The 144,179-nt window shown below is 36.1% G+C and overlaps 1 long non-coding RNA gene across 2 annotated transcripts; it reads right to left on the reverse strand.

The window, feature by feature from the left end:
* Positions 1-99,122: 99,122 nt before the first annotated feature.
* Positions 99,123-100,745, reverse strand: LOC141711193 (uncharacterized). Of its 2 annotated transcripts, none has more exons than XR_012571262.1 (3): positions 100,618-100,745; positions 100,302-100,448; positions 99,123-99,244 (listed from the first exon to the last, which is right to left on the reverse strand). It is a non-coding gene; the product is annotated as an uncharacterized LOC141711193 (long non-coding RNA). The 2 variants fall into 2 exon arrangements; XR_012571261.1 differs by having other exon boundaries at positions 100,645-100,736.
* Positions 100,746-144,179: the final 43,434 nt, after the last annotated feature.

Here is a 144,179-nt window from a genome sequence, read left to right on the forward strand (position 1 = left end):
ATTTGAAAATGAAGATTTAAATTCTGATTCTGTAAATTCTGATGACTTAAACTCTGATCCTGTAAGTTTTGATGTCATTGAAACTGTGGTAACAACTCCGAAGGAAAATGTACCTGTCCACGGGGAGCAAGCTGAAGATCCTACCACAACTCAAGACTCTCAAGAAGCATCAGAACTTGTCACTGGCTCTTTAAGTTCTGATTTATCAAGTACTGATGAGCCAAATTCTGATAATTCTGGAAACTCTGATTCTTCAAATCCTGAAGGATCCAACTCAAAATATGAAGTCTCAGAGAGCATAACTACAGGGGGAGCATCAGAAAATGCTGATGGAGACAACATGGATCATGGGGGAGGATCCAGTTCTAGAAATCAACTTCCATCTGCAAGGAAGTGGACCAAATCACATACACCTGACTTAATAATTGGATATCCTGAAGCAGGTGTCAGAACTAGAACTGCAACATCAAATGAATGTCTCTATCATTCTTTTCTATCTCAGACTGAACCAAAGAAAGTGGAAGAAGCTCTTCAAGATGCTAATTGGGTACAAGCAATGCATGAAGAGTTAAATGAATTTGAAAGAAATAAAGTCTGGACCCTAGTGCCAAGACCAAAGAACATATCCATTATTGGCACAAAATTGGTGTTCAGAAATAAAACTGACAGTGTTGGCATAATTACAAGGAACAAGGCAAGGCTGGTTGCTAAAGGCTACTCTCAACAGGAGGGTATTGATTATGATGAAACATTTGCACCAGTTGCTAGATTGGAAGCCATAAGAATCTTTTTGGCTTATGCTACTCAAAAAATGTTTAAAGTCTTTCAAATAGATGTGAAAAGTGCTTTTCTCAATGGAGAATTGGAAGAAGAGGTATATGTTGAACAACCTCCAGTATTTGTAGATTCAAAATTTCCAAATCATGTCTACAGGCTTAACAAAGCACTTTATGGCCTTAAGCAAGCTCCAAGAGCATGGTATGAGACTTTAGCTCAATTCCTTCTGGAAAGTGGATTTCATAGAGTTACAATTGATAAAACACTGTTCTACCTCAACCATGAAAAGGACTTATTTTTGGTACACATATATGTTGATGATATGATATTTGGTTCTATAAATGCCAAACTCTGTGAAAGATTTACAAAGCTAATGCATTCAAGATATCAAATGAGTATGATGGGAGAACTTAGCTATTTTCTGGGACTTCAAGTCAAGCAAAATGAAGAAGGTACTTTCATAAATCAATCAAAGTACACCAGAAATCTACTCAAGAAATTTGGAATGCAAGACAGTTCTACTGCATCAACTCCCATGGCCACTGCAACCAAGTTAGATAAAGATACTGGTTCATCAGTAGATATTACTAACTACAGAGGTATGATTGGCTCTTTACTCTATTTAACTGCAAGTAGACCAGATATCATGTATGCTACCTGTCTTTGTGCCAGATTGCAGGCTGATCCAAGAGAACCTCATCTAATAGCTGTGAAAAGAATTTTCAAGTACCTCAAGGGTACAGCTGATCTAGGATTGTGGTATCCTAGAGAATCAGATTTTAAGCTAATAGGTTACTCAGCAAAATCGACAGGAAAAGCACAAGTGGAAGCTGCCAATTTCTTGGAGGCAGATTTGGTTTCTTTGTTTAGCAAGAAACAGAAATCAATTTCCACATCAACTACAGAAGTAGAATATATTTCTGCAGGAAGCTGTTGTGCACAGATTCTTTGGATGAAGAATCAATTACTGTATTATGGGTTAGAATTTTCTAAAATACCTATTTACTGTGATAATCAAAGTGCTATTGCTATGACAGGTAATCCAGTTCAACACTCAATGACCAAACACATCAGCATTAGGTACCATTTCATAAGGAAACATGTGATGGAAGGTACATTGGAATTGCATTTTGTTCCAACAGATCAACAACTAGAAGATATCTTCACAAAACCACTATGTGAAGCTACTTTTACAAAATCTGCCTAGTTTTCGTTCTCATGCATCGGACTTTATGATCTGTGTTTACATATTGTCTTATCTTCATGTAAGCTATGCTTAAATTGTAATATATTAAATACTGATTGTTATCTGATGTGGATTTATATACTCTGATAGTGTTTTGAATGTTCCGTGACTATTCAATCTAATGAGGATTACTATGCTAGATGCTGACCTAGTAGTCTTTAACATACTAAAAATCCCATGTTTGAATTAGTTGTTTATGTGGAAATTCATTAGCAAATTCTGATGTGGAGCTTAGTCAAATTTACTTTGTGTATCTTATTACTAAGTCACAAACTAGATTCTTGCTTCTTATCTGTCAAATTCTGATGTCAGTAAATCTTAAGGATGAACCACATGCTTGATAAGCCTCACTTATCTAAAGAAAAGAAAAGAAAAGAAAATTAAAGTCATGTAATCCTTTGAGATCTAGAGTAAAAATGTGGAAGGGAAGACCCAAGTGCATTACTGGTATTAAGTTATATGCATTAGAAAAGTAAATAAATTTTTCTTGGTGACTTTTCACATTCTCTGATTACTGGAGAAATATTCTGATAATAGCATACATTCTGATAGCAGTTGTGACTCACTTATACTGAGAAGCCACTGTAAAAAGGAATTTTAAAAGATGCATAAAATAAGCACAAACAGTTGAGGTGGACTTTTACATAAATTCATTCTATAGTAGACTTCATTATTAATGACATATTTTAAGCACTTTTCTTAGTTATGCCTTATTTCTAAGATATACTGAAGTTTATCAGACTTTAATCTTTATCTGATATTCTGCTAATGCACACACTATCACTCCATATGAATGATGAAAATTAATGTGGTGATTAAGTTGTTTTAGGTAAACAGTTAAGTGTCATATGCATAAATTCTGAGGACAAGTTCTGATGGAAGTTCTGATGATTAAAATCTGAAGAAACAAGTCAGTATTTGTATGAAGAATCACAGTAACAAATATTCATTTTTTGAGTACAGAAGCCATGTTCTGATGACTGTTAAAATCTGATAATAGTCAAGTTCTGATATTAAATTCTGATGGAAACTCTGATGCTTACGTGGCATTATTTATTTACTTGACTTATTTGTGGTAATTACTGTAACGGTCATATATTATCAGAATATAATTAGGTGAGATAAAAACATTCATAATCATTTAGTTAGTAGGAAACGTGTTTTACTTGACACACTGCATGTGCACATTTATTATTGCTTAATACCCGTGCCCACTAATACTGTTTTGACTAATGATATGCTGCCAGGTGTCTAAAGTCTATTTTGCTTCAATCATAACAGTTGTCAAAAAGAGAGTATATATATGGGAGCTAAAAGATTTTATAATCTTTTACCTACTTTTCTTTCTCTAATCTCTCTTATTCTCTCTCTCTCTCTAATATTCTCTGAAGCTTTTTCTTACTGGACTTTTATCAAACACCTTGTGCACACTCTATTTTCTCACTTATTTCTTACAGAAATGGCGCCAAAAGACATTGTTTTCAATGGAGCTAAGTTTGTTCCCAACAACTACTTGGCTATTCTTAGCAAGGGTGAAGCTTCATCAGAACTTCACTTCATTCAGGACTTCCTTGCTAACTCTGAGATTGGGTATGCTTTGACCCAACGAGAAGCAATCTCTGGAACTTAAGTTCTGGAGTTTTGGAGAAGTGGCATGTATGATGATGGTGGTGCTCATGGGTCCCAAAGTATTATCTTTTCAACAGGGGAGGATGAGCATGTAGTGACTTTGGCTACAGTTCAACAGGCTTTACATTTGCCAGAAAACTGTGTCTACAGTTCAACAGTTGAGGAGGTAGCTCTTCAACAGATGATGGCCAGTCTGGGGTATGAAAAGACTTTGGTAAAGCTGGGTCAATTGAAGAGACCTCACATAAGGAGGGAATTGAGTTTCTTCTTTGACTGCATCACAAAGGCCTTTGTCAACAAATGTTCTAATTTTTATGGAATCCCAATTCTCAGTCAACAAATTGGGTATGCTCTCATTAATCAAACTCATTTTAATTATGCAAGTGCTATTTTAGGATTTATTGGGGATAGGATGACAGAAGATAGAAATACAGTTTACTTTGCTAGATTCTGTCAGCTTATTTGTAGTTTTTGTTGCTCTGATGCACCCCAACTAGAAAGTGAGTTAATTGAACCATTTCAACTTGCTAAGAGAGCCTTTACTGACTTATTATCTACCGAAAATAAGAAGACTATTTTGAGACCCCTCCAAATTCCTACATCTGTCAAACAAGTCTTGGTAAATTCTGATCCAACCACCTATGTTGCCTTATATCCTGATGTTCAACCAACCCAACCTCCATCAGCACCTCCAACAACTACACAACCAACCACATCTCAACCTTAACCAACTCAACCTACCATCAGAACTTACTTCCAACCATCAGCTCAATCTTAACAACAACAACCATCTGCTAAAGCATCAAGATCCAAACCTTCTAGAGCAAAGTCTGTTCCTCAACCTCAACCAAAAAGAAGAAAGATGATTCTAAGGGATGAGTCAAATGATGAGGAAGCACAGGTTCATGCATCAGAACCTGTGACTATTAAAGCTGAAACTATGGTTTTTCAGAAAGAAACAGAAGCTAAAGGGTCAACCCAACAGATAAATGCTGAAGCTGAGGGTTCAGGTAATATGAAGAGAAAGAGAACTGCTAGTTCTGATGCTCAAGCAACTCCTTCACTGTCAAGGAGATTAAAGAAAATGAGAGCAAAAAAAAGCACATGGCTAAGCCTCTATCTGAGGATACTACTGAACCTGAGGAAGGGGATTAGGAATCTCTGATCTCATCTAAACCTGTTGTAATTGAAGCTTTGACATCCCCTACTCAAGCTCAAGACACTGTGCTAACACCTCATGTCTCTCCTATTAAAGCTACAGATAATGCTGAAGAACAAGGCACAAATTCTGAAATAGATATTCACAATCTGAATATACCAACTGTTCTTTATCTGGAAGCTCCAAAAGCAGCTCAGCCAACTACAGTAAATTCTCCAATTTTGCAGGCTGAGATTCCATCTACACCTATTCTGGAGATAAATTCCGATGCTCAGAATTTAGATGAAGTTGTTCCTGAATCTCCAGTTGCCTCACACACTCTAGTGTTGTCAGAGGATAATGAGTCTTCTTCTAGTTCTGAAGACAGTGTTTCTGTTGATACTCCAGCTCCCATTCTAGGAAAGGAGGCACTTATTGAGAAGTTTGTTGAGCAAGCTACTCCTATTCCTTGGGAAGATACTTACAGAGGTGTGGAGTGGACCAAGAAGTGGAATTAAATTCATTCCAAGCTCCAAAGTACTGACAGACCATATTGGAAAAGCTGATGAGTTGCTCACAAATTCTGATTTCAAGACACAACTCAAAGTCACAACTCTGTCCACCAAAAATCACCAAGGTCTACACTTTGCTACTCAAGGAAAGGTTGACAAGCTTCTTGAAAAAGCTGAAAAGCTAGATATGGAGACCAAGCTTGATAAAAAGAGGTTTATCAGACCTATTTCTGAAAAGGTTGAAGAAATTGAGAAAGTCCAGGAGAAGCAACAGGCCCAAATTACTGAGGTCCTACAAAATCAAACTTCTCAAAAAGCTCAATTGGATGAAATCCAATCTTCAGTTGAACTTTTTCTCTCTCTCCTACTAACTGATGATTCCAAAAAGGGGGAGAAGATAGTTAAGTCCAAATGCTCTAATGATCAAGTACTGAAGAAGAAAGATGATGAAGTTGATGACCAAGGAAACCCTAGCAAGGGTAGAGGTCAAGTTCAAGGTAAAGAGCACATCAGCAAGGTTTCTTCTAGGAAACTAATTACTGATGCAAGCAGATCTTCTATTCAAAAGAAGACAAGTTCTAAAGCTGCTAAAACTCAAAATCTGATAGCAAGTGCTGATAATCAAAATCTAATATCAAGTTCTGATGAGCAAAGTCTGATGACAAAGCCTGATGTTCTGATACAAGGTGGAAGTCAAGACTCTCAAAAGTTTATGCAAACTCTGAAGCTCAAGGGAAAGCAGTCTACTGTCTACTACAAAGATCCCAAGATTTAGACACTTGATGAGGAAATTGCTAGAAGATGATTTCTGAAGCATAATCCAGGAATGGATTTAGAAAATCTCAAGGAGGAAGAAGCTAGATTTAAAGCTGAAAAGATAAATCTAAAGTCTAAAGCTTGTGTTGCAAAGAAACCTCCAAGGCCTAAGGTAAAAGGCATTGTGATCAAGGAGAAGTCACATACTGAGGCATCAAAGCCCAAAACAAGATCACAATCTAAGATTGATCCTAAAGACAAAGGGAAGGGAAAAGTTGATGAACCAACCAAGCCACTGGAGATGAAAATTCCTCAAATCCTGATGAAACCTGTATGCAAAATGGTTCAGGTTACTGATGATACTCTTGCTGAAGATGAAGATGTTCAAACTCTGAAAAGAAGGAAGATTTCTGAAGAATCAAAGACAACCTCTGATAAAACTCAAGTTGTTTAGAGTGAAGAACAACAAGGTACAACAGAAACAACAAGTTCTGATAAAGTCATTAAGACATCAACCTCTGACAGTGCTCAAGTTGATTTAGACAAGATGGAAGTAGCTGATGAAAAGAAACTTCCGTGGAAAAATGTCAAACCACCAGATCCAAAGTCATGAAAGTAGACAACAATTGGCTTTTCTTTGGATCTGATGGTTTGACATTTTTCCACAGAGGTTTGTTTTCATCAGCTACTTCCATCTTGTCTAAATCAACTTGAGCACTGTCAGAGGTTGATGTCTTAATGACTTTATCAGAACTTGTTGTTTCTGTTGTAGCTTGTTGTTCTTCACTCTAAACAACTTGAGCTATGTCAGAGGTTGTCTTAGATTTTTCTGTCACCTTTCTTCTTTTCAGGGTTTCAACAGTTTCATCTTCTGTAGCTGCATCATCAAAGACTTGAACCATATTGCACACAGGATCCATCAGAATTTGAGGAAACTCCATCTTTTGTTTCTTGACTGTCTCCCCAACTTTTCCTTTTCCCTTGTCTTTTGGATCAGTATTAGTTTGAGATCTAGTACTTGATCTAGGAATCTCTATGGCAGATCTTTCTTTTAACACAATCACCTTTTCTTTTGGCCTTGGTGGCTTTTTAGAATCAGATGCTTTTGACTTTGGTTTGCACTTCTCAGCAGCAAATTTAGCTTCTTCTTCTCTTAATTCCTCTAAATCCACTCCTAGATTATCCTTAAGGAATAGTCTCTTGGCCAGTTCTTCATCAATAGTTTGAATTTTTGGATCCTTGTAAAAGAATGTTGCTTTCTTTCCCTTAAATTTCAGAGTCTACAAAAACTTCTGTAAATCTTGGCTTCCAGCTTGAATCATTACATCAGAAGTTGTTGTCAGGACTTGATCATCAGAATTTGTGATCAACAAAGGAACATCCTAATTTGTAGGCTTCTTTCCTTCCTTATCCCTCCTTTGAGTAGAACCAGACAATCTCTGATGAGAACCTGTCCGTTGAGAAGGAATTCTGCTCAATTGCTCTCCTTGACTGTGACCTCTACTCTTATTAGAGTTTCCCTAGTCATTACCATGATCATCCTTTTTCTTCACTGTTTTGATTGGTGAGCATTTGGACTTAACTACCTTCTCCCCCTTTTTGGCATCATCTATCAGGAGTAGTGAAAGAAGAAGTTCCACTGAAGATTGGATCTCATTTAACTTAGTCTATTGAGCAGCCTGATTTTGCCTGCTGCTGGACTTGAACAAGCTCAATAGCCTCTATTTTTTCATGAATAGGTCTGATAAACCTCTTCTTTTCTAGATTTTGCATCATTTCCATCTTATCAGCCGTCTCTTGAAGTTTATCAACCTTTTCATGAGTCATGGAGTGTTGTCCTTGTAGAGTTCTAGTACTGAGAGCTGTGACTTATAGTTGATGCTTGAAGTCAGAACTTGTCAGCAACTCATCAGCTTTTGAAATATGCTCTGACAAAACATATGGGCTAGGAATAAAATCAATATCATTCCATTTATGCATCCACTCAGCCCCTCTGAAGGTTTCCTCCCATGGAGCTGGAGCCTCTTCCTCAAACTGGAACAAAGCCTCCTTTCCTGTAGGCAATGAAGTATTTACTGGAGTTGACTCTCCAGAACTTGCTAGAATCTCCTCATCTTCAGATAACACCAAGGTGTGTGTGGCTGTAGGAGACTCTGAAGCATCTAAATTCTGATCTTCAGTATCTATATCCAGAATTGGAGTTGATGGTATCTCATCCTGTAAAATTGGTGAAGCAGGAGATGTTGGCTGTTTTGCTGGTGGACCTTCCAGATAGAGAACAGAAGGTATATTCAAATTATGAATATTTATTTCAGGACTTGTCTCTTTTTCTTCAACATCATCTGTAGCTTTGAGTGGAGAGTGAGGTGGAGAATTCACATATTCTTGTACAGGTTCTGATCTGTTGTCTTCAGGAATTTCAGATTCTTGAATCAGAACTTCTCCAGGTGCTGGCAAGGCTTCAATTACTATTGGTTCTGATGAGATCAGAGATTCCTGATCCCATTCCTCAGCATCTTCAGTATATTTTGATTGAATTTGTGTAAGATGCACACCTGCTCTAGTCTTCCTTGATTTTCTAGATGGAGGAGTGACATGATCTGTATAAGAATTTGAAGATCTTTTTCTTTTCAAAATCCCATAACCCTCAGCTTCATTCTGTTTCTGAGGAGTTACCTCTTCAGCTTCTATTGTCACAGGTTCTGATGCAGGAACCTGGACCTGTTCTTCCTCATCTGATTCATCTCTCATAATCAGCCTTCTCTTTCTCCTTGGTGGAGATTAAGGAAAAGATTTTGCTCTTGAAGATTTGGGTCTGGATGTTGTAGCAGATTTTACAACTGGAACCTTTTGAGAAGTATTAGAGATTGGTTTGGTTTTGGATTTGAAAGTGCTGACAACTGGTATCTGGTGAGAGACACCAGAAGTGGATTGTGGTGGTTGACAGGGTGCAACTTCAGGAAATTTGGGTGTGTATGTGTTGGGGTCAGAGTTTACTAAGAACTGTTTTACAGATAGAGGAATTTGAAGAGGTCTTAGTATGTCTTTCTTATTATCAGCAGATAACAAGTCTGTGAAGGCCCTTTTATGAAGTTGAAAAGGTTGAATCAACTCACTAAAGATTTAGGGCTTATCAGAATAACAAAAACTGTAAATAAGCTGACAGAACCTAGCAAAATAAACAGTATTTGGGTCCTCTTTCATCTTATCCCTAATAAAACCCAAAATAGTAGTAGCATAATCAAAAATGAGTTTGATTAAGAAGTGCATACCCTATTTGCTGACTCAGAATTGGAATAGCATCAAAATTTGAGCATTTGTTGGCAAAGGCTCTGGTGATGCAATCGAAAAACAAGCTCCATTCCCTTCTGATGTAGGGCCTCTTTAGCTGTCCCAGCTTGGACGGACTTTTCTCATAGCCAAGATTGGCCATCATGCTCTATAGAAGTGGATCCCCAATCTGAGCATTGAAAGTACAATTTTCTGGCAAATGCAGAGCTTATCGAACAGTAGACAGGTTAACCATGTGCTCATCTTCCCTAGTTGTAAAATGATGCTTGGAGACCCATCTTCACCACCATCATCATAGACTCCAGTCCTCCATAACTCCAGTATTTGTGTTCCTGAGAGTGCTTGTGGTTGGGTCAAAGCATACCCAATCTCACTGCGACTAAGAAAATCTTGAATGAAGTGAAGATCTGAAGGAGCATCGTCCTTGCTGAGAATAGCCATATAGTTGTTGGGGACGAACTTGGCTCCATTAAAGATAACGTCCTTTGGTGCCATTTCTGTGAGAAATTAGGTGAAATAATGTGTGTGTAGAAAGTGTTTGATAAAATGCCTGTAAGAAAGTTGCGTCAGAAAATAGTAAGAGTGTAAGAGAATAAGAGAGATGTGAAAAAAGTGAGAAAGTAGGTAAAAGATTGTAAAATCTTTTATCTCTCATATATATACGCTCCACTTATTACAACAGCTAATTTCTGAAGCTGAACCGAACTTTTGACACCTGGCAGCATGTAATTAGTCAAAACATTATTAGTGGGCACGGTAAACGTGCTGTAATAATTGTGCACATGTCGTTGTCAAAACAAACATGTTTCCCATTAACCAAAAGATTAACAATGTATTTATCTCACTTAAGTATTTTCTGAAAATATGACTGTTACAGTAAATATAAAAAATAAGTCAAGTAAATAAATAATGCCACGCAAGCATCAGGATTTGCATCAGAACTTGACTATTATTAGAATTTAATGGTCATCAGAACATGGCTTCTGTACTCAATAAAATGAATGACTGTTCCTGTATTTCTTCACACAAATACTGACTGGTTTCTTCAGAGTTTAATCATCAGAACATAATCAGAACTTGTCCTCAGTATTTATGCAAATGATACTTAATTGTTTAACAGAAATAACTTAATCACCACGGTAATTATCATCATTCATATGGAGTGATAGTGTGTGTATGTGTAAATGATCACATAAAGATTAAAGTCTAATAAACTTCAGTATATCTTAGAAATTAGGCATAACTAAGAAAAATGCTTAAAATCTGTCTTGAATTGTGAAGTCTACTGTAGAATAAAGTTATGCAAGAATCCACCTCAACTGTTTGTGCTTATTTTATGCATCTTTTGAAATTCTTTTGATAAGGGCTTCTCAGTGTAAATGAGTTACAACTGCCACCAGAATTTATGCTGTTATCAGAATATTTCTTCAGTAATCAGAGAATGTGAAAAGTCACCAAGAAAAATTAATTTGCTTTTCTAATGCATATAACTTAATACCAGCAATGCACTTGGATCTTCCCTTTCACATAAATTACTCTAGATCTCTAAGGAGTACCTGATTTCAATTTTATTTTCTTTTATTTTCTTCAGATAAGTGAGGCTTATCAAGCATGTAGTTCATCCTTAAGATTTACTGACATCAGAATTTGACAGATAAGAAGCAATAATCTAGTTTGTGACTTAGTAAAAAGATACATGAAGTAAATTTGACTAAGATCAAAATCAGAATTTGCTTGTGTTATTGATTTCCACATAAATAACTAATTCAAACATGGGATACATAGTTTGTTAAAGACTACTAAGTCAGCATCTAACAAGATAATCCTCATTGGATTGAATAGTCACAGACCATTCAAAACACTTTCAGAGTTTATAGAATCACATCAGATACAAGCAGTGTTTAATATGTAATAATTTAAGCACATATTACATTGAGATAAGAAAATCTGTAAACACTGATCATAAAGTCTAATGTATGAGAACAAAAACTAAACAGATTTTGAAAAAGAACCTGAAACCATTCCAAGTTCATTTACCAGTCTTGTAAAAGTAGCTTCACATAATGGTTTTGTGAAGATATCTGCTAGTTGTTGATCTGTTGGAACAAAATACAATTCCACTGTACCTTTCATCACATGTTCCCTTATAAAATGGTACCTAATGCTGATGTGCTTTGTCATTGAGTGTTGAACTTGATTTCCTGTCATAGCAATAGCACTTTGATTATCACAGTAAATGGGTATTTTAGAAAATTCTAACCCATAGTCCAGTAACTCATTCTTCATCCACAGAATCTTTGCACAACAGCTTCCTGCAGCAATATATTCTGCTTCTACAGTTAATGTGGAAATTGATTTCTGTTTCTTGCTAAACCAAGAAACCAATCTGCCTCCAAGAAATTGGCAGCTTCCACTAGTGCTTTTCCTATCTATTTTGCATCCTGCAAAATCTGCGTCTGAGTAACCTATTAGCTTAAAATCTGTTTCCCTAGGATACCACAATCTTAGATCAGCTGTACCCTTGAGGTACTTGAAATTTTTTTTCACAGCTGTTAGATGAGGTTCTCTTGGATCAGCCTGAAATCTTGCACAAAGACAGGTAACATACATGATATCTGATCTACTTGTAGTTAAATTGAGTAAAGTGCCAATCATACCTCTGTAGTTAGTAATATCTACTGATGCTCCAGTATCTTTATCTAACTTGGTGGTTGTGGCCATGGGAGTGGATGCAGTTGAACTGTCTTGCATTCCAAATTTCTTGAGTAAATTTCTGGTGTACTTGGATTGATTTATGAAAGTACCTTCTTCAGTTTGCTTGACTTAAAGTCCCAGAAAATAGCTAAGTTCTCCCTTCATACTCATTTGATATCTTGTTTACATTAGCTTTGAAAACTTTTCACAGAGTTTGGCATTTGTAGAACCAAAAATGATATCATCAACATAAATTTGGACTAAAAGTAAGTCCTTTCAATGGTTGATATAGAACATCAATTGTGCCTCTGGTAAATCCACATTCCAGAAGTAATTGTGCCAGAGTTTCATACCATGCTCTTGGAACTTGCTTTAGGCCATAGAGTGCTTTATCAAGTCTGTAGACATGATTAGGAAATTTTTGATCTACAAATCCTGGAGGTTGTTCAACATATAACTTTTCCTCTAATTCTCCATTAAGAAAAGCACTTTTCACATCCATTTTAAAGACTTTAAACTTCTTTTGAGCAGCATAAGCCAAAAATATTCTTATGGCTTCCAATCTAGCAACTCGAACAAATGTTTCATTATAGTCAATACCCTTCTGTTGAGAGTAACCTTTAACAACCAACCTTGCTTTATTTCTTGTAATTATGCCATCACTGTCAGTTTTATTTCTGAACACCCATTTTGTGCCAACAATGGATCTGTTCTTTGGTCTTGGTACTAGGGTCCAGACTTTATTTCTTTCAAATTCATTTAACTCTTCCTGCATTGCTTGTACCCAATCAGCATCTTGAAGAGCTTCTTCCACTTTCTTTGGTTCAGTCTGAGATAGAAAGGAATGATAGAGACATTCATTTCTTGTTGCTGTTCTAGTTCTGACACCTGCTTCAGGATCTCCAATTATTAAGTTAGGTGTGTGTGATTTAGTCCACTTTCTTGCAGATGGAAGTTTATCTCTAGAACTGGATCCTCCCTCATGATCCATGTTGTCTCCATCAGCATTTTCTGATGCTCCCCCTGAAGTTATGCTCTATGAGATTCCAAAATTTTCAGAATTTGGCTCATCAGAACTTGATGAATCAGAACTTGAAGAGCCAGTGACTGGTTCTGATGGTTCTTGAGAGTCTTGAGATGCTTGAGATGTGGTATGATCATCAGCTTGCTCCCCCTGAACAGGTGCATTTTCCTTTGGAGTAGTTACCACAGTTTCAATGACATCAGAATTTAACCCGTCAGAATTTACAGGATCAGGATTTAGGTCATCAGAATTTACAGAATCAGAATTTATATCTTCATTTTCAAATCTCAGCTGATCATGATCATTGAAATCTTCAAGTCCATTAATCTTTTTATCATCAAAAGATACATTGATAGATTCCATAACAACCTTTGTTCTTAAATTGTAGGCTCTGAAGGCTTTTGTGGAAAGTGGATATCCAACAAAAATTCCTTCATCAGCTTTTAGATCAAATTTTGACAATTGTTCAGGATGAGTCTTAAGAACACAACACTTGCATCCTAATACATGAAAATATTTCAGATTTGGCTTCTTATTCTTCACTATCTCATATGGTGTTTTTCCATGCTTGTTTTTGAGTGTAGCATTCTGTGTAAAACAAGCAGTCTGCACAGCTTCAGCCCAAAATAAGTTGGTAGATTTGCTTCATCAAGCATAGTTCATGCAGCTTTAATAAGAGTCCTGTTCTTTCTTTCTACAACTCCATTCTGCTGTGGAGTTCCAGATGCAGAAAATTCCTGCTTTATTCCTTGCTCTTTGCAGAACTCTTCCATGATTGAATTCTTGAACTCAGTGCCATTATCACTTCTTATTTTTTTAAGAGAATCTTTGACTAACTTATCCAGCTGTCTGACATGATCAGTTAGAGTAGATGCAGTTTCATTCTTTTGGTGCAAGAAATACACGCAAGTGTATCTTGTGAACTCATCCACTATAACCATAATATATTTCTTCTTTGTAATAGACATGACATTGACTGGACCAAATAGGTCAACTTGCAGTAAGTGATAAGGCTCAAGAATTGAGGATTCAGTTTTGCTCTTGAATGAAGATTTTCTTTGTTTTGCCTTTTGACATGAGTCACAAAGACCATCAGGAGTAAAAATTGATTTTGGTAGTCCTTTAACAAGATCTTTCTTTACTAGCTCATTTATGTTGTAGAAATTTAAATGAGAGAGTCTCTTGTGCCAATTTCAGCTTTCTTCAATTGATGCTCTTGTTAGTCCCTAACAATGCAACAAGAATTACAAAAGGGGGGTTGAATGGAATTCTTGAACCTTTTTCAGAAATATGAAATATTCTAACTTAAGATATATATGATAGTTGTTTGATTTGCAAAGTGCGGAATAACAAGTTAAATATGAATCAAAACACAAAGTAATAAAAACACAAGTCTTTTAAACTTTCTGGTGGATTAGAAAGTATCCACCAGACTTATATATATCGAGAGAACTTTGTGAAGCTTGAATAGCTCACAGCTGCTTACAAAATAAGAACAACTAAACTTATAGAGAAATGCTAAGAATATAACTTACAAATGTTTCTCTGAGAATTTACTTGCTTAGTCTTCTTGTTGTTCTAATTGCTACTCTTGGTTTTTATACCACCAAGATTACACAGTAATAAGACAGGATAATAAAACAAAACCTACCAAGTCTAACACTATGCTACTTCATTACTCTGTTCCAGCATCTTTGAATATCTTCATAATACCATGGAAATGGCAATGCTTCTTTGTTCGCAAAAACCCATTTGAATAGGCTTCCACATTCCTTTTGCATACACTCGACGCATGTGACTGTGTTGTCACTGTCAACAGATGTTTGAATTGGTTATCCGTCGGGTACTTGATCATCCGTCGGGTTGCCTTGTTGATCATCCGTCGAGTAGCATTATTGATCATCCGTCGAGTAGCATTGTTGATCATCCGTCGAGTAGCTATCTGGCACTTGACTTCATTTGATTTATGCAGAATTACAAGACATCATCTATGTACAATTAATCAACCTATTCTGCATATCTAATTAAAGTCAACATGACTTATATGCTAATACAGAATCTAAACAAAGGTATTTGCAGAAATGTGCTACATGACTTATTATTATATAAGCTACTCACTCGATGGATAATAAATCATCATACATCGGGACTATATTGAGTCATCCGTCGGGACTATATTCCTTATCCGTCGAGTGCTACATTTTTCACTAAGTTAAATCTACTATGGTGTTTTGTTAATGAAATCATCAAGTTTACAACATATTCACAATAACTCTGCTTAACAGACAGATTGCAGAACCATCAGAATTTGTTGAAAGTCTGGCTTCATATATGTTACCATGTCTGTAACCTTTCAGAACCACTTTTCCTGTAGAATTACTTACAACTTCACAATGTTCTTCAATTAAATCCACATGATAACCTCTGTCACAGATTTAACTTACACTTAGCAGATTAATCTATTTCCTTAAAGATCTGGATCTCTTTCCAAGCTTTTTATTGTATTCTTCTATCTGATGTTGGAGTTGTCTGTGGAATTCCAGTTCATCAGATTCTGAGAGATTTAGCATTTCTTGCATTTCCAATAGAGTCTCATTGCTAGAGATGCTCAATTGGTCTTCTAATCTGAATAATCTTCTAAGTCCTTTATCATCCATGAATTCCATCAGCCAGTAGGGCCTTAGATGCACTCTACTCCCTGTGTAAGGATTAGTTAGAGTCTTTGGGAGTGCATCTTTGGCTCTAATACTCTTCAGTTCTTTAATCTTCTTTAGAACAAGTCTTCTAGCTGTCACATTGAATCCAAAGTTCTTCTTGAAGGATGAATAAACCTTTATCAGCACAGATTGGCTTTCTTGAAGGATCCTGTGAAGTGGCCACTGTATCTCTTTTCCTCCCTTGTACTTGAATACTAATGTTTCAGGAAGATTCCTGTAAGCATCAATCCCTCTAACTTCTTCCAGTTCATCTAGATAGAGGTTTAAATCTGAGAATTCCTTGATGTCACAGATGTACATGATATCTCCCTTGTTGATTTTGGTTTGAGCTTTGGTTAGGGACTTGGATCTGAGAGTTGAGGGCTTCACTTTCTTGACTGCTCTGGTCTTTGTCTTCTTTGGCTTCATAAATTGAGGTAGATTGAGTTCAGGTATTGATAGAATATTCCAGTCTATTGGCTCATCCTTTAGAATGTTAGGTTCACCATAAAAATTCTTGGATGGATCTATCTTGAATTCTTCATGTGCCACAGAGGGCATGGATATTTGAGTAGATGTAGACATAGACTCTTTGGGAAAATACCCTTCCATCTCCTCATCACTGAAATCCAATTTTCTCTTGATTCTTTGCTTGTACCTTGGCTTCTTTGTCTATATAGGTTCATTTTGCATTACTTGATCTTGAGTTTCAACTGTTTAAGATGGTTGTGCAGAAACTTGTTGTGTAGGTTTCACAGCTTGTAGCTTGGCCAAGATAGCAGCTTGCTCCTTCTTTTGTTTGACCCTTTTTGCATCTAGAGCAGCTTGCTTCTTTTCTTGCTTCAATCTTGCCTTTTCATCTCTCCTTGCTTCAGCAAATTGAGGGTGTCCAGCCACCACACAAATTTCTTTACCATTCCTGAAAACTTTAGCAATTCTTCTTTTCAATGCTGAATCAACTGGATCCTTGTAGAATGCTATGGACCTGACCAACAGCTTCTTTTCATCAGGTTTTGGTGTCTCATACACTGTGTCCAAGGGGTTCTTTAGTGAAGATTTTGGATATTTCACCCTTGGCTTCAAAATTAGCTTAGCCTTTGGAGATTTGATGCAGGATGGTTGTCCTCTTTCCAGATTCTTCATGCTCATTTCATTCATAGATATTTTCCTGACTTGAGAGTGATGAATGGCTGATTTTTCTGGCTTCTTTACTAACCCAAATCTCTTTTGTTTATCCTCATCAATTTTCTCCCAATTGATTGGACTCAACTGCTTCTTCACAGCTGCTCTCAATGTGGCTGTTGCTTCATTTATTAGATCAATACTGTTTGTTGTTGGTGGCTTGGTGAAAGCAATTATAGGCATAATTACTTTACTGACTTGAAAGTTGAGCTGTTTTTCCCCCTCACTTGATCTTTTCTCCCCCTTTTTGTTATCATCAAGTTGTGTAGGAGGGAGTTGAGCTGCCACCAATTGTTGGAGTAATATAGTTTGAGCTTCTTGATTGTTTAGTATCTTGGCCATTGACTTCTCGACAGCAGATAGTCTTGAGTCCATGGCCTCAACTTTCCTGTTTAGATCATCCTCCTTCCTTAGTTTGTGAGAAAATTCAGTCATGGTGATTGCAGGGAGTCTAGGATCCGTCCTTTCTATAACATCCTTCTTGACTTCAAAAATTTCCTGCTTGATGGCATCCGCACTCTGACTGTGTTGGAGGGCTTGAATCTTATGCAGATGGAGTGCTTCAAGATGTGCTTTAAGTAGTTGCTTTGTGCTAGCATTGGAAGATGCCTGAATGGCTATTTGGGTGTCATGAATCAGCTTGAAAAGTGTTGATTGGAGATGTGAGTAGGAGCATTCTTTTGTAAGCATTCAGGCAGGAATATCTGCATCTCCCCCTATGTCCATGCTATCTTCCTCATCATCACCACCATCATCCCCAAAAGAAGTCTCATCCAGTTCCAAATCATTGCCAATGTTGGAAGGCATAGCAGTGACTGCATTATTTGCTCTTTGTAAAGATTGTGTTGTATGCAGCAAGTTCAGAAATCTTTCAGCCTCCTCATTGCCCTGTACAACTAGAGTTTGGTAAGCTGTCACAGGGTGAGTAAATGTCTCAGCATCTAGGGAAATGGAATCTATAACAGCTTGATATTCTTGTTGAAATAGCCTTTCCCTTTCTGCATCATTGACATTCATTAACTCACTTGTAATGGATTCCATCCTTATCACTCATGTACCTGCATTTCTCTCTTGATCTCTCTTTTGTTGCATCAAGGTCTCACATTGGCTCCTCACCTTCACCTTTACCATCTAAGGTGGGACTCCTCACACTCACTTTTTCCAATCCTGAAGAAATGGATTGCATTTGTTCACTCTTTTCCTCTCCTTTTTCCTGGGAGCAACCCAGACTCTCACTCATTTCACTCCCTTCCCTCAATCATAGGAGTGATTGCACTACCACTAAGTCTTCTGCACTTGTGATAATTGATGAAATTTGAAGTTGTGCAGAGACACTCGACGGATAAGGGATATCCGTCGGGTTAGCAGTTTGACTATCCGACAGATAACTGCTGTTAAGCTTATCCGTTGGGATACAATCACTAATCGACGGATGAACAATATCCATCGAGAGAGTAGAAATAAATGAGTTTGGAGTGGAGACTATTATAGACTCTGTGCAGATTGATGAAAATTTTGGCACATATGTCTCAACAGTCTAATAAAGAAATGGCAAGTGAGCCAACAAATCATCTAAAAGATGATGCTCACTTGCTTGGATTTTTGGCTTCTCCAAGAAAGTTAAATATGAAGAATTTGGAAGTGATGTGTTTATCATGTCAACATCCAAGGAGTGTGTGGGAGAGTTTGGTGTTTCAGGGGCTTCAATTGTTAGAGATTTTGGCTGTGACTCCACATTTGTTGGAGTCACATCAAACTGACTTTGAGAAGGTGCAGTGACTGTGTCTTTAGCACTAGTTTGCACAGTGTGTGAACCCTGTGTATCCCCAAGGGTCTTTGGTTTCTTCTTTCTAATATAGGTTTGGGGTGAGCTTGTGACCCTTACCCTTTTGACCTGTGCTCTTGGTTGAGAGCTTTGTTCAATAGTCACATCCTTTTGGGAGGATGCAACTAGCAATGAGCTTATATGCTTATTAAGCCCTGCAGTTCATTGGGAAACTGCAGTGTGGCTAGGCTGGGAAACACTCACCTCTCCAACCTTACCCTTAGGGTTTCTTTGATGTTCACCCTGTCCCTCACCCTTCTTACCCACCTTTACACTCCCCTCTTTTGGTTTGGTGGATTTTACAACTGGCATCTTTTGAGAGACACCATAGGGGGCTTTCTTTGTCTTGGTTTTTGAAATTTTGGGTTTGGAAGCTTGGGTAGGCAACTGTTGGGTCAATGACACAGTTTCCATAGCTACACTAGAGTGGAAAGAAGTTTGTGAGGCTGGAAGAGTAGAGACAGATGAACTTACCTCACTTACCTGAGGTGCCTCTATAACAGGAAAGTAGAATAGTGGCACTTCTTTGTGATGGTTTGCCCTGTTCAAATTTGCAATGATTCTCCTTTCTTGAACCCAACAATCTAATTTGTTGGTTGGATTCTCAAGCACAATATCCTCAAAGAGGTAGTTAGCAATCATTGTAACACCCCCAAATCCGGGGTCAGGGATCCGGGTTGTCACGAGTTCCATTTCCCTTAATAATTCTTAATCTTAACAATCAACCAACTACTGCGTACTGTGACCCCACAATATATACACACACACACACCACAAGTTATAGTCTCGGAGATGAATACCAAAAATAACACAAGTCATTTTATTCCAAAATTATAAGTCATTACACCTCAAAAGGGTTTCTGAATAAATTTACATATTCTTTGCCATTATTACAATTCATAATATACATAAGTCTGGTACATCAATAGTTGAAACCTAGCCTATTAGTAGTTCCTACCTCAGCTACGGCGGCATCAACGCCTACAAGAAACTGCGGAACGTTTCCTATCCGCTCGCGAATTTGGAGCTTGATCCTATTCATCTTGTCTATCTGTTGTTGTGTGATGAAAGAAGAAAGCAAGGGTGAGCAACAAGCCCACCGAAATAATATGTATACTAATTAACAATATATGAGCATTCTCATAGTACTCATGAAAGTCTTGGTCAAGAAGAAATGAACCAAGTTTGATCTCTTAATGCGACCAAGTCGCAAAATATTTAGTATATATATATAATTTTCAAAATTTTGAAATCCTCTTCCATGTATAATATACACAGAGTTCCAGTTTATAACTGTATAAAAATATCGTTGCAAGGTGATCTCATATATCTAACCTTGTCTCAACATTTTTCTGAAAATCTTTGTCATGCATAAGATAATCATTAACTAGATATAAGTTGAAAAGGTGAAGTTACGAGATACTCCAATATACTTATATCTTTTCCAAATACTACTTGAACTACCACCGTTCAAGTTATAATCAGTTTCAAAAGTTCATCACATAGATGAGACTACAAGATAAGATTTGAATAGATTCAATCTTTGAAATATCATTCAAAAGAGATGAAGTTACGAGATACTTCACTAAGTCGCAATATATATATATACACCTATATATATATATATATCTCAATACATTCCCTGAAAACCTCTGTCATGACAAGTATAAACAGAGTTGTCATATCCAATGAATTTGGAAGAAAAGAATTTTGGCATAAACCTGATATCTTGCTGATCAGGCAAAGATACCAATAAGTAACCTTTTCTACTAGTAGATGGATGAATCCCCCACCGGTCATCACCCTGGCCACATTAGGACCTTGTGCTGGAGCGCCACCTGGCCTCTTACGCGTTGATGGACTGCCACCCAGCCACTCACACTTTGATAGACCGTACCCCGGCCTGTCACTTATGCCGACTCAATTAAATGGACTTACTTCCCGAACGTTGGGCAAGTAATCAAATTATTTTCTCAAAACAACAACCTTGTTGCGAATATAAAATACACCACAGAGTCGGATCCCTCAGATTTTTGAGCGAGTATTCAAGTCCCCTTCGAAAGGAAGATCTTAAATTTGAATACAATTTTTGGGATCCGCTCTAACTTTTTGAAATCATTTTGAAGACTCGAAAACATTTTTAAGAATGTTTGGAGTAATGCTGATTTAATAAAATAAATCAGTCCCAATATATTAGAAACTATCTGAATATTATTATTTAAATAATATTCCCATAAGGATAATCCTTATAAAAATAATTGAAGTAGAAGTTTTAAGACTCATACTTGAAATGAATAATAAATAACCAAAGATATACTTATACGAAAGTTCGATCTTTATTTGAATAATAAAAAATAAGTTTGATTATCGAAACATTATTCTTTAATAAAATAAAGAATATTATTTAATAAAATAAGCGGAGTCATAAGTCCTCGAATGAATATTCAAAATAATATTCATTAAATAAAATAAAGCGGAGTCATAAGTCCTCGAATGAATATTCAAAATAATATTCATTAAATAAAATAAAGTTATCGAATAAACCTTATTCGATTAGTAGTTTTGAAATATATATATGTATATAAATATATATATATATATATATATTATACTCGGGAACATCGACTCCCGGTTTAGAAAATGTTCACCTTTGGGTCCCCTATACTAAGGGTATACGCAACTACAGCTTATCTCTAGCATAGGTATTATGCAACTTATAAGCATTTGAATTAACAAGGAGATATCAAGATTACGAAACAGGAATGCATATATATCATATCAACATGCTCCAATATATCGCAAGATTTGCTAATAACAATCATGCACTAATCACAAGATAATGCATATACATATATACATCACAACAACAGCATAACGGGTAGAATACTTGCCTGAGCGACTGGGGGTGGTAAAAGGCCTGAGACGAGTCTGGTAACCTATAAACAACATATAAGTTGAAATTAAACCAAAGTCGCTTGAGAAACGTGACTTTAACCAATTAGACTCTAACGTTCTCTTATGGTCGCTTATACGCTTAACGATTCACATAAGTCGCTCGAGTACCCTGGGCTCCACCAATTTTAATAAATTAACCGTTATGAATTTTAAGGAGATGCTTTCGCGAATACCCTACCAACTGCCTAATCCACTTTACATAATTGTTTCATACTCCAATTAATCATTTAAGGGCCTTAACCAAGGTTTCAAAGTAAGGCGAGGGGTAATGGTTCGTTTGTGAAACGCCGTTACTTAAAACGGTCGTTTCTCCTTAAACGTACATCGGATTCAAGCGAACCACATATCAAAACGAAGCTCGTAACATGAACTATCTAAACATGGCAAAGGTTAGAATCTTTCAGTGAGTTCACGGTCCTAAAGTTAAGAACAGAACAGTTAAGGAAAATTGGGCATTATGACGTTTATGTTTACGCGATTTCCAATTTAATTAACACTCTAAATTATCATCAATTCACTCACAACCACCAATACAATAATATTCAACCATAATACTACAAACTCAGTCCCCAACTCCAAGTTTTACCAATTTATCCAACCAATTAAAGACCCAATATACAAAACCAATACAAATCCACCAAAACTACTTATAATCAAAGCTCAAGCCTTAATACTAACAATGCTTCAATAAAACTTAATGGAATCATAAAATCAAAGCTAAAGTTTGAAGTTGATACCTTACTTGGTAGGTGTTAAGTTGCTAGGAAGCCTTAGGGAGCCTTAATCTAACCTCCTACAAGCTTGGTCTTTCCAAAAAAATCAAGAACACAAAGTTAGGTTTTGAAGTTTCTAAAAGTCCGATTTAAAGAACTGTAAAAATGAGGGTCTTATCACTTATTTGGATGAGACTTGTGAACAAGAGTTGTAGGCCATCTCCATACCTTTCCAACGAGCTATAGAACACAACATTTGAGTGAGTATTGAAGGAGATATGGTAGTGTTAAGTTGCTGCTCTGGTTTTGGCCGAGAGTAAGGGAAGAAAAAGTGAAGTAAAAATGTTTCTAGTTTGATTAAATGATTTGTGTGGTGTTTAGCTTGGTTACTTCCTTTTGTTTTTAATTAGATTGTTACCATGGTAAAAATTGTGTGGCTCACAATCAACCAACCAATCTCTTCATTTGTCATGCTTATGTCACCATGCCTATGTCATCTTTCTCATGTCATGCTCTTACACTTGTCTTCTTCTTGTTGGTGTGATGACATCATCATCCACTAACCTCTTTGATTAACCCCTAATTACTTGGCTAATGACTGCTTATCTGTTATACGGTTCGCTTAACTTTCGTTCTCCTTTATCATTTGAGGGATCATACGTGGGATCTTATTACTTAGGTTCCCCTAAACCTTTCTCAATATTTTATATTCCTTTTATGATCCTCTCTAAAAATCCTTGAATTTAAATCCTTTTTATCATGTTACCTTATACTCAATTCTTTCGGTATCTGGTGGATTTTCGGGAAAAATAAAAGTGTTCGGATTTGGATCCTGACGATCTTTACATACACTTATATACCATATAGAGTACTAATAAGACCTCAGAATATCAATAAAAGAACTGCTACATTGTGTGGCATGAAAAGTTTTCTTATTCAGCATAATCAGCAAAATCACTATTCATAAGGTTTACAAAAAGTCCAAAATTTTTGGGGTTATTACAGTCTCCCCTCCTTAAAAGGATTCCGTCCCGGAATCAGATAGAAAATGAATAGGGATACTTTCTTAACATTGCACTTTCTAACTCTCAAGTCAATTTTCCCACATTGTGGTTCTGCCACAAACCCTGACTAGCATGATAACCCTTCTTCTAAGCACTTGTCCATTTTTGATCTATAACCCTTCCTGGTTGCTCCATATAGGTTACGTCTGGTTGCATGTCTATGCGCTCATATGCCCCTATTTGTCTGGCATCCGGATTAAACTTCCTTAACATTGATACATGGAACATGTTATGAACTTGCTAAGGTTCGGGGTAAGGCTTGCTCATATGTTAACTTCCCAATACGACTTAATATATCCAAGGGTCCAACAATTCGTGGGCTTAGCTTTCCTTTCTTTCCGAAGCACATCCATCCTTTCCAAGGGAATACCTATAACAACATTAGGTCCCCTACTTCCTATTCTTTGTCCTTTCATGTCAAATCAACATACTTATTATGTCCATCTTGGGCTACTACCAGCCGTCCTCTGATTAGATCTATTATATCCTTGGTCCTTTGAACTACTGCGGGTCCGAGCATCTTGCGCTCTACAACTTCATCCTAACATAAGGGAGATCGACATTGTCTTCCCTCAAGGATCTCATAAGGCGATACCTCGATACTGACATACGATCGATTACCGTAAGAAAACTCAATCCGCGTTAAGTGATCATTCTAAATTTCTTTCAAGTCTATTGTACAGACTCTCATTATCTCATCTAGATCTACAACTTTTGCTTTTCAATACCCACTCTTTTCCAGTTCGTAATCGTTACTATCTTCCATACCAAATTTGATACTGATTACACTTTTGCTCGTTAACGTTCTATAACCTTTTAATAATCGCGTCAACCTTAGTATCACGAACGCGTTAGAATCGGAATACCACCATACTTGGTACCACTTCATCTCTAGCTGCCTCCATCTTCGAAAGTTTGGTCCTTCATATAGAAGTAAAAGAATTTATTGAGAGATCACTATGATCATGAACACTTGTTACATTGCATAGTTAGTACAGAAGGTGGCCAGCCTTTAGTACTTGACAAGCAATTAAACAATAGATGGTATCCTACTAGGCTTCTATTACACAGATAGATAGTCATTCGACAATACCTCCCCTTCTAGAAAGGTTGTTCTTCTCAGCTTATATGAAATGAAAAGGAGAGAAAAGAACGAATTAAAGAGAATTGTATATATATAAAATATACTGCCATAAAATATCTGGCTTGGAATCTACCTCTGAACTATATAGGTTTGTCATAGGAGAACAAAACATATACGTATATCAACATCAAGTATTATAGCATCGTATTTCACGTGTCTAAATATTTACTATTCCGTCCACCATTCTATGGACCCATGCTCTTGCTCGAGCTTATAAACAATCACCTTTGAAACTCCCTCGACATCGAAAATCGAATCTGGGATTTCATTCTAAACGTCATCGTTATTAGAATTCTATGCTTGCATCGCAACCTTCCTCGTATAGTAATACGACTCTCTATTGATAAGAAGGAATAAGTATTCAATAGGTAGATAATCGACTTAATTAGCCTATCAATGATAACTTATATACCACCACGACCTAATTAGTGGTACTCACTATCAACATCCATTCCAATACAACTCTCACGGTTGTAAGTAATCGGCTCATTACTCACAGAATCATTCATGCATTACTATGGCCCACCGTTGACCTACTGTAGTCATTCGTTTTTCATGAAGTTTTAATAGCTAACCATATGGAGTCCATTCATATCATATCGAATCCTTCTAAGGAGGTAACATAATCACCATTCATAATTTGTGAAGAACATTCCTGATCCTGACGTACATACATGACATAAAGCAGATAAAATTGCAGAAGAGTTTCAATCAAAGCAACGATAGCAGGCTAATACCATTATTAACCATATTTCTTTACTGGGAGACATAAAGCTCAAAGGTTCATTTAGTCCTTTCGTAACATGCTCCTGGCTTATCTCAAGATAGGATCTTCTAAGATAGAAAGCCCGCTCATGACAATTACATGAATTAAATCTTTACCAAACTACTATTACAGTTGAGTACCGCACAATCATCAGAAGGAATGTCAATCTTTCACACCATAATACAACCTTCACGAAATTAACCATTATCACTGTATTCTTCTGGCACGAGCGCCGATAATTGTCCTCTTACACTTAATGTGTTGGCCACCTCTTTGTCCTTTCCTGATAGTAAAATTTCCTTACAATCAATGTCATTTTAACCACCTCCAACTAAATTTTCTACCTCATTTCAATCACTGCTTATGTGAAAATGCTTCTCTTAAGTCCTGGTGAGAAATAAAATCACCATTTTTCATAAGTCATTTCCTTAGTCTTTAGATGTGAACATTGCCACGACTGACTCTCGATCATACTTAGGACGCCTCTTATCTTGGGTCCTTCTTGTTTTCACCAATCTCGACCCTCATTGGATCGATCTATACTTTCTTATGGTTCAACACGTGCCCCACCTGGCATTATTATAATTACGTCATATTTCCTTCATCAAAATTTCTATTCTTGAGAACTTTGAATATTACCTTTCTCCTTGTAAAACCTCTAAGGTTATCCTTAAATCCTTCATCAGGTACACCCTAGGCACAGGGCATATCAAGAAACCATTTACTAATACCAGAATCATTGTCTATATACTTTTGAAAAATTTCTCCCCTGATCCTTAAAGGTTGTTGTTACCTTAATCCTTTCCAATTCATACTGTCAAAACTCATGCTGTCCCAATTAAGGGTGAAATGCCAACCTTTATGCATTCCCCTAGGATTCATTTCAAGTTATCGGGGTTTTATCCTTAATTCCACCTTTAAAAGATGTTAGGTCACACACACACTGTAGAGGGGGTGAATACAGTGTATAGTACACTCAAATCGAACTTTAAGAACTTAAGTAACAGAAAACAAACTTTATTGAAACAATAAACTCTGTTACAGTATGGAACTGTTACCTCTCAGTGATGAACAAATATCACGAGAGCTGCTAGGGTTACAATGAATAATCTTCTCTAATAATGATAACACTTATAGTGTAAACCCTATATCTGTGTTTATATACTACACAGTTACAAGATAATCGCTAATTGATATGGAATATAATTCTGCTTCCTAAAATATATCAATCAGATATCTTTTCTTCCAAGTATTCCATTCTTCACGGAATTCCTTCTTCATGCATATCTCTTCTTAAGTTTATCTTGATCTTCTTTCCTTTAATCAGCTACTGTCCTTATCTGATTGTCCTTCAGCACTTAAGTTCTGATATCTATCTTCTGATGATTATCTCTTGATAACATATGTACTGATATCCTTAAGTCCTGACTTCCAGTATAAGTACTGATCAACAGTTAAGTACTGATTTATCCTGTTCAAGTAAGATCTGAAAGCTAAACATCAAACATATTAGCCATGACATTATCAAATATATCTAACAATCTCCCCCAACTTGTAAATTAACATAATATACAAGTTTAACAGATATTTGATGATGTCAAAAACATTAAGTATAAATGCATGAGAATTAGACTAGATAACTACAACTTACAGTCCTTAAAGCTTTTACCAATTTCAACTTCTGATAACAACTTCAGTCTGTATAAATATCAGAATTTAAGCAGTTGTAGATCTTCGACTTGGCTTCATCATTTTCTGATCTCTCTGATGTCAGGAGTTGTTCTGAGATAGTTCTTCAACAAACATTTCTCAGCATATCTGAGTTCATCAATCATTCTCCTTTTGACGTCTTTAAGCTCTGCAGTATCTTCACCAGTTTGAAAGATTGCAGCTCTGAGATCATTGATCTTTGCTTTTCTCAACTCCTGATCTAGTCTTATGACATAAGCTTTGTCAGACTCTAGATTGAATTCAAGTCCCTTAATACCAAGATATGTTCTGATCTGTGCAGTATTAGGCTTCATATCAACAATATCACCATTGTGATCTCTGTACTTTGGAACATATATGCTGTCAGACTTAACAGAATAAAGCCTTTTTTGTCTCTGAATCTGTTCTTTTAAGTAGTTTGCAGCAGTCTCTGTTATTCTGTCATCCACTTGAAGTAAGAAAAGTACATGCTCCAATTCTTCAAAATACTTCAGTGGAATGGCATTTTGTCTTATATGAGAAACCCTACCATCTGTCATAAAATACAACATGATGTATTCTTTCAAGTAGGTATGGTAAACCATCTATACAGATTCCAGTTGATTCAATCTCTCAGGAGTTGCTCCAATACCTGGTTCACTCAAGGAAGTTGGATCATTGGTAGTGTTGTGTACTCTTCTTTCATCAGCACTTCCCAATCCAGTTTTATCTCTAGCTTCCTTTCCAGTAACTACTCTTGCTTCAAAACCACTTGCAGTAGTCTTCAAAGATTGAGTCTGTTTTGCTTTAGTGAATCCTGGTAGGAGTGTCTTTGATCTATTTTCTGATATCAAGTTAACTTGAGCTCTGTCAGAGGTTACTTGCTTCTTCTGAATATCAGAACTTACAATTTCTTGACTCTGAACAACTTGAGCCATGTCAGAGGTTGTTTTAAGAACTTTTCTTGAAGTCAGAGCAAGATCATCTTTTTCATCAGTAATTTCTTCTTCCTCAGGAGGTACATAAACCTTGATAGGTTCACCAACCTTTTCTTTACCCTTGGATCTTGGATCTATCTGTGGTTGTGATCTAGCCAACGTTGCTTCAGTATGTGTCCTTTCTTTGATCACAATGCCTTTGAGTTTTGGAAGTGACTTTTTACCAAAAGCTTCAGATTTAGATGTGACTTTCTCTGATTTAAGTCTGGCTTCTTCTTCCTTTAAAATTTCCAAGTCCATTCCTGGATTTTCTTGAAGAAATAACTGTCTTGACATTTCCTCATCAAGATCTAGAAGTTTATCAGAACTTATCCTTTTACCAGCAGCAGAACTTATTCTTTTCCCAGTATCAGAACTTGTCCTATGACTAGCTTGTCTTGATGTAAACCTTCTACCTTGACTATGACCGCTACCCATTCGAGAGTATCCTTGATCATCATTTCCATCATCCTTTCCTTGCAGTGTCTTGTTAGTGTTGCATTTGGACTTAATTACCTTCTCCCCCTTTTTGGCATCAGCAGGTAGTAAAAGAGAGATAAGTAATTCCACTGAGGATTGGATTTCAGTAAGTTGCGATTGCTGAAAAGCTTGATTTGTCAGAATATCATCAATCTGAGCTTGTTGTTTCTCTTGAGTTTTCTCAATATAAGCAATCCTGTCAATGGTAGGTTGAAAGAACTTTTTCTTATCAATTTTCCAAACTTGTTCTTGTTTGATAAAGTTCTCCTGAATCTTATGTAGCTCTGCATGAGTAGTTGAAACAGCCATATCCTGATGCTCACCTAAAGTCTGATCATCAGCATCTTGATGCAGAGAAGGTGTTGTTGATAACTCTGGAGTTTGAACAGCATCAGTAACAGGTGTTGTGGAAGGATTATTTGCTGTTGGAGCTTCTAAGAGAAATACTTCAGACACAACCAAGTGTTGAACATCAATATCAGCACTTGTGCCTGGATCAACAAGAGACACATATGGTGAGTTAGCCTTGTCAGATACAGCTTCCTGAGATGGAGTTGATGGAGAAGAAGTGACTGGAGCAAATTCCTTGTCTTGTAAGATCAGAGATTCCTGATCCCCTTCCTTAGCTGCTTCTTCTTCATCATCTGAAACTGGCCTTTGTGCCCTCTGTTTCTTGTACTTCCTTGTTGATTTGGATTCCTTGGGAGTTTCAAGAACTATCATTCGTCTAAGCCTCTTGAGAAGCCTAGAACCCCTAATTTCAGAATCCTTCTGAGAAACCTCTTTCTCAGCTTCAGTAACAGCAGGTTCTCTAGCAGGAACCGGTTCCTCAGAATCAGATTCATCGCTCAATGCAATCCTCCTTCTCTTTTGAGATGTTTGAGGAACATTCTTTGTCCTCTTTGGCTTGGAAGATGAAGGCTTCACAGTAGGTGCTGAAGATGAAGGTCGAGCAGTCTGTGAAGTTGAGAGATAGGATTTGAGATATGTTCTGAGGGTAGGTTGAGTAGAATGAGAGGTAGGTACTGAGGTTGAAGGATTTTGGGTGTTTGGAGTTGGTTGGACATCAGAGTAAACAGATCTATAAGTATCAGGATCAGCATGTACCAGGATCTGTTTTACAGACTTAGGAATCTGTAATGGTCTAACCACTTTTTTCTTAGTATCAGCATTTACCAGGTCATTAAAGTATCATTTTGCAACCTTAAAAGGTGGGGTGAGTGCTGATTAAATGAGGTTCATCAGTATAGTAAGTGTAAATAAGTTGACAGAATCTAGCAAAATAAACAACATCTCGATCCTCTGTCATCCTATCCCCAATAAAACGAATTATTCCAGTTGCAAAATCAAAATGAGTTTGATGAATAATAGCATACCCTATGTGCTAACTCAGAATTGGGATAGTATCAAAATTTGAACATTTGTTCCCAAAAGCTTTGGTGATGCAATCAAAGAAGAAACTCCATTCTCTTCTGATATTAGCCCGTTTCAACTGTCCAAGTTTCGTCAGACTCTTTTCATATCCCAATTCAGCCATTAACTCCCGAAGGGCTGAGTCCTCTGGAATTGAGAAAGTACAATCTTCTGGAAGATGTAAAGCCCTGCGTACTGTACCAGGAGTGACTACAAAGGATGAATCACCCACTTGGAAGATAATACTGGGAGTTCCACGTTGACCACCATCATCAAAAAGTTTAGTCCTCCAAAACCTCAGAACTTGTTGGCTTGAAAAGAATTCAGGCTGTGTTAATGCATACCCAACCTCACTATGTGCAAGAAGATCTTGCACAAAGTGCAATTCAGATGGAGCTTCAGTGTGATCAAGAACTGCAGCATAGTTGTTGGGGACAAACTTAGCTCCATCAATGATTAAATCCTTTGGTGCCATGTGAAAAAAAAATTGAGATTCAAGTATGCCTGTTAGGTGTTTGAGATAATGTCTGTATGAAACACAAACGTGAGAAAGAAAAAGAAAGAGAGTAAAAGTAAGGAGAGAGATAAAATATAAAGAAAATAAAGGATTAAAGAAATCTTCTCTCTGTTGTACTTATACTCTGAACAAAAATGTTACCGTTGGACACCTGTCAGACATGCAGTAATAACGGACAGTTACTGGGCTCGAGAAAACAGGAATCATTACTTACCCAGTTGCCTAGTTTCAAGGGAAAAAAAACCGTTCCATTTATCAAGAGAAACAGTTTTAATTCAAAATTTAAACCGTTAGCACTGATTGAATTATTTTTCACTACAGCATTGATATTCTGAAAATACATCACATGAAAATGACCAAGATAAATTAGATAAGTAAGTGCTGAAAATGAATCAAAACTTAATATAAAACAAAATTTATATGGTCAGCAGAATATCAATCAGGATTTATCAACACAAGATAAAATAACTCAGAGACAAAATCTTGAAGGAAAAATAACTTTCATTAATATATCAAGACAATACATTTATGAAATGGAAATTTCATCAATACTTATACAAGATTTTCCCTAAGCTTCTAATCCTAACATCAACAGCCTTAGTGCTAGCTAAGAAGCCTGACAAAGCTGATGATGAAGAAAAATAGGAAGAAGACGAGATTAAGTCATCTTCTTCTTCCTACTCTCGACAAACAGAATGGCGAGTCGGATGATTCGCTCTTGCTGGCGGAGACGATGAAGATGAAGTTCTCTTCGAACGGCCACCAGATCACGTTTGATAACCTTTGGAAATTGAATCCAGAGATTGTGAGGAATGTTGGTGATTGGGTATGGAGTTGGAATTCCATTCAAAAAGACATGAACAGTCTCATCACCATAATTGTAGAACCAGCCAAATTCAACCATTTGTGATGATAAGTGAAAAACGAGAGTGAGTTTGTGATAAAAGTGTGATGGGAAGGCTGATGTGAAGTGATTGCTTATATAGGCAAGAGAATGCCAGGAGACGCAAAGAAATTGAATGCTGACAGGTAGAATTAATTCTACCTCGTCTCCCTAGACTTTGAAAAAGAATAACATTCATTGGAAAGAGGAATCATGGTTTAAAACGCACAAGAAACAAGAAACAGTGGACTGTTCAAGTACGAATACCATTAATCCTAATCATAGTGACTATTAATCTTCCACTTCAACATATTCTAGTTCGAACTGAGACTGTTATCAAATTTTATGCACAGATAAGCCAAGTAAAGGATTAGACTGAGAAATCAGAACTTAGACCTATACCAGAACTTAACAGTCATCAGAACATAATTTCTTAACTCGAAAAAGGAATGCCCATCTTAGTAGATCCTCATACAAGTTCTGAGTTATAGACTTCAGAACTTAATCATCAGAACGTTTAACTAGAACTTGTCCTCAGAATTTGTGCAATAATGACACAATGACTATTTATCTAAAATAACATAGACCACCACAGAAATTTTCATCATTCAGATGGAGTGATTAGTGTGTGCATTAAGCTAAATAACAGACAAAGAGTAAAGTCTGATTCACTTCAGTACATCTTAGAAATAAGGCATAACTAAAATTTTGCTAAAGAGCTGTCATTGTCCTGAAACCTACTGATGAATGAGTTCATGCTTGAGTCCACCTCAACTGTTTTGTGCTAATTTTATGCATCTTTTGAAATTCTATTTTACAGTGGCTTCTCAGTGTAAGTGAGTCACAACTGTTTATCAGAATTTATGCTATTATCAGAGTATTTCTCCAGTAATCATAGAGTGTGAAAAGTCACCAAGAAAATATTTTGCTTTTCTAATGCATATCTACTTAATACCAGCAATGCACTTGGGTCGTCCCTTCCACATTTTTACTCTAGATCTCAATGGAGTACCTGATTTTATTCTTTGATCTTTTTGCTTTTTCTTTTGATAAGTGAGGTTTATCAGCACTTAGTACATTCAGTAGTTTTACTAGTATCAGAACTTAACAGATGAGTAGCATTATTCTAATTTGTGACTTAGTAATAAGATATACAAAGTAAACTTAACTAAGCTCAATTATCAGAATTTGCTAGTGTCATAGGGTTTCCACTGAAATAATTACTTCTTACATGGAATCATTTGTTTATTGAAGACTACTATGTCAGTATCTAGCACAGTTATCCTCATAGGATTGAATAGGTACTTGAACAGACATATCACTTATCAGAGTTTAGAAACATATATCAGACAACAGTCAGTACTTAAAGACATTTATCAATTAAGCACAGAATACACAATGAGATTAATTCTGTAAATACTGAGCATAAAGTCTGATAACACAGAACAAGACTAAGCAGATTTAGAGAAAGAACCTGAAACCATTCCAAGTTCATTTACCAATCTTATAAAAGTAGCTTCACACAGTGGTTTTGTGAAGATATCTGCTAATTGTTGATCTGTGGGAATAAAATGCAATTCCACTGTACCTTCATCCACATGTTCCCTGATGAAGTGGTACCTGATGCTGATGTGCTTTGTCATTGAGTGTTGAACTGGATTACCTGTCATAGCAATAGCACTTTGATTAACACAGTAAATAGGGATTTTGAAATATGTTAACCCATAATCCAGTAACTGATTCTTCATCCAAAGAATCTGTGCACAACAGCTTCCTGCAGCAATATACTCTGCTTCTGCAGTTGATGTGGAAATTGACTTTTGTTTCTTGTTGTACCAAGAAACCAATCTGCCTCCAAGAAATTGGCAGCTTCCACTTGTGCTTTTCTTGTCAATTTTGCAACCTGCAAAATCTGCATCTGAGTAACCTATTAGTTTAAAATCTGATTCTCTAGGATACCATAATCCCAGAGCAGCTGTTCCTTTAAGATACTTAAAGATTCTTTTTACAGCTGTTAAGTGAGGTTCTCTTGGATCTGCTTGAAATCTTGCACAAAGACAGGTAGCATACATGATATCAGGTCTACTAGCAGTTAGATAGAGTAGAGAGCCAATCATACCTCTGTAGTCAGTAATATCTACTGATTTACTGGTATCCTTATCCAGTTTTGTCGCAGTGGCCATTAGAGTGGATGCACTTGAACAATCTTGAATTCCAAATTTCTTCAGCAAGTTTTTGGTGTACTTGGTTTGACAAATAAAAGTGCCTTCCTCATTCTGCTTGACTTGAAGGCCCAGAAAATAGCTAAGTTCCCCCATCATACTCATCTGATATCTTGACTGCATTAGTTTGGCAAACTTTTTACAAAGTTTGTCATTTGTAGATCCAAAAATGATATCAGCAACATAAATCTGGACCAGAAGTAAGTCATTTCCATGGTTGAGGTAGAACAATGTTTTGTCTATTGTCCCTCGATTGAATCCACTTTCCAGAAGAAACTGAGCTAAAGTCTCATACCATGCTCTAGGAGCTTGCTTAAGTCCATAAAGTGCTTTGTCAAGCCTGTAGACATAATCTGGATGTTTGGTATCTACAAAACCTGGAGGTTGTTCAACATATACCTCCTCCTCCAATTCTCCATTGAGAAAAGCACTTTTCACATCCATTTGAAAGACAGTAAACTTTTTGTGAGTAGCATAAGCCAAGAATATCCTTATGGCTTCTAACCTAGCAACTGGTGCAAATGTTTCATCATAATCAATTCCCTCCTGTTGAGAATATCCTTTTGCAACCAGCCTTACCTTATTCCTTGTAATTATGCCATCACTGCCAGTTTTGTTTCTGAATACCCACTTTGTACCAATAACAGATCTATTCTTTGGTCTTGGCACTAGGGTCCAGACTTTGTTTCTTTCAAATTCATTCAACTCTTCCTGTTCTAGTTCTGACACCTGCATCAGGATTTCCAATTATCAAATCAGGTGTATGTGATTTTGTCCACTTCCTTGCAGATGGAAGGTTTTCTCTAGAACTGGATGCTCCCCCAAGATCCATGCTATTTTCATTTTCATTTTCTGATGCTCCCCCTGAAACTATGCTCTCTGAGTTGGATTCTTCAGTATTTAGATTTTCAGCACTATCAGAACTTAGCTTATCAGAACTTGAAGAGCCAGATGTATGTTCTGATGTTTCTTGAGATGTGGTAGGATCTTGAGTATGCTCCCCCTGCATAGGTGCATCTTCCTTTGACGTAGTCTCCACAGTTTCAATAACATCAGAGTTTAATCCATCAGAGTTTACAGTATCAGGACTTAGAATATCAGGATTTTCTGTATCAGAATTTGAGTCTTCATTTTCAAATCTCAGCTGATCATGGTCAATAAAATCTTCAAGACCAGTAATCTTTTTGTCATCAAAAGAGACATTGATAGATTCCATGACCACTTTTGTTCTCAAATTATAGACTCTGAATGCTTTTGTGGAAAGTGGATATCCAACAAAGATTTCTTCATCAGCTTTTAGATCAAACTTTGATAGCTGTTCAGGATGAGTCTTGAGAACAAAACACTTGCATCCAAATACATGAAAATATTTCAGATTTGGCTTCTTTTTCTTCACCATCTCATATGGTGTTTTTCCATGCTTGTTAATAAGTGTTGCATTTTGAGTAAAACAAGCAGTCTGCACAGCTTCAGCCCAGAAATAGGTTGGAAGTTTTGCTTCTTCAAGCATTGTACGTGCAGCTTCAATGAGAGTTCTATTCTTCCTTTCAACAACTCCATTTTGCTGTGGAGTTCCAGGAGCAGAAAATTCCTGCTTTATTCCATGTCTTTTGCAGAACTCTTCCATTATCAAATTCTTGAACTCAGTGCCATTATCACTCCTTAAAACTTTCACAGAATCTTTGACCATTTTATCCAGATGTTTGATATGATCAATCAAGGTTGATGCAGTTTCACTTTTTGTATGCAAGAAATACACCCATGTGTATCTGGTGAACTCATCCACTATGACCAACGCATACTTCTTCTTTGCAATAGACATGACATTTACTGGACCAAATAGATCAACATGTATTAGATGATAAGGCTCAAGAATTGATGATTCAGTCTTGCTCTTGAATGAAGATTTTCTTTGTTTGGCTTTCTGACATGAATCACAAAGACCATCAGGAGCAAATACTGTGTTTGGCAATCCTCTCACAAGATCTTTCTTGACCAGTTCATTTATATTGTTGAAATTTAAATGAGAGAGTTTCTTATGCCAATTCCAGTTTTCTTCAATTGATGCTCTACTCATTAGACAGATTGCAGAACCATCAGTACTTGTTGAAAGCTTAGCTTCATAAATGTTACTACGCCTGTATCCTTTCAGAACAACTTTGCCTTTAGATTTACTCACAATTTCACAGTGTTCTTCAAAGAAATCAACATGATAACCTCTGTCACAGATTTGACTTATACTCAGTAGGTTGTGTTTAAGTCCTGAGACTAGAGCTACTTGTTTAATTATGACATTTCCAATATTGATATTGCCATATCCCAATGTTTTTCCAATGTTGCCATCTCCATAAGAAACACTTGGGCCAGCTTTCTCCACAAAGTCTGATAGCAGGGCCTTATTTCCAGTCATATGTCCTGAACATCCACTGTCCAGAACTAGAATATTTTTCCTGTTGCCCTGCAATCACAAAGACCACTAATTATTAATTTTAAGGACCCAGACTTGCTTGGATCCTTTGGCCTTATTAAGTTTGTTAACATTTGCAGCGGATTTAGCATCAGAGTTTATGTTAACATTTTTCTTATCAGAACTTACATTATCAGACTTTAAATCAGAATTTACACTAGAAGGAACAATGGAAACTTTCTTCAAAGAAGGTTTTATTTGATAATAATCATAGTACAAACTATGATATTCCTTACAAGTATAAATGGAATGCCATAAACTACCACAATGAAAACAAGGATTTTGTGGTTTGTATCTAATAGACTGACTCTTAACTCCTGATTTTGAAGGTAAGGAGTTAATATTCTTATTCTTCCTGCAAAAAGAAGCCAGATGGTTAGAACTTCCACAGTTATGACATGTTTTCCTAGGAGCATCAGGAATAGGTTTATAATCATTACTTTTATTCACACCTTCCTTTCCATTCCTATTTTTCCTAGGCGATTTTACCTTGTTTGCATTCTTGACATCTTTCAACTTATGCTTAAGCTGCTTCTTTGTCATTAAGCCTATGTTCACTTCAGCTGTCTTTTCCTGTTTTAGTTTATCAGAAGTTAATTTCTTTGTAACTTCTGATTTTTCATTTTCAGACTTTACAGTTACAAACTTAACATGTTTTAACTTTGGCTTTTGTTTATCAACAGACTTAATTTCTTCAGTTCCTTTATCTTTCTTATCTTCTCCATAACCTAAGCCCTCTTTCCAGTTTCCACTACTTAGCAAATTTTGAGTTGTTTTGCCAGAGTTAGTCCAAGTCCTGATAATCTCTCTTTCCTTTTCTAACTCAGTTTTTAGAGATTCATTTAATTTTAGCACTTCATTCCTAGCATAAAAAGCATCATCTCTATCCTTCTGAGTTTGATGGAACATGACTAACTCTTTTTCTAAGAAATCATTTCTTTTTTTAAATGCAAGATTTTCAGAAGTTAATCTTTCACATGTTAAAGTTTGATCTCTATAGCTAACAAACATGGTTTTAAGATATCTTCTCAACTCATTAATATCATCAGTATGAAAAGCATAAGTAGTCTGAGGTACCTTTGTTTCAGCAGCTTCAGAACTGCTCTCAGCACTTTCTTTATCAGCATTTGCCATCAATGCATAGTTTTCCTCACTTTCAGAGTCTGAGGTGTCTGTCCAGCTTTTCTGCTTTGTGACAAGAGCCTTGCCTTTGTCACCCTTTACCTTCTTGCAGTCAGGAGATATGTGGCCATTCTCACCACAGTTATAGCATTTAACATTGGTGTAATCTCCTCTGTCAGACTTTCCTCCTCTGCCTTCAGATCTTCTGAAATTCTTCTTATCAGAACTTATGCCTTTCCTGGAAAACTTCTTTCCCTTCCTGAACTTCCTGTATGCAATCTTTGTGATTCCTTTCACCATAAGAGCACACAGCTTCATCATCTCCTCATCAGCATCAGTCTCAGGCAAGCTTTCAGAATCTGAGTCATCATCACTCTCAGAACTTGATGACTCAGTATCAGACTTTATGAAAAGAGCTTTACCCTTGTCTTTCTTTGAGGAAGCTGCTTTGGGGAATTCTTCTTCAGCCTTAAGAGCAACTGTCCTTGACTTTCCTCCTTTCCTCTTGCTTCTTTGTTCCATCTCCAGCTCATGAGTCTTGAGCATTCCATAGATTTCGTCAAGAGTTGTTTCATCAAGATTGTAGTTGTCTCTTATTGTCGTTGCCTTCAAATCCCAGCATTCAGGAAGAGCTAACAGGAACTTAAGGTTTGAATCTTCAAAATCATACTCTTTATCAACCAATGACAAATCATTCAAAAGTTTGACAAATCTATCATATAAATCATTCAATGACTCATTAGTCTTTGAGTCAAAGTGTTCATACTCTTGAGTGAGTATTATCTTCCTGTTCTTCTTAATTGTGTCAGTTCCCTGACACCTTGTTTTCAGAGCATCCCATATCTCCTTAGCAGTCTTGCAGTTGATTACCCTGTTTGACATTACATTATCAATGGCATTATGCAGTAAGTGTCGTATCTTAGCATCCTTAGCAATTGATGCTATGTCTTCAGCAGTATAATCACTCTTCTCCTTTGGTACGGTCTTTGCTGCTTCACCTGCAACTGCAACAGCGAGTTTGGTTGGTTTGTGAGGGCCTTCCTTGATTCTATCAAGGTATTCTGGATCTGTTGCTTCCAGGAACATGGTCATCCTTACCTTCCATATGGGATATTCAGATGGTCTTAGTATGGGAACTCTGATGGTCTCATACCGACTCTGAATTTGTGTCTTTGGTGGTTCCTTAGTTTTGGTAGGCTTAGTTGGAGTTTCTGTGTCCGACATGATTGTGTCTGGATCTTTAACTGTATGTATGTTAACATATAGGCTCTGATACCAATTGTTAGGTCACACACACACTGTAGAGGGGGTGAATACAGTGTATAGTACACTCAAATCGAACTTTAAGAACTTAAGTAACAGAAAACAAACTTTATTGAAACAATAAACTCTGTTACAGTATGGAACTGTTACCTCTCAGTGATGAACAAATATCACGAGAGCTGCTAGGGTTACAATGAATAATCTTCTCTAATAATGATAACACTTATAGTGTAAACCCTATATCTGTGTTTATATACTACACAGTTACAAGATAATCACTAATTGATATGGAATATAATTCTGCTTCCTAAAATATATCAATCAGATATCTTTTCTTCCAAGTATTCCATTCTTCATGGAATTCCTTCTTCATGCATATCTCTTCTTATGTTTATCTTGATCTTCTTTCCTTTAATCAGCTACTGTCCTTATCTGATTGTCCTTCAGCACTTAAGTTCTGATATCTATCTTCTGATGATTATCTCCTGATAACATATGTACTGATATCCTTAAGTCCTGACTTCCAGTATAAGTACTGATCAACAGTTAAGTACTGATTTATCCTGTTCAAGTAAGATCTGAAAGCTAAACATAAAACATATTAGCCATGACATTATCAAATATATCTAACAAAAGATACTTACACTCTTCCATGGATAAATTAAGTAATATATACATGATAGATTACCTTATTCAATCATTCTCACTTCGATAGTCTATACTTAATTTCGCAATAACATCCTTATTCAAACTAAGGTCAATCCATATGGCCTCCAAAAGATAACAACGTTTTTTTTCCGCTTTGCTTGCCTAATTTGGTAATGACAACAGGGATGTTCTGGAAGATATTGGTCGTGTTCAACGTGAACTTCTTCTTAATAATTCCTTATTTACTTTTGTTGTTTATCTCAACAGTCATCTCAATGTTGGGATATCTTTCATACCCGGCGTCTCCCTTTCTGGGTATCAAGCCACCGGTCTTACACTTCACATTCTTGAAGGTCACTTCCTTCATCCAATTTTCCTAATTTCTTACTTCCTTGTCTCCTCAGTCTATCCGTGTCTCATTATTTATCCTTCGAACTATCTCAAGGTTTCCTCGAATCCTCCCAACTTACAGGGGATAAAATATATATATCTCTTATGCCTTCAACCATCAATTTTAAATCATGGTGAATCACCCTCATCCTGACAATTACATACTTTTCTATTTCTATTGCTACGAGTCTTTAGGGTTTCCTCATACCCAACTCCCTTATCATTCCTCAAACTCTATTACCTTTATATTCATTTCCACTTCAGTTTCTTTTTATTTTCCTTTCTCTTATCATTATTTCATGAACCAACACAACATAAGCATTGATTTCAAACATCTCGTCATTCTGGATTCGTGTCCTCAGAATGAATCTTGACAAATTTTACAACTTAGATTCATAATTCATCATACTCGTCTTCCTTTGTTCTGGCTCTAAAGCTTTTACACAATCTCCATAACCTTGGGAAGTACTTTCCTGAAAACAATTGACTGAACTTAAATCAGTTTATTATAATCTCTTGCTCCGTGCCTTCCTTGGGCTTTCACCAGCGGGTGGCCTCTCTCTTAGGAGGGTAAGTGATAAAAACAGTCTTTTATGATTCGTCAATCATTTAGAATCTCAAATGATTCCTATATTTCCTTTAGCCAGGCTCTTGCCTCAACTGGGTTAGCTTGTTCCTTGGAACTCTGAGAGCTTAGCGACTTAAAGGTCCTGAAAGAATTTCTCACCGCATTGTTTCCTCGGGGTGGTGGTTGGGGATAATAGTCTAAGTTCTGTCTAGAAAGGTCCATAAATTGTCGTATAGTAGTACCGTCTTGGGTCTTCTTTCCTTACTCGACTTTTGTTTCCTTAGTCTGAACGTTCCCTCCTCCTCCCCATAATCGGGGTCATCCTACATGTTTTAAATCCTCATTTTCCACTTCATTATGTTATGGGTTCCTTCTATCTTGATGGCGACCTCCCTGACTATCACGTTCAGGGTTTGCTCTAAATCTTATTCCTCAAACTAGCTTTCATCTAAGATCTCATCTTTAAGCTCTTGAACATTTGGAACCCAAATTCTGTAGGAATACCTCATTATTCCCTTATCATCTTTCTCGGTATTAATCTCTTATCTATTTTTTGGCTCTCTGCCTTCATTCATCACTTTTTCTTGCACAATATGTTCTTTTCCAATAATTCGGGCTGTATTGCAATCTCAAACAGCTTTCCGGTACCGGCTCCGATTACCTTCACTTCTATTTCCATTTTCTCAAAATCTCTTAGAAACTCTCCCAAAGACATTATCATCTTGAGTCTCTCCTTTTTACTAAGGGCATCAGCCACCACAATGGCTTTCCCTGAATGATAAAGAATCTCCCAATCATAATTCTTGATTAGCTCTAACCGCCTCCTCTGGTGTATGTGAGCTCTTTCTACGTAAAAATGTACTAGAGCTCCTATGGTTTGTGTAAATCTTGCACTTCTCTCCATACAAGTAGTGCCTCCAATCTTTAGGGAAAAACTATTGCCACGAGCCCAAGCTCATGGGTGGGGATATCGAATTTTATATTCCCTTAATTGTCTTGACGCGTACGCAATTACCTTGTTGTGCTATATAAGAAGCACCCTAATTCCTTATGCGAAGCGTCACTACACATCACAAAATCTCCTTTTCCATCCGGCAACGCCATCATAGGGGCTGTCACCAATCTTTGCTTCAGTTCTTGAAAGTTGTTCTCGTATTTCTCTATTCATTCGAACTTCTCAGTCTTATGAGTAAGCGCGTTAAAGGGGCTACTATCTTTATGAACTTGAACGAACTTCCGGTGGTGACCGGCCAATCCTACCTCTGGTAGTCGCCCTAACCATAGTCATCAATTCCTCAGTGGTCCTTTATTCATTCTTGTCAGGATCCTCCATGGGTTTCTTCTCAGCAACAATCCCTTCTAGGACAACATCCTCAACCGCTACATCCTCAATATGAACATCATCCAGTCCCGCGTTAGGACGCTCTATCGGATCCACCATCCGTTCTCCAATTAGTAATAAAACATCATCGCGCTGTCACTTCTCAACCTCAGGGTTCGGAGTCCCGCTACCATATAAGATAACGAACTACGCTACTATCACGATATTTATAAGGGTTCCCATAAGGGTTGTAACTGTCAGTACTATGTTAGGTAGTCCGACTATGAACTTGGCAAGAGTTCTTATTATCCTAGTGAACTTATTATTTTAACGTCATATCATCTCTGAGGTTTATAACGCTTAGCTCTGATACCATTTCTGTAACACCCCCAAATCCAGGGTCAGGGATCCGGGTTATCACGAGTTCCATTTCCCTTTATAATACTCAATCTTAACAATCAACCAACTACTACGTACTGTGACCCCACAATACACACAAACACACACCACAAGTTATAGTCTCAGAGATGAATACCAAAAATAACACAAGTCATTTTATTCCACAATTATAAGTCATTACACCTCAAAAGGGTTTCTGAATAAATTTACATATTCTTTGCCATTATTACAATTCATAATATACATAAGTCTGGTACATCAATAGTTGAAAACCTAGCCTATTGGTAGTTCCTACCTCAGCTACGGCGGCATCAACGCCTACAGGAAACTGCGGAACGTTTCCTATCCGCTCGCGAATTGGGAGCTTGATCCTGTTCATCTTGTCTATCTGTTGTTGTGTGATGAAAGAAGAAAGCAAGGGTGAGCAACAAGCCCACCGAAATAATATGTATAATTATTAACAATATATGAGCATTCTCATAGTACTCATGAAAGTCTTGGTCAAGAAGAAATGAACCAAGTTTGATCTCTTAATGCGACCAAGTCGCAAAATATTTAGTATATATATATACTTTTCAAAATTTTGAAATCCTCTTCCATGTATAATATACACAGAGTTCCAGTTTATAACTGTATAAAAATATCGTTGCTAGGTGATCTCATATATCTAACCTTGTCTCAACGTTTTTCTGAAAATCTTTGTCATGCATAAGATAATCATTAATGTAATATCCGGGATATATCGTGTAATTATTTTTGATATTAAATAATTATTATGTGTGCTCAGTATCTATTCTGTGAGTTAATTGTTAAGTGTTATCTGTACTTGAATATTCAAAAATAATATTAATTGAGTATTTTAATTTTTATATGTCCAAAATAAAATATAGATAATTGTCATATCTTTCTAATTATTTTTATATTGATTTATGGATTTATAAGAATCATATGAAATTTCTAAAATCTTTTTCCTGGTAATTAAAATCTATTTTATAAAAACGGGAACCAACCGACGTCAACCGTTGTTACGTTTTTGGAACCGGAAACTCTTCCGAGAACTCCTTCCTAACCTAATTGTAATATTCCGAGCATTTTCCATGTTTCGACTTTTTCGATCCGGCGTACGGTTTGTCCTGCGCGGGTCCCGGCGCAACATTTTCGATACAATATTCGTTTCGGTAAATCAATAAAACCCGTATTCTCGATAAACGGGAGCTTTTTATTAAACTATCACAATTATCACTTCGTAATACGTGTAACCAGGCGCTGAGACCAAGACCGCAGTACAAATTGTACTGATTTGGATAATTATCCCGAAAACCAATACCGTTTGGATCAGTTTTTACAAATAAACGTACCGTTTTATATCCGGAATGATCCAACGGAATACTAATTTTCCATAATTATAAATAGCCTTTTACCGTATTTTATTTCGTATCAAAATCATTTGCAAACAGATAATTATATAATTTTCAGAGAAAAACCCTAATTTCCTAAAACTGTTCTAAGAATCAAACAAACATTTGGAGGTGTTATTGAATTCGGTTTGGAAAGCTCGAGTAACCAATCTGAAGGTCTTGAAGAGCTCTACCAGATTCTGTAATCCATACACCTGGAGAAATCAAGGTTATTTTTCTAAAAATTTATTTATTTTCGAATTTATTTTATTAAAAATATGAATTTTTGTTCGGATGATTGTTTGTATGATTTGATGATTGCATGTTGTAGAGCTTGTTTTCCTGATGATTTTCATACGTCATACGTCTGATTTGGAGTTCAATAACATGTTCAAATTTGAGTTTGATTTTCGAATTTTAAAATTAGGGTTTATAACCCGTATGAATGTTCTTAATTGAAATTTGGGGGTTTCTTATTCTGTGATAGATTGATGTTGTGTTATAGTGGGTTGTGTTCTCTGTGAAATTTGCAATCTAGTCGTATAAGTTTCATGAACCAACGAGGTCTGTAGAGAAGGGAGTTGTGTTTTGAAGTTTTCCGATGTTCGCCGGAAACTGGAAAATTTCACGGCCAAATTCCGGCCAACTCAGGGATTGTTAGGTTGTTTTGATTGCATGGTTGTGTTTCTGGTAACCTGTAGATGTGATCTGGAGGTGTTGGTGGGGTGAGGACGCCGGGAACGTGTTCTCCGGCCACCCCCGACTTTTTCCGGCGATTGGACTGCAAAATTACAGTTTGGTCCCTGCAGTTTTGAAAACGATGCAGTTTGGTCCCTGTAGTTTCCAGACTTTGCAAAAATTGGATTTCTGTTTTAAAAATGTTTAAAAATTATATTTCCTATTTATTTTTATTATAAAAATTCATTTTTAATTTCTGAAAATTCTAAAAATTATTATTTTAATTCCGAAAATTATTTTTTATTCACAAATAAATCTGAATTAATTAGTTAATTAATTTCAGTTAATTTTTAATTGATTAATTAGTCAATTAATTCGAAAATTAATTGATTAATTGATTTAATTAATTATTAATTGATTTTTAATTAATTATTTAATTAGATTTAATTATTTAAAAATGATTTAAAAATTCTGAAAAATAGTTTCGAGCTTTAAAATATTATTCTAAATTATTTCCAAGGCTCGATAATTATTCTAAAATTGTTTCGGAGCCAGAATTGGCCAACCGAACCCTGTTTATTATTCCGAAATTGATCCAACGACCCGTTTTAATTCCGAAAAATGTTTTAAAAATCATTTTAAATACCCGAAAGCATATTTATGACCCGAGACTTCTTTATAAATGATATGTCATTGATTATGTGATGTATTATGTGTTATACGTGACTTGTTAATTGACTATCGGTCTATATATTCGGTGTTTACTTGATTATTGCATAACTTTCAATCCGTTAATCGGATTTGGGTAAAACGAAGGGTAGATAGAAGTATGTGTTGAATAGAATCCTGTGAGTTGATGATTGATAGATGCTTATGATATGTGAGCAGAAGAGGCAAGGCGTAGGAAAGGGAAACAGGTAGTTGAGGAGTAAGACGATTGTGATTGAAAGCGAGTGCAGGATAGTAAGCTAATATCAGGCAAGTGTTCTGAACTTTCTCGAGATATTGTAATTCTTGATAGTCTTGTTGACATTGCAAGTACTTTGAAGCACGGAAACCTAAATCCTGATTTCAGTTATTGTTCTTGAGCCATGAACCATATTCTTTCTAAGCCATTGATTATTGTATACCCAAACACGAACCACAAATCTACGATACTACTCCACAAATACATACAAACTAAATACCAGACACTGAACTGGATTACTATATACTCAATCCATGATATCTTATGCTTTGAAAGACCAAATCCTTGAAACCCTGAAACGTTGTTTCCTTTGTTATCCAATTCTTTCATTACCCAGCATTCAAGCTTTGAAAGTACCTGGTTGATCCTTACAAAGATTGAAACCCTTTCATTGTTAAACATTTATTATTGTTAATGATTTCGGTTATTGTTTATTATTGCATATTCTGTTATTATGTTAGAATTGGATTGTTTTTATAAAATTGTGGACCAAATTCGTGGTCAGACCATATAATGGTCAAGTTAGGCCAATGTGTGCCTTGGATCCAGTAGTTAGAGCAATGCTGTGTGCCTTGCTCGGGGTTAGTGCCTGACTGATCAGCAGCCTAACCTTGGTTTTTAAATTAAAAGTATAATATCCAATTCTAAATCATAATCCATTGTTCACTTGATGTCATAAACATATTCACCTGATGATCATTATTCTCAGTTTTGTCATTATGACTTGCTGAGCTAGTTAGCTCATTCGTGCGATGTTGTTTATATTCTTTTCAGTTAAAAAGGAACCAGTTGGTAAAGAGGATCCCCAGTCCAGCGCGAGAGCTAGGGGTTCAGGTTGAGAAAGCTGAGCTAGTAGGCTTCTTTTGGAATAATTTAAGTTTGTAAAAGTTTGTAATAATGCTTAATACTCAGTTTGAGTTTGAATTAGTTGGGATTTGAACGGTTTGTAATATATTAGTGTGTTTGGCTTGTGTGCATACTTTAACCTGTTGCGATCCGTGGTAGTTGGTAAGTAGGGTCATTGCATATTATTATTATCCTTTATATTGTTATAAGCAGGTTATAAATAAGGTATGTGTGTGGACCCCAAACTTCTGACCCGGGTTTGGAGGGCACCACAATTAACTAGATATAAGTTGAAAAGGTGAAGTTACGAGATACTCCAATATACTTATATCTTTTCCAAATACTACTTGAACTACCACCGTTCAAGTTATAATCAGTTTCAAAAGTTCATCACATAGATGAGACTACAAGATAAGATTGGAATATATTCAATCTTTGAAATATCATTCAAAAGAGATGAAGTTACGAGATACTTCACTAAGTCTCAATATATATATATATATATACACACATATATATATATATATATCTCAATACATTCCCTGAAAACCTCTGTCATGACAAGTATAAACAGAGTTGTCATATCCAATGAATTTGGAAGAAAAGAATTTTGGCATAAACCTGATATCTTGCTGATCAGGCAAAGATACCAATAAGTAACCTTTTCTACTAGAAGATGGATGAATCCCCCACCGGTCATCACCCTGGCCACATTAGGACCTTGTGCTGGACCGCCACCCGGCCTCTTACGCGTTGATGGACTGCCACCCAGCCACTTACACTTTGATACACCGTACCCCGGCCTGTCGCTTATGCCGACTCAATTAAATGGACATACTTCCCGAATGTTGGGCAAGTAATCAAATTGTTTTCTCAAAACAGCAACCTTGTTGCGAATATAAAATACACCACAGAGCCGGATCCCTCAGATTTTTGAGCGAGTATTCAAGTCCCCTTCGAAAGGAAGATCTTAAATTTGAAAACGAGTTTTGGGATCCGCTCTAACTTTTTGAAATCATTTTGAAGACTCGAAAACATTTTTAAGAATGTTTGGAGTAATGCTGATTTAATAAAATAAATCAATCCCAATATATTAGAAAATATCTGAATATTATTATTTAAATAATATTCCCATAAGGATAATCCTTATAAAAATAATTGAAGTAGAAGTTTTAAGACTCATACTTGAAATGAATAATAAATAACCAAAGATATACTTATACGAAAGTACGATCTTTATTTGAATAATAAAAAATAAGTTGGATTATCGAAACATTATTCTTTAATAAAATAAAGAATATTATTTAATAAAATAAGCGGAGTCATAAGTCCTCGAATGAATATTCAAAATAATATTCATTAAATAAAATAAAGCGGAGTCATAAGTCCTCGAATGAATATTCAAAATAATATTCATTAAATAAAATAAGCGGAGTCATAAGTCCTCGAATGAATATTCAAAATAATATTCATTAAATAAAATAAAGTTATCGAATAAACTTATTCGATTAGTAGTTTTGAAAACTATATATATATATATATTATACTCAGGAACATCGACTCCCGGTTTAGAAAATGTTCACCTTTGGGTCCCTTATACTAAGGGTATACGCAACTACTGCTTATCTCTAGCATAGGTAGTATGCAACTTATAAGCATTTGAATTAACAAGGAGATATCAAGATTACGAAACAGGAATGCATATATATCATATCAACATGCTCCAATATATCACAAGATTTGCTAATAATAATCATGCATTAATCACAAGATAATGCATATACATATATACATCACAACAACAGTATAACGGGTAAAATACTTGCCTGAGCGACTGGGGGTGGTAAAAGGCCTGGGACGAGTCTGGTAACCTATAAACAACATATAAGTTGAAATTAAACCAAAGTCGCTTGAGAAACGTGACTTTAAGCAATTAGACTCTAACGTTCTCTTATGGTCGCTTATACGCTTAATGATTCACATAAGTCGCTCGAGTACCCTCGGCTCCACCATTTTAAATAAATTAACCGTTACGAATTTTAAGGCGATGCTTTCGCGAATACCCTACCAACTGCCTAATCCACTTTACATAATTGTTTCATACTCCAATTAGTCATTTAAGGGCCTTAACCAAGGTTTCAAAGTAAGGCAAGGGGTAATGGTTCGTTCGCGAAACACCGTTACTTAAAACAGTCGTTTCTCCTAACCGTACATCGGATTCATGCGAACCACATATCAAAACGAAGCTCGTAACATGAACTATCTAAACATGGCAAATGTTAGAATCTTTCAGTAAGTTCATGGGTCCTAAAGTTAAGAACAGGACAGTTAAGGAAAATCGGGCATTATGACGTTTATGTTTACGCGATTTCTAATTTAATTAACACTCTAAATTATCATCAATTCACTCACAACCACCAATATAACAATATTCAACCATCATACTACAAATTCAGTCCCCAACGCTAAGTTTTACCAATTTATCCAACCAATCAAAGACCCAATATTCAAAACCAATACAAATCTACCAAAACTACTTATAATCAAAGATCAAGCCTTAATACTAATAATGCTTCAATATAACTTAATGGAATCATAAAATCAAAGCTAGGATTTGAAGTTGATACCTTTCTTGGTAGGTGTTAAGTTGCTAGGAAGCCTTAGAGAGCCTTAATCTAACCTCCTACAAGCTTGATCTTTCCAAAGAAATCAAGAATACAAAGTTAGGTTTTGAAGTTTCTAAAAGTCCGATTTAAAGAACTGTAAAAATGAGGGTCTTACCACTTATTTGGACGAGACTTGTGAACAAGAGTTGTAGGCCATCTCAATACCTTTCCAACGAGCTATAGAACACAACATTTGAGTGAGTATTGAAGGAGATATGTTAGTTTTAAGTTGCTGCTCTGGTTTTGGCCGAGAGCAAGGGAAGAATAAGTGAAGTAAAAATGTTTCTAGTTTGATTAAATGATTTGTGTGGTGTTTAGCTTGGTTACTTCCTTTTGTTGTTAATTAGATTGTTACCATGGTAAAAATTATGTGGCTCACAATCAACCAACCAATCCCTTCATTTGTCATGCTTATGTCACCATGCCTATGTCATCTTTCTCATGTCATCCTCTTACACTTGTCTTCTTCTTGTTGGTGTGATGACATCATCATCCACTTACCTCTTTGATTAACCCCTAATTACTTGGCTAATGACCGCTTATCTGTTAGACGGTTCGCTTAACTTTCGTTCTCGTTTATCATTTGAGGGATCATACCTGGGATCTTATTACTTAGGTTCCCCTAAACCTTTCTCAATATTTTATATTCCTTTTATGATCCTCTCTAAAAATCCTTGAATTTAAATCCTTTTTATCATGTTACCTTATACTCAATTCTTTCGGTATCTGGTGGATTTTCGGGAAAAATCAAAGTGTTCTGATTTGGATCCTGACGATCTTTACATACACTTATATACCATATAGAGTACTAATAAGACCTCAGAATATCAATAAAAGAACTGCTACATTGTGTGGCATGAAAAGTTTTCTAATTCAGCATAATCAACAAAATCACTATTCATAAGGTTTACAAAAAGTCCAAAATTTTTGGGGTTATTACAATCATCATTAGAAATCTAGCATAGTAAACATTTTCACCCCTCTTATTTGGCTCCCCTAACTTAAACCCCAACTCAAATATAACAAGGTCACTTAAGTTGAAAAATTTATTAGTTACAAGTATGTTAAGCATAGAGATATTAACTGAATCAAAATTACTGATTTTACCAGAAAATACCTTAGTAACTACATCACATAAATAACTCCATTCCTTCCTAAGACCCAACCTCCTAATTTCACTTATTTTATAAGTAGAGAGTGCATAGCCCATGAAGTTAAGCATAATAACAATGCCAGTGTCTGTGTGTGGTGAAGTTACAGTATTATCAGGAATTTTGAAACATGCTTTAACAATGTCACTATTAACACAAAATTCCTTACCTTTAATAGTGAAAATGATAGTCTTATCAGCTGAGTTGTATGTTGCAGTCGTCCATATATCTTCAACAACTTCACAGTATATCGTGGGTGATTCCAGCATGGCATAGTTGAGTTTGCAGTTCTTCACGAAATTCATCATCTTGTGGTAGTCTCCAGATTGTTGAATCCCCTTGTTTACAAGAGCAGTAAAGTTGTTCTTCTCATAGATAAATCCAGTTTGAGACATTATCTTGACGACTGGTGCCATTGTTAGAGAGTAAAAACTTACAGAGAGAGAGTAACTGCTTTTGAGAAAGAGAAGTTAGAGCAGATGATTTGAGAATGACAAAAGAAAAGCAATGAAAATGAATTATGCTTTTATACTATCTCAAAAAATAACTATAAAAAATAATAAAGTAAAATAAAGTGACCAATAAGAATTTCCCAAAATAGCCGTTTAAAAAATAAACTGTAAAAATTCCATCAATTATCCGTCGTGTTATGCTTACAAACTGTAAGTATACTCGATGGATAATATTCATGAAATTAACGGCTAAGATTCAGACAATTCGACGGATGAGAATAAATAGTTATCCGTCGAGACATAAAAATATTCCAGAAAAATAATTGATTTTATTAACAAATAGTATACCGACGGATGATCAAACTCGATGGATAAAGATCATCCATCGAGATGTAACTTTTGACTTAGCCAAAATTTCATCCCAGACTGAAAAATCAATTAAATTTATGGCTGCATTAGAACTTGCAAATAATCTATAAAAATTCAAGAGTAATTTAGCATACCAAACTCACTTACCAACCTTGAAAAGGTGGATTCATCCAGTGGCTTGGTAAATATATCTGCAAGCAGCTTTTCACTTGGAACAAAATATAGTTCCACAGTACCATTTATTACATGTTCCCTTATGAAGTGGTACTTGATGTATATGTGCTTTGTTCTTGAATGCTGTACTGGATTTTCAGTGATGGCAATTGCACTTGTGTTATCACAGAAAATAGGAATCCTTTCAACTTGCAAACCATAGTCTAGCAATTAGTTTTTCATCCACAAAATCTGTGCACAACAACTACCAGCATAAATATATTCAGCTCCAGCTGTAGAAGTAGAAACTGAATTTTGCTTTTTACTGAACCAGGACACAAGCTTGTTTCCTAGAAATTGACAGGTTCCTGTTATACTTTTTCTATCAATTCTACAACCTGCATAGTCTGCATCTGAATAACCAGTTAGATCAAAACCAGAATCTCTAGGGTACCAAATGCCAAGTTTTGGTGTTCCTTTGAGATATCTGAAAATTCTCTTAATAGCTACTAAGTGAGATTCTCTAGGATCATCCTAAAATCTAGCACAAAGACATGTAGCAAACATTATATCTGGACTACTAGCTGTTAAGTACAGAAGTGAGCCAACCATGCCCCTATAACTTGAAATATCCACAGACCTTTCAGTAGTGTTTAATTCAAGCTTAGTTGCAGTGGCCATGAGAGTTTTTGCAGATGTGCAATCCATTAGTTCAAACTTCTTTAAAAGAACATAAATGTATTTAGTTTGACTAATGAATATTCCATCACTAACTTGCTTAACTTGCAAACCAAGAAAGTAAGTTAGTTCTCCCATCATGCTCATTTCATACTTACTTTGCATCAATTTGGCAAACTTTTTGCAAAGTTTTTCATCTGTAGAGCCAAAAATAATGTCATCTACATAAATTTGAACAAGTATATTAGAGTTATTAACATTTTTAAAGAATAGAGTTTTGTCAACAGTACATCTAGTGAAGTGATTCTCTAAAAGAAACTTTGACAAAGTGTCATACCAGGCTCTAGGTGCTTGCTTCAGTCCATAAAGTGCTTTCAAAAGATAGTAGACATATTCTGGAAAATTTAGATCTTTAAAACTAGGAGGCTGACTGACATAGACTTCCTCCTCCAAATCTCCATTCAGGAAGGAACTTTTGACATCCATTTGATAGACCTTGAAATTGGCATGGGCTGCATAGGCTAAGAAAATTCTGATGGCTTCAAGTCTTGCAACAGGAGCAAAGGTTTCATTAAAATCTATTCCTTCTTGTTGACAATAGCCTTTAGCAACCAATCTTGCTTTGTTCCTGACTACTATGCCATTTTCATCCATCTTGTTTCTGAATACCCATTTGGTGTCTATTGGATTCTTCCCTTTAGGCTTGGGCACCATCTTCCATACCTTATTCATGTTAAATTGGTTTAGCTCCTCCTGCATAGCTAAAATCCAATCAAGATCCAACAAAGCTTCATCTACCTTCTTTGATTCTTCCTTAGAGAGGAAGCTGCTATATAGACATTCTTCTTGAGTTGCTCTCCTTGTTTGAACTCTAGAAGATACATTGTTATATCCGGGATACATCGTGTAATTATTTTTGCTATTAAATAATTATTATATGTGTTCAGTATCTATTCTGTGAATTATTTGTTAAGTGTTAAATGTGTTTGGATATTTAAAAATAATATTAATTTAGCATTTTAATTTTTATATGTCAAAAATAAAATATAGATAATTTTCGTATCTTCCTAATTATTTTTATGTTGATTTATGAATTTATAGAAATCATATGAATTTTATAAAATCTTTTTCCGGTTATTTTTCCGGTTATTTAAAATCTATTTATAAAAACGGGAACCAACCGACGTCATCCGTTGTTACGTTTTTATAACCCGAAACTCTTCCGAGAACTCCTTCCTAACCTAATTGCAATATTCCGAACATTTTCCATGTTTTGACTTTTTCGATCTGGCGTACGGTTTGTCCTGCGCGGGTCCCGGCGCAACATTTTCGATACAATATTCGTTTCGGTAAATCAATAAAACTCGTATTTTCGATAAACGGGAGCTTTTTATTAAACTATCACAATTATCACCCGTAGTACGTGTAACCAGGCGCTGAGACCAAGACCACAGTATAAATTGTACTGATTTGGATAATTATCCCGAAAACCGATACCGTTTGGATCAGTTTTTACAAATAAACGTACCGTTTTATATCCAGAATGATCCAACGGGATACTAATTTCCGTAAATATAAATAGCCTTTTACCGTATTTTATTCCGTATCAAAATCATTTGCAGTCAGCTAAAAATATAATTTTCCAGAGAAAATACTTATATTCATATAATCTTCTGAAAATCAAACCAACTTTTGGAGGTGTTATTGATCTTTGTTTGGAAAGCTCGAGTAACCAATTTGAAGGTCTTGAAGAGCTCTATCAGATTCTGTGATCCATACACCTGCAGAAATTAAGGTTATTTTTCTATAATTTTTATTATTTTTGAATTATTTTTATTAAAAATATGAATTTTTGTTCGGATGATTGTTTGTATGATTTGATGATTGCATGTTGTAGAGCTTGTTTTCCTGATGATTTTCATATGTCATACGTCTGATTTGGAGTCTAATAACATGCTCAAAAGTGGGTTTAATTCTCGAATTTTAAAATTAAGGTTTATAACCCGTATGAATGTTTTTAATTGAAATTTGGGGTTTTTTGATTTAGGGATTATTAGCTGTTGATTTATAGTGGGTTGTGTTCCTTATGAAATTTGCAATCGATTGGTATATAGCTCGTTAACAGTGGATTAGTGAATCGAAGGGAGTTGTCTTTTTAAGTTTTCGATGTTCCGCCGGAAACTGGCGATGTTCTTGGCCAATTTCCGGCCAAGTCTGGGGTTATTGATGTGTTTTGATTGCATGAATCATTTCCTGGTTGTCTGTAGATGTGATATGGAGCTTGTGGTGAAGTGAGGGTGCCGAAATCGTGTTCTCCGGCCACCCCTGTATTTTCCGGCGACGGGGGGTGTAAAATTGTAGTTTGGTACCCTGACTTTTGAAAACGATGAAGTCCAGTCCCTGAACTTTCCAGAGTTTTCAAAAATAGGATTCCTGTTTTAAAAATATTCAAAAATCATATTCCCTATTTATTTTTATTATAAAAATCCCGTTTTAATTTCTGAAAATTCCAAAAATTATTATTTTAATTCCAAAAATTATTTTTAATTCAAAAATAAATATGAATTAATTAGTTAATTAATTTTAGTTAATTTTTAATTGATTAATTGGTCAACTAATTCAAAAATTAATTGATTAATTGATTTAATTAATTATTAAGTGATTTTAATTAATTATTTAATTAGATTTAATTATTTAAAAATGATTTAAAAATTCCGAAAAATAGTTTCGAGCTTTAAAATATTATTTAAAATTGTTTTCAAGGCTCGATAATTATTATAAAATTGTTTTGAAGCCAGAGTTGGCCAGCCGAACCCTCTTTATTACTCCAAAATTGATCCAATGACCCGTTTTAATTCTGAAATATGTTTTAAAAATCATTTCAAATACCCGAAAGCCTGTTTATGACCCGATAATTTTTTTATAAATGATATATCATTGATTATTTGACGTGTTATGTGCTATATGTGACTAGTTGGTTAACTTCCAGTCTATATATTCGATGTTTACTTGTTTATTGCGTAACTTTCAATCCGTTAATCGGATTTGGGTGAAACGAAGGGTAGATAGAAGTATGTGTTGAATAGAATCGTATGAGTTGAATATTGATAGATGTTTATGATATGTGAGCAGAAGAGGCAAGGCGTAGAAAAGGAAAATAGGTAGTCGAGGAGTAAGACAGTGGTGATTGAAAGCGAGTGCAGTATAGTAAGCTAGTACCAGGCAAGTGTTCTGAACTTTCTCGAGATATTGTAGTGATTGATAGTCCTGTTTTATATTGCAAGTGCTTTGAAGCACTGAACCCTAAACCCTGATTCCAGTTATTGATCTCGAGCCATAAACCTGAATCTTTTTAGACCATTGATTGTTGTATACCCAAATACGAACCAGGACCATTGATCTCCAGGATCAGATGGAGCTGAGGTTTTTAGAATTAAAGCAAGGAAATATGTCGGTGGCAGATTACGAGAGTAAGTTTGAGAAATTATCAAGGTATGTGCCGTCGTATGTGGATACTTACAAGAAGAAGGCTGAAAGATTCCAGCAAGGTTTGAAGCCATGGATCAGAGGGAAGGTAGCCATTTTTGAGTTGGATACCTATGCAGGAGTTGTACAGAAGTCCATGATCGCAGAGACAGAGAGCGAGATGTCACAGAAGGAGAAGGAGAGTAAGAAAAGGAAAGTTGAAGGGAATGAAGGTCAGTCACAATAAGGAAAGTTTCCAAATTTTAAGAAGGGCAAGTTTCAGTCAGGGAGAAATTTTAATTTCAAAAGACAAAATGCAGGCGACGGAGGCCAGGGCAACCGTCCAGTTAATGAAAATCAGTCGAATCAGTTGAGGTTAACTTTTCCAGATTGCCAGGTATGTGGAAAGAAACATGAAGGAGTTTGTAATAAATTGAATGTAGTTTGTTTCAAGTGTAACTAGAAAGGGCACTATTCGAGGGAGTGCCAAAATCATCCAGCGAGAGAGCCAGCAAATAAGGATCAGCCTATCCGAAATCCAGCAGTTAAGGTTCCAGCCATTGGATTTATGTGCTTTAAATATGGAAAGCCAGGACATATAGTCAGGGGATTGCAAGACACCAGCCCCAGTCAGTAATGCATTGAGGATTATGAGATCTACCCCAGCAGTGAATGAGACTCCAAGGGCTAGAGTTTTTGACATGTCTGTAAAGGATGCTATCCAGGATACTGATGTCATGGCAGGTACGCTTACTATGAATTCTTTATGCACCAAAGTGTTAATAGATTCGGGAGCAACTCGATCATTAGTTTTACAAGATTTTGTTAGTAAGTTAAATTGTCCAGTTGAGTATTTAAATGAAATAATGATTGTGAAATTAGCAAATCAGGAACGCGTATCTGTTAATCAAGTTTGTGGGAATTGTGAGATTGAGATTTCTGGTAGTAAGTTTTGTGTAGATTTGATACCATTTAAGTTAGGAGAATTTGACGTTATCTTAGGAATGGATTGGTTATCTATGCACGATGCCCAGATAGATTATCGAAATAAGAAGGTAATGGTGAAGATTATAAGCAGGTTATAAATAGTGTGTGTGTGTGTGTGTGTGGACCCCAAACTTCTGACCCGGGTTTGGAGGGCGTCACATACATCACCAATGATGAGCTCAAATGGGTGATCCTTTGTCCATTTCCTTTGTTAAGGTAGATTAGACCCGGGTTTGGAGGGCGTCACATACATCACCAATGATGAGCTCAAATGGGTGATCCTTTGTCCATTTCCTTTGTTAAGGTAGATTAGCTCTAGAAGAAGAGGCCTCATTGTTGTCTTGATGTGTGATTGAGTTTTGATTATTAGAAACTCCCCTTGAATTTATGGATCTTTGATTTGAGAAAGGGGAACTTTCTGTAAGTGATGTATTCTGACTTTCAGCTTCTTTTGTTGACCCGACGGATGGTGAATTTTGAGTACCGACGGATGAAGCTGGTTGTCTCCGACGGATAAAGCGGATTGTCTCCCGACGGATGAAGCATTTTGCAACTCCAAAGATGTTGAATTTTGTGCTTCATTGGTAGTGTATTTTTCTGCATTATCCTTTGATACTGTTTCTTGATCACTTTCATCATCACTGTCATCACTGACCATCTTCACATTATCAAATTTGAGGCTTTCATGGTAATCTCCATCTTGCAGTCCTTCAATCTTTTTATCATCAACCACAACATGTATTGATTCCACAATAATGTTGGTTCTCAGATTGTAGACTCTATATGCTTTACCAACAGCATATCCCACAAAAATTCCTTCATCTGCTTTAGCATCGAACTTCCCATCCTGATCAGTTTGAGTTCTCAAGATATAACATTTGCAGCCAAAGACATGAGGAAAATTTAGAGTTGGTTTCTTATTCTTGAATAATTGGTAGGGAGTCATGCATTTTGCTTGATTAACTAGAGAAATATTCTGAGTGTAGCATGCAGTATTTACAGCTTCAGCCCAGAAATATGTTGGTAACTTGGATTCTTCAAGCATTGTCCTTGCAGCTTCAATAAGTGATCTATTTTTTCTTTCCACTAATCCATTTTGTTGTGGAGTTCTTGCTGCTGAAAACTCATGCAAAATCCCATTTTCTTCACAAAATTCTCTCATGACAGAATTCTTGAACTCAGTTCCATTGTCACTCCTGATTCTTCTAACTTTGAAATCAGGATGATTGTTGACTTGCCTTATGTGATTGATGATGATTTCACTAGCCTCATCTTTAGACTTAAGGAAATATGTCCAAGAGAACTTTGAGAAATCATCTACAATTACTAGGCAAAATCTTTTCCTTGAGATTGAAAACACATTGACTGGTCCAAACAAATCCATGTGTAGCAGTTATAAAGGTTCTTCAATTGTTGAATCAAGCTTCTTTCTGAATGATGCTTTAATATGCTTTCCCTTTTGGCAAGCATCACACAGTCCATCCTTAGAAAACTCCACTTGAGGAATGCCTCTAACCAGTTCTTTCTTTACAAGTTCATTCATGGTCTTGAAGTTTAGATGGGATAACTTCTTATGCCATATCCAACTTTCATCTTGACTTGCTTTACTGAGAAGACAAGTAACAAATTCTACATTTGATGAGTTGAAGTCAGCTAAGTACACATTTCCTTTTCTCACACCAGTGAGAACCACTTTGTTGCTTCTCTTGTTTGTCACAACACAGGCTTCTGAGGTGAAGGTTACTGAATTGCCTTTATCACACAGATGGCTGATACTCAACAAATTATACTTGAGACCATCCACTAAGGCAACCTCCTCAATGATGACATTGTCTTTTGAAATCAGTCCATATCCCACAGTATAACCCTTGCTGTCATCTCCAAAAGTAATACTTGGGCCAGCTCTGTCCTTGAACTCTGTGAGAAGGGTAAAATTACCAGTCATGTGTCTTGAACAGCCACTATCCAAGTACCACATATTCTTTCTGTTTCCCTGTACACATTAAAATCAAATCAAGTTGATTTTGGTACCCAAGTTTCCTTGGGTCCTACCTTGTTAGCTTTCTTTTTCTGCTTCTTAGGTTTGATCTCATTTGACTTGGGGATATCAGATTCATCCTTAGTCATTTGAGTTGGACCTTTGAAACCATTCATTGCAACAGAATTATCATGCATATTTTGATTAACAGGAAATGAGATGTTATTAGTAAACATGTTATTCCGGTAGGGCATGTTAAATGGCATTTGAGGCATACTAAATGTAGCATAATAAGGATTAGGTGCAAATAGCATATTAGCAAATTGTGCATTCATATTCTGTGTAGACATATTATTCATAGGTATAGAAGGCATGGCATTCATGTTGGGAAAATGAGGTGGCACAGATATGGAAGTAGGCATGGCAGTTTTGCAATTAACTGACAGATGATTTACACTACCACACTTAACACAGATTTTTCTTGGAGCATACTTATCAGGTGTGTAGTTGTTATATTTGTTAATCCCTACCTTTACCATTTCTATTATTTTTCCTTTTAGCCTCTGTTTTAACCTCAATATGTTCTAGTATGTCATTCAATTGCTTGATAGACAGATGACCAACATTCACTTTCTTCTCCTTTCTCACTTGACTAGATTCTCCTGAAATGAAGTTTTTGGAAACTGATCCATACTTTTCATTTAACTTGGCAAGTTTGGCTTTACTCACAGGTTTGCTCACAGCCGAAGGATGAGGATTTATGTCACTCGACGGATAATCCTTTTGGTTATCCGACGGATGACTGTCATCATCCATCGAGTCCACATCTGTTAGCAATCCTTCAACCAAATTGGATTCCAACTTCTCCTTATTCTTCTTCCAGGCTGCATTAGAAAAGGACGCAATACCTTGAACTTTGGTGATTTGAGCATGAACATCTCTAGATGTTTTTCATGCCTTAATCACCTCCTGTTCTCGTTCAAGCTGCTTCTTCAAGATCTCTTCTTTCTTCAAGGACTCAGTTAATTCATCCTTAGCAATTTTACACAATTCTCAATTTTTCAAATTCAATAAACTGAGATTCTAGCACATTATTCCTCTCACTTAAAAACAAATTGTTTTCTTTGATTTTAGCATTTTTCTTAGTAAGAGACTTAAGTGTAACATGCAAATGATATAATTCTGTAGACATATCATTTATTGCATCATTACACTCAGCTTTAGATAAATGTGCAAGGTTAGTGGTGATTACCTGATTACTTGAAGAACTTGTCTCTGTTTCATCTGACTTGGCCATTAGGGCTAGATTGACATAGCTGACATCATCATCCTCATCCAGACCATCTGCTTCCCAGTCATTTTCTTGTGTAATGAAAGCCCTTTCCTTTTGTTTGAGCAACTCAAAATATTTTTGTTTATAATCCACAGGCTCAAACTTCTTCTTGCTGGAATCTGACTTTCTACACTCAGTGGCAAAGTGCTCTGCCAAGCCACATTTGAAATATTTGAATTTTGATTTATCCACCATGTTTCTATTTGGCTTAGCTGCTCCAAAGTTCTTCTTGAACTCGAGCTTGGCAAATCTTCTGAAAAGAAATGCAAGATGTTCATCAATATCCTCCATGTCATCTTGGCTCAAAGAATCTTCATTTTCTGCTACCAGCCCCTTGCCCTTGTTTTCACAGACCTTTGAAGTTGACTCAACAGCTTCTATCTTCATCTCCTTCTCTTTTTCCAACTCAGCAACTAGTGCAATGGATCCTCCTTTCATCTTTCCTCTCTCCATCCTCTCATCTTGTTCTATTTCAAGCTCATAAGTTTTCAGGATGCCATACAGTCTCTCAAAAGTAAAATCCTTGTAATCTTGAGAGTTTCTCAATGAGACTATCATTGGTTTCCATTCCTTTGGAAGAGATCTAAGGAACTTAAGATTGGAGTCTTTTGTGTGATAGACTCTTCCATGCAACTTCAGAGCATTTAGTAGTTTTTAAAATATACTAAAAATGTCAGTGAGAGACTCACTATCTTCACTATGAAAGTGCTCATATTGCTGAATTAGCAGCTGCATCTTATTTTCCCTGACTTGTTCAGTGCCATCACAGATAATTTGTATTGTATCCCAAACTTCCTTGGCAGTTTTGCAATTGATGATGTTGTCAAACATGTCACCATCAACTCCATTGAACAGAATATTCATGGCCTTCTTGTCCTTCCTGACTTGTTCAATATCAGGATCTGACCATTCATGCCTTGGCATGGGTACTGATGGCTCATTTCGAGTTGCAGCTCTCATTGATACATGAGGGCCTCTCTCTATGCAATCTACATAGGCCTTATATTGAGAACGTAAATGAAGATGCATCTTTACCTTCCAGTGATGGCAATTGTCTTTTTCCAGAAAAGGAATCTTGACTCCAACATCCTTCTTGTTCATCTTGCTGTTTGTTGTGATCTTTAAACTCTTTGTTCTTCAAGAGCTTGCTCTGATACCAATTGTTAGTCCCTAACAATGCAACAAGAATTACAGAAGGGGGGTTGAATGGAATTCTTGAACCTTTTTCAGAAATATAAAATGTTCTAACTTAAGATATATATAACAGTGTTTTGATTTGCAAAGTGCGGAATAACAAGTTAAATATGAATCAAAACACAAGTCTTTAAAACTTTCTGGTGGATTAGAAAGTATCCACCAAATATATATATATAGAGAACTTTGTGAAGCTTGAATAGCTCACAGCTGCTTAACAAATAAGAACAACTAAACTTATAGAGAAATGCTAAGAATATAACTTACAAATGTTTCTCTGAGAATTTACTTGCTTAGTCTTCTTGTTGTGTTAATTTCTACTCTTGGTTTTTATACCACCAAGATTAGACAGTAATAAGACAGGATAATAAAACAAAACCTACCAAGTCTAACACTATGCTACTTCATTACTCTGTTCCAGCATCTTTGAATATCTTCATAATAGCATGGAAATGGCAATGCTTCTTTGTTCTCAAAACCCAGTTGAATAGGCTTCCACATTCCTTTTGCATACACTCGACGCATGTGACTGTGTTGTCACTGTCAACAGATGTTTGAATTGGTTATCCGTCGGGTACTTGATCATCCGTCGGGTTGCCTTGTTGATCATCCGTCGAGTAGCATTGTTGATCATCCATCGAGTAGCATTGTTGATCATCCGTCGAGTAGCTGTCTGGCACTTGACTTCATTTTATTTATGCAGAATTACAAGACATCATCTATGTACAATTAATCAACCTATTCTGCATATCTAATTAAAGTCAACATGACTTATATGCTACTACAGAATCTAAAAAAAGGTATTTGCAGAAATGTGCTACATGACTTATTGTTATATAAGCTACTCACTCGATGGATAATAAATCATCATACGTCGGGACTATATTGAGTCATCCATCGGGACTATATTCCTTATCCATCGAGTGCTACATTTTTCACTAAGTTAAATCTACTAAGGTGTTTTGTTAATGAAATCATCAAGTTTACAACATATATACAACAACTCTGCTTAACAGACAGATTACAGAACCATCAGAATTTGTTGAAAGTCTGGCTTCATATATGTTACCATGTCTGTAACCTTTCAGAACCACTTTCCCTATAGAATTACTTACAACTTCACAGTGTTCTTCAATTAACTCCACATGATAATCTCTGTCACAAATTTAACTTACACTTAGCAGATTGTGTTTAAGTCCTGAGACAAGAGCTACTGTTTTAATTATGACATTCCCAATATTGATATTTCCATATCCCAGAGTCTTTCCCATGTTTCCATCTCCATAAGAAATTCCTGGGCCAACTTTCTCCGCAAAGTCTGATTACAGGGCTTTATTTCCAGTCATATGTCCTGAACATCCACTGTCCAGAACCAGGATGTTTTTCCTGTTGCCCTGCAATCACAAAGACCACTATTGATTAGTTTTAAGGACCCAGACTTGCTTGGATCCTTTGGCCTTGTTAAATTTGTTAGCATTTGCAGCGGATTTAGTTTCAGAGTTTATGCTAACATGCTTTTTTATTAGACTTTACATCAGACTTTGCATCAGAATTTACACTAAAAGGAATTACACTAACTTTCTTTAAAGAAGGTTTTATTTCATAATAATCAAAGTACAAACTATAATATTCCTTGCAAGTATAAATAGAATGCCATAAACTACCACAATGAAAATAAGGATTTTGTGGTTTAAACCTAACAAAGTGGCTCTTAACTCCTGATTTAGGAGGTAAAGAGTTTATATCTTTATTTTTCTTGCCAAAGAAGCAAGATGGTTAGAGTTTCCATAATTATAGCATTTCTTTCTAGGAGCATTAGGAACAGGCATATAATTATTAATTTTATTCACACCTTCCTTTCCATTCCTATTTTTCCTAGCTTCCTTTACCTTGTTCACATTTTTAATCTCTTTCAGCTTATACTTAAGCTGCTTCTTTGTCATTAAGCCAATGTTCACCAAAGCTGGTTTATCCTGTTTTGATTTGTCAGAAGTTGACTTTTCCTTGACTTTTGTTTTAGAGTCTTTCATCTATTCAGAATCAGACACAACAGTTATTGCAACAAATTTAACAGGATTTACCTTTGGCTTTATAATCTATTTGCTAGCAACTGACTTAATTGGTAAAGTCCCTTTCTCACTTTTACCATTTCATAACCTTACCCCTCTTTCCAGTTTCCACTACTTAGAATATTCTGAGTTGTTTTACCTGAGTTAGTCCAACTCCTGATGATTTCTCTTTCTTTTTCTAATTCAGTTTTTAGATAATCATTTTGTTTAAACAATTCATTCTTAACATACACAACATTATCTCTCTCTGTCTGAATAGTGTTCATCTTGACTAACTCTTCTTCAAGATAGCTATTTCTGTTTTTGTACTTTAGATTTTCAGATTTTATCTTTCATTCTCTAAAGTCTGATCTCTATAGCTAATATAAATGTTTTTCATAAATAATCTCAACTCAGTAATATCTTCTGTATCAAAAAAAAGAGTTGATAGAGGTACCTCTAGTTTAGCAGCATCAGAACTGCTATCAGCATTTTCCATTAAGGCATAGTTCACCTCTTCTTCAGATTCTGAAGTGTCTGCCCAGTTTTTCTTCTTTGTGATAAGTGCCTGGCCTTTATCACCTTTTCCTTTCTTGCAATCTGGAGAGATGTGGCCTCTTTCACCACAATTGTAGCATTTACCATTTGAGTTGTCTCCTCTGTCAGACTTTCCTCCTTTGCCTTCAGTCTTTCTGAACCCTTTTTTCAGAACTTCCACCTTTCCTGGAAAATTTCTTACCCTTTCTGAATTTCTTGTAGGCTATCTTTGTGATACCCTTCACCATAAGAGCACACAGTTGCATCATCTCTGCATCAACATCCACTTCAGATAAATTTTCAGGTTCTGAATCATCATCATCAGAATCTGATGACTCTAAATCAGACTGTATGATGAGAGCCTTTCCTTTTGCCTTCCTAGAGACAATTGGCTTTTCTTCAGCCTTTAAAGTAACTGTCTTAAACTTCCCTCCATGCCTCTTCTTTATTTGATCCATCTCTAGTTCATGAGTCTTGAGCATCCCATAGATTTCATCAAGAGACATATCAGCAAGTTCATAGTTGTCTCTTATTGTAGTAGCTTTCAAATCCCACTTTTCAGGAAGAGCTAGTAGGAATTTCAGATTTGAATCTTCTTGATCATATTCCTTATCCACTAGTGACAGATCATTCAACAGCTTTGTGAATCTGTCATATGTATCAGTTAGTGACTCATCAGATTTTGAGTCAAAGTGCTCATACTTCTGTGTGACTATTGTCTTCCTGTTCTTTTTGATGGCATTGGTTCCTTGACATCTCACTTCCAATGCATGCCAGATTTCTTTTGCAGTCTTGCATCCGATCACCCTGTTTGACATGACATTATCAAGTTCACTATGAAGCAAGTGTCTTACTTTTGCATCCTTGCCTAGTGAAGAGATGTCTTCAGTGGTGAATTCTCTCTTTTTTTGGGAATCATCTTTTGTGGCTCATTCCCAACTGCAACAGAAAGCTTTGTGGGCTTGTGTGGACCATCATAAATTCTGTCTAAATATTCTGGATCTGTAGCTTCCAGAAATATTGTCATCTTCACACTCCACACAGGGTATTCAGACACCCTGAGCAGAGGAATCCTGATGGTTTCATATCTACTGGTATTATGAATGGGTTGAACCTTTGCAGGTTCTTGAGGTTCTAGTATTTTTGCTTGATCAGACATGATTGATTGTTTGTTTGGATCTTAACTGTTTGTAAGCTTAACAAATTGGCTCTGATACCACTTGTTAGGCCTCAATGATACTATAGAAGGGGGTTGAATATAGTAACTACAATTAATTCGATTAAATACACAAGTATGTAACAAAAAACAAGTTTATTCAATATATCAAACTCTGTTACAGTTGGTTTACTCTACTCTCTCAGTGATGTATGATATCACTAAGAGCTGCTAGGGTTACAATGAATAATATTCTGGTGAATGATAACACTTATAGTATAAACCCTAATCTGTGTTTATATACTATACAGTTACAAGATATCTTCTAATTGATATGAAATATATCTCTTCCTAAAATATATCAATCAGATATTATCTTTTTACAAGTCTTCTGGGCGTCCAACTCCTAAAGCATTTCTTCCTTTGTTTAGTCCAGATCATCTCCTAGAAATCAATCACACTTTACTTCTGAAGCATATCCTTCCTTAAGTTCTGATTTTACAAGTTCTGATACCTTAAGTTCTGATATCTTCCTGTCTTCAGTAAATCCTGATTCCCAGCTAAATCCTGATAAGTCCTGATATTAAGTTCTGAAAATAAACATACCAGATTAGTCATGACATCATCAAACATATCTAGCATATCAATTTATTAAACTTTTCAAAAACCTCAATAATGCCTTCTTTAGGTTTATCTATAAAACCCTCATATTATGAGATCAGAATTCTTCTCTGGTTTGACATCACTTTTTCAGTACCAGTACCTTCACACAGAATCTTTATTATACATGACATTATCAACATATTCAATTAGAATGAGTTGCAAGCTACTAACAAGTAAAACTTTCTCATTTTCTGGTAAAGTGTATGTAGATGGATCTTTAAGAGCATAGTGGCCAGGAATGACTATATCACCTTCAGTTGCTTCAGGTAGCCTCATCATATGAATGAAGGGTCCATACTTGAGAATTTCAAGATATAGCAGATGAGTCATCCTGATAAACGACATCATTTTCTTCTTCCTTAGGGTGCAGCTCACTTTGTCAAAGACAGGATTCTTGATACTGCTAAATTTTTGTGCATTTATATTTCCAATATCTAATATGTTTACTTTCAGATTTTTCTCTGATACCACTTGTTAGGTATGAAATGCACACAGGGGGAGTGAATGTGTTTTCTTGATTTTCTTGATTTTAGCTTACTTAAAAATCAAGTTTAGTATTTAGGCTATGAAACTTAAACAACAAGATATGAACTGTAGTGATAATTAACTCAATGTAAAAGACATAAAAGCAATTATTAGAACTCACTTGATTTATATTAAATCAAATTAGTTGTGCTACAAATTTTTGTTCTTGAATAATAAGAAAGCAGCTACTTCTTTTGAGAGAATAAAGATATCTAGATTTGTTTTGTTACCTCTAAACAAAGGACCCGTTATAGATCAACTTACATAGTTTACGGGATTTGCACTAAAATAGAGCTAACACACTTTCTAAAGCTTGTAGACTTTCCATTTTAGTGATAAATTGGTTTGTTGACTGATAATCTTAAATTTTCAAGTTGGTTGTATTCAGTAAATTGAGCTGTTATCGATATCTACATTAATGTATAAAGATGGCTCATGTCAATATGTAGAATGGCTTATCGATATCTCCAGTTTTCTATATGCAGTTTGGCTTGTCGACATCTCCACTCCTCTACATGTAATTTTGACTTATCGACATCTTCACTTCTCTACATGCAGTTTTGACTTGTCGATATCTCCACTTCTCTACATGTAGTTTCGACTCGTCGATATCTATATGCCTTGGACTTCTCTACAAGTAGAATGACATCTCTACAGGTAGAATGACTTCTCTACAAATGGAATGACATCTCTACATGTAGAATGACATCCCTACATGTAGAATGACATCTCTACAAGTAGAGTGACTTTTCTATAAATTATTCTGACTTCTCGATAGACATCTCGACATAGCTTGATCTGTGACTTCTTGACCTTTGACTTAAAATATTTTTCAATCCACAACATCATTCTTCAGCAAGCAGTTTATCTTTATTCCAAGGCATGATCAGTAGGGTTGTCAACGGGGCGGGTTCGGGGAAGGGATTGCAATTCCTATACCTCCCCATAAAAATAAAATTGCACCATACCCACCCTGTTTTCCAACGGGGATTTATAGTGTATCCCCATCCCCACCCCACAGGAGAAAACTTAGTCCCCATCCCGCCCGGTCGCTCCATTTAGTAATTAATTATATTTTAAAAAAGTGATAAAGAAATTATTTTTATAATATATTATATAATATTAAAATAGATGCATACTTAATTTTAAAATTAAGTATTTCATATTTTTATTATAATATATATAATGAAAAATAAATAAATTATAGCATATTCTATACAAAAAAAATATATTATACCACATGCTATAAAATATTATATTATATTATAATAAATTTATATTATATTAAAATTAAGTATGCATCTATTTTATTATAATATAATATATATAATGAAAAAAAATATTATAGCATATTATATGTAAAAAATATATTATACTACACACTATAAAATATTATATTATATTATAATAATTATATATTATATTCAGGGCGGGGCAGATTTTACCCGCGGAGATCAGATAAATACCATACCCGCCCCAGATTTAAATGTGTTAAAATTTTAATCCCCGTCACAGCCTAATTCCCCATTTAAGCGGGGCGGGGCTCCCCCATTCAGGGTCGAGTTGGGATGGGTTCCCCATTTTCCCTGCCCCACTGAGAAGCCTAATGATCAGGCTTGATCTTCTTCGAGAAACTTATTCCTAACTTGTTGGCTGTTTACTGAAAAATACTTCAGTCTAATCTTCTTAACAATTTTACAGACTCAATAATATCATTACAAAATACATAAAATTAGCCCGTAAAGGTTGGCTCAGTTGGTTAGAGAGAGGATAAATATCCTCTTGGTCACAGATTTGAATCCCCCAAGAGAAGAATTTATGATTATGCCTCCTGAGGCAGAGTCTGTCGCTTAACTGCGATTTACCTTGGTTCACGTGGTTTAATGGCTATTGCGTGAGTGATAAGTGGCATTTTATACCACTTAGAACGTCTTATAATGGCTTGAATGGATGTTTTGGAATCAAGTATTTTGGTGTATTTGATGCGTTTTCGAGTGTTTTTGCATTTCAGGGTGTAACTTGCATATTCAGAGAGATTTCATCAAAATAAGCCTAGGGAAGTACTTGGGATCAGTCTCGGGGGAATGTGTGAAGAATTCAGCAAAATCAGGAGCATAATGCAGAATTTTCCAGAAGCCTGCCAGGCGCCCGCCCAGGATCCTGGGCGGCCGCCTGGGATCTGGGGCGCCCGCCCGGGAAGCTGGGGCGGCCGCCCGGAGTCGGGAAATAAAATTATGTTTTTATAATTCGTGTCCTACAGGACTTCTGAGAAGGCTGATTCTTGTGGACTTCTATATAAGTAATCTTCAGAGACATTTCACATAACGAAGTATTCATCAAGCAAGGAGCAAGGAGAGAAGGAAAAAAGACCGTTTTAGCACACCGCAATGAAGAAGAGGAAGCATACATTAATTTGTGATTCTTTTATTCGTTGTAACAGTGGATGCTAGTTTTCTTTACTTTAAACCTATTTACTCTTGTGACGTACTCTGGTTTTAAAAAATAATTAGTTAGTTTATATTGTCGTGTTATTATCATGTTTTCATATGAACCCATGGTGATGATGAGTTCTATCATGGGCTAATCGTGATCATGGGATCGTAGCGGATTTACTATGGATTTCGTTAATTAATTGTTTAATACCTTGGTGTGTTATGATTGTATGATATCTAGTATAGGTTGTGCTTATTCTTCTTATGTGCGTCACGAACATATTTAGTATAGGTTGTCCCTATTAAGTGACAGTGAATCTTGAGATTTAGAACTTGCCATGCTAGCATAGGTTCATATATTGTATGAATGAGTAGTGGGTAACTCTAACCGTTTTACTTGCCCTGTGTGATCATAATGAATAACTTGCGCTTAAATTATTATGTTGTCAAATTCTGTAGACATATAGGGTCTCAACATAATTGATTCTTACGCAACTTCTATCTTAATTGTGGATGTTTGGTATAATGGTACTAGTACAATGAAAGTTGGCTTTTATCAGTTTTGTGTTGTTCGATTAATATCATCACTGTTACATGCTAAGGGTAGTAACAATGACTATTGAATGAAGTAGTAATAAAGTTATGATCTCATGTGTGTTTAATATTGTTATTTCAAGTAATAATTTAAGTACTTTATTCTCGTAGTTAATTGTAGTTAATAATTAGTTAATCAACCTTAAGTGTTATTGCCTTGATATTGAGAAGTAATCATACATTGGTGAGTGAATGTTAATTAAATATAATTAGTCTGAGTCTTTGTGGGAACGAACTAGAAATCATTCTATATTACTTAAGAACGCGTATACTTGCGTGAATTATTAGCGCGTGTTTTGTGCCTAACAAGTTTTTGGCGCCGCTGCCGGGGACTCGGTGTTAATTTGTTTAGTTTATGTACTTGCCATCAGTGGTCATTAGGACTCATTGATTAAGACTTGTTACTTATTGTTTCCGGTTGTGTTTCAGGTACTCTAGCGAGCATTTATGGAAACACGTTCTCGCACTCGCAAGAGGACTTTAGATACGGCTGAGGAGACAGACTCAGTTTTTGATATTCCGGAGAAGATAGATTTTGAAGATTTGGATAAAGAGAGTGAGCAGAAGGAACTGATAATCATGGGTGATCGTATAGTTCCAGCAGCAGATCCAGCTCTTATGGACTTTTCTCGGCCTAAAATTGATGACATTCAGTCAAGCATCCTTCATCCGGCTATTCAGGCTAAGACTTTTGAAATCAAGCCGGGCACTATTCAAATGGTGCATAATTATGTTTCTTTTGGAGGTGCTGCGATTGAAGACCCCAACATGCATATCAGGAATTTTATCGAGATCTGTAGTACTTTCAAATATAATGGTGTTACTGATGAGGCTATCAAGCTGAGGCTTTTCCCATTCTCTTTGAGGGATAAAGCTAAGGACTGGTTACATTCTGAACCAGCTTGGTCCATCACTACTTGGCAAGATCTTGCGTAAAAGTTGCTGGTGAAGTTTTATCCAATGGCCAAGACTGTAGCTATGAGAAGTGCTCTTACTCAGTTTGCGCAGCAATCAACATAATCTATGTGCGAAGCTTGGGAGCGCTATAAGGAGATGTTGAGAAAGTGTCTGCATCATGGTATGCCTGACTGGATGGTTATCACTGGGTTCTATAATGGTTTGGGGGCCCAATCTCGGCCCATGCTCGACGCAGCAGCTGGAGGCGCCTTATGGGCCAAAAGCTATACCGAAGCCTATAATCTTATTGAAACTATGGCTGCAAACGAGCATCAAAACCCAACTCAAAGGATGATGCCTGGGAAGGTAGCATGTGTTCTGGAAGTAGATGCAGCCACAGCTATTGCAGCGCAGCTCCAAGCGCTGTCTATGAAGGTCGATTCCTTAGCCAACTATGGAGTCAATCAGATAGCTATGGTCTGTGAGCTTTGTGCAGGCTCTCATGCTACGGATCAGTGTTCTCTCGTTAATGAATCTGTTCAGTATGTGAACAATTATCAGCGACCGCAGCAGCCTGTGCCAGCTACTTATCATCCTAATAACAGAAATCATCCCAATTTCAGCTAGAGCAATATTCAGAATACTGTTCAGCAACCATATCAGCAAGGTGTAAGTAAACAGTTTAATCCACCTGGATGCACGCAATCTCAGCAATATGCTCAAAGGCAATCATATCATCAACAAGGAGGTGCTGCTCCACATTCTAGCGCTGATTTCGAGGAGCTAAAGCTGTTGTGCAAAAGTCAGGCTGTTTCTATCAAGAACTTGGAAAATCAAATCGGTCAAATAGCCAATACCGTGCTCAATCGTCAACCTGGCACACTTCCCAGCGATACTGAAGTGCCAGGCAGGAAGGAAGCTAAAGAGCAAATCAAAGCTATTACTTTAAGGTCTGGAAAAGTTGCTGATGCTGAAAAAGCAAAAGATGAAGGAGCTGAAGTTGTAGATGAAGAAGATAAGCAAAAGGAAAAAGAGGCGGAACCAAGGAAGACTACTGTTGAACACACTCTTCCTGAGGGTAATACAGGGGAGAAACAACTCTATCCTCCACCACTTTTTCCTAAAAGATTGCAAAAACGAAAGCCGGATAAGCAATTTGGTAAGTTTCTGGAGGTGTTCAAGAAACTCACATCAACCTACCTTTCGCTGAGGCTCTGGAGAAAATGCCTAGTTATGCGAAATTCATGAAGAGTATTCTTTCGAGGAAGGTGAAACTGGATAACCTTGATACCATTGCTCTAACGGAAGAGTGCAGTGCTGTGCTGCAACAAAAATTACCTCCAAAGCTTAAAGATCCAGGTAGCTTCACCATTCCTTGCACCATTGGTAAATTGTCTTTTGACAAGTGCCTTTGCGATTTGGGAGCAAACATCAATCTGATACAGTTGTCTATCTTCAAAAAGATGAATTTTCCTGATCCAAAGCCCACCTACATGTCTCTACAATTGGCTGATCGTTCTATTACATACCCTTGAGGCATCGTTGTAATAACCCCAAAATTTTAAAATTTTTGTAACCCTTATGAATAGTGTTTTAAATTTCAAATCAACATATTTCTCATGTCCATCTTGGGCTACTACCAGCCGTCCTCTGATTAGATCTATCATATCCTTGGTCCTTTGGACCACTGCTGGTTCGAGCATCTTGCGCTCTACAACTTCATCCTAACATAAGGGAGATCGACATTTACTTCCCTCAAAGATCTCATGAGATGACATCTCGATACCTGACATACGATCTATTATCGTGAGAAAACTCAATCCGCATTAAGTGATCATTCCAAATTCTTTCAAGTCTATTGCACAGACTCTCATTATAGCTTTTAGCATTAGAGCTTTTGCTTCTCAATACCCATTCTTTTCCAGTTCGTAATCGCTACTACATTCCGTTCCTTAATATTATACTGGTTATACTTTTGCTCGTTAGCGTTCTATAACCTTTTAATAACCACGTCAACCTTAGTATCACTAACGCGTTAGAATCGGAATACCATCATACTGATACTACTTCCTTTAGATGCTTCCATCTTCGAAAGCTTGATCCATCATATAGAAGTAAAGGAATTTGTTGAGAGATCACTATGATCATGAACACTTGTTCTATTGCATAGTTAGTACAGAAGGTGGCCAGCCTTTAGTACTTGACAAGCAATTAAATAACATGAGGTATCCTACTAGGCTTCTATCACACAGATAGATAGTCATTCGGCAATACCTCCCCTTCTAGAAGGGTTGTTCTTCTCAGCTTATATGAAATGAAAAGAAGAGAAAAGAACGAATTGAAGAGAATTGTATATATGAAAAAAAATATACTGCCACAAAATATCTGGCTTGGAACCTACCTCTGAACTATAGAGGTTTGTCATAGGAGAACAAAACATATGTGTATATATATCAACATCAAGTATTATCGCATCGCATTTTGCATGCTTAAATATTTTTGCTATTCCGTCCATCATTCTATGGACCCATGCTCTTCCTCGAGCTTATACACAATCACCTTTGAAACTCCCTCGACATTGAAAATCGAATCTGGGATCTTATTCTAGACATCATCGTTACTAGAATTCTATGTTTGCACCGCAACCTTCCTCGTATAGTAATACGACTCTCTATGGATAAGAAGGAGTAAATATATCATAAGTAGATAATCGACTTAATTAGCCTATCAACGATAACTTGTACATTACCACGACCCGATTAGTGGTATATAATCTTAACATCCATTACTATACAACTCTCACGGTTGTTATCATCTCTTTACTCGCAGAATCATTGCTGCATTACTATGGTCCACCGCTGACCTACTGTCGTCATTCGTTTTCCATGAAATCTTAATATCTAACCATACAAAGTCCATACCCACCTTATCGAATTCTTCTAAGGAGTTAACATAATCACCATTCATAATTTATGAAGAACATTCCAGATCCTGACGTACATTCATGACATGAAGCAGATAAAATTGCAGAAGAGTTTTAATCAAAGCAACGATAGCAGGTTAATACCATTCTGAATCATATGCCTTCAATGGAAGACTTAACTCAAAGGTTCGTTTAGTCCTTTTTGAAACATGGTCCTGGCTTATTCTCAAGATAGTTCCTTCTAAGATAGATAGCCCGCTTATGGCGATTACACGAATTAAACCTTTACCAAACTACTATTACGGTTGGGTATTGCACAGTCATCAGAAGGAATGTCAATCTTCCAAACCATAGTACAACCTTCACGGCTTCAACCATTATCACTGCATTCCTCTGGCACAAGCGCCTATAATTATCCTCTTACCTTTAAGGTGTCGGCCACCTCTTTGGCCTTTCCTGATAGTAAAATTTCCTTACAGTTAATGTCATTTTAACCACCTCCAAATAGATTTTCTACCTCATTTCAATCACTGCTTATGTGAAGATGTTTTCCTTAAAATTTGATGAGTAAAAAAAAATATCACCATTTTTCCATAAGTTATTGCTTCAGTCTTTAGAGGTTAATCACTGTCACGACTGACTCTCAATCATACTTAGAACATCTTTTATCTTAGGCCCTAATTCCCCTGAACAATTTCGGCCTTTACTGGTTCGATCCATACTTTCTCGTGGTTTAACACGTGCCCCACTTGGCATCATTATAATTACGTCATATTTCCTTTATCAACATTTTTATTCTTGAGAATTTTTTTAGTATTACCTTTCTCCTTGTAAACCTCTAAGGTTATCCTTGAATCGTTCCTCCTGTATTCCCTAGATACAGGGCATATCAAGATACCATTTATTAATACCAGAATCATTGTCTATATACTTCTGAAAAAATTTCTCCACTGATTCTTAAAGGTTGTTGTTACCTTAATCCTTTCCAATTCATACTGCCAAAACTCATGATGTCCCTATTAAGGGCGAAATGCCAACCTTTATGCATTCCCATAGGATTCATCTCAAGTTATCGAGGTTCTATCCTTAATTCAACCTTTAAAAAGGTACATGCATCCTTCCATGGATAAATCAAGTCATATATCCCTGATGAGGGTGTCTTTATTCAATCATTCCCACCTCGATAGTATATGCCTAATTTCATAATAATATCCTTATCCAAAATGAGGTCAATCCATATGGCCTCCAAAAGACAATAACGGTTATCCACTTTTCTTGCCTGATTCGGTAATGATAACAAGGATGTTCTGGAAGATATTGGTCGTGTTCAACGTGAACTTCTTCTTAATAATTCCGTATTTACTTTTGTTGTTTATCTCAACAGTCATCTCAATATTGGGATATCTCTCATTCCTGGCGTCTTCCTTCCTGGGTATCAAGCCACCGGTCTTACACTCCACATTCTTGAAGGTCACTTCCTTCATCCAATTTTCCTAATTTCTTACTTTCTTGTCTCCTCAGTCTATCCGCGTCTCATTATTTATCCTTCGAACTATCTCAAGGTTTCCCGAATCCTTCCAACTTGAAGGGGGTACAACATATATGTATCTCTTATGCCTTCAACCATCAATTTAACTCATGGTGAATCACCCTCATCCTGACGATTACTTACTTTTCTATCTCTATTGCTACGAGTCTTTAGGGTTTCCTCATACCCAAATTCCTTATTATTCCTCAAACTCTATTGCCTTTATATTCCTTTCCACTTCAGTTTCTTTTTATTTTCCTTTCTCATATCATTATTTCCTGAACTAACACAACATAAGCATTGATTTCAAACATCCCGTCATTCTGGATTCGTGTCCTCAGAACGAATCTTGACAACTTTTACAACTTAGATTCATAATTCATCATACTCGTCCGCCTTGTTCTGGCTCTAAAGCTTTTACACTATCTCCATAACCTTGGGAAGTACTTTCCTGAAAACAATTGACTGAACTGTAATCAGTTTATCATAACCTCTTGCTCCGTGCCTTTCTTGGTCTTTCACCCGTGGGTGGTCTCTCTCTTAGGAGGGTAAGTGACAAAAACACTCTTTTGTGATTCGTCAATCATTTAGAATCTCAAATGATTCCTGTATTTCCTTTAGCCAGGCTCTTTCCTCGGTTGGGTCAGCTATTCCCTTGGAACTCTGAGAGCTTAGTGACTTAAAGGTCCTGAAAGAATTTCACACCACATTGTTTCCTCAAGGTGGTGGTTAGGGTAAAAGTATAAGTTTTGTTTTAGGCAGGTCCATAGATTGCCCAATAGGAGTACCATCCTGGTTCTTCCTATCTTGCTCGACTTCTGTTTTCTCAGTCTAAATATTTCTTCCTACTCCCCATAATTGGGGTCATCTTTTAATTTAAAATCTTCATTTTCCACTTCATTATATTCTGGGTTCCTTATATCTTAATTACGACCTCCCTGATTATCACATTCAAGGTTTGCCCCTAATCTTATTCCTCATGGGGGCATAATGCTTGGAAAAATTTTGAGAATCTCTGGATATTTTTCTTACTTACTTTGCTTAAGTCTTTCCCTCGTTCTGTCCTTGCATGATTGCAAATTATGAATTCTCAAGTTCTATAAACTTCATGACACTTTTTTAAGTGTTAATAGTGCAATTAACAATATGAACTTATCACAAACAACTGATCTGAACTGAAATTAACGAATATATACATAACCATTTGTTCGAGGGTACAACTAGTGAACACATTAAAGAGAATTACATCATTTGATCTGATCGCTTCTATCCCAAAAGTACTACCATAGATAATCATCTCGTCATTAAAACTAATCACTCATAACTTAGGCTAATCCTCCAAAAGCGGTGCTACATGAAACCCTTGTCTGATCGGTCTGGCTCTGCACACTACCATGGATCAAGAAATGTGGGCACGCACGACATCCCTAACCTGCTCCATCACAGAGGTGATGAGGTCTAAGATAGTGGCAAGTAGAGCTGGATCAATCTGACCCTCAAGATGGCCTCTAGCTGTAACACGGGTGGTAGCCTCAATCCTTTCCATGCTATACGCTAATCCTGCCAGAAGTACCCCACCCTCAATCCCCGATGCAGTAAGTCAACCCAACAAATCACTCCTAACATTACGGGCCTCAGACAGGCCACCCAAAGTCATATAATAATCGGCGATAAGAGAAGCATGAGTGGTTGCATCTAGCAGTCCATGGGGTGCAGGTGGTGCAGACCCAGGAGATCCAAATGGATAACCTAGCACGGTATCAGGTGACAATGGTGCAGGAGATAAAGGTGGCATTTCCTCAGTAGGTGCTGGGCTCTGTACAGGGGAGGGAACAGAAATTGGTGGAACCTCATGGATGTCTTCAGGAACCTCGGGAAGAGGGTCTGATACTGGTATACTTGGTGCCGTGGAAGGCCCCACTCCTTCTGCCCTCATTAACCTTTGTGCCTTGGGTAACTCTTCATCCTCTAGTGCCACCCTCGCGGCCATTCTTGCTCTGGTAGTCGCCCTGACTACGGTCATCAATTCCTCAGCGGTCCTCTCTTCATTCTCGTTAGGATCCTCCACGAGATCCTCCTCAGTAACAATCCCTTCTAGGATAACATCCTCAACCGCAACATTCTCAATATGAATCTCATCCGGTCCCTCGTTAGGGTACTCTATCGGATTCACAATTTGATCTCCAACATGTAATAAAACATCCTCATGCTGATGCTCCTGAACCTCAGGGTTCGGTGCCCCGCTGCCCTATACGAGAATGAACTATGTTACTATCATTATATTTATAAGGGTTCCCGTAAGGGTTTTAACTATCAGTACTACGTTAGGTAGCCCGACTATGAACTTGGCAAGAGTTCTTATTATCTTTGTGAACTTATTATCTTAACGTCACATCATCTCTGAGGTTTATAACGCTTGGCTTTGATACCATTTCTGTAACACCCCCAAATCCGGGGTTGGGGATTCGGGTTGTCACGAGTTCCATTTCCCTTATCAATACTTAATCCTAACAGTCAACCAACTACTGAGTACTGTGACCCCACAATATACACACACACACCACAAGTTATAGTCTCAGAGATGAATACCAAAAATAACACAAGTCATTTTATTCCACCATTATAAATCGTTACACCTTAAAAGGGTTTCTTAATAAATTTACATTTCTTTGCCATTATTACAATTCATATAGATACATAACTCTGGTACATCAGAAGTTGAAAGTCTAGCCTATTGGTAATTTTTACCTCAGTTACAGCGGCATCAACGCTTCCTGAAAACTGCGAAACGTTTGCTAACCGCTTGCGAATTGGAAGCTTGGTCTTGTTCATCTTTTCTATCTGTTGTTGTGTGATGAAAGAAGAAAGCAAGGGTGAGCAACAAGCACACCGAAATAATATATATAATAATTAACAATGTATGAGCATTCTCATCGTACTCAAGAAAGTCTTGGTTAAGAAGAAATGAACCAAGTTGATATCTTAACGCAACCAAGTCGCAAAATATTCAGTATATACATATATATATACTTTTCATAATCTTTGAAATCCTCTGACATGTATAATATACACAGAGTCCCAGTTTATAACTGTATAAAAATATCGTTGCAAGGTGATCTCATACATCTAACCTTGTCTCAATATTTTTCTGAAAATCTTTGATATGCATAAGATAATCATTTACTAGATATAAGTTTAAAAGATGAAGTTATAAGATACTCCAATATACTTATATATTTTCCGAATACTACTTGAACTACCACCGTTCAAGGTATAATCTGTGTCAAAAGTTCATCACATAGATGAGACTACAAGATATGATTTGAATAGATTCAATCCTTGAACTATCATTCAAAAGAAATGAAGTTACGAGATACTTCATTAAGTCCCGATATATATATCCATATATATATCTCATACATTTCCTGAAAACCTCTGTCATGTAAAGTATGAACAGAGTTGTAATATCCAATGAATTTGGAAAGAAAAGAATTTTGGCATAAGCCTGATATCTTGCTTATCAGGCAAAGATACCAATAAGTAACCTTTTCTACTAGTAGATGGACGAATTCCCCACTGGTCATCACCCTGGCCGCAATAGGACCTTATGCTGGACTGCCACTCAGCCACTTACGCATTTGATGGACTCCCACTGAGCCACTTAAACTTTCATGGACGCCCACTGAGCCCATGTTGCTTATGCCGACTCAATAGATGGACTTACTTCCCGAACGTTGGGTAAGTAATCAATTCATTTACCAAAGCAACAACCTCGTTACGAATATAAAATACACCACAAAGCCGGATCCCTCAGGTTTTGAGCGAATATTTAAATCCCCTTTAAAAGGAAGATCTTAAATATAAAAATGAGTTTTGGGATCCGCTCTAACTTTTAAAAATCATTTTGAAGACTCGAAAACACTTTAAAGAGTGTTTGGAGTAATGCTGATTTAATGAAATAAATCAGTCCCGATATATTAGAAAATATCCGAATATTATTATTTAAATAATATTCCCATAAAGAATAATCTTTATAAAAATAATTGAAGTAGAAGTTGTAAAATTTATACTTGAAATGAATATTAAATAACCAAAGATATACTTATATAAAAGTACTATCTTTATTTGAATAATCAAAATGAGTTTGATTATCGACACATTATTCTTTAATAAAATAAAGAATAATAATTAGTAAATAATCGGAGTCATAAGTCCTCGAATGAATATTCAAAATAATATTCATTAATAAAATAACTGAGTCATAAGCCCTCGAATGAATATTCAAAATAATATTCATTAATAAAATAAACGGAGTCATAAGCCCCCGAATGAATATTCAAAATAATATTCATTAATAAAATAAACGGAGTCATAAGCCCTCGAATGAATATTCAAAATAATATTCATTAATAAAATAACGGAGTCATAAGCCCTCGAATGAATATTCAAAATAATATTCATTAATAAAATAAACGGAGTCATAAGCCCCCGAATGAATATTCAAAATAATATTCATTAATAAAATAAAGTTATCGAATAAACCTTATTTGATTAATAGTTTTGAAAACTATATCAATATATATATATATAATATATACTCGGGAACATCGACTTTCGGTTTAGAAAATGTTCACCTTTTGGGTCCCCTATGCTAAGGGTATACGCAACTACTGTTTATCTCTAGCATAGGTATTATGCAACTTATAAGCATTTGAATCAACAATTAGATATCAAGATTATGAAACAGGCATGCATATAAATATCATATCACATGCTCCAATATATCGCAAGACTTTGCTAATAATAACCATGCACTTATCACAAGATAATGCATAAACATATATATATCACAACAACAGTATAACGGGTAGAAAACTTGCCTGAGCGACTGGGGGTTATAAATGGCTTGGGACGAGTCTGGTAACCTATAAACAACATATAAGTTGGAATTAAACCAAGGTCACTTATAAATCTATACTTTAACCAATTTAGACTCTAACGCTCGCTTTGCGCTTAATGATTCTCTTAAGTCGCTTGAGTACCCTCGGCTCCACCATTTTTAATAAATTAACCATTAAGAGTTTTAAGGAGATTCTTTCGCGAGTGCCTTACCAACTGCCTAATACACTTTACATAAATGTTTCATATTCCAATTAGTCCTTTTAGGTCTTTAACCTATGTTTCAAAGTAAGGCGAGGGGAAATGGTTCGTTCGCGAAACGCCGTTACTTAAAACGGTCGTTTCTCCTAAACCGTACATCGGATTCAAACGAACCACATATCAAAACGAAGCTCGTAACATGAACTATCTAATCATGGCAATGGTCAAAACCTAGCAGTGAGTTTACGGGTCCTAATGTTAAGAACAAAAACAGTCTAAAGTAAATCAGGCATTACGACGACTATGTTTACGCGATTACCCAAATTTATACCACTCCAAATCAACCTACAACCATCCCACAATCAACATCCCAACCAAAATCCATCCATACTTCACCATAACAGCCCCAACAACTCAATATTATCAATTTATACTATTCTCAAACATGAATTTAAACTATACTTAAGTTCATTAATCAATAATCCAAGAATTACAACTCCAAAAACATCACAAAACCAACTAACCTCTACATACACAACAATCAAGCCTCTCATGAACTATAACAACAAAACTAAACCTAATACTCAAAGTAAATTTAGGGTTTGGAGGGGTTATACCTTCCTTGGAGAGTGGAGAATCAAGTAATTAACTTGGAATCACCCTTAAAAGTCCTTATCCAAGCTTAATCTAAACAAAAACTCAAAAAATTTAGTTCTTGAAAAACACTATTCACCCTCTTCTTCCATGATTTTTAGGAAGAGATTTTGAATGAATTAGAAGCTCAAACTTATAGGATAGCTATATCTATGCATAAGGAGTCTTAGATAATTACCTTGCTAATTAACAAACCTTGGAGCTAGGATTTTGACTTTTTATTTCTTTGAAGAAGAAGAAAGCCGAGAGCTTTTGATGAAGAAATGGAAATAACTTTGTGTTTTTGGTGAAATGAATTGTTGGTTGGCTTGGTTAATTTGTTTTGTTTTAATTTATTACCTTTTACCATGGTAACTTTTGTGTGGTTCTTAATCAACCAACAACACACCTTTCTTTTTCATGCTTATGTCACCTTGTTACGTCACCCTCCCCCATTTGTCCTCCTCTTATTGGTTTGATGACATCATCATCCCTAACCTCCTTGATTAACTCTTAATTGTTTGCCTAATGACCGCTGATCTGTTGTGCGGTTAGCTTAACTTTCGTTTTCGTTTATCGTTTGAGGGATCATACCCGGGATCTTATTACTTAGGTTTCCTTAACCTTTCTCAATACATTATATTCCTTTTATGATCCTCTCTTATAATCCTTGAATTTAAATCCTTTTTATTCTGTTACCTTATACTCAATTTTTTCTGTATCTGGTAGATTTCCGGGAAAAATCAAAGTGTTCGGATTTGGATTCTGACGATCTTTACATACACTTATATACCACATAGAGTACTAATAATATCCCAGAAGATCAATAAAAGAACCCCTACATAGTGTGGCATGAAAAGTTTTCTTATTCAGCATAATCAGCAAAACACTATTCATAAGGGTTTCAAAAATTCCAAAAATTGGGGTTATTACAGATTACTTACCCAACACTCGGGAAGTAAAATTCTTAGAACAAGTTAATCCATTAACAGGCACCGCCTGGGAAATATCGGTGAGTTTTCCTTTCCAACTAGATACGACTTCTTGGTGGAGTCGTATCAACAAGTTTCTACTTGGGGAAAGGGGGACAAGCTTTACGTTTCAGAGTCATGGATTTCATCTAAACTAGGAGTGGCGTAAGTGGTCGAGTGGCGCCGGCCCAGCCTTATTATATTGGCCCAAATGGCCTGGAAGTTCCCTAAGACGGTCCATTCCTTAGGAGTCCAGTGTTCGGTTGACAAGTAAATCCGAAAGGTTCTCCTCCACATGTAGAAAATGGTGGGGTTGCACTACTGCGACTGATCATCGTAAGTGGTCTTCCTGGCGCGGCAAACTCCCGTAATGAGTTCATCATCCAGTTGGATATTTCTGCAACACTACCCGGAGCATTTGAATTCTCAGATTCTAAAGGGATCAGCCCTTCGTACTGTATGCATAAAATTCTGCTAGAAGAAGGTAGTAAGTCGACTGTTGAGCAACAGCGAAGACTTAATCATATCATGAAAGAAGTGGTGAAGAAAGAAATTCTAAAGTGGCTGGATGCAGGAATTATATATCCTATTTCTGACAGTTCTTGGGTGAGCCCCGTGCAATGTGTACCTAAGAAAGGAGGTATTATTATGGTAGCAAATGAGAAGAACGAGCTCATCCCCACTCGAACAGTCACAGGATGGAGGGTATGTATGGATTACAGAAAGTTGAACAAAGCCACAAGGAAGGATCACTTCCCTCTTCCATTTATTGATCAGATGCTCGACATGTTGGTTGGTCATGAGTATTATTGTCTTCTGGATGGCTATTCGAGTTACAATCAGATTTGAATTGCACCAGAAGATCAAGAAAAGACAATTTTCACTTGTCCATTTGGCACATTTGCTTTTCGCAGAGTTTCGTTTGGCTTATATGGTGCACCTGCCACTTTTCAGAGATGCATGATGGCTATATTCTCTGATATGATTGGAAATAATTTCGAAGTGTTCATGGACGACTTCTCCGTCTTTGGACATTCGTTTGATGAATGTTTGAATAATCTTCGTTCGGTGCTCAAAAGGTGTGTGGAAACTAATTTGGCGCTCAATTGGGAAAAATGTCACTTCATGGTGCAACAAGGCATCATTCTTGGGTATAAAGTCTCTAGTAAGGGCCTTGAGGTTGATAAGGTCAAGGTGGGGGTCATTGTAAATCTTTTGCCACCTATTTCTGTGAAAGGAATCCGTAGTTTCCTTGGTGATGCAGGTTTTTATCGGCGTTTCATCAAAGACTTCTCTAAGATATCTAAGCCGTTGTGCAACATGCTCGAGAAAGATGTGCCTTTCAAATTTGATGATGAATGCTTGGCAGCATTCGAGACTCTCAAGAAGAGTTTAATAACTGCACCAGTTATAACGGCACCTAATTGGACAGAACCTTTTGAGATGATGTGCGATGCAAGTGATTATGCAGTGGGAGCAGTTCTTGGGCAGCGCAAGAATAATATATTTTATGTGGTCTACTATGCTAGTAAGACGCTTAATGAAGCTCAATTGAACTACACCACTACTGAGAATGAGCTCTTGGCTATAGTCTTTGGTTTCGAAAAATTTCAATCTTATCGACTTGGGACAAAGGTGACAGTATTCACTGATCACGCTGCCATTCGCTATCTGGTCTCAAAGAAGGATTCGAAGCTTAGACTTATTCGTTGGGTGCTCTTGCTACAGGAATTTGAGTTAGAGATCAAGGATCAAAAAGGTACTGAGAATCAAGTAGCTGACCATCTCTCTAGATTGGAGAATCCTGATTCTACTTCACATGATAAGACTTTGATCAACGAATCTTTTCCGGATGAGCAGTTGTTCGCAGTTCAGGAGGAAGAACCATGGTTCGCAGACATTGTGAACTATCTTGTTAGCAATATAATGCCTCCTAATATGAATACAACTCAAAAGAAGAAGTTTCTGCATGAGGTGAAGTGGTACATGTGGGATGAACCATATTTATTTAGACAAGGAGTTGACCAAATCATCAGGAGATGTAACCCATTCTGTGAGACGGAGGGGATATTACGAGACTGCCATTCCACAGTTTATGGTGGACATTATGGGGGTGAAAAGACAGTAGCTCGTATTCTGTAAGCAGGTTTTTTCTGGCCTACGTTGTTTAAGGATGCACATTAGTTCATTTTAAGGTGTGATCGTTGCCAAAGAGTGGGGAATCTTACTAGAAAGGATGAGATGCCTTTAAATGTGATGCTTGAAGTTGAGGTCTTCGATATTTGGGGAATCGATTTCATGGGACCATTTATCTCGTCCTGCAATAATCAGTACATCTTGCTGGCAGTCGATTATGTCTCGAAATGGGTAGAAGTCAAGGCTCTGCCGACGAATGATGCAAGGTTAGTGTTGAATTTTCTTCATAAGCAGATATTCACAAGGTTTGGAACACCACGAGTAATCATAAGTGATGAGGGGTCGCATTTCTGCAACCGTAAGTTCATTTCTATGATGCAGCACTACAATGTGAATCATCGTATTGCTACTGCCTATCATCCGCAAACTAATGGTCAAGCTGAAGTGTCTAATAGAGAGATCAAGCGCATTCTAGAGAAAGTTGTTTATCCGTCAAGGAAAGATGGGTCTTTGAAGCTTGATGAAGCTGTTTGGGCTTATAGAACAGCATACAAGACTCCACTTGGGATGTCCCCGTTTCAACTTTTCTATGATAAGGGATGTCATTTACCTGCGGAGCTTGAGCATAAGGCGTATTGGGCCTTAAAGAAGTTAAATCTTGATCTAGATGCAGCTGGAAAGAAGCGAATGCTTTAGTTAAATGAACTTGATGAATTTCGACTGCAAGCGTACGAGAACAACAAAATGTACAAGGAAAAAGTGAAAAGGTGGCACGACAAGAAGTTATCTCCTAAGTCATTTGTGCCGGGGCAACAAGTTCTTTTATTCAACTCTCGTCTCCGACTTTTTCCTGGAAAGTTAAAATCAAGGTGGTCTGGACCATTTATCGTCAAAACTGTGTTTCCACATGGAGCGGTGGAGATTTTTGAGAACGATATGGGCCAAGCATTCAAGGTTAATGGTCAGAGATTGAAGCATTATTATGGGGACACAACAAACCGGGAAGTGGTTAGTGCCATTTTATTGTTAACTTGATCGAGCTACTCTACGTCAAGCTAATGACGTAAAAGAAGCGCTTCTTGGGAGGCAACCCAAGATTTGAGACTATAGGAACCCTTAGAAGTTGGTACTCTATCAAAAAAACCAAAACAATCAGAAAAATGGGTAGAAAAAAAATTCCAGAGACCCCCCGGGCGATCGCCTAAAATCTAGGGAGGTCGCCTGGAAGCTGAGGCGCCCGCCTGGAAAGCCCGCGCGGCCGCTTGGAGCCCTTCTGCTGGAAATTTTTTTTAGGCCTTATAAAAAAGATAGCAAAATACACAAAAACATAAACCCACGACCATAACCCCATTACCCACAAATTTTCCCCCACAACAAGCCACAACCCCACTCCTATTCTAATTCTAAACCTAAATCTTACCCTATATATACACACATCCTCCCGTATACATCTCCCACATACTTTCAACTTAAAAACTCTCTCCTACACACAAAACACAAATCTCGAACACTTATCCTCAGTTTCAATGGCCCCAAAGAGATCTCGAACTGTTGATAGCAGTAGCACCATTCCTATTGCTGATTCTTCGAGGGGTGCTGCTGCGAGGTCCCGATTGGTGGATAGGGCTGCTGAGGAGGAGTATACAAGGCTACTAACTAAGCCGATTCTGAAAGAGAGGGGATTTTTTCCATCAGGGAGGGATGGTGAATTATTGCCGATGATTGCTGAGAAAGGGTGGATTTCTTTTTGTGAGTCACCGGAGGCGGTATTGATGAGTGTGGTTCACGAGTTTTATGCAAACGCAAAGGCTGATAAGAATGGGTATACTGTTGTTAGGGGGCTTACGGTTGATTACCAGTCTGAGGCGATTCGCCGTGTCATTGGCCAGCGACCAAAGAAAGCCCGAGGAGGAGAATTGGAATGAGAAGACCCCCGAGGATTTTGATTTGGATTTGATTGTTGCTACTCTCTGTCAGCCGGGCACGGTGTGGAACTTTAAGATGGGATCTAACAAGTATCGTTCTTTTCTGGCTGTTGCGATGAACATGTATGCCCGTGCATAGAATGCCTTTATTTGTGCTAATATTTTGCCTTCTTCACATGCATATGAGGTTACAGTTGAGAGAGCCAGGTTGTTATGGGGGATCTTGAATGAGGAGTATTATGTGGACCTTGGTGAGTTCGTTTACCAAGGAATTTTGAAGTTTTTTAGGGGGATGACGCAAAGCAACATCCCTTATGCCTCTACGGTCACAAAGCTGTGCAGGGCAGTTGTAGTCCATTGACCTTCTTATGAGCAGTTGCATATGCCGGCCGCTCATATTGATTCATCGATGCTGAATGCAATGCAGGAATGGACGGGTGGAGAGCCCGAGGAGCATGGTTTGGGATATCGTCTTCCAGGAGGACGTCCAGCAGCTGGTGCTACGATGGTTAGGCCCAGTCAGGCTCATGATGAGGCAGGTTCTTCTAGAGCTCAGGGAGGTGCTGGTTCAGGGATGGCTGATGCCCAGTATAGGAGGCTATCGAGGAGGATGGATGCGATGTACGAGTCGCAGAGTAGGTTTGCTCAGGAACTCACCCTAGCGCTTGGGACTGCTTTCAAAGGCCTTGGAACTGACATCCAGTGGCCCGTTTTTGGCGAGGACTCTGCTTATCCACCTCCTGATACTCCACCCTCTGAGGGTGATGATGATGATTTCTCTAAGTAGGTATACCATGTGTTCCTTTCTACTACCTTTACTGGGGACAGTGAAGATTTTAAGTTTGGGGGTGGTAGTTAAGGAGCATATTTGTGTGTGTGTCATGTAGTTGCATATTCATGTTAGTTTAGTTCATATAGTTGCATATTTTTGCCATATAGTTTTTTTATATTATTTTATAGCTTTATTTATCATGTCATTTAGCTCATGCATATACCATGATCCCTTTTACGTTGCTTTACCGATTGATTTGTGATATTGATGCGGGTGTAGTGATAGCGTTGGAGTGATGTTGAATCTTGTAGGTTGACATGCATGCTAAAAACACTTGTAATTTCACTAAGTCTTAGAGTATGCTTAAGGACTAGATTATTGTCATGGTTTGATGGTTTTTGAGGTTAATCTATTCATTATGTTTAGAATTTATGATAGGCTCGTAATGATAAAAGGCATGAAAAGATAAAAACTGGAGTGAAAATTAGAATTCATTGCTAGTCGTGGCTAGGCGTCAAATGGCTAATAGTCGGCTCGTATTTTATGCGAGTAGTCTAGGGATGAGCAAGATGGAGCGAAACACACTTGCTCAAAAATTTTAAAAAAAAAGAAAAAAAAAGAAAAGAAGAAAAAAAAGGGAAAAAATATGGTTTAATGCATAATTGATCACGAGTGAGCTCTTTGGTATTCGAGTTATTAAGTTCTTGGGGGACTTTATGCCTAGTGACCTAAGGCTTTTATAGTCTGGGATCCGCTAACCTAACGCTCGCTAAATGGATTCCATTGCATAAGTCTTTTGTGGGCCTCACTCATTGCACGATCAAATAAGCATTTGTTTATTGTGTTGAATAAAAGCATGATTCCGTAATAAGCTCCAGTGATCTTGAAGTGTTATAAGTCATTTTGTGTATAGAGTTTATTCTTCGTATAATCATGTGATTGCCTTGAGGATAATTGAGTTATGATAATTGATCTAGTTTCGAAGCATATCTGTTAAGCATCCGCACACACCACGTTTCTAGTTGTATGTTAGCTTGCGCGATTTGATTGACCTTTAGTCGCCTAACTGCATTTGTTGAGATGTCATGTGTTGGTTGGTTCAGTCCTCGCAAAGGGGGATCGCTGCATTTCATGTAGTCTGCATTCATGCATGTTTTTATTTTATTTTTGAGTCTGTGACGCTTGAGGACTAGCATCGATTTAAGTTTGGGGGTGTGATAAGTGGCATTTTATACCACTAAGAACGTCTTATAATGGCTTGAATTGATGTTTTGGAATCAAGTATTTTGGTGTATTTGATGCGTTTTCGAGTGTTTTTGCATTTCAGGGTGTAACTTGCATATTCAGGGAGATTTCATCAAAATAAGCCTAGGGAAGTACTAGGGATCAGTCTCGGGGGAATGTGTGAAGAATTCAGCAAAATCGGGAGCATGATGCAGAATTTTCCAGAAGCCTGCCAGGCGCCCGCCCAGGATCTGGGGCGGCCGCCTGGGATCTGGGGTGCCCACCCGGGAAGCTTGGGCGGCCGCCCGGTGTCGGGAAATAAAATTCTGTTTTTATAATTCGTGTTCTACTGGACTTCTGAGAAGGCTGATTCTTGTGGACTTCTATTTAAGTAATCTTCAGAGATGTTTCACATAACGAAGTATTCATCAACCGACGTGTAATTATTCATAAACCTATTCTATGAATATATCGTGAGAGAAGGAAAGAAGACCGTTTTTGTAATATCCGGAATATATCGTGTAATTATTTTTGCTAATAGACAATTATTATATCTGTTCAATATCTATTATGTGAATTATTTGTTAAGTGTTAAATGTGTTTGGATGTTTAAAAATAATATTAATTGAGTATTTTAATTTTTATATGTCCAAAATAAAATATAGATAATTGTCATATCTTCCTAATTATTTTTATGTTGATTTATGATTTTATAGGAAATATATGGATTTTATAAAATCTTTTTCCGAATATTTAAAAACTATTTTATACAGTCGGGAACCAACCGACGTCATCCATTGTTACGTTTTTATAACCCGAAACTCTTTCGAAAACTCCTTCCTAACCTAATTGCAATATTCCGAGCATTTTCCATGTTTCGACTTTTTCGATTCGGCGTACGGTTTGTCCTGCGCGGGTCCCGACACAACATTTTCGATACATTATTCATTTCGGTAAATCAATAAAACTCGTATTTTTGATAAACGGGATATTTTTATTAAACTATCACAATTATCACCTCGTAATACGTGTAACCAGGCGCTGAGACCAAGACCGCAGTACAAATTGTACTGGCTTGGATAATTATCCCGAAAACCGGTACCGTTTGGATCAGTTTTTATAAATAAACGTACCATTTTGTATCTGGAATGATCCAATGGAATAATAATTTTCCGTAATTATAAATAGCCTTTACCATATTTTATTCCGTATCAAAAATCATTTGCAGACAGTAATTATATAATTTTCCAGAGAAAATACCTATATTCTTAAACCTTTCTGAGAATCAAACTACTATTTGGAGGTGTTATTGAAATCTGCTCGGGAAGCTCTAGTAACCAAAACGGAGGTTTTGAAGAGTACTATCAGATTATACAAGTTCCAGAACTGTAGAATCAAAGGTTTATTTTCTGGAAATTTATTTATTTTTGAATTATTTTTATTAAAAATATGAATTTTTGTTCGGATGATTGTTTGAATGATTTGATGATTGCATGTTGTAGAGCTTGTTTTCCTGATGAATTTCATATGTCATATGACTGATTTGGAGTTCAATAACATATTCAAAATTGAGTCTAATCTTCGAATTTTAAAATTAGTGTTTATAACCCATATGAATATTTTCAATTGAATTTGGGGCCTTTTGATTTAGGGGTTATTAGCTGTTGTATTATAGTGGGTTGTGTTCCTTATGAAATTTGCAATCGATTGGTATATAGCTCGTTAACAGAGGATTAGTGAATCGAAAGGAGTTGTATTTTGAACTTTTCGTCGGTTCACCGGAAACCGGTGATGTTCTTGGCCATTTTTCGGCCAGGTCAGGGGTTATTGATGTGATTTGATTGCATGGTTGTGTTCCTGGTGTTGTGTAGATCATATCTGGACTAGATGGTGGGGTGAGGATGCCGGAATCGTGTCCTCCGGCCATCTCCGAAATTTTCCGGCGACTAAACTGCAAAATTGCACTTTAGTCCCTATACTTTTGAAGATGATGAAGTTCAGTCCCTGAACTTTCCAGAATTTGCATATTTTGGATTCCTGTTTTAAATTATTTAAAAATCATATTTTCTATTTATTTTAATTATAAAAATCCATTTTTAATTTCTGAAAATTTCAAAAATTATTATTTTAATTCTAAAAATTATTTTTAATTTAAAAATAAATCTGAATTAATTAGTTAATTAATTTCAGTTATTATTTAATTGATTAATTGGTCAATTAATTCGAAAATTAATTGATTTAATTAATTATTAATTGATTTTAATTAATTATTTAATTAGATTTAATTATTTAAAAATGATTTAAAAATTTCGAAAAATAGTTTCGAGCTTTAAAATATTATTTTAAATTATTTTCAAGGCTCGATAATTATCAGAAAATTGTTTTGAAGCCAGATTTGGCCAACCGAACCTTGTTTATTACTCTAAAATTGATCCAACGACCCGTTTTAATTCCGAAAAATGTTTTAAAAATCATCTTAAATACCCGAAAGCCTGTTTATGACCCGAGACTTCTTTATAAATGATATATCATTGATTGTTTGACGTGTTATGTGCTATATGTGACTTGTTGGTTAACTGTCGGTCTATATGTTCGGTGTTTACTTGGTTATAGCGTAACTTTCAATCCGTTAATCGGATTTGGATGAAACGAAGGGTAGATAGAATTGTGTTTCGAATAGAATCGTATGAGTTAAATATTGATAGATGCTTATAATATATAAGCAGAAGAGGCAAGGCGTAGGAAAGGGAAACAGATAGTCGAGGAATAAGATGTTGTGATAAGAAGATAGTACAGTATAGCAAGCTAGTACCAGGCAAGTGTTCTGAACTTTCTCGAGATATATTGTAGTTGATTGATTGTCCTGTTTTATATTGCAAGTGCTTTGAAGCACTGAACCCAAAACCCTGATTCCAGTAATTGATCTTGAGTCGTAAACCTTATTCTTTCTAAACCATTGATGGTTGTACACCCAAATACGAACCATAAATATACGATACTACTCCACATATACATACAAACTAAATACCAAACACCGAATCAAATTAGTTACATACATAAACCATTGTACCTTATGCTTTGAAAGACCAATTCCTGGTAACCCTAAAACATTTATTCCCTTGTTATCAAATTCTTTCATTACCTAATAGTCAAGCTTTGAAATTTCCATACTCATCCCTTGTAAAGATTGAAACCATTTCCTTATCGAACATTCAATGTTATTTATGATTCTGTTTATTGCTTTACGGTGTTTATTCTGTTATTATGTTAGAATCGGATTGTTTTTATAAAATTGTGGACCAGATTCGTGGTCAGACCATATTAATGGTCAAGTTAGGCCAATGTGTGCCTTGGATCCAGTAGTTAGAGCAGTGATGTGTGCTTTGCTCAGGGTTAGTGCGTGACTGATCAGCAGCCTAACCTTGGTTTTTAAAATGAAAATATAATATCCAATTCTAAATCATAATTCATTGTTCACTTGATATCATCACCCTTTTCACTTGATGATCATTATTCTCAGTTTTGTCATTGTGACTTGCTGAGCTAGTTAGCTCATTTGTGCGATGTTGTTTATGTTCTTTTCCAGTTAAAAAGGAACCTGTTGGTAGTGAGGATCCCCAGTCCAGCGCGAGAGCTAGGGGTTCCAGGTTGATCGAGTTAAGCTAGTAGGCATCTTTTGAGATAATTTAAGTTTGTAAAAGTTTGTAATAATGTTTAATACTCAGTTCTGAGTTTGAATAGTTGGGATTTGGACGATTGTAATATAAGTGTGTGTTTGGCTTGTGTGCATACTTTAACCAGTTGCAGTCCGTGGTATTTGGTAAGTAGGGTCACTGCATATTATTATTATCTTTATTATTGTTAAGCAGGATATAAATAAAGTGTGTGTGTGTGGACCCCAAACTTCTGACCCGGGTTTGGAGGGCGCCACAAGTTTGGTATCAGAGCTACAGGTTATAAGTCACTGACACAAGCCTAGGTTGACGGGAATGGGTAGAGAATTAGGATCAGAAGTAAGAAATAGAAAAATAAAATGTCGAGAGGTTGTGTGCTATGGTATAATAGGTATTAGTGTGATTCGCGTCATGGTTCGAGATTCTTATATTGCGATATGATTTCAGATAGCAGAGATGGCCGACTCTTTCATCCCCGTATCAGCTGATCACTCAGAGCCCTCAGTTGGAGTACCATCTTCAGATCCACGTCCTGTTGTTCCACCAGTGTTGGCTATTCTACCCCCACCTGTGTTGCAGCTCGTGCCACTGCAGGCTATTCCACCCCCAGGCATGAGGCCACCTATCAGAGGACCCCCACATGTTGATTTAGGCTTTACTGGTCATTCATTTACAGGAGTACCTTTCCAGTTCTATTCCTATCATGTCCTATATCATCAGTTTGAGGTTTGCCTTATGGAGCAGCGATTCTTATAGGGTCAGATTCAGGAGTTATTACATATCATGCGTACCAGAGAGGTTGGGAGTGGTGAGAGGCGACTTAGAGAGAGGCTTCAGGTGTTTCGTAGAGCAGCTGCTGTAAGGATTCCTGAGGCTACACATGAGGACATCACCCCAGATTTTCTAGTGGAGTGGGTTAAGTGGGTTCTAAAGGAGCTTGAGGAGATTAGAGGTCCAGACTTGCCATGAGTCAGAGATCTAGAGATGGAGATGTTGATCAGTGTTGTTATGGTTGTGTAGTATGTACAGTAGTGTGTAGTATGTATCAGTAGACTTTTGAGTTATATTTATAGACTAGATCTGCTGACTAGTGAGTTGGTTGTTGTACCCTTTTGCTTTTACTTCCGAAGCATCTTTACGCTTGTACTACCTAAAACTTTTGATCTATATATATCAGTACCTATTTCCTTTCCAGTATTATCATTTACTTTACTGCACCTGTTTTACTTTACCTTATTTATTGCACCAGTTATACCCCTGTAATACCATGTACCCTATTCCCGTAATTGTTTATATTCTGTAAAGAAGCATGTAATTTACTTAGTTCAACTGTTACAACTGTTCTCAAGAGAGATATTTCTGTTTTACAAAACTTTTCTTTTATGCAAAGGATTTGATTTAAAGGCTAAATAAGTTGTTTGATTCTTTACAGAAAATGCCACCCAGAAGAAACACCCGCTCCAACACCCAGAATGAAGAAACCAACAACAACAACAATAACAACCAAGATGATACAAACCAGAATGCAAACTCAGGACCCATAGACCCAGCAATAGCCCAGATTCTCCAAATCTTGGCCCAACAAACAGTTCACCTGGCATAACAACAACAAAGGCAGCCCAATCCTCAGGTAACTTTCAAAACTTTTCAGGCAGTAAACCCACCAGAATTCAAGGGTTCCTTAGAACCGATTGAAGCAAATGTTTGGTTAAAGGAAATAGAGAAGTTATTTGCCTTAGTGAAGGTAAAGGAAGAACAAAAGGTTGAGTTTGCGAGTTATTACTTAAAGAATGAGGCCACCTATTGGTGGGAGACTGTGAAGACATTAGATAGTACATATGATATTACTTGGGAGAGGTTTAAGGAATTGTTTTTAGAAAAGTATTTTCCCCAGTTTATCCAGGATCAGATGGAACTGAAGTTTTTAGAGTTAAAGCAAAGAAATATGTCGGTGGCAGATTATGAGAGTAAGTTTGAAGAATTGTCAAGGTATGTGCCGTCATATGTGGATACTGACAGGAAGAAGGCTAAGAGATTCCAGCAAGGTCTGAAGACATGGATTAGAGGGAAGGTAACCATTTTTGAGTTGGATACTTATGCAGGAGTCGTACAGAAGGCCATGATTGCAGAGACAGAGAGCGAGATGTCACAGAAGGAGAAGGAAAGTAAGAAAAGAAAATTTGAAGGGAATGAAGGTCAGTCACAACCAGGGAAGTTTCCAAATTTTAAGAAGGGCAAGTTTCAGCCAGGGAGAAATTTCAATTTCAAAAGGCAAAATGCAGTGACGGAGGCTAGGGCAACCGTCCATCCAATATGAATCAGCCGAATCAGTTAAGGTTAACTTTTCCAGATTGTCAGGTATGTGGAAAGAAGCATGGAGGAGTTTGTAACAAGTTGAATGTGGTATGTTTCAAGTATAATCAGAAAGGGCACTATTTGAGGGAGTGCCGAAGTCAGCCAGCAAGAGAGCCAGCAAACAAGGATCAGCCTATCCGGAATCCAGCAGTTAAGGTTCCAGCTATTGGATTTACGTGCTTCAAATGTGGAAAGCCAGGACATATAGCCAGGGATTGCAAGACACCAGCCCCAGTCAGTAATGCATTGAGGATTATGGGATCTACCCCAGCAGTGAATTAGACTCCAAGGGCTAGAGTGTTTGATATGTCTGTGAAAGACGCTATCCAGGATACTGATGTCGTGGCAGGTACGCTTAATGTGAATTATTTATGTGCCAAAGTGTTAATAGATTCGGGAGCAACTCGATCGTTTGTTTCACAAGATTTTGTTAATAAGCTAAATTGTCCAGTTGAGTATTTAAATGAAATAATGATCATAGAATTAGCAAATCAAGAACGTATGTATGTTAATCAAGTTTGTGGGAATTGTGAGGTTGAGATTTCCGGTAGTAAGTTTTGTGTAGATTTGATACCCTTTAAGTTAGGAGAATTTGACGTTATCTTAGGCATGGATTGGTTATCTAAGCACAATGCCGAAAGAGATTATCGAAATAAGAAGGTAATAGTGAAGACGCCAGATGAGAGGATAGTAACATTTAAAGGCCAGAAGCAGGTAAAGAAATTCTTAACGATGATTTAAGCCAAAAAGTTACTATGGCAAGGATGCGAGCATTTTGTTGCATATGTGATTGACAAAAGCCAGGAGCCTACAAAACTTGAAGATATCCCAGTCGTCAATGAATTTCCAGACGTGTTTCCCGATGAGTTACCAGGACTTCCTCCAGACAGAGAAATTGAGTTTGTAATTGACTTAGCACCTGGAACAGAACCAGTATCCAAGGCCCCGTACAGAATGGCGCCCGTTGAGATGAAGGACCTAGCAAAGCAATTACGAGAGTTATTAGAGAAAGGAGTAATCAGACCCAGTGTATCCCCGTGGGGTGCACCGGTACTATTTGTCAAAAAGAAGGATGGAAGCATGAGACTGTGCATCGACTACAGGGAGCTCAACAAGCTTACAATCAAGAACAAGTATCCATTACCCAGAATTGATGATTTGTTTGACCAATTAAAAGGAGCCAAGTACTTCTCCGAGATTGATTTAAGATCGGGATATCATTAACTAAAGATCAAGCCAGAAGATATACCAAAGACAGATTTCAGGACAAGGTATGGACATTATGAATTTTTAGTTCTTTTGGATTGACCAATGCCCGGCAGCGTTTATGGACCTGATGAATAGAATTTTCAAGGAATATTTGGATAAGTTCGTTATTGTATTTATAGATGATATTTTGATTTATTCAAGACGGAAGAGGACCATGAAGTACAATTGAGAACAACTTTGGAGATTTTAAGGAAAAAGAAGTTATATGCTAAATTCTTGAAGTGTGAGTTTTGGCTATAGGAGGTTCAGTTCTTAGGACACATAGTCAGTAATTAAGGGATCAAATTGGACCCAGCAAAGATTGAGGCCATTACAAATTGGGAAAGACTGAGAACACCCACAGAGGTAAGAAGTTTTTTGGGATTAGCAGGATATTATCGTCGATTCGTTCAAAATTTCTCAAGGATTGCAACACCATTAACAAAGCTTACACAGAAGAATGAAAAGTTTATATGGAACGATAAATACGAAGAAAGTTTTCAGAAATTGAAGCAACGATTAATCACAGCCCATGTTCTGTCACTTCCAGACGATCAAGGAAACTTCGTAATCTATAGCGATGCTTCTCATAAAGGATTTGGATGTGTTCTGATGCAACACGATAAGGTGATTGCGTATGCGTCAAGGTAACTGAAACCACACGAGCAGAAATATCCTACTCATGATTTGGAGCTAGCAGTCATAGTTTTCGCTTTGAAGATTTGGAGACATTATCTATATGGAGAAAAATGCGAGATTTACACGGATCATAAAAGCTTAAAGTACATATGCACACAGAAGGAGCTTAATATGAGACAGAGGAGATGGTTAGAATTGATCAAGGATTACGACTGTACAATTAATTATCATCCCGGTAAAGCGAACGTTATAGCGGACGCGTTGAGTCGGAAGGAAAAGTTAAATGTGTTATCAGTACCCGAGGAAATATATAAGGAATTTCAGAAATTGGAATTGGAGATTGGAGTTTGCAAGCCTGATGAAGCAAAAGTGTATAGTATGACTTTCCAGCCAGAGTTGTTAGAAAAGATAAAGAAATGTCAAGAAGAAGTAATGGATCAGGACATAAATTGTTTGGTAGGTGAAGAATTGTGCACGCAAAAGGACGATCAAGGTATTCTTAGGTTTTCTTCTAGAATTTAGATTCCACCAGTGAAGGAGTTGAAGAATGAAATTTTACAGGAAGCTCATAGTTCAAGGTATTCAATCCATCCAGGGAGTACCAAAATGTACAGAGATTTAACGGAAAATTATTGGTGGCCAGATATGAAGAGGGAAATTGTGGAATGGGTTAGCAGATGTTATACATGTCAGAGAGTTAAAGCAAAGCATCAGAGACCACGTGGATTGCTACAGCCATTGGAAATTCCAGAATGGAAGTGGGAACATATTGCCATGGATTTCATAGTTGGATTACCAATGACAAGGGCTAATCATGATGCCATTTGGGTTATAGTGGATAGACTTACCAAGTCAGCTCATTTTCTGCCTATAAATGATCGCTCGATAAGTTAGTCCATATGTACCTGAAGGAAATTGTAGTTCGTTATGGAATTCCTCTATCTATTATATCTGATCGAGATCCAAGATTTAATTCAAGATTTTGGAAGAGTTTTCAAGAATGTTTGGGAACAAGACTGAATATGAGTATAGCTTACCATCCACAGACAGACGGCCAGAGTGAAAGAACGATCCAGACAATCGAGGACATGTTACGTGTTTGTTTATTGATTTCAAAGGAAGTTGGGACGAGAATTTACCTCTGGTAGAATTTTCTTAAAACAACAGTTATTACGCCAATATTGGGATGCCACCCTATGAAGCCCCTTATGGACACAAATGTAGATCTCTAGTGTATTGGGACGAAGTAGGAGAACGCAAAATACTTGGACCTGAATTAGTGCAGCAGATGAAGGAAGTTATTGCAGTTATCCAGAAGATATTGATAGCAGCACAAGACCGTCAAAGGAAGTATGCAGATCAATCAAGGAAAAATATGGAATTCGAAGAAGGAAGCTTGGTATTACTGAAAGTATCACCATGGAAGGGATTAACGAGATTTGGAAAAAAGGAAAGTTGAGCCCAAGATATGTTGGTCCTTTTGAGATTTTAAAGTGCGTCGGCAAAGTAGCTTACGAGTTGACGTTACCTCCGCACATAGAGCACTAAATTGATTCCTTAACTGGAAGAGCACATTCAATTTAGTGCTCTATGTGCGGAGGTAACGCCAACTCGTAAGCTACTTTGCCGACGCACTTTAAAATCTCAAAAGGACCAACATATCTTGGGCTCAACTTTCCTTTCTTTCCAAACCTCGTTAATCCCTTCCATGGTGATACTTTCAGTAATACCAAGCTTCCTTCTTCGAATTCCATATTTTTCCTTGATTGATCTGCATACATCCTTTGACGGTCTTGTGCTGCTATCAATATCTTCTGGATAACTGCAACAACTTCCTTCGTCTGCTGCACTAATTCAGGTCCAAGTATTTTGCGTTCTCCTACTTCGTCCCAATACACTAGAGATCTACATTTGCGTCCATAAGGGGCTTCATAGGGTGGCATCCCAATATTGGCGTGATAACTGTTGTTGTAAGCAAATTCTACCAGAGGTAAATTCTCGTCCCAACTTCCTTTGAAATCAATAGCACAAACACGTAACATGTCCTCGATTGTCTGGATCGTTCTTTCACTCTGGCCGTCTGTCTGTGGATGGTAAGCTATACTCATATTCAGTCTTGTTCCCAAACATTCTTGAAAACTCTTCCAAAATCTTGAATTAAATCTTGGATCTCGATCAAATATAATAGATACAGGAATTCCATGACGAAATACAATTTCCTTCAGGTACATATGGACTAACTTGTCGAGCAATCATTTGTAGCCTCAGCAATCCTCACAGCAGCTGCTCTACGAAACACCTGAAGCCTCTCTCTGAGTCGCCTCTCACCACTCCCAACCTCTCTGGTACGCATGATATGTAATAACTCCTGAATCTGACCCTGTAAGAATCGCTGCTCCATACGCTAAGCCTCAAACTGATGATATGGGACAGGATAGGAAGAGAACTGGAAAGGTACTCCTGTAACTGAATGACCAGTAAAGCCTGAATCAGCAGGTGGGGGTCCTCTGATAGGTGGCCTCATGCCTAGGGATGGAATAGCCTGCAGTGGCACGGGCTGCAACACAGGTGGGGGTAGAATAGCCAACACTGGTGGAACAACAGGACGTGGATCTGAAGATGGCACTCCAACTGAGGGCTCTGAGTGATCAGCTGATACGGGGATGAAAGAGTCGGCCATCGCTGATATCTGAAATCATATCGCAATATAAGAATCTCGAACCATGACGCGAATCATACAAATACCTATTTTACCGTAGCACACAACCTCTCAACATTCTATTTTTCTATTTCTTACTTCTGATCCTAATCATCTACCCATTCCCGTCAACCTAGGCTTGTGTCAGTGACTTATAACCTGTAGCTCTGATACCAAACCTGTGACGCCCTCCAACCTCGGGTCAGAAGTTTGGGGTCCACACACACACACTTTATTTATATCCTGCTTAACAATAAAATAGATAATAACAATATGCAGTGACCCTACTTACCAACTACCACGGACCGCAACAGGTTAAAGTATGCACACAAGCCAAACACACACTTATATTACAATCGTCCAAATCCCAACTATTCAAACTCAGAACTGAGTATTAAACATTATTACAAACTCTTACAAACTTAAATTATCTCAATAGATGCCTACTAACTTAACTCGATCAACCTGAACCCCTAGCTCTCGCGCTGGACTGGGGATCCTCGCTATCAACTGGTTCCTTATTAACTGGAAAAGAACATAAAAACATCGCACAAATTAGCTAACCAGCTCAGCAAGTCACAATGACAAAACTGAGAATAATGATCATCAAGTGAAAAGGGTGATGATATCAGGTGAACAATGAATTATGATTTAGAATTCACTACACCATAAAATGCCTACTGTAACACCAAAAAAACGTTACATTAGGGGGTAAATATGTTGCTCTTGCCCCACTTTTAAGCTAAGGTAACATTTTCTTAAAGATAGGTTTTTCCATGTTGCCTTAGGGGTCTAAGGTAACATCTTTGATGCCTAAGGCAACATCGTGTTTTAACTTATTTATATGTTACCTTAGCTTGCTAATGCAACAGAAAGAGAGATCAGTTGTAACTTGTTTTTTATGTTACCTTAGAGTTTTAAAATGTTTTTAAAAAGTGGGCCCCACGGGGGGACCCACTAGCTGACATGGCAAGTGTGAGACCCACAGTGTTGAGTTGTCTTGATGACGTGGCAAGTGAGCCCAAAGAACCTAATGTAACACTTTGAAAAGCTGTTGTAACACTATAACTAGCCTAATGAAATGTTTTAAATATACTATGGTAACAGTTTAGGAGGCTATTATAACACTTTAGCACAAAAAAATTGAAATGCTTATTCTGTAAACTGAAGAATCCCAATTATACAAATTCATAACTGCAAAAAATGCATCCAACCCAAACATTAAACTAGTTCATGTTCTTTACTTAACAACAGCTAAAAATTATAAATTTTAAAAAGTACTACTAGAAGCTAATGTTTTAATTTGCTTCACTTTCTCCTGGACTCCACCATCCGGACCTTTCCCTTGCAGAGAAGAGTTTTCTTTTAGGTGAGAAGCCAAAAATATCATGAAGAACTTCGTTGTCCTGTTTCCATGAAAGTACTTTGTAATAAGAACCTTTAATCAATTATAACTCAACAGAACAGCCAACAAGGAGGTCAAGGTAAAGAATGAATAGACTTGACCTGCATTTGCTTGACATATAGTTTCAGGAAGGTATATCTCCAGAAATAAACAAAAAACAAACAGCAACAATAATTTCTCGAACAAATACTGGAGCAGATTGTCTGCTAAATAGATGTTAGAAAATGAATGAAACTGTGATTGATCACAAAGACAGATAGTTCACCTTGATATATTTGAGTTCCTAGTCAAAGTAGTTTCTAGTATATCCCCATTTAAAACTTGTATCCAATTATATCTATTAAACATGTCTTGTTCACTTCACTTGCATTTAAAGATTAATTCATTATATGATTACCATGTCATAGATTGTCATTGTATGGGTCACTACTTTTTAGTTTACAGCCTTTAACCCGTCAATGTCACTATACTTGTTAATACTTGACACTACGCATACTTTTCTATTATGAAGTATAACTGTGTCAAGTTAAAAAATTGTTATCCCTGCTACTAGTATGTCCTGGCTATATTACACCCCCCCAATTTGAAAACAGTCTGAAACCGAGTTCCAGAATCTTGCTGCAATATCATATGGATAATCAATTGCACATCACAAAACACTTGATGATAGATTAAAATATTGATTAAGTAAATGCCTGAAACAAGCATACAATATAAAAAAGAATCTACCTTATATCAAATTCTTTAGACTTTTGAACTGCTTCTTTGGCTGCTTTAACAGTTTGATTTGTCATACCAAGATTTGAGCAAAACCTCCTCTGCAGAACAGAAGCATGTCAATTGAAGCAGGGCAAGAACCAATAAAAATCCATTATAAAACCATGAAGGTGACAGACGAATATTGTGACCAGCCAGATACCAAAACTTATTTTAAAGGAAGCTCACCATAAAATCCCCAGCATGTATTGTTCCCATCTCCACTGATTGACCCTTTTCCAGCTCAAGTTACTTTACTATGTATTCCTTTGCTTGGCCAATTTCCTTCTTTGACGCTCCATTGGCAACAGAGCAAATTTCTAGTTTGAAATCCACAGGCTTAGGAAAGATCATTATATGCTAGTGCAACATTTATTTTAGCTAGTGTAACAAATATGTACATATTACAATTTTTTAAAATAACCAGAATTTTATTAACAAATCACCAATACATTACACAATCAACAATTTAGTCGTAGAAAGAGAGAATAAAGTTGGGATGGATAGACACCGCAGTTCCATACTAGAAGCTAATGCGCCGATCATAGGCATGCCATTGTTATCACTCGAAGCTGCTATACCCAACTCGTCAATGTCAACAATGATGGCTGGCTTTGCTTCTGGGAGTTATTCTAGAACCCATGTCAAGTTGTTTACTGAGTTTTTCTAGAACCCATGACAAGTTTTTTTCGCGCTATTTTCACATGTTCATACAGTTCCAATTGAACTTGCTTAACCTTCTCCTCAACTTCAGCAGCGATAAACCCACCTCAGCTTTTTCTTCCTACTTTATGTAAGGCATCTCTCTATTAACAGCCTCATATTAATTCAGTATGTCCCTTCCACTTTTGCTATCTCTGTGTTCCATTAAAATATAATCACAAACTAAAAATCAACCATATATATAAGGGCATATAAAATGATTATGGAAAGCCAAGTAAACACATGACCAACAAATGATTTACTAGGTACTTGCGGCTGGAAACTATTAGATTCAGGAAATAATATGAATTATAAAGTACTTGCATCTATGTGTTTTAACCTTGTAAACAGGTCCAAATCCTCCTTGTCAAAGCTTATTGTTCAACGAGAAGTCATTGGTGGCTTTAGCTAATTGGATTAAAGTAAATAAACATAAATCTAACTCGTTCTTTCCAATTATGTTGGCTGCTTCAGCCTCAAATTTAAGTCTTGATATTCCTCCACAAATGAGGAGTCTAAAATAAAAATGGAAATGCATTTTCTGGCATGTACAGGCAATATTATGACTAGTTTTCTGCCTTTCCCCTCCAATTAAAACAACTTAATTCTATCATCTAGTCAGTTCAAGATGCAGATAATTGTAATCTGCATAAAGTAAAAATTAAGCAAACATACCCACTAATATGCACCCTCCTCAGATCCATCAAGAACAATCACCGAATTAGACTTTGATTTGAGACTACTTTAATCCTTTAACTTTCTCAAGAAGGGGTTGTAAAGAATTTGCTGCGGCATGAGGATCCTTTGCAAATGTACCCAAACCTGGTTGTACAGAAAAGATAAATTGAGAAACCAACTAATAAGAAGGTGACCTAAAATTTACTAACTGAATGTTCTAATAAAAAAACTATCTTTGAAGGCAGAATTCTGAGCGAGAAGATCAAAGTAGTTCGAGTGCAATGGGAAAAAACAATAATATTAGTAAGATTACCGAACCACAACAAACGTCCACTTCTACCTCCTATATGATCTGTATTCGAAAATGCCATACAAGAGCAGTGTTCAGTCATTCTGTCAAGTATAGAGAGACTTGTGTCTGGCAGTTTCACATCCGGAACCTTTACAAAACCATCAAACAACTATTTACTTATCTATTCTGGAAATATATCAACATATTAGGTAATAAATTAAACATATAATTGACCACATAAAACATCAAAAAATCAAATATATGTTTATCTTCCGCAACAATCCCATTAAGAGAACTTCAGAAAAGAGTGTCATAAACACATAAACGAGAGAGAGGGGGAAAGGGGAGGATAAAGAGTACCCGAAATCCACAACCTAAAGAGAGCGCTATTACGCTCTCTATTCTTACGATTCCAAGCTCTGGTTCTCTCTTTGTCACGATAAATTGAAACTCTAAAAGGAAGCTCAAAATCCAAATCTTTTATTCAAACTATAATTCAACCGAATTTAACTCCAAAATCATACTCAAAATCTAAAATCAAAAACGAAGATGCCCTGAAATTAAAGAAAGATATTTATTAGTTGAAGCTCAAGTAATGAAATTGAGTCAATTGAAATAAAACAAAAAAAAATCCTAATTTACCTGAACCCTAATTTTGATTTGAAAAACTGTAATTAAAAGCCTCTTCAAACCCTTTACCCAAACGGCAACATCCTAATTTGAGGAACAAAATTTGCAGGCGAGAGAGAGAAATTTACATAGAGTTGGAGAAAGATCAAAGAGAGAGAAAGAGAGAATAAGAGAGCAGCAGAAGAGAATGAAATAATATAGTTTTAGAGATATTGAAATGACCCAAAAATTTGGGCGGTTTATTTCCCGCTTATCCGAAAATAATGCCCCTTGTTTGGGTTCAAAATTTTTGAGGTATTCTTTTTATTGTTGTAATATAAATAATATATAAGTAACTATTATTTAATAGAAAATTAAATATTTTTATGCACTTTATTATTCTTGTAAATTTGTATATTTAAATTTTAATTTTTTTTATTTTCAAATATCAATGCTTACATTAGAAATTGAGGAGAAATTTATACTATTTTTATTTTTCATGTATAATTACCAAGAAAATAAATTTATTTTGTACTTTTAAAATTTTATTATATTCAAGATTCGTATTCATTTAAAAATAAATAATATTATGTATAAAATTAACAAATCACCATATATAGTATTTATTAAATTCTTATATCACCAAAATCTTGTAAAATTATTATTTTTTCTTAAAAATGATTATATTTATATTTATTATACTCTAAGGTAACACTTATCCATCAATGTTGCAAATTTAAACACTTTCTAACTAAGGTAACACTGCATTTTTAGCTAAGGTAACACTAAAACATAATGTTGTAGTAGGCCAAGAAAAGTATAGCTAAGCCAACATATCAGAGTAACATTACTCCTAAAGGGGTTGTCATAGGTCATCTATGGTGTAGTGATTGGATATTATATTTACATTTTAAAAACCAAGGTTAGGCTGCTGATCAATCATGCACTAACCCCGAGCAAAGCACACAGCACTGCTCTAACTACTGGATCCAAGGAACACATTGGCCTAACTTGACCATTAATATGATCTGACCACGAATATGGTCCACAATTTTATAAAAACAATCCAATTCTAACATAATAACAGAATAAACACCGTAAAACAATAAACAGAATCATAAACAACAATGTATGTTCGATAAGGAAATGGTTTCAATCTTTACAAAGGATCAGTATGGCAATTTCAAAGCTTGACTGTTAGGTAATGAAATAATTGGATAACAAAGGAATAAATATTTCAAGGTTACCAGGAATTGGTCTTTCAAAGCATAAGGTACAATGGTTTGAGTATATAAGTAATTCGATTCAGTGTTTGGTATTTAGTTTGTATGTATTTGTGGAGTTGTATCGTATATTTATGGTTCGTATTTGGGTGTACAACCATCAATGGTTTAGAAAGAATAAGGTTTACGGCTCAAGATCAATTACTGGAATCAGGGTTTTAGGTTCAGTGCTTCAAAGGACTATCAATCAACTACAATATATCTCGAAAAAGTTCAGAACACTTGCCTGGTACTAGCTTGCTATACTGTACTATGTTCCAATCACAACCGTCTTACTCCTCGACTATCTGTTTCCCTTTCCTATGCCTTGCCTCTTCTGCTCATATATTATAAGCATCTATCAATATTTAACTTATACGATTTTATTCGAAACACACTTCTATCTCCCTTCGTTTCATCCAAATCCGATTAACGTATTGAAAGTTACGCTATAATCAAGTAAACACCGAACATATAGACCGACAGTTAACCAACAAGTCACATATAGCACATAACACGTCAAAAAATCAATGATATATCATTTATAAAGAAGTCTCGGGTCATAAACAGGCTTTCGGGTATTTAAGATGATTTTTAAAACATATTTCGGAGTTAAAACGGGTCGTTGGATCAATTTCAGAGTAATAAATAAGGTGCGGTTGGCCAAATCTGGCTTCAAAACAATTTTCTGATAATTATCAAGCCTTGAAAATAATTTAAAAAAATATTTTAAAGCTCGAAACTATTTTTTGGAATTTTTAAATCATTTTTAAATAATTAAATCTAATTAAATAATTAATTAAAATCAATTAATAATTAATTAAATCAATTAATCAATTAATTTTTGAACTAATTGACCAATTAATCAATTAAATACTAACTAAAATTAATTAACTAATTAATTCAGATTTATTTTTGAATTAAAACTAATTTTTGGAATTAAAATAATAACTTTTGGAGTTTTCTTTTTTTTTTTTGCTAAATTAACTTTTGGAATTTTGCAGAAATTAAAAACGGATTTTTATAATTAAAATAAATAGAAAATATGATTTTTAAATAATTTTAAAACAGGAATCCAAAATATGCAAATTCTAGAAAGTTCAGGGACTGAAGTTCACCATCTTCAAAAGTACAGGGACTAAACTGCAATTTTGCAGTTTAGTCGCCGAAAAATTTCGGGGATGGCCGGAGAACACGATTTCGGCATCCTCACCCCACCATCTACTCCAGATATGATCTACACAACACCAGGAACACAACCATGAAATCAAATCACATCAATAACCCCTGACCTGGCCGGAAAATGGCCAAGAACATCACCGGTTTCTGGTGAACCGACGAAAACTTCAAAACACAACTCCCTTCGATTCACTAATCCTCTATTAACGAGCTATATACCAATCGATTGCAAATTTCATAAGTAACACAACCCACTATAATACAACAGCTAATAACCCCTAAATCAAAAAGGCCCAAATTCAATTGAAAATATTCATACGGGTTATAAACCCTAATTTTAAAATTCGAAGATTAAACTCAATTTTTAACATGTTATTGAACTCCAAATCAGTCATATGACATATGAACATCATCGGGAAAACAAGCTCTACAACATGCAATCATCAAATCATTCAAACAATCATCCGAACAAAAATTTATATTTATAATAAAAATAATTCGAAAATAAATAAATTTCAAGAAAATAAACCTTTGATTCTGCAGTTCTGGAACTTGTATAATCTGATAGTACTCTTCAAAACCTCCGTTTTGGTTACTAGAGCTTCCCGAGCAGATTTCAATAACTCCTCCAAATAGTAGTTTGATTCTCAGAAAGGTTTATGAATATAGGTATTTTCTCTGGAAAATTATATAATTACTGTCTGCAAATGATTTTTGATATGGAATAAAATACGGTAAAGGCTATTTATAATTACGAAAAATTAGTATCCCGTTGGATCATTCCAGATACAAAATGGTACGTTTATTTATAAAAACTGATCCAAACGGTACCGATTTTCGGGATAATTATCCAAACCAGTACAATTTGTACTGCGGTCTTGGTCTCAGCATCTGGCTACACGTATTACGAGGTGATAATTGTGATAGATTAATAAAAAGATCCCGTTTATAAAAAATACGAGTTTTATTGATTTACCGAAACGAATAATGTATCGAAAATGTTGCGCCGGGACCCGCGCAGGACAAACCGTACGCCGGATCAAAAAAGTCGAAACATGGAAAATGCTCGGAATATTGTAATTAGGTTAGGAAGGAGTTTTTGGAAGAGTTTCGGGTTATAAAAACATAACAACGGATGACGTCGGTTGGTTCCCGATTGTATAAAATAGTTTTTAAATACTCGGAAAAAATATTTTATAAAATCCATATATTTCCTATAAAATCATAAATCAACATAAAAATAAATAGGAAGATATGACAATTATCTATATTTTATTTTGGACATATAAAAATTAAAATACTCAATTAATATTATTTTTAAACATCCAAACACATTTAACACTTAACAAATAATTCACAGAATAGATACTGAACACATATAATAATTGTCTATTAGCAAAAATAATTACACGATATATTCCGGATATTACATCCTTCCCCCCTTAAAAGGATTCTGTCCTCAGAATCTCCTAAGAAAATAAATGAGGGTACTTTTCCTTCATATCACTTTCTAACTCCCAGGTTGACTCTTCAACCTTTGGGTTTCTCCATAATACTCTTACTAACTTTACCACTTTATTTCTTAATACTTTCTCTCTTTCCTCTAGAATTTCTATCGGACTATCTACATATGACAAATCTGCCTGAAGCTCTATTGGCTCATATTCTATTACATGCCTGTAGTCTGCATTATACTTCTTAAGCATCGATACGTGAAAAATATTATGAATGTGCTCCATGTGTGGAGGTAACGCCAACTCGTAAGCTACTTTGCCAACGCGCTTTAAAATCTCAAAAGGTCCAACATATCTTGGGCTCAGCTTTCCTTTCTTTCCAAACCTCGTTAATCCCTTCCACGGTGATACTTTCAGTAATACCAAGCTTCCTTCTTCGAATTTCATATCTTTCCTTGATTGATCTGCATACTTCCTTTGACGGTCTTGTGCTACTATCAATCTCTTCTGGATAACTTCAACAACTTCCTTCGTCTGCTGCACTAATTCAGGGCCAAGTATTTTGCCTTCTCCTACTTCGTCCCAATACACTGGAGATCTACATTTGCGTCCATAAAGGGCTTCATAGGGTGGCATCCCAATACTGGCATGATAACTGTTGTTGTAAGCAAATTCTACCAGAGGTAAATGTTCATCCCAACTTCCTTTGAAATCAATAGCACAAACACGTAACATGTCCTCGATTGTCTGGATCATTCTTTCACTCTGGTCGTCCGTCTGTGGATGGTAAGTTGTACTCATATTCAGTTTTGTTCCCAAACATTCTTGAAAACTCTTCCAAAATCTTGAATTAAATCTTGGATCTCGATCAGATATAATGGATACAGGAATTCCATGACGAACTACAATTTCCTTCAGGTACATATGGACTAACTTGTCGAGCTAAAATCTTTCATTTATAGGCAGAAATATCTATTTTTGAAAACAGTTATAACAGTTGAACTAAGTAAATTGCATGCTTCTTTACAGAATATAAACAGTTATGGGAATAGGGTACATGGTATTACAAGGGTATAACTGGTGCAATAAATAAGGTAAAGTAAAACAGGTGCAGTAAAGTAAATGATAATACTGGAAAGGAAAAAGGTACTGATATATATAGATCAAAAGTTTTAGGTAGTACAAGCGTAAAGACGCTTCGGAAGTAAAAGCAAAAGGGTACAACAACCTACTCACTAGTCAACAGATCTAGTCTATAAATATAACTCAAAAGTCTACTGATACATACTACACACTACTGTACATACTACACAACCATAACAATACTGATCAGCATCTCCATCTCTGGATCTCTGACTCATGGCAAGTCTGGACCTCCAATCTCCTCAAGCTCCTCTAGAACCCACTTAGCCCACTCCACTAAAAAATCAAGGGTGATGTCCTCATGTGTAGCCTCAGCAATCCTCACAGCAGCTGCTCTACGAAACACCTGAAGCCTCTCTCTAAGTCGCCTCTCACCACTCCCAACCTCTCTGGTACGCATGATATGTAATAACTCCTGAATCTGACCCTGTAAGAATCGCTGCTCTATAAGGTAAGCCTCAAACTAATGATATGGGACAGGATATGAAGAGAACTAGAAAGGTACTCCTATAACTGAATGACCAGTAAAGCCTGAATCAGCAGATGAGGGTCCTCTGATAGGTGGCCTCATGCCTAGGGGTGGAATAGCCTGCAGTGGCACGGGCTGCAACACAGGTGGGGGTAGAATAGCCAACATTGGTGGAACAACAGGACGTGGATCTGAAGATTGTACTCCAACTGAGGGCTCTGAGTGATCAGCTGATACGGGGATGAAAGAGTCGGCCATCGCTGCTATCTGAAATTATATCACAATATAAGAATCTCGAACCACGACGCGAATCATACTAATACCTATTATACCGTAGCACACAACCTCTCAACATTCTATTTTTCTATTTCTTACTTCTGATCCTAATCATCTACCCATTCCCATCAACCTAGGCTTGTGTCAGTGACTTATAACCTGTAGCTTTGATACCAAACCTGTGGCGCCCTCCAAACCCGGGTCAGAAGTTTGGGGTCCACACACACACACACACTTTATTTATATCCTGCTTAATAATAATAAAGATAATAATAATATGCATTGACCCTACTTACCAACTACCACGGACCGCAATAAGTTAAAGTATGCACACAAGCCAAACACACACTTATATTACAATCGTCCAAATCCCAATTATTCAAACTATTAAATATTATTACAAACTTTTACAAACTTAAATTATCTCAAAAGATGCCTACTAGCTTAACTCGATCAACCTGAACCCCTAGCTCTCGCGCTGGACTGGGGATCCTCGCTACCAAATGGTTCCTTCTTAACTGGAAAAGAATATAAAAACATCGCACAAATGAGCTAACCAGCTCAGCAAGTCACAATTGAAAGATATGTCCTAAGTCCAATCATGTATGAGGATTTAGGAATAACTTTTATGTAATCTGTTTTGATTTCATTGATATTAATAAAAGACTTGTTTTGTTTTTATTGCGGGCTCTATCTATTTAAATGTTTAAATAAGATATACCACAGTTTAGAGTAAAGCTTTTTATGGATTGTGATGAGATCATAATAATGAGACCTAAAAGATGATAACTCTAAACTTAAATAGTTCCTGGTCGTAGGATTACTAACTGGTAATTAATAATCCGCAAAGATCGGTACATACTATGCTTGCTACATTATGAAGGATGTCTATTCTCATAGACATTTGTGTGGTGACACTATAGCTATTATGTAGGTGCTTATTATAAAATAAGTTCACTGAACATGACTCACACAGCTGAACAACTGATGGAGTTTACTCACGTGTCTGCAGTTGTTCACATAGTGATAGTTGTACAAGTATCCTTAGACTTGAGGTCATCATAGTCATCTTGTGTACACTGAACTATGCTTTGTTTTAGTTCTTAGTCTCAAGGGACAATTATAAGGGCTCTACTGGGTATAGGAATTTGTACACGAAGATAGTGTATGATCAATAAAGGATCTACCCCTTCCAGTGAAGGAAGAGAATGTTAAATGCTGATCCACTTATGCTAGTTCAGGAATCTCTGGCCAGAGTGAATGAAATTAGAAAGGAGTTTTTAATTTACATTAAATAGAACTAAGCATAGTGAATGGGAAAGCAAGTGATTAAATAAGATAGGCTTGACACAAGTTTCATGCCTTGTATTTAATCCTGACATTGCAGGGTAGAAGGAATTGATTGTACGGTAACTACTCACTGAATAGATTCTTGGTATTCTAAGCAGTGAATTCGTATTATCCGGATAGTCGCGATATGCTGAGAAGTATCCCTCACGATGTAGAATAAATATGATTAATTAATTAATCATATTTAATGAATTAGAGAATTTATATAAATAATGATAAAATAGTTTTATTATTATTTATTTCTACTACCGGCTTAATATTGAACCTATAGGGTCACACCACAAAAGAGAATGATTTAATGGTGGAGGAATTAATTAATAATGGCTGATAATTATTTATTTATGAAATAAATAATTAATTAGCAAATTTAATAATTGATTAAATGAGATTTAATTGATTATAAATTAATTAAGAAAAGGTTCTTAATATTATTAATTAAGAATTTAATTTTTGGAAATTAAATCAAGTGAGAGAATTATTTCTAAAGAGTTTAGAAAAAAGATTAATAATTAAAAGGTGTTTTAATTATTAGTGAGAATAATAAAGGGTTAATAATAATAATATTTTATGGGAAAATTTTCAGCTGAAAATTTTGCCTATAAATATACTATTATAGACCTTATTTTTGCCTAAACCAAAAAGATTTACAAAACCCTAATTCTCTCCATCTCCTCTTTCATTGCATCATTTTCTTGGTGGATACCGGTGGAGTGCTTCACACTTGAGGAGCAGCTGCTAAGGATCTCCGTTCATCATTTTTGGATCGTCATTAAAGACCTCCATCTTTTCATTAACGTAAAGCTTCTTAAGGTAAACATACTGAAGTACGAATTAAATATTATTTTTCGCATGGATCCTGCGGAGGGTTTCGGTTTTTTTAAGATTTAAATTTACGTTTTTGCTGCGTTTATATGCTAAAAACCCTTCAACAATGACAAAACTGAGAATAATGATCATCAAGTGAAAAGGGTGATGATATCAAGTGAACAATGAATTATGATTTAGAATTGGATATTATATTTTCATTTTAAAAACCAAGGTTAGGCTGCTGATCAGTCACGCACTAACCCCGAGTAAAGCACACAACACTGCTCTAACTACTGGATCCAAGGCACACATTGGCCTAACTTGACCATTAATATGGTCTGACCACGAATCTGGTCCACAATTTTATAAAAACAATCCAATTCTAGCATAATAACAGAATAAACACCGTAAAACAATAAACAGAATCATAAACAACATTGAATATTCGATAAGGAAATGGTTTCAATCTTTACAAGGGATCAGCATGACAATTTCAAAGCTTGATTGTTAGGTAATGAATGAATTGGATAACAAAGGAATAAATGTTTCAGGGTTACCAGGAATTGGTCTTTCAAAGCATAAGGTACAATGGTTTGAGTATGTAAGTAATTCGATTCAGTGTTTGGTATTTAGTTTGTATGTATTTGTGGAGTAGTATCGTATATTTATGGTTCGTATTTGGGTGTACAACCATCAATGGTTTAGAAAGAATAAGGTTTACGGCTCAAGATCAATTACTGGAATCAGGGTTTTGGGTTTAGTGCTTCAAAGCACTTGCAATATAAAATAGGACTATCAATCAACTACAATATATCTCGAGAATGTTCAGAACACTTGTCTGGTACTAGCTTGCTATAATGTACTATCTTCCAATCACAACCGTCTTACTCCTCGACTATCTGTTTCCCTTTCCTACGCCTTGCCTCTTCCGCTCATATATTATAAGCATCTATCAATATTTAACTCATACGATTCTATTCGAAACACACTTCTATCAATAATTATAAAATTATTTTATAAAGTCGGGAATCGTCCGACTTCAACCGTTTTTACGTTTTTACAACCCGAAACTCTTCTGAAAACTCCTTCCTAACCTAATCTGGTATTCCGGATATTTTCCATGTTTTGACTTTTTCAATCCGGATTACGGTTTGACCCGTGCGCGGCCCGACGCAAGATTTTCGATACGATAATCATATCGGTGAATCAACGAAACCCGTATTCTCGAAAGACGAGATATTCTTACATTATTTTCGTATAAAGTGTTTTATAAGAAGACCGGTTTGGATAATTATCCAGTACGGGTACTAAATTGAATCATTTTTGCAGTTACTTAGCGGCTAAGTAACTAATTTATCGATCCAATACTCGTTTGTGCAGTTACTTAGCGGCTAAGCAACTAATTTAACGATCCAAAACGATCCAGAATGAACCAATATTCCGTAAATATAAATAGCATATTTCTTATTTCATTTTATTCGTTTATTCATTTACAACCAGTAAAAATATAGTAATTACAGAGAAAAACCTTAATACGATACGTTCTTGAGAATCAAACGTATGAACGAATGCGCTATCGAACTCCGATTTGGGCGTGTAGCATATCAAAACGAAGCTCTCAGAATCTTTTTTCTGAATCAACTATTTGCTTTTGCCCTGAAATCAAGATATTTTTTTGATTTAATTATTTAAATTCAAATTAATTATGGATTAAAATATGAATTTTTGTTCTTGATATTTTTGATATGATTTGATGGCATAATCGTGTAGATTATTTCTTCCTGGTCATTTTGGTATATTATATGATTAATTTGGAGTTCAATATCATATAAAAAATTGAGTTTGATTCCCGAAATTGAAAATTAGTATTTATGTGTTTGAATGTTCTTAATTAGAATTTAGGCGTTTTTTATTCAGGAGTTATTGGTTAGAATTGTTTACACCATCTTGTAGATCGTAAATATACGAATCGAATGGTGTATATGAAATTAATAGACGATAGCCAGAAGGGCTTCGTCGGAAAACGGTGCAAGGCGGCGGCGGCGAACTCTTCGACGTGTTTTCCCAGCGATTCGGTCGTTATTTGATTGATTTAAACACATAATCGTGTTCCTGGTATCGTCATCTACATATCTGCACAATTTGAAGCCAAGCTGGGCCCGTTCGAGGGATTGTCGGGGAGCTCAGTCGCCGTTAATGGCGGCTGGCGGTGACTGAACGGCGAACCTCGCCGGAGAAGACGGCTAATTGCCGTTTAGCCCCCTTATTTTTCAAAATTTACAAAACTAGTACTATAGTTTTAGAATCTTTCAAAAATCGGATTTCTGTTTTGTTTATTTTCAAAAATGATATTCTTATTATTTAAAAAATCAGAAAATTATTTATTTAAATATTTTAAATTTAGAAAATTATTTTAGTTATTTATTCAAAAATAAATAGAAATTATTTTATTAATTAATTTTAATTAGTTTTTAATTATTTTCATTAATCGATTAATTTATAATTAATTGATTAATTAATTTAATTAATTATTAATTGATTTTTAATTGATTTAATAATTAGATTTAATTATTTAAAATTGATTTAAAAATTCCGAAAAATAGTATCGTGCTTTAAAATATTATTTTAAATTATTTTCAAGGCTCGATAATTATTATAAAAAAATTTTAAAGTCATATTCGGGTGTTCAAGCCATATTATTTAACGATAAAATGATTCGGAGTCCAATTTTAATTCCGAAAAATGTTCAAAAATTTGTAATAAATACCTGAAAAATCATTTTGACCCCGAATCTTCTTTGAAAATTTATTTTGATCTAATACCTTACGTGTTATGTGCTACGTGTTCACTGATTGATGCGTTATATGCCTATGTGGTTATGGTTTGACTGTTTTAGTCATAACTTTTAATCTGTAAATCAGATTTGGGTGAAACGAAGGGTAGATAAAAGCTTATGACGTCTATGTGATGATTAGAATAATATGAGTATCAATAATTGATAGATACTTGTGATGCCTAGCAGAGTCAGCGAGGCATAGAAAAGGAAACCAGTGATCTATAAATAGAATCAAAGCATAGAAAGAGAAGGAAAATGATTGATAAATAGAAGCAAGGCATAGAAAGAGAAGAAAAGTGGTTGATGAGTAAAACTGTTAGATGAGTACAAGTAAAGTGGAAATCGTCGATGATAAGGCAAGTACTTCTGAACTTCTCTTCAAGATATATTGCAAATATTTTCCAACTGTTTTCATAATATGTCGCTATTATTCAAAATAATTCATGTTTTATATTGTAAGTGCTTTAAACTATTTAACCTTGAACCCTGATTCTTATTGATCTTGAGTCATAAGCCTTATTCTTCATAAACCATTGATTTTTGAATTCCCAGATATGAGCCATACACATACGATACTACTCCACAAATACATATCTACCACATATTGATTCTGATATTGAATTTCTTAACATACCAACCCTTATCCCTTATTTAAAAGAAGACCAATTTTTGGAACCCTTGAACCATTGGTCTTCTACTTTCTGATTCTTTCCTTGATTGAAAGCCAATCTTTTTGAATTCCTTGTTATACCGACATAGTATTGTGAATAACCCTATGCTTCAAGATAAATGTTGTTTATGATTCAGCTTATTGATTACATTGGTTATCATTTTGAATTATTTTAGAATTGGATGGTTTTATAAATGTGGACTGGATTTGTGGTCGGACCAGATTCGTGGTCATAGTAGGCCAATGCGTGCCTTGGATCCAGTATATAGAGCAAAGCTGGGAGCCTTGCTCGGGGTTAGTGCGTGACTGATCAGTAGCCTAACCTTGGTTTTTAAAATGAAAATTGAATGTCCAATTCTATTCATTGCTTATCCGGAAACTTGATTCTTCTGAATCATTCCAATTGGTGATTGTTTAACCTCAATTGCTGCTATTATTACTTGCTGAGCTAGTAAGCTCATTATTGCAAAAATTTTATGTTTTCAACAGTGGGAAAGGAAATTGGTGGTAACGAGGATTCCCTGTCCAGTGTGCGAGCTAGGATTTCCGGTTAAGTTGGATCGAGCTAGCAGGAGCTTTATATTATAGATGAGTTGTGTAAGATTGTAAATACGATATCTTTAGCCATTGTAAGTTGAATTAGTTCGGATTTGGTACGATGTAATAAAATTTAAGATTATGGCTTGTTTTCATACTTTAACCTGTTGCGATCCGTGGTTGTGTACAGAAGGGTCAATGCATATAATACTTTATATACAGGTTTAAATATTGTGGTGTGTTGTGAGCCCCAAACTTCTGACCCGGGTTTGGAGGGCGTCACAGGTTGGTATCAGAGCTACAGGTTATAAGTTACTGAAACAAGCCTAGATTGTCGGAAATAGATAGATGGTTAGGATTAGGATTAGAAAATAGAAAGATGGAACGTCGAGAGGTTGAGTGCGATCAAATAGTAGGTTTTAGTGGGATTCGTGATGAAATTTGACATCCTTATCTAGCGATGCGATTTTCAGATGGCGGCGATAGAAGATTCTTTTATCCCTGAATCATCTGATCATTCGGATTCTTCATTCGGAAGACTATCATCTGATTCACGCCTTGCTCGTCCACCGGTATCCGCCATATCATCTCCTGTTACGACGGTTGTACCTTTTCACATTATTATCTCATCCCCTGATGCGAGACTATCTATTTGAGAATTTCCCCCACACGCTGATTCTAGTTCTACCGGATATTCAGTCGTGTACGCATCTTTTCTGTCTACTCTACATTATGTTCTATAACATTCATTTAAAACTCGTCTTATGAAGTGACAACACCCAGAAGGATGAATTCGAAAGCTATAATATATGGTGAGTACACAAGGCATTAAGAAATGTTAAAAGAACCTAAAGTGAGGATATGTGTGCTTCGAAAGATAGCTGCTACCAGGTTATGGGAGCTACTAATGAGTATGCCACCCACGATTATCTTGTGAAGTGAGCTAGATGAATCTTTAAAGAAATTTGATAGGATTGGAAATCGAGAGTTTTCTTGAAATTATATGACAATTGTATGATCAAACATGATACGTATAGAAGTAATGTGATATAAATCGACCTTGTCTTATAAAATAAATCTAATGATTACTGGATAGATTTATTATACTTAGTAACCGTAAGAGATGAGGATGGGAATGTTACCAGTATGGAAGACTAGAAGTGAAGTTACGAATAAGATAGTATGTAACAGTAACTGGAGTTTTGTTGACCAAGGAAGGCAAAATGGACCCAATAAGGGGTAGAAGATATATGGAAAGGAATGGACTCTTATCTGATTATTTTCCTAATTAAATTCCTTGGAATAGTTGAGGAGAACGACAACCAACTCATATAGTAATGACGACCATGTGTATGATTTTCAAAATTTTAAACCAGTTTTCCAAAGAGATTTTCTTCACAAATTTTTTCTAAAATTCCTTGGAACAAAATAAGTTTTAAAAACTTAGTTGTCCAAATACTACTTGAGTTTCTTGTTTGATTCAGATAATCCAGACGAATACTTGTTTTAGAAATTAGTATGGTTCATTTAAAAGGATAAGTGGACCCGCTATTACGGAGAAACTGTTTATCCAATTGCAAAGACGATTAGAGCACGAGGAATATGTCGATTCACGAGAAGCTGAGTACGAGCAAAGAAGATTAAGGAAATCTCTAGACCTTCTAAATAAAGCACGTTACTAGCAAAAGAGGTGACAAGTTGAACGATTAGCTGCATAAGCGAAATTTGAAGCTATAAACCTCGTACGATTGCAAATAAAATAGTATACGAACGTGGAAGCATGACGCTAAAGATACAAAATCTAATAAATGGAAAAATTATTTTAACAATCGATTTAAGAAAGCATTTCTGAGAACTTTCTTAAATTGATATATGACTCGGCATGGGATCTATTGAATAAAAAGGCGTTAAAACTGTAAATAGATAAAATGTGGATGGCGACCAATGATATCATTCTTTCTTATCATTCTTATAAATCTCGAGTAAAGTATGAACCTCTTTCATGATCAGCTTTATAAGGTGATTGTTGAATCCCTTTCAAATCATTCCTTCTTCAAAATATTGTTTCTTAATTGGGACAAGCAGTGCTATGGTGTGACGATTTGTTGAAATGATAAAAAGTCTGGTGGGACGCCACCTAATCATGTGTTGTGTGCCATATGGTATGAAAGACTGGCCATCTTGAGTACTAATATGGTTGTCTCATTCCTATTCAAATCATTATTCATTTTTTCTTCTTAAATCCTAATTTGTTGAATCATGAATTTCTCCAATTGTTTCCTTATACTCTTATCCCTTACAAAAAGTTTTCAATCAGAATCATATACACAAATTCCTTCTTGTGTATGGTCTACTCTTTGAATGTTTTAAAAAGAAAGCGAAATGAACCCGTGTAGCAGACGGAGTTACGTAACAAGTGTGGATAATTGCAAGCCGATGAATGGTGGATATTTACGTGCAGAGAAGAATCATTATACCGATAACGGGATAGTTGCGAGAGCATCAAATCAAAGGCGGAAAATCTATATACATGATACGTTTCGAGTCTGAGATTTTGGCATGAATTGGAGTAATTAGCAAATCGTATGAGATAAATTAACTAGAGAAATAATAAAAAGTTACATATATCAGGTGAGGCAAATGATCGATTGGATAACGAAGACGAATCAAGAAATTCTTAATAATAACCATATAATCAATTAAAATGTTGCGAAAATGATATCTCGATCATGTGGGAGATATTTGTCATGAAGATTCAAAATCGAAGAAATGTTAGATACGAATAAACTTTAAGTGTGTTCATCAAGGGATGGTTGGGCTTTCCCACTCAAGAAAATGAGTTGTGGTAAAATTTACACTTGTAGCAGGGTCGGCAAATGAGGTTCAATATGGAAAGACATAAGGGGAGATGAAGTGCCATATGGTATGAAAGACTGGCCATCTTGAGTACTAATATGGTTGTCTCATTCCTATTCAAATCATTATTCATTCTTTCTTCTTAAATCCTAATTTGTTGAATCATGAATTTCTCCAATTATTTCCTTGTACTCTTATCCCTTACAAAAAGTTTTCAATCAGAATCATATACACAAATTCCTTCTTGTGTATGGTCTACTCTTTGAATGTTTTAAAAAGAAAGCGAAATGAACCCGTGTAGCAGACGGAGTTACGTAACAAGTGTGGATAATTGCAAGCCGATGAATGGTGGATATTTACGTGCAGAGAAGAATCATTATACCGATAACGGGATAGTTGCGAGAGCATCAAATCAAAGGCGGAAAATCTATATACATGATACGTTTCAAGTCTGAGATTTTGGCATGAATTGGAGTAATTAGCAAATCGTATGAGATAAATTAACTAGAGAAATAATAAAAAGTTACATATATCAGGTGAGGCAAATGATCGATTAGATAACGAAGACGAATGAAGAAATTCTTAATAATAACCAGATAATCAATTAAAATGTTGCGAAAATGATATCTCGATCATGTGGGAGATATTTGTCATGAAGATTCAAAATCGAAGAAATGCTAGATACGAATAAACTTTAAGTGTGTTCATCAAGGGATGGTTGGGCTTTCCCACTCAAGAAAATGAGTTGTGGTAAAATTTACACTTGTAGCAGGGTCAGCAAATGAGGTTCAATATGGAAAGACATAAGGGGAGATGAAGGTATGGTGGTTTGACTGTAATAATTTTTAAGATGTGAAGCTCTAAAACCAAATGAACTCATTCGCAAGATTTTTAGAGTGTTGGTTGAGACCAGGTGTTGGTCATCAGAGGTTGAACAAGTTAATTAACAAGAACAAGTGTGTATTTCCAAGAATGGACAAATTGTTAAAAGCTTTACTTAAAACATGAACTAGAAGAATTCTAGAATAATTTATAATTATACTCAGTATTGATATTCTGTTATGATCAGAAGATATGAGAAAGGACATGGTATCATCAAAATTGTTCGCTATAATCCTAGGTTGAACTAAAATATGGGTTGTACTGGTTAGTATTATATGCTGTGGTGACATAATGAGTTTAGAAGGTGGTAGTGGATTGGTATATTTGAAGGTTAATGATTGCTTGGTTGAGTGGCTGCTGATTTCTTGATTAATTGTTGGTGTCGACTTGAGTCCGACTGGTAGTCAATAATATAAAGGAGATGCTGCCCAAATTTTCAGAGATTACCCTGCTTTTAAAGATGGAATGTAAACTTTCATATATAATTGATATTCCTATGATACTCCAAATAATTGTGATATTGGTTCTCGAGGGAGGTTGTTACATCCAATCTGACTATATGTAATTGGTTTTTGATTTCATTTAGCTAGTCATTACTCGGTACAGTTGATCAATTAAGTAAGTTAATTGGTTAATTTTACCAATTAAGGGTCAGTTAGATGGAAATCGATTCCAATTAGATTAAGTCAAATTTTGATGTGACTTTCAAATCCAAAACCAAAACAATGAGGAATTGGAGAGAAGTAAGGACGCTGGCAGAATTCAGAAATTGTCGCAAATGTATGAGTTTTTGCGCGGGTGAATACGTCTGTCATAATGAACAAGAGAAATAAAAAGTCATTTGTATGAACAAGTGAGGAGCATGTTTTCAGGAGCTAAAGATTTAAGATGAAGCAACGAGAAGAAAGGAAGAAGGGAGATGGAATAAAGCAGAAATTAATAACTACACCAGTATGGATTTCATTAGAGATGTTATCATCTGCAACAAAGTTTTATCAAAGGACATCTTGTTTCTGATAATCATACAATAATGATTTGTCAAGTATTTCTGTTTTGGGATAATGTGTGAGATACATTTTTAATTCAGTTTCCGATTGATGTTGATACTTAGGTTGTTGTTGATATCAAAAGTGGTATTAATACCGATGATTGATGTTTACTTCAGAATGGGATATTGTGAGCATCAAAGTTCGTATTAATATCTAATTTGATATGACAACAAAATGAGTATTAATGTCAAGAGTTCGGTTTTGGATAAGCTATGAGAATGAAGAACAGAAATGGAAAAGGGAGTGGAATCAAAAAGTGTGATAAAGAAACTTCATAAGATGCCAGGAAAAGTAAACGTAGTAATAGATGCATTAATCAGAAAGGAAAGACCGAACATGTTGACAGTGTCAGAAGAATTATACAAGGAATTTCAAAAGTTGAAATTGGAAGCCAGAGTTTGCAAACCTAACAATGCAAAGATGTATAGTATGACTTTTCAGCCAGAATTACTAGAGAAGGTAAAGAAATGTCAAGGGAAAATAATAGATTAAGATATTAACCGTTAAAAGAAAAATATACATATATATATATACACTCAAAAAGATGATCAAGGCATTCCCAGATTTTATTTCAGAATTTGGGATTCCACTAGTGACAGAATTGAAGGATGGAACTTTACAAGAAGCTTACAACTCAAGACATTCGGTCCATCCATGAAGTTCCAATATGTATAGAGATTTAGAGGAAAATTATTGGTGGCCAGATATGAAGAAAGAAATGGTGGAATAGATTAGCAAATGTTACACGTATCAAGGAGTTAAGGTGAGACATCAAAGACTAGATGAATATATTTCTCCAAGAAATGTTATGGTAATGTCACCTGAGAACCAAAGGTGAGGAAAGCGTTAAGTGCACTATTATTGATAGGGTATTAAAACCTGATCATTATCATTTAGTAATAAACAGTTTATCCCATAATTGGGTTAGTTGCTGCTTGAAGAAATGGTGGTATGTCATCAAATTCAGGAACTAGTTGTAGATAATCAATATAGGGTGATTTAAAATTTGACGAGAGTATTCAGAATACGATAAATTATGTCGAATAAGAATGGTATGTACTACTCCTAGATGAACGGATATTAAGTAAAGCGGAACTAAAAAGATAGGAATCTGGTTGAACAATGATAACTCAAGAGATTCAAGCTACTCCGAAGGTATGATACGAGACATAGATGTCAAAGAAAATTTTCTGATAGTATGGCATAAGGAAAGAATAAACGTTATATGTGATTAGACGTCAAGGAAAACATTGCAGTCAGTCTCGTATGAGAACTCCTAAGAACCAAAATAAATGATAATACAGGTTAAAAGTATGTCGGTGATGCCTCCAGGTTAGTGAACTTTCTTTAAAATGGTAAGAGATCTTCGCTCGATAAACATCCTCGATTGTGCTTCAAGGAAAATAAAATATGGTGATAAGTCTGTGCGTCGGTCATATTCAGTCGAGATTTTCTCGTTAATTCTTAACCTTGGAGTAATCTCGAGAACGTTAGAAATCGAATATGCCATAGTTCAGTATATCATTTGCAGATGGACGAGAAGATTAAAAGAACGATTAAAGAGCCTAGACTGCGATTGGAAGCGATTATGAACTAAGTTAACAGAATAGAGAAACATGTGGGAATGGGGTTCAATAACCAATAGCTATTACAAACGTTCATGAGCACGAATTACTAGAATTACGAAGAAAGGATAATTAGTAAGAATTACGCTAGTCCTTTTGAGACAGTAAAATAGTCAGGATAAGTGTAAGTAAGTTGGCTTCACCTCCACACTTTTAGCAGATTCATAAGGTATTTATACGTGTACACTCAGGAAGAATAATTTAGCTTCATTATATATAAAATGAAGACTTGGGTTGAATTATATGAGCATCAGATGGATTATGATGCCAATAAGAGACTGTTAAGTAGTGAGTGATGTTGCGAGTAAAAGTTTATGAAAAGTTGTAGGGTTGAAAGATCAACCTGAGAAAATGGAAGTGAGATACTTGAATATATCATTATCTGATCCTTAGTATGATTCTGGGGACAGAATCCTTTTAAGGGGGAAGGTTGTAACCTCCGGGATATCGTGTATAATTATTTTTATTAATAAGTAATTCTTATATGATTATTATGTGATTTTTTGGTGAATTATCTGATGATTGGTGTGAATATGTGAATGATTATATGTGATACAGTACAAGTTTGTTAATTTTATTATGACCAGAATAAAATATAGATAATTATGGTATTTTTCTGGTAATTTTTAGGCTGTTAAATGATTTTATATTGATTTATAAATTTATTAATTATTTTCTGAATAATTACAAAATTATTGTTAGGAATATGTGTATTAGTTTGATGATAAGTTAAACAAAATACTTAAGTAGAAATCGAGTATTTGTAGCCTCAACGGATAAGACCATTCTGGCTATCCGTTGATGGAGTAGCTTTACTTAGAAATAAGTTTAGTATTGTAGCACATTTCAGTTTCTGTATTTAAGTTGTAATTCTTAGATGATTGTGGGAAATTATAAGTCATGTTGACTACTAGTGGATATGCAAATAGGAGGGCTAATTGTAAATATTTCATGCCTTGTAATTTTGTATAAGTGAAGTAGTATCAACTGATAAATTAAAGGCCTTCAACGGATGAGAAACAAAGCTTCAACGAATGTCTCTGAAGCTTCAATGGATAACATCCATCAACGGATGAGTGCATCAACGGATAAAGCTTCAACTGTTAATGCATCAACGGATAAAGCCATCAACGGATGAAAGCTTCAACGGATGCTCAGTTCAATAGCAGTTGACAGTGACAGTTCATAAGCTGACAGAGGCACATGGGTTGACAGAGACAATTGGAATGTGGTAGCCTCTTGGAGGAATCAAGAAAATGCATCATTTCCATTCTGGTGCAAACAAGGAAGTATTCAAAGATTCACAGATTATCCTAGATTGCATTGGATAGAGAAATGAAGAAGAAACATGTGAAGAATCTTTTTAATTGTATTTGTACTTTTGTCTTCACTTGTAAACTTGGTGATATATAAACCAAGTTGCAGCTAGTAATTAGATTGTGAATTTTCCAGAGCTGTTTAGAAAAATATAGAGAGAAAATCATATAGTTTGTACTAGGACGCAGCTGTGATCAATTCTTTTGAATCACAGATTTTCTGAAATACACATCTCTGGTGGAATAACAAATCCACCAGAAAAGTTTTTAAAGCCTTTGTGTTCTTTACATTTGTGTTTTGAATATATATCTGTCTGTACTTGCCCAAAGCAATTCACACAAAACTGTTCATCAAAACACTTAGCCTTTGAAACTGCTCAAAACTTGAAAAAGTTTTGAGATTTACATTCAACCCCCCTTCTGTAAATCTCATTGTTAGTTCCTTGGGAATAACAATTGGTATCAGAGCAAGCTCTTAACTTACAAAGAGTTTAAAGATCTATTCTACTAACATCATGAGTAAGAAGGATATTGGTGTAAAGATTCCAATCCTGGAAAGAGATAATTATCATCACTGGAAAGTGAAGATGCATCTACATCTTCTCTCTCAAGATGAAAGCTACATCAACTGCATTGAAAATGGTCCTCACATCCCTCACAAGGTAGCCACAGCTACAACTGCCACAGTTGCTATTGGACAGTCTATTCCCAAGCCAAAAGCAGAATGGACTGATGAAGATATTAAAGAGGTTCACAAGGACAAGAAAGCCATGAACATTCTGTTAATGGCCTAGATCAAGATATGTTTAATAATGTCATTAACAGCCAAACTGCTAAGGAAATTTGGGATACTGTGCAACTTATCTGTGAAGTTACTGAACAAGTTAGAGAAAACAAAATACAGCTTCTCATTCAATAGTATGAATACTTTCATTTTGAAGAAGGAGAATCACTGAATGATACCTTCAATAGATTTCAGAAACTGTTGAATGGATTGAAGCTGTATGGAAGAGTGTACCAAGTCAAGTATTCCAAATTAAAATTTCTGAGGTCTCTACCAAAGGAATGGAAGCCTATGACTGTTTCACTAAGGAATTCTCAAGATTATAAGGACTTCACACTTGAAAGATTATATGGAATATTGAAGACCTATGAACGTGAGATGGAGCAAGATGAGCTGCTGGAAAAGGGAAAGAGAAAAGGTGGATCAGTTGCACTTGTAGCTGACAATAAGAAGACTGAAGCCAGGAATGAAGAAAAGACAATGCCAAGTCTCAAAATTGGCACAAGCAAATCAGAATCAAGCAAGGGAAAGGAGCAAGCTGAGGTTGAGAATAGTTCCATTCAAGATGAATCTGATGATGTTGATGAACATCTGGCTTTTCTGTCCAGGAGGTTTGCAAAGATAAAATTCACTAAGCCAAACAAGAATATGGTGGACAAATCTACGTTCCAATGTTATAACTGTGGCATAAGTGGACACTTTGCAAATGAGTGTAGAAAGCCAACCTCTGATAAGAAGAAATTTGAGCAAGTTGATTACAAAAAGAGATATTTCGGTTTGCTCAAACAAAAGGAAAGAGCTTTTCTGACTCAGGATGACTGGGCAGCGGATGGAGCCAATGAAGATGATGATATGGAATATGTCAACCTAGCCCTGATGGCTAATTCTGATGAAAATGAAACTAGTTTATCAAGCAACCAGGGAAAAAGAAGGAATCTATGGTACTTGGACAGTGGTTGTTCAAGGCACATGACAGGAGATTTCACCCTGCTCATAGAGTTCAAGGAGAGAGTTGGCCCTAGCATAACCTTTGGAGATGACAGCAAAGGGTTCACTATGGGATATGGCTTGATTTCAAAAGAAAATGTCATCATTAATGAAGTTGCATTAGTTGATGGTCTCAAACACAATCTATTGAGCATCAGTCAACTATGTGACAGAGGGAATACTCTTTCCTTCAATTCAAAGCCTGTGTTGTCACAAGTAAGAAGGACAACAAAGTGGTTCTAACTGGAGTTAGAAAAGGGAATGTGTACTTGGCTGACTTCAACTCTACAGATGCAGAATCAATTACTTGTCTTTTCAGCAAAGCAAGTCCAGATGAAAGTTGGCTATGGCACAAGAAGCTGTCCCATTTGGATTTCAAGACAATGAATGATCTAGTCAAAAAGGACTTAGTTAGAGGAATGCCTCTAGTGGAATTCTCAAGGGATGGACTGTGTGATGCTTTTCAGAAAGGAAAGCAAAAGAGAGCATCATTCAGCAAGAAGCTTAAATCAGCAATTGATGAACCATTACAACTGCTACACATGGATCTTTTTGGACCAGTCAATGTATTGTCAATTTCAAGAAAAAGATATTGCCTAGTGATTGTAGATGATTTCTCAAAGTTTTCATGGACCTACTTTCTTGGATCAAAGGATGAAGCTAGTGAAATCATTATCAATCATATCAAGCAAGTCAACAATCATCCAGATTTCAAAGTAAGGAATATCAGGAGTGACAATGGAACTGAGTTCAGGAATTCTACCATGAGGTTGTTCTGTGAAGAAAATGGGATCATGCATGAGTTCTCAACTCCAAGGACTCCACAACAGAATGGTGTGGTGGAAAGGAAGAACAGATCACTAATTGAAGCTGCAAGAACAATGCTTGAAGAGTCAAAACTCCCAACATATTTTTGGGCTGAGGTTGTTAACTGTGCATGTTACACTCATAATATTTCATTAATCAATCAGGAAAAAGGCATGACTCCCTATCAATTGTTCAAGAGAAGAAAACCAACTTTAAACTTTCTTCATGTCTTTGGTTGCAAATGCAACATTCTAAGGAATCAACCTGATCACAAAGGGAAGTTTGATGCAAAGGCTGATGAAGGAATATTTATTGGTTATTCTGCTGGAAAATCATATAGAGTCTACAATCTAAGAACTAACATTGTTATGGAAGCATGTTATGTTTGATGATAAAAGATTGATGGACTAACAGATGAGGGACATCATGAAGGACTCAAATTTGACAACATTGAGATATATTGTGATGATAGTGAAGATGAGAATGATGGAGAAGACACCTTGAAAAGAATTCAAAATCTGCCTTTGGATAATGCACAAAATGCTGCATTAGTTGAAAGTCATAATTCAACATCCGTTGATAGAAGTAATGCAGCATCCGTTGAAAGACAAAGTGCATCATCCGTTGAAGTACATAATGAAGCATTAGTTGATCATAGTCTATCAACGGATAATCAATTCACTTCATCAGTTGATAGAACTCCCAGTTCCTTTCAAAGGATCAGTAACTCAGGGGGAGTTTCAACCAATCGACACTCTATCTCACATCATGACAATACTCAGGCAACCTCATCTAGAGCTAATCTACCACCTCAAAGGAAATGGACCAAGAATCATCCTTTTGATTTGATCATTGGTGATGCAACATCTAAGGTGCAGACTAGAAGGGCTACTCAAGATGAATGTCTATACAGTAGTTTTCTATCACAGGAGGAACCTAAGAGAGTGGAAGAAGCTCTATTGGATCCAGATTGGATTTTAGCAATGCAAGAGGAGCTAAACCAATTTGAGAGGAACAAGGTATGGAAGTTGGTACCCAAGCCAAAGAACAAGAGCTCTATTGACACAAAATGGGTATTCAGGAACAAGATGGATGAAAATGGCATTGTCATAAGGAATAAAGCCAGATTGGTTGCCAAGGGCTATTCTCAACAAGAGGGAATAGATTTTGATGAGACATTTGCTCCAGTTGCAAGACTTGAAGCCATCAGAATCTTTCTAGCCTATGCAGCCCATGCCAATTTCAAAGTCTATCAAATGGATGTCAAGAGTGCTTTTCTGAATGGAGAATTGGAGGAAGAAGTTTATGTAAGCCAACCTCCAGGATTTGAAGATCCAAATTTTCCAGACTATGTGTATTATCTGTTGAAAGCACTCTATGGACTAAATGAAGCACCTAGAGCCTGGTATGAGACTTTGTCAAAATTTCTTCTAAATAATCACTTCACAAGAGGTACTGTTGACAAAACTCTTTTCTTTAGAAATGTTAATGGCTCTACAATACTTGTTCAAATCTATGTAGATGATATTATATCTGGTTCTACAGATGATAAGCTTTGTAAAAAGTTTGCTAAGTTAATGCAAAGTAAATATGAAATGAGCATGATGGGAGAGCTAACTTATTTTCTTGGTTTACAAGTTAAACAAGTTAGTGGTGGAATTTTCATTAGTCAAACTAAATATATTTATGATCTTTTAAAGAAGTTTGACTTAATGGATTGTTCATCTGCAAAAACTCCCATGGCCACTGCCACCAAGCTTGAATTAAACAAGGCTGAAAAGTCTGTGGACATTACAAGTTATAGAGGCATGGTTGGCTCACTTCTATATTTAACTGCTAGTAGACCTGATATAATGTTTTCTACATGTCTCTGTGCTAGATTTCAAGCTGACCCTAAAGAATCTCACTTAGTGGCTATTAAAAGAATTTTCAGATATCCCAAAGGGACACCAAATCTAGGAATTTGGTACCCTAGAGAGTCTGGTTTTGATCTAATTGGCTACTCAGATGCAGATTATGCAGGTTGCAAAATAGACAGGAAAAGTACAACTGGCACCTATCAATTTCTACGAAATAAGCTTGTGTCATGGTTCACCAAGAAGCAAAATTATGTTTCTACATCAACAGCTGAAGCTGAGTACATTGCTGCTGATAGTTGTTGAACACAGATATTGTGGATGAGGAATCAACTATTTGACTATGGGCTAACTGTTGACAAAATTCCTATATTCTGTGACAACACAAGTGCCATTGCCATTACTGAAAATCAAGTGCAGCACTCAAGAACCAAGCACATTGACATCAAGTACCACTTTATAAGGGAACATGTGATGAATGGTACAGTGGAACTTCATTTTGTTCCAAGTGAAAAGCAGATTGCAGACATATTTACCAAGCCACTTGATGAATCAACATTCACAAGATTAGTAAGTGAGCTAGGTATGCTTAATTATTCATAAATTCATGTCCTTATTATCATTTGTTTTGAAGCCTGAAATGAATTTGTTGCAAGAACAAAGTTGGCTTTAAGTAAAGTTTATTCTATTAATGGATATTCACTATCCATTGAAAGCCAAAATTGTTCTATCAACGGATGTTCATTATCCGTTGAAAGACAAATACATTTCTGGTAATTTTATCCTTCAACGGATAAAATTGTGTTAATATTCAATGGATAGATGTTTACCTCATCCGTTGAAGTGTCACATCAGTTGTTTTAAGTAAGTCACAACCGTTGATTCTTTTACTTAATCATTGATACATATATATACACAGTTGTATGTATTTGTATTAAAGGTAGTTTTTAGAATTTATACAGTTTTCTTTATTCTCAAACGGCTGTAATTTACTTAAAAACATTGATTAATCATTCTCCTTACGTTTTAATTTGAGAAAGTATAAAAGCCCTTAAATTTTTATTCTCACTTTACGCTTTCTTGAAATTTTTCAAAAGCTTTTACTCTCTTTCTCTCCCAAAACTGTCAACTTTTCTCTGCAACCTCTACCCACTACAATGGCACCAGTAGTAAAGATAATGTCCCAGTCTGGATTTGTCTATGAGAAAAACAATTTCATAGCTCTGGTGGAAAAGAATGAAGCCCACTCAGATTATCACAAGATGATGGACTTCATCAAAAACTGCAAACTAAGCTATGCAATGCTGGAAGCCCCAACTATTTACTGTGAGGTAATTGAGGAGATTTGGACAACTGCAGAGTTCAACCCCACTGATATGACCATCTCTTTCACTCTCAAAGGTAAATATTACTGTATTAACTGTGATGATATACAGTCATGTTTCAAACTACCTGAGAACAATGCCATGACACCACACACTAATAATGATGTATCTAGCATGTTAGATTCTATAGGCTATTCTTTTGATTCTGCTAGTTTAGGGAGTATTAGAAGAAAAGACCTTAGGAAAGAATGGAGTTTTCTTGGTGATGCCTTTATCAAGGTTTTCTCTGGGAAAATTAGTAATTTTGATGCAATAACTTCATCTCTAGTTAATATGCTCTATATGCTAGTTTCTGATAGGTATTTTAATTTTAGCAACTATGTAATGCTAGAATTGGGTACCAGGTTAGGTAACAAAGCTAATAGACCTCATAACATCTACTATGCTAGATTCTTTATGTTATTGGCTAACCATGTTGCTGAAGGTTTGGTCATAACCAATGAGAGTAATAAACTCAAATGCTGGGCACAAGAAAAAAGGGTCCTTGCAGACCTTTTGAGAATTAACCTCAACAATCAGGTGCCATTGGTATATTTACTAATAATGAATGCACCTTAGGTAAGTGAGGTAAATACTTCTTCAACTCCTACTACTTCCAACCCCACTATTTCTTTGCCTTCAAGTGTGGCCATGGAATCCGTGTCCTTGTCCCAACAGATTCCTACCAAAGCCACTAAACCTAAAGTTTCAAGACCAAAGTCAAAGAAAGCCACTTCTGTTGTTTCTCAAAAGACAACAGTTGTAACAACTACCATAAACCCTGAGAGGAGTGAACAGGGTATAAGTGGTGAGGGGAGGGGTGAACATCAAGAAACCCCACAGGATAAGGTAGGAGAGGTGAGTGGTACCCCAGCTAGCCAAGCCACAGTTTCTCAAAAGACTGTAGTGGTTGAAAAGGATTCAAACTCATCCCTAGTTGCATCCTCCCAAAAGGGTGCAGCTATTGAAAATAGTCCCCAACCAGGGACACAGAACAAAAGAGGGAGGGACACTGAAGCCACACACTCACCTGTAAAAGCCTTTACAAGAAGAAAGAGGATCAAAACCTCAGTTTCCACACAGGGTGCACACACTGCACAGATACACCCACCTGTATCTATGCCTTCTCAAATTCAGCTTGATGTGAATCCAACAAATGTGGAGTCACAACCCCATTCTCTCAAAATTGACACACATCAATCACCAAATTCTCCATCACCATCTCTGGATGTGGACATGATATTCACATCAATTCCTGATTCTCCCTCTTTACAACTCAGGGAGGAGCCCCGCTCAAATAATGGTGATCATCATCTATTAGATGATTTGTTGGATCATCAGCCAATTCTTTCAGACTTAGTTGAAGAATCTGTGTCACCTAAATTAAAATCAATCTACACAGATTCAACAATTATGTCAATTTCAATTTCTACTTTTTTTCCTTCTTCAACGGATATTCCTCATCCGTTGACAAGTGGTTGTTCTTCGACGGATAAGCTTAACAGCAGTTATCCGTTGATACTATCAGTTCCTACTTCAACGGATACTCCTTATCCGTTGATAGTCTCTACACAAATAACTGAATCAATTCCAAGTGTAGAAGACATGGTTACTGTACAATCACTTCTAGGATTGAGGGAAGGGAGTGAAAATTTGAGTGAGAGGCTGGGTTGCTCCCAGGAAAAAGGAGAGCTTGAGAGTCTAAATAATCATGCTATTTCTTCTAGCATGGCAAAAGAAAGTGAGAGGAGTGCCACCTTAGTAGGTGAGGGTGAGGGTGTGAGGAGTGTGAGCCAGGGGGAGCCCCTGATGCAAGAAAAGAGAGAAATTGATAGAAAAGCAGGTACAGAAGGTAAAAGGATGGATCCAGCCATTGCCAATGAGTCAATGATTGTGGATGATGCTAAAAAGGAAAGACAATTTCAGCAACATTACAAAGCTGTAATTGATAACATTTCCTTGGATGCTGACACTTTTACTCATCCTGTGTCAGCCTATCAATTATTGGCTACTCAGGGCAATAAGGAGGCAGAAAAGACTTTAAACCTAGTGCATACTTCAGAATCTCTACAAAGGGATAAAGCTGCTATCAACTTGATGCCTTCTACAGCTGGTGAGCCATCTGAAGAATTTGGAGTAAATTCTAATGATGATGACTCTGTTTCATTTGATGGAAGCATGAACTTAGGGGGAGATGAAGGCCCAAGTTCTATTCCAGATTTACCTGAATGGGCATTGACAAAGGAGTCAACACCAGGACAATTCAATGTCTCCTTAGTCAAACAAATCATGTCAATCCAAAGAGCCATTCAGAACACCTCTAATGCTGGTACCAAGGCTCTTCTTCAAGCCCACCTAGATTCTCTACATCTCATGAAGCTACAGCAATTAAGGCAAAATTTGAGTGTGGATGAGCTCAAGAAGGATATAGCTGACTTAAAGTCCTACAATTCTGAGAAGCTGGATTCAGTCATGCCTTATGGTACCATGCAGGACTTGTTACTGAGACTAAGAAGAGAATCAGATGCTGAAAAGAGGCTGGCCAAGTTGGAGGACAGAGTTCATGTCATTGAAAACTCTGTGGTCACTATTCTTCAAAATCAACAGTCTCAGACAAGTCTACTCATGCAACTGGCTAAAGCACAAGGCTTGACTCCTCTCCTTGATGATAACAAAAAGGGGGAGAATAAAGAAGGGGGAGGGGAGCCATCTACAAAAATTCAAATATCCAAAGTGCTAGTTCCTGCCATCACTACTTCTCCAACACTTCAAATCAAAGAAAAGCTTGATGGAATTGATTTAATCCAGCTAGCAGCAGCTGAGATGAAGGTGGAGCAAAGGAGAAAAATTGATGAAAGGATGTAACAGGTGTTTGGCTCTACAACTTCAAAATCATTATCTGTGAAACACTGCACAAAGGTTGAGCCAATCATTATGGAGCACAAGCCAGTAAGGAGGAATAAGGTTGGAGAGACTTCCTTTAGGAATTTGAAACCCATGGTACTCAAGCCATCCACTAGACTCAACAGGGACTCTACAAAGAACCCTCTAAACTTTAGTCAATTAAAAGAAGTAGATTTTCCTCTTCCAAAACTTGATGAAGACAAAGTTTTGGGTGGCAGCATCATAAAGCACAAAGAGACCAATGATGTAGTGGAAAGAATGAATATGGCTATCATTTATAGAGAGGGAAAGAGTATCTGTGTGATACAAGGACATCCTAAATTCTCTAAATCCAAGAGGGAAGAAACCATGAGGTTAAAGGAAGAAGCTAAAAAGCTGAAGGCTGACAAAAGAGCACAAGCAAAGCTTGAAAAACAGCTAAAGTCAAGTCAGGATGAAGAAAAGAAGAAGATGGAAGACAAGAGTGAAGAAGACAAGATTGAAAGCAGAAATGTGGATATAGGGAATGTGGTTGGTGAGAGTGTGGAAGAAAGAAAGGAATGGCAGAAAGGGAACAGAAAGAAGGCCAATGAAAAAAGGAAGAGTGGAGATGACACTGAAGAAACCCAATCTAAATCTAAACCACTACCTTCCATTCCTGAACCTTTTGTTGCTGTTCATAGTACAAATGTCCATGGTGAACCAATCATCCCTAAAGAGGAACCTATTGATTGGGACACCATCAACTTGCCTACCTTCCTAACTACCTCTCCACCACCAAAGAAACTGAAAAGAAAATCCAAATCTACACATCCCCTAACCTCAAGTAAATTCACTCAGAAATACAAACCTAAGCCTAAGCCACAAGCCTCAAAGGATGATTATGTTCACATTTGTGACATAAAAGAGTTTACAGATATTGAACTCTATCTGGATGAGCTGGAGGAAGTAAGGGGAATAAGTGCATACAAACAGCTCCCAGAAAGGCTAGTGTTCAAGTATAAAGGAAGTGAGGAAAAGACTTGGCCTCTTCAAAGGATTCTGAATGAAGGCTATTCTACCTTGGTTAGAGTCTACTCAGCTATCAAAAGGGATTCTGGCTTTACCAGGACTGTCAAAACTGAGATTCTCAACAAGATTTCCAGCATAAGGAAAACTTGGTGGGAGTCTAATTCCTTGCCTAGAACATTACTCATACCTGAGCATGGAATTATAATTCATAAATCACCTCATTGGTTGATGGAGTTTAGAGACAATAAAGGAGTCAGAAGATTTTTCAGACTTGAAGACCAGCTTAAAATTGCCAGTAATGAAACTCTCAAGGAAATGCAATCTAAGTTGGACATCAGTGAAGAAGATGAAGCTGAATTCTACAGACAACTCCAACTCCAAGTGGAGGAAAATGACCAGGAGGCTAGGAAAGAAAACAAGGGATCAAAGGAAAAGAAAATAATCTGCTTAGCCTAACGGAGCATCCTTGGAAACAATGTAATTCTTCAATTCTATCTCAGTTCATACACTTTTGCAGCACTTTTGAATTTCTACTTGATTTCAGTTCATATATTTGTTAAGTGTTTTTTTATCATCAAGTTAAACCCAAATTTCTGCCTACAATTCCAGTAGACATAAATAGGGGAGATTGTTAGGAATATGTGTATTAGTTTGATGATAAGTTAAATAAAATACTTAAGTAGAAATCGAGTGTTTGTAGCCTCAACGGATAAGAGCATTCTGGCTATCCGTTGATGGAGTAGCTTTACTTAGAAATAAGTTTAGTATTGTAGCACATTTCAGTTTCTGTATTTAAGTTGTAATTCTTAGATGATTGTGGGAAATTATAAGTCATGTTGACTACTAGTGGATATGCAAATAGGAGGGCTAATTGTAAATATTTCATGTCTTGTAATTTTGTATAAGTGAAGTAGTATCAACTGATAAATTAAAGGCCTTCAACGGATGAGAAACAAAGCTTCAACGGATGTCTCTAAAGCTTCAACGGATAAAATCCATCAACGGATGAGTGCATCAACGGATAAAGCTTCAACTGCTAATGCATAAACGGATAAAGACATCAACGGATGAAAGCTTCAATGGATGCTCAGTTCAATAACAGTTAACAGTGATAATTCATAAGCTGACAGAGGCACATGGGTTGACAGAGACAATTGGAATGTGGTAACCTCTTGGAGGAATCAAGAAAATGCAGCATTTCCATTCTGGTGCAAACAAGGAAGTATTCAAAGATTCACAGATTATCCTAGATTGCATTGGATAGAGAAATGAAGAAGAAACATGTGAAGAATCTTTTTAATTGTATTTGTACTTTTGTCTTCACTTGTAAACTTGGTGATATATAAACCAAGTTGCAGCTAGTAATTAGATTGTGAATTTTCCAGAGCTGTTTAGAAAAACATAGAGAGAAAATAATCTAGTTTGTACTAGGACGCAGCTGTGATCAATTCTTTTGAATCACAGATTTTCTGAAATACACATCTCTGGTGGAACAACAAATCCACCAGAAAAGTTTTTAAAGCCTTTGTGTTCTTTACATTTCTGTTTTGAATATATATCTGTCTACACCTGCCCAAAGCAATTCACACACAATTGTTCATCAAAACACTTAGCCTTTGAAACTGCTCAAAACTTGAAAAAGTTTTGAGATTTACATTCAACCCCCCTTCTGTAAATCTCATTGTTAGTTCCTTGGGAATAACAATTATTTTATAAAGCCGGGAATCGTCCGACTTCAACCGTTTTTACATTTTTACAACCCAAAATTCTTCCGAAAACTCCATTCTAACCTAATCTGGTAATTCCGGACATTTTCCGTGTTTTGACTTTTTCAATCCGGATTACGGTTTGACTCGTGCGCGGCCTGGCGCAAGCTTTTCGATACGATAATCATTTTGGTGAATCAACGAAACCCGTATTCTCGAAAGACGAGATATTCTTACATTATTTTCCTATAAAGTGTTTTATAAGAAGCCCAGTTTGGATAATTATCCAGTACGGGTACTAAATTGGATCGTTTTTGCAGTTACTTAGCGGCTAAGTAACAAATTTATCGATCCAATACTCGTTTGTGCAGTTACTTAGCGGCTAAGCAACTAATTTAACGATCCAAAATGATCCAGAATGAACCAATATTATGTAAATATAAATAGCATATTTCTTATTTCATTTTATTCGTTTATTCATTTACAACCAGTAAAAATATAGTAATTACAGAGAAAAACCCTAAAAACGACACGTTCTTGAGAATCAAACGTATGAACGAAGGCGTTATCGAACTCCGATTTGGGCGTGCAGCATATCAAAATGAAGCTCTCGAAATATTCTTTCTGAATCAACCATTTATTTTTGCCCAGAAATCAAGGTATTATTTTGATTTAATTATTTAAATTTGAATTAATTATGGGTTATAATATGAATTTTTGTTCTTGATATTTTTGATATGATTTGATGGCATAATCGTGTAGATTATTTCTTCCTGGTCATTTTGGTATATTATATGATTAATTTGGAGTTCAATAACATATAGAAAATTGAGTTTGATTCTCGAAATTGAAAATTAGGGTTTATGTGTTTGAATGTTCTTAATTAGAATTTAGGCGTTTTTGATTTAGGAGTTATTGGTTAGAATTGTTTACACCATCTTGTAGATCGTAAACAGACGAATCGAATGGTGTATATGAAATTAATAGACGTTAGCCAGAAGGGCTTCGTCGGAAAACGGTGCAAGGCGGCGGCGTCGAACTCTTCGACGTGTTTTCCCAGCGATTCGGTCGTTATTTGAATGATTTAAACACATAATCGTGTTCCTGGTATCGTCATCTACATATCTGCACAATTTGAATCCAAGATGGGCCCGTTCGAGGGATCTCCGGGGAGCTCAGTCGCCGTGAATGGCGGTTGGCCGTGGCTGAACGGCGAACCTCGTCGGAGAAGATGGCTAATAGCCGTTTAGCCCCCTTACTTTTCAAAATTTACAAAACTAGTACTATAGTTTTAGAATCTTTCAAAAATCGGATTTCTGTTTTGTTTATTTTCAAAAATGATATTCTTATTATTTTAAAAACCAAAAAATTGTTTATTTAATTATTTTAAATTCAAAAAATTATTTTAATTATTTATTTATTGAAAAATAAATCGAAATTATTTTATTAATTAATTTTAATTAGTTTTTAATTATTTTAATTAATCGATTAATTTATAATTAATTGATTAATTAATCTAATTAATTATTAATTGATTTTAATAGATTTAATAATTAAATTTAATTATTTAAAATTGATTTAAAAATTCCGAAAAATAGTATCGAGCTTTAAAATATTATTTTAAATTATTTTCAAGGCTCGATAATTATTATAAAATTATTTTAAAGTAAGATTCGGGTGTTCAAACCCTATTATTTAATTATAAAATGATTTGGAGTCCAATTTTAATTCTGAACAATGTTCAAAAATTCGTAATAAATACCTGGAAAATCATTTTGACCCCGAATCTTCTTTGAAAAATTATTTTGATCGAATACCTTACGTGTTATGTGCTACGCGTTCACTGATTGATGCATTTTATGCCTATGTGGTTATGGTTTGACTGTTTTAGTCATAACTTTTAATCCGTAAATCGGATTTGGGTGAAACGAAGGGTAGATTAAAGCTTATGACGTCTATGTGACGATTAGAATAATATGAGTATGAATAATTGATAGATACTTGTGATGCCTAGCAGATTCAGCGAGGCATAGGAAAGGAAACCAGTTATCTATAAATAGAATCAAAGCATAGAAAGAGAAGAAAAGTGATTGATAAATAGAAACAAGGCATAGAAAGAGAAGAAAAGTGGTTGATGAGTAAAACCGTTAGATGAGTACAAGTAAAGTGGAAATCGTCGATGATAAGGCAAGTACTTCTGAACTTCTCTTCAAGATATATTGCAAATATTTTTGAACTGTTTTCATAATATGTCGCTATTATTCAAAATAATTCATGTTTTATATTGCAAGTGCTTTAAACTATTTAACCTTGAACCCTGATTCTTATTGATCTTGAGCCATAAGCCTTATTCTTCATAAACTATTGATTGTTGAATTCCCAGATACGAGCCATACACATACGATACTACTCCACAAATAAATATCTACCACATATTGATTCTGATATTGAATTTCTTAACATACCAATCCTTATCCCTTATTTAACAGAAGACCAATTCTTGGAACCCTTGAACCCTTGGTCTTCTACTTTCTGATTATTTCCTTGATTGAAAGCCAATCTTTTTGAATTCCTTGTTATACCGACATAGTATTGTGAATAACCCTATGCTTCAAGATAAATGTTGTTTATGATTCAGCTTATTGATTACATTGGTTATCATTTTGAATTGTTTTGGAATTGGATGGTTTTATAAATGTGGACCAGATTCGTGGTCATAGTAGGCCAATGCGTGCCTTGGATCCAGTTTATAGAGCAAAGTTGGGAGCCTTGCTCGGGGTTAGTGCGTGACTGATCAGCAGCCTAACCTTGGTTTTCAAAATGAAAATTGAATATCCAATTCTAATCATTGCTTATCCAGAAACTTGATTCTTCTGAATCATTCCAATTGGTGATTGTTTAACCTCAATTGCTGCTATTATTACTTGCTGAGCTAGTAAGCTCATTCTTGCAAAAAATTTATATTTTCAACAGTGGGAAAGGAAATTGTTGGTAACGAGGATTCCCTGTCCAGTGTGCGAGCTAGGATTTCCGATTAAGTTGGATCGAGCTAGCAGGAGCTTTATATTATAGATGAGTTGTGTAAGATTGTAAATACGATTTTATTAGCCATTGTAAGTTGAATTAGTTGGGATTTGGTACGATGTAATAAAAGCTAAGATTATGGCTTGTTTTCATACTTTAACCTGTTGCGATCCGTGGTTGTGTACAGAAGGGTCAATTCATATAATACTTTATATACAGGTTTAAATATTGTGGTGTGTTGTGAGCCCCAAACTCCTGACCCGGGTTTGGAGAGCGTCACAAATATCACTATTTTATTGACAATCTTGAAAATCTCGTATATTTTGAAAATACATTCTAAAAATGTATTGACAAAAAAACTATTCAATTTACAAAATAAAAATTATTTAAATTATTAGATATATTTATTTAAACTACTTATACATTTTAATTATCTTAATTCTAAATAATTGGGAGATCAAACATATATAATTTGACTCACATATTTTAAAAAAATTATCTTAAACTAATGTGATATAATTGTGTTATATAATTGTGTGATATAATAAAAAATTGATTCTCTAACTAATCCTTAAGTGAAATATCTGATATAAGTATTACATAACCCTTCATATAGGGACTAAGAAATTTACATATGTTTATCATGTCAATCGTAAAACATTGGTTGTCATCTAAATTTTAATTAGTATTAGATTATAACCTTTTGTCAATTAGTTTATCATATTTATTCATAAGTAGTATGCATGTTTTTTTTTTGTTTTTTGTAAAATATTGGTGGAGCTTTTTTATTGCTAACTCAAAATATTATGGTTAATGTTTATCTAAGTAGTGTAAATAAAAATGATCCTATATATTATTTGATCATACTCGACCCATGTTGGATGGATCACAAACTATAAAGTTATGACAAAAAGAATATGATAGTGACTCATATTCGATTTAAACCTGTAACACCCCCAAATCCGGGGTCGGGGATTCGGGTTGTCACGAGTTTCATTTCCCTTATCAATACTTAATCTTAACAGTCAACCAACTACTGCGTACTGTGACCCCACAATATACACACACACACCACAAGTTATAGTCTCAGAGATGAATACCAAAAATAACACAAGTCATTTATTCCACAATTATAAACCATTTCACATCAAAAGTGTTTCTGAATAATTTACATATTCTTTGCCATTATTACAATTCATAAATATACATAAGTCTGGCACAACAAAAGTTGAAAGCCTAGCCTACTGGTAGCTCCTACCTCAGCTACCACGACATCAACGCCTACAGGAAACTGCGAAACGTTTCCTAACCGCTCACGAATTGGGAGCTTGATCTTGTTCATCTTGTCTATCTGTTGTTGTGTGATGAAAGAAGAAAGCAAGGGTGAGCAACAAGCCCACCGAAATAATGTGTATAATAATTAACAATATATGAGCATTCTCATAGTACTCATGAAAGTCTTGGTCAAAAAGTAATGAACCAAGTTTGTTATTTTAACGCGACCAAGTCACAAAATATTCAGTATACATATATATATATATACTTTTCACAATCTTTGAAATCCTCTGACATGTATAATATACACAGAGTTCCAGTTTATAACTGAATAAAAATATCGTTGCAAGGTGATCTCATATATCTAACCTTGTCTCAACGTTTTTCTGAAAATCTTTGACATGCATAAGATAATCATTTACTAGATATAAGTTTAAAAGATGAAGTTACAAGATACTCCAATATACTTATATCTTTTCCGAATACTACTTGAACTACCACCGTTCAAGGTATAATCCGTTTCAAAAGTTCATCACATAGATGAGACTACAAGATAAGATTTGAATAGATTCAATCCTTGAAATATCATTATAAATAATGAAGTTACGAGATACTTCATTAAGTCCCGATATATATATACACCAATATATATACATTTCATACACTCCTTGAAAAACTCTGTTATGAAAATTATAAACGAAGTTGTAATATCCAATGAATTTGGAAAGGAGAAAACCTTGACATAAACCTGATATCTTGTTGATCAGGCAAAGATACCAATAAATAACTTTTTCTACTAGTAGATGGACGAATTCCCCACTGGTCATCACCCTGGCTGTAATATCCGGGATATATCGTGTAATTATTTTTGATATTATTATGTATGCCCAGTATCTATTCTGTGAGTTAATTGTTAAGTGTTATCTGTACTTGAATATTCAAAAATAATATTAATTGAGTATTTTAATTTTTATATATCCAAAATAAAATATAGATAATTGTCATATCTTTCTAATTATTTTTATGTTGATTTATAGATTTATAAGAATCATATGAAATTTCTAAAATCTTTTTCCGGGTAATTAAAATCTATTTTATAAAAACGGGAACCAACCGACGTCAACCGTTGTTACGTTTTTGGAACCCGAAATTCTTCCGAGAACTCCTTCCTAACCTAATTGTAATATTCCGAGCATTTTTCATGTTTCGACTTTTTCGATCCGGCTTACGGTTTGTCCTGCGCGGGTCCCGGCGCAACATTTTCGATACAATATTCGTTTCGGTAAATCAATAAAACCCGTATTTTCGATAAACGGGAGCTTTTTATTAAACTATCCCAATTATCACTTCGTAATACGTGTAACCAGGCGCTGAGACCAAGACCGCAGTACAAATTGTACTAATTTGGATAATTATCCCGAAAACCGATACCGTTTGGATCAGTTTTTACAGATAAACGTACTATTTTATATCCGGAATGATCCAACGGGATACAAATTTTCCGTAATTATAAATAGCCTTTTTCCGTATTTTATTTCGTATCAAAATCATTTGCAGATAGTTAATTATATAATTTTCAGAGAAAAACCCTAATTACATAAACTGTTCTAAGAATCAAACAGCAAAACGAAGGCGTTACCGATCTCTGTTTTTAAAGCTTGAGTAACCAAAATGAAGGATTTGAGGTGTTCTATCAGATTCTGAGCTTTATTTCACTGCAGAAATCAAGGGTATTTTTCTAAAAATTTATTTATTTTCGAATTTATTTTATTAAAAATATGAATTTTTGTTCGGATGATTGTTTGTATGATTTGATGATTGCATGTTGTAGAGCTTGTTTTCCTGATGATTTTCATATGTCATACGTCTGATTTGGAGTTCAATAACATGCTCAAAAGTGGGTTTAATTTTCGAATTTCAAAATTAGGGTTTATAACCCGTATGAATGTTTTCAATTGAAATTTGGGGGGTTTTGATTCAGGGGTTATTAGCTGTTAATTTATAGTGGGTTGTGTTCCTTATAAAATTTGCAATCGATTGATATATAGCTCGTTAACAGAGGATGCTTGAATAGAAGAGAGTTGTGTTTTAAAGATTTGCGATGTTCGCTGGAAACCGGCGATGTTCTTGGCCAATTTCCGGCCAGAACAGGGATGATTAGAATGTTTTGAATGCATGAACAAGTTCCAGGTGTTGTGTAGTGTTGATCTGGAGGTGTTGGTGGGGTGAGGACGCCGGGATCGTCTTCTCCGGCCACCCCCGATTTTCCGGCGACTGAAACTGCAAAATTGCAGTTTAGTCCCTGTATTTTTGAAGATGGTGAAGTTTAGTCCCTGTAGTTTGCAAAGTTTTCAAAAATAGGATTCCTGTTTATAAAATGTTTAAAAATCATATTTCCTATTTATTTTTATTATAAAAATTCATTTTTAATTTCTCAAAATTCTGAAAATTATTATTTTAATTCCGAAAATTATTTTTAATTCACAAATAAATCTGAATTAATTAGTTAATTAATTTCAATTAATTTATAATTGATTAATTGGTCAATTAATTCAAAAATTAATTGATTAATTGATTTAATTAATTATTAATTGATTTTAATTAGTTATTTAATTAGATTTAATTATTTAAAAATGATTTAAAAATTCTGAAAAATAGTTTCGAGCTTTAAAATATTATTCTAAATTATTTCCAAGGCTCGATAATTATTCTAAAATTATTTCAGAGCCAGAATGGGCCAACCGAACCCTGTTTATTAACCCGAAATTGATCCAACGACCCGTTTTAATTCCGAAAAATGTTTTAAAAATCATTTTAAATACCCGAAAGCATATTTATGACCCGAGACTTCTTTATAGATGATATGTCATTGATTACGTGATATATTATGTGTTATACGTGACCTGTTGTTTGACTATCGGTCTATATATTCGGTGTTTACTTGGTTATTGCATAGATTTCAATCCGTTAATCGGATTTGGGTAAAACGAAGGGTAGATAGACGTATATGTTGAATAGAATCCTGTGAGTTGATGATTGATAGATGCTTATGATATGTGAGCAGAAGAGGCAAGGCGTAGGAAAGGGAAACAGGTAGTTGAGGAGTAAGACGATTGTGATTGAAAGCAAGTGCTGGATAGTAAGCTAATATCAGGCAAGTGTTCTAAACTTTCTCGAGATATTGTAATTCTTGATAGTCTTGTTGACATTGCAAGTGCTTTGAAGCACGGAAACCTAAATCCTGATTTTAGTTATTGTTCTTGAGCTATGAACCATATTCTTTCTAAGCCATTGATTATTGTATACCCAAACACGAACCACAAATCTACGATACTACTCCACAAATACATACAAACTAAATACCAGACACTGAACTGAATTATTATATACTCAATCCATGATATCTTATGCTTTGAAAGACCAAATCCTTGAAACCCTGAAACGTTGTTTCCTTTGTTATCCAATTCTTTCATTACCCAGCATTCAAGCTTTGAAAGTACCTTGTTGATCCTTACAAGGATTGAAACCCTTTCATTGTTAAACATTTATTGTTGTTAATGATTTCGGTTATTGTTTATTATTGCATATTCTGTTATTATGCTAGAATTGGATTGTTTTTATAAAATTGTGGACCAGATTCGTGGTCAGACCATATAATGGTCAAGTTAGGCCAATGTGTGCCTTGGATCCAGTAGTTAGAGCAATGCTGTGTGCCTTGCTCGGGGTTAGTGCGTGACTGATCAGCAGCCTAACCTTGGTTTTAAATTAAAAGTATAATATCCAATTCTAAATCACAATCCATTGTTCACTTGATATCATAACCATATTCACCTGATGATCATTATTCTCAGTTTTGTCATTGTGACTTGCTGAGCTAGTTAGCTCATTTGTGCGATGTTGTTTATATTCTTTCCAGTTAAAAAAGAACCAGTTGGTAAAGAGGATCCCCAGTCCAGCGCGAGAGCTAGGGGTTCAGGTTGAGAAAGCTGAGCTAGTAGGCTTCTTTTGGAATAATTTAAGTTTGTAAAAGTTTGTAATAACGTTTAATACTCAGTTTGAATTTGAAATAGTTGGGATTTGAACGGTTTGTAATATATTAGTGTGTTTGGCTTGTATGCATACTTTAACCTGTTGCGGTCCGTGGTGGTTGGTAAGTAGGGTCATTACATATATTATTAGTATCTTTATTATTGTTATAAGCAGGTTATAATTAAGGTGTGTGTGTGGACCCCAAACTTCTGACCCGGGTTTGGAGGGCGCCACAGGTTTGGTATCAGAGCTACAGGTTATAAGTCACTGACACAAGCCTAGGTTGACGGGAATGGGTAGAGGGATAGGATTAGAAGTAAGGCATAGGATGATAGAACGTTGAGAGGTTGAGTGTTTCGGTATATCAGGTATTAGCGTAAATTGCGTTATGGTATGAGATTCTTATATTACGATATAATTTCAGATAGCAGAGATGGCCGACTCTTTTATTCCCGTATCAGCTGATCACTCAGAGCCTTCAGTTGGAGCACCAGCATCGGATCCACGTCCTGTGATTCCACCAGCATTGGTTATTCTACCTCCACCGGTGTTGCAGCTCGTACCATTGCAAGCTATTCCACCTCCAGGCATGAGGCCACCTGTCAGAGGACCCCCACCAGCTGATTCAGATTCCACTGGGCATTCAGTAGCGAGTGCCCCATTCCAGTCTACATTGCCCCCAGTTCCTTATTACCGGTATGAGGCTCTTCTATTGGAGCGTGATTCCTTGTTGGCTCAGATTAGAGAGTTACAGCATATCATCAGTACTACAGATGTTAATCGTGGTGTGAGGGAGCTTCGAGAGGAGATTCATGTGACACGGAGGGTTCTTGAGGCTAGGTTACATGGAGCTACACTACCTGGCAGAGGCCCTGATGCACTGCTGGGATGGGCTACTGAGGTGATGGAGGACTTTGAGAGGCTAGCAGGACCAGAGTTTCCTTGGAGCTGAGTTAGAGATTTTGAGATGAAGATGCTGAGTTGTGTTGCTATGATTATGTAGTATGGACAGTAGTGTGTAGTGTGTATCAGAAGACTTTTGAGTTGTATTTATAGACTAGCGATGCTGACTAGTGAGTAGGTTGTTGTACCCTTTTTGCTTTTACGTTCGAAGCGTCTTTACGCTTGTATTACCCTAAAAATTTTGATCTATATATATCAGTACCTTTTTCTTTCCAACACTGTCATTTACTTTATCGCACCTGTTTTACTTTACCTTATTTATTGTACCAGTATACCCCGTGATCTCATGTGCCCTGTTTTCCATAACTGTTTATATTCTGTAAAGAAGCATGCAATTTACTTAGTTACAACTGTTTTCAAAAAGAGATATTCCTGTTTTACAAAACTTTTCTTTTATGCAAATATTTGATTCAAAAGCTAAATAAATTGATTGATTCTTTACAGAAAATGCCTCCCAAAAGAAATACCCGCACCAATACCCAGAATGAAGAAACCAACAGCAACAACAATAACAATCAAAATGATATAAACCAGAATGTGAACCAAGGACCCATGGACCCAGCAATAGCCCAGATTCTTCAAATCTTGGCCCAACAAACAGTTCACCTGGCACAACAACAGCAGAGACAGACCAATCCCCAGGTAACTTTCAAAACTTTTCAGGCAATAAACCCACCAGAATTCAAGGGTTTCTTAGAGCCAATTGAAGCAAATGTTTGGTTAAAGGAAATAGAAAAGGCATTTGCCTTAGTGAAAGTGAAAGAGGAACAGAAGGTTGAGTTTGCAAGTTACTATCTGAAGAATGAGGCCACCTATTGGTGGAAAATGGTGAAGACATTGGAAGGCACAGATGTTATTAGTTGGGAAAGGTTCAAGGAATTGTTTTTAGAAAAGTATTTTCCTCAGTTTGTTCAGGATCAAATGGAGCTGAAGTTTTTAGAGTTAAAGCAAGGGAATATGTCGGTAACAGATTATGAAGGGAAGTTTGAGGAATTGTCAAGGTATGTGCCGTCGTATGTTGATACTGATAGAAAGAAAGCTAAGAGATTCCAGCAAGGCTTGAAGCCATGGATCAGGGGGAAGGTAGCTATTTTTGAATTGGATACCTACGCCGGGGTTGTACAGAAAGCTATGATCGCAGAGACAGAGAGTGAGATGTTCCAGAAAGATAAGGAAAGCAAGAAAAGGAAAGTTGAGGGAAGTGAGGGTCAGTCACAAACAGGGAAGTTTCCAAATTTTAAGAAGGGCAAGTTTCAGTCAGGGAGAAATTTTAATTTCAGAAGACAAAATGCAGGAGACGGAGGCCAGGGTAATCGTCCAGCTAATGTGAATCCGCCGAATCAGTTGAGATTAACTTTTCCAGATTGTCAAGTATGTGGAAAGAAGCATGGAGGAGTTTGTAAGAAGTTGAATGTGGTATGTTTTAAATGCAACCAGAAAGGGCACTACTCGAGGGAGTGCCGAAATCAGCCAGCAAGAGAGCCAGCAAATAAAGATCAACCTATCTGGAATCCAGCAGTGAAAGTTCCAGTCATTGGATTTACATGCTTTAAATGTGGGAAGCCAGGACATATGGCCAGGGATTGCAAGACACCAGCCCCAGTTAGTAATGCATTGAGAATTATGGGATCTACCCCAGCAGTAAATGAGAGTCCAAGGGCTAGAGTTTTTGACATGTCAGTGAAGGATTCTATCCAGGATACGGATGTCGTGGCAGGTACGCTTAATGTGAATTTTTTATGTGCCAAAGTGTTAATAGACTCGGGAGCAACTCGATCGTTTGTTTCACAAGATTTTGTTAGTAAATTAAATTGCCCAGTTGAGTGCTTAAATGAAATAATGAATGTGGAGTTAGCAAATCAAGAACGTGTAGCTGTGAATCAAGTTTGTGAGAATTGTGAGGTTGAGATTTTCGGTAGTAAGTTTTGTGTAGATTTGATACCATTTAAGTTAGGAGAATTTGATGTGATATTAGGGATGGATTGGTTATCTAAGCATGATGCTCAGATAGATTGTCGAAATAAGAAAGTAATGGTGAAAATGCCAGACGAAAGAATTGTAACGTTCAAAGGTCAGAAACAAGTAAAGAAGTTCTTAACGATGATTCAAGCCAAGAAGTTACTACGGCAAGGATGCGAGCATTTCGTAGCATACGTGATTGATAAAAGTTAGGAGCCAGCAAAACTTGAAGATATCCCAGTAGTGAATGAATTTCCAGACGTATTTCCCGATGAATTGCCAGGACTTCCTCCAGATAGAGAAATTGAATTTGCGATCGACTTAGCACCTGGAACAGAACCAGTATCCAAAGCCCCGTACAGAATGGCGCCTGTGGAGATGAAAGAGCTAGCAAATCAATTACAGGAATTGTTAGAGAAAGGAGTAATCAGACCCAGCGTATCCCCGTGGGTAGCCCCGGTATTATTTGTCAAGAAGAAAGATGGAAGCATGAGACTGTGCATCGACTATAGGGAGCTCAACAAATTGACGATTAAGAATAAGTATCCGTTACCCAGAATTGATGATTTGTTTGACCAATTGAAGGGAGCCAAGTATTTCTCCAAAATCGATTTA

The sequence above is a fragment of the Apium graveolens genome, chromosome 3 (assembly GCF_009905375.1).
Source record: "Apium graveolens cultivar Ventura chromosome 3, ASM990537v1, whole genome shotgun sequence".
NCBI classification, from domain to species: domain Eukaryota; kingdom Viridiplantae; phylum Streptophyta; class Magnoliopsida; order Apiales; family Apiaceae; genus Apium; species Apium graveolens.